Source organism: Euleptes europaea, chromosome 9 (assembly GCF_029931775.1).
Source record: "Euleptes europaea isolate rEulEur1 chromosome 9, rEulEur1.hap1, whole genome shotgun sequence".
NCBI classification, from domain to species: Eukaryota; Metazoa; Chordata; class Lepidosauria; order Squamata; family Sphaerodactylidae; genus Euleptes; species Euleptes europaea.
In genome coordinates, this window is record NC_079320.1 from 55828575 (window position 1) to 55972753 (window position 144179).

Below are 144179 nucleotides of genomic sequence, written 5' to 3' on the forward strand. Positions count from 1 at the left end.
TTCCAGTCTGGACAATTTCTTCAAAATATAACAAAGCAATTGGTAATCTGGTTCCCTCTTCAATTTAATGATAGCAAACCTTTCTTGTATAGTTTGGAGCTCCTCCCTTTTCAACGAAAGATGAGTTTCTCTTTATTTACAGAGCCTTCCCCTCAATCTCTTCTGAGCCCCGCCCCGTTCTAACAGCAAATGTTGCCTGTCAGGTCAAGTAGATATCTTCTAGACTAAGCATAACTCATAGAAGACAAGACAACTTAGATTTAAGCCAAGGGGCCATTCGCTTGATTTCTTTGTTTCATGACCAGGGCTGCAATCCTTGGAAGTAAGCCCCACTGAATAAAGTGGGACTCACTTCTGAGTATATTTGCTCAGGATTGCTCTTTAAGCTATCATTGATTTTTAGGAATCAGTGCAATGTCCTGACCAGGACAGTGCAAGCTAGCCCATCGATCTCATCAAGTCTCAGAAACTAAGCAGGGTTGACCCTGGCAAGGGTTTGGATGGGAGACCACCAAGGAATACCAGGATAGCTATGTAGAAAGCAGGAAATGGCAAATCACCTCTGAATGTCTCTTGCCTTGAATCGCCATAAGCTGACTGTGACTTAATGGCAAAAAAGTGCAATACTAAGCAGAGTTAAACAATTCTAAGTTCATTGAAATCAATGGGGTTAGAAGGGTGAAAGTGTGCTTAGATTTGCATTGTAAGTTTTGCATTTCGCTGACAGAGAAAATAGCTGTTTCAAGAATGTCAATTGGAGCAAGCAGTTTTTTTAAAGAAGAAATGGTTAGAGCATAGAAAGGCACTTTTAAAAATGATGTAAAACAATTTCAGGCAGAGACTCCACACTGTGAATTCTGCCCCTGTCATTTTGTAGTTAAAGTCTCCTTTGAATGCACCCCAAGAGGATGAAGCTGTTTCCCGGGAAACAGTGACCACACATGTCCATGGTGTTGTTCACCCCTGCCTCTTCCTTGACCCTGGTGTTTGTACCTTTTGAGCTGACATTTAGAAACAGAAAAGGAGACATTTCTAAATAATGAGGCTGATCTTATGATCTCCAAAAAGAGACACCAAAGGCATGAAAAGAGAGATAAATTCTAAATATATTCAATCATAGTGCTTCCTAGTATAAGCAGTTGCAGTACACTGGTGTGTTCCACCAATGGCTACCTACCTGTGAATGTTTTTAAGAGAGAAGGCATGATGGGGAAAGAAGGGTGAAGACAGGGCTGATGAGGGATTTGGAAGGACACATTGTTGGTAGGGCTGTTGGAAAAAAATTCGGTAAAATTTGGATTCGGCAAAATTTGGCCCGTTTTGATTTGGGAAATGCCAAAGTCCGAACTCCCCCGATTCAGATTCGTGCAATTCAGCGCGAGATTCAGAGTTTGGAGGGAAATTCGGCCATTTAAAGCCATTAAAACACATTCGCGCCTTTCCGTGGCTCTGGGGGGGGCATGTTTTGAGGTAGAGATCCCAAACTTTCAGCGTAGCTTGAGGGGACCCTTCTTTCAAGAACCCCTAAGTTTGGTGACGATTGGGGCAGGGGTCCCGAGTTATGGGGCCCGGAAGGGGTCCCCCATCTGCCCATTGCAATAAAGCCATCACAAACACATTTGCGGCTTTCCGTGGCTCCGGGGAGGGGGTTTTGCAGGTAGAGACCCCAAACTTTCAGCATAGCTTGAGGGAACCCTTCTTTCAAGAACCCCCAAGTTTGGTGACGATTGGGGCAGGGTTATGGGGCCCGGAAGGGGTCCCCCCCTCCGCCCATTGGAATGAATAGAAATAAATAGACCGTTTGGACTTGGAGTTTGCAAAACCATGCAAAGCAACACGTGACGCGACCTTGGGAGTTTGCAAACCATGGAAAGGGACATAGGCGCGCTAGCCATGCATAAGGAGCAGGTGGGGTGGAATTTCCCCTTTTGCATCGGACTCGGGAGTCGGAAGTCTCGAGACCGGGCAAATGCATTGTTTAAGTCACAATTTGAAAAAACACTTTAAAACTTTCAAAGCAGAACACACACTTCCGCAGAGGCAGGCGGGCAAACACCCTCTGCGGAACTGGGGAAGCCCTCCCTCAAACCAGTACAGCTTGGCTCAACCCCAAATGGGAAAAAACCAAGGAGGAGGAGGCGCAGGTGCTGAGCGGAGAGAGACTCGCTAGCCATCGCACAGACTCAACTTTAAACTTTAAAACTTTAAAAGCAGAACACACACTCCCGCAGAGGCGAGTGGGCACACCCCCCTTGGCAGAATGGGCAAAAGCCCCCTTTGGCTTCTCCCCCCACCTACAGAAACTGCTCCCCCCACACACACACAGACTCTGCTTCCCCCCCCACACACACACACACAGGAGAAAAGGTATAGAGAAAAAAAAACCAAAATCAAACTGTGTAGATGTCTTCCAGCAGGAGCACGGAGAAGTAAATTCAATCCTATTCTAGTAAGCACCAGCAGCTCGGCCCAGTCAGGAATCGGATCTCTCAGCAGCACCGCCACCAAATTGGAAGGCAATGAATACAGTCGGGACGGGAGGGGAGGAACGGGAGTTTTTAGACTTTTCTCCTGGCCATTTCAAAAGTGAGAATCCCTGCTCTGATTGGCCAGGAGAAGACCCAGCTTGGCTACCATTGGCCGCGGGAGAATGCTGCTTACTAACTGACGGTTATGCTGCTGATTCTGAGCCCCTGAATTTGCCAAATTCATTCGGTGTGCCCAGAACTCACTGAATTTGGCTCATCGTTTTCTTGCCTTTTTTTGAATTAGGTTCCATTCGAACTGAAAACCGCCGAATTGGGGGAAATTCGGCTGTTTTTCGGTTCGGGATGAACCGAATCACAGCCCTAATTGTTGGAGGGAAGAGTATGGGGAAGAAGAGGACATGGAAGAGAGGTCAGCTGGCAGAATTATAATTACAGGAGGTGTTGTTTCTCCTGTGATCATAATTTCTTCACCTAATTATGTGAGAAAATTATGTCCTCACCCCCCAACCTACTGAGATTCTTGGAGGAAAATGACTATTACTTTTGGTGGTGTGTGTGTTCTTTTTAATGTGCAAAGTAATATTTTTCTGCATGTGTGGGGATTTCCCCACGTATGCAACTACCCTTGCTTTATCTGTGCATGGCCCGTGTTTGCTGTCTTGCTGATTGGATGCGATCAACAATTTTGCCATTAGGAGTGACAAGCTGGGGACCTTTGAGGAAATGGGGAGAGGAAATTCAATTTGCCCCTCCCCTGGCCACTGCTGTATCCCTTCTTGCTCCCACTCTCCTCCTATCATCACTGTGATGAGATGAAGGGTGGGGGACAAGAGATGCCTTGACAGTTGTGGTGATGGAAAATGGTCCAGGTATCTCTGTGGCTAGGAAGAAGGAAAGAAGGAGCTCTTTGCTGGATACAGAGCATCCTTTTCCAACTGGAAGGGAAAACCTGGTAGACCTTTGATGTGTTAACACCTCTTGATTGGAAGGTCCAGGTTTGGTGGGCTTGAGCCCTGAGGCTTGCACCCAGATTGTCAGAAGGCCCCAGAACACATCTGGGGTGGAGTCTGAAAAGGGGAGCTGTTCCTTTGTTTTTTTGGGGTGTGTGTGTCTTTGTTTAGAAACTCTTTGGAGTGTGTGTTTTACCATGAAGGATGACAGAGGAGAATGATGCTAAAGACGTTGGAGATGCAGCAGGGACAGGGGACATCTTGCAACAAACAAAGATAAGTGATACTATGATTTGTAAGTACTTTAGTTAGAAACTGTCTTTTTGTTTACGACCTAGATTCTGTCCTTTGCAATGGTGGCAGAAAGTGCCATCAAGTTACAGCTGACTTATGGCTACCCATTAGGTTTTCAAGGCAAGAGATGTATGGAGGTGGTTTGCCATTGCCTGCTTTTGCGTGCACTGAGAGAATTCTGAGAGAACTGTGACTGGCCAAAGGTCACCCAGCAGGCTTCGTATGGAGGAGTGGGGAATTGAACCCAGTTCTCCAGATTTGAGTCTGCTGCTCTTAACCACTACACCACACTGGCTCTCTGTCCTTTTCATTACCTTGAATTTATGCCTTGTAGAAATAAAGTTTGTTTAACTTCAGAGGGTCTGCACAAGTCCTTACCCACCTGCCTGTCTTCATGGCATGTTACTGAGCAATACCTCTGTGAGATTGACTTTGGGCAACCCACATGAAAGAGATAGGGGCTGGATTTTACCTGAAGTGGTGGCAGTGACAGTAAAGGGAGACAAAGCTGTGGCTAGTCTTGCCTCACAACATGACAGAGACCACGGCAGCCACTGCTTCCTGCCCTCCTCTTTGGTGGCTGCTTCACCCCTCCATGCACTCCTATCACTGTTTCTGTCCAATCACTACTTGGTCCCCCACTCACATCACCACTTCCTTGAGTGCTCAACTGCAATCTTGTTTTCCCAGTTCCGTTAGTATATATATATATCAATGCTATAAAAATAAGCCTTTAGATCACATCTCATTGTTTACCAACTAGGAGTGGGACTATGGTTTGCATGGCATAACCAGAATTACTCACCCCTATACTAGAACTGTGGCCACTGAGAGATAAATGGCTTATGCCAGATGCCACTGGGTTTGGGAAAAATATTTCCAAGATGGCCATAATTAGTAGAAAACCCAGAGATACACACATTAGTTTCAAAGAGTAGTTCTAAACATTTTGCGCTTGGAATGAATCTGGAATCGCCCCAGGGACAATGTCTCTTGTAACTGATAGCAAGCTCAGAGTCATTATCCTCCAATAATGAGGCAGCTCTTCTCCGGCATCCCTTTTTGAAGATTAAGATTTACATGTTTCCATTATCTCTAAACACTCTGGAGAGAGGAAAGAGTAAGCAGATTGTCCCAACAGTTTACAGGAGGGGAAGGCTTCTGTTCATCATAATGATTTTTTAAATAACAGGTTTTTAATCCTCTGTTAAAGAGGGCAAGTCGGCTGTTTGTGAAATGCTTCCCTTCCAGCTGTGCCTTGCGCAGATGCTGTTTTTTCATGGAATTCAGAGATTGGTGTAATTAGACTGAAGGGACTCTAGGTCATACCTACCAATTAACTCTGCTAATATAACCAACGTGTCCAAAATGTTCCTTTTGGGCAGGAGTGTAAACATTCTCGCCCCAGGATTCCCCACTATTCACATCCCAGAAATAATGAATTAGCAGCTTGTTATGTTGTCTCATCTCTGTTATGTGTTTATCACTGTTAAGATAAACATTGTCTATTCAGAGGCATTTCTTTATAAGTAAAGACTACACAAAGAAGAGAAACTTAATAAAGATGGTTAGATATTGATTTCTGACAAAGCTGAATAAAGCTCTACTTCTCTGCAGCATTCTTAAGCCCATGAATTGCAATGATATGGACACGCCTAACGTCGTGCAGTATTGTGTGTGGGGCCCACTAAAACAATACTTTCAGTCTGATTGTTTCAGCCTTGCCAACTCAGTTGAGCAACAGCATGAGAAGGGAAAGAGGGGTTGCTTCATCCTGGTCCTTCCTTTCATGGATATGTTTGCTGCACTCCAATATAGGTGTTACCAGGGCATCTTTCCTGCCCAGGAAGGGCTGCAGCTGGCTCACCAGATTAAGCTGGTAAAAGGCGCACTTTGCCACCAATGTCACTTGGATGCCTGGATCCAGCAGTACCCCAACAGGAGGCATGAGTCCAGCAGCACTCCCAAGCTATGAATCTATTCCTTTAGGGGGAGCACGACCCCTATCCAGGACAGGAGACATCCCAGTTCCTGGGTCATACCTTCCCCCACCCCCAGTAGCACCTCTGTTTTGTCAGGATTAGGTTTCAATTTTTTAGCCCTCATCTGTCCCATAACTTGCCTCCCAAGTTTCTAAAAGAGATGGTGGATTAATACTTATTAATTTTATTATATTATTTATTATAATTATTAATTAAATATATTAATTAATAATAATTAAATTAAATTTGTGTTTATGTGTGTCTAAAAACAAAAAATGAAGCAAGATCCTTGTATGTGAATGTTACATAGTTTGCTCCTAAATCTGGGAAGAAAGCAGGGTAGTGAGCAGTGTGGGGGATTTTTTCCACGACAAGTTTTGCAAGTCTGCAGCTTGTAGCCTCGATTCATGCCTGCTTAAAATTGACAGAACAGATTCTGGGGGTAAAAGCAGAATTCTTTTTCCAAGGGGATGAGGTTGTGGACTCTTGCTTTTTTATGTTTTAAACCAATATTTTATGCTCTGAGCTATAACTTAAGTGTAAAAACATAAATGAAAGCCTTCTTTTCTCTTACAGGCTACAGAAATGAATTTTGCTGATATTTAATTATAAGGTGGGCAGAAACTGTAGCCTTGCTACTTGGTGTGTTGCAACTGCATCAGTGATTGGCTTTTACATTGTTGGGGTTGCTTTACACGGACTCTGAAACTCTTTCCTTAGAAAGGATTTTGAAATATGAAGCAGGAGCTCCCTCTGCATAGCCACTGCTGCCATTACTCTGGTTTTATTTTTAATTTTCTATGCAAGATGAAGTTACAGACTGAAGTTCTTTAAAATGTGAAGCTGTATGTTCAGTTCGTAATTAACTGGTCAAGAACCATGGCAAATACATTAATGCTCCAAAGAATGCTTTCTTGGGAGTAAGCCCCATTGAATAAAAAGGTACATTGTTTACTCACCGAGAAGGTCCTTTCCGCTCTGAAGTAGAAGGTCATCTTGAGCTTTGGGTGTTTCTCGCCCCATTGCTTGGAGAGGACTAAAAAACTACTTCCTGTCTCATGGGCCTGAACTTCCAGTTTTCTTCAACAAGCTCATAAGAGACAGGGACATATTAACAACATTTAAAGAATGGGAACACAACTAACTGGTTTAACAATTAACGGTAACAACGGTTCTGTGCATCAGTAATAGTGGTTCTGTGCATCAGGAATTATTTGGCTGAGAATCGTTGAGCAGCCACCCTTGGAAGATGATGATCCATCTCCGGTTGGGCAAGATGACCTTCTACTTCAGAGCGGAAAGGACCTTCTCGGTGAGTAAACAACGTACCTTTCCCGCTCTGAAGGAAGGTCATCTTGAGCTTTGGGATGTCCAAGAGCAATTATTTCGGGTGGGACCTAATTGTCATCGTCTTCCACCACGTGTTGTAGAATCCATCTCCCAAAGGCTGCTTCTGCGGATGCCAAGGTGTTAATATGGTAATGCTTGATGAATGTGGAGGCATTAGACCACATAGCCGCCTTACAGATTTCTTCTGTGGAAGCTTGCTTAAAGAAGGCGGCTGAGGTAGCGGCACTTCACAATGAATGGGCTGTGATGCCGGATGGTACTTGGAGGCCACTGGCCAGATATGCTTCCCTGATGCAACTGCGAATGGTCGAACTTATCACATGGCGGGACATATGCATGCCCTTGTTGGGGGCTGTTATCGAGATAAACAGGAACTCCGTCTTCCTGATAGTAACTGTCTGTGAAATGTAGATACTCAGCACCTGACGGAGATCCAAAGTATGCCAGCTGCATTCTTTGGGGTTAGTTAGATTGGGACAGAATGAGGGGAGATGGATCTCCTGAGCTTGGTGGTATTGTGTGTTTATTTTGGGAATGAAGGAGGGGTCGGTTCGAAGGACCACCTTATCCTTGTGAAATATGCATAAGTCCAAAAGCCCTCCCAATTCTGACACACATCTGGCCGAGGTGATGGCCGTTAAGAACAATGTCTTCATCCTAAGGAGACAGAGAGGAACTTCCCTCATTGGTTCGAATGGTTTCTTGGTGAGGGCTGATAGAACTGTGTTAAGTCTCCAAGTGGGAAAATGATGCACAACGGGAGGTGTGGATTGAGCCACTTCTTTGATAAAGGCTTTCACCTGCAGATGTGAGGGCAATGGAAAGCTGTCAAGTTCTGGGCACACGGAGGAAATTGCTGAGATCTGCTTTCGGAGAGTGGAGGCTCTGAGATTTTGGTGTACCCCGTCCTATAAGAAGGCCAAAAGCTGTGGCAAGGATGGTGACCTGGGGTTGGCTGACTTCCGCCCACACCATCGGGAGAAGGTCTTGCAGGTATAGTCATATATCCTTTTGGTAGAAGGGCATCTGGCCTGTAAGATGGTTGAGACTACATCTCAGGACAGGCCCAGGTCTAGAAGCCCAGTCCTCTCAATCTCCACGCGTTCAATTGGGACCATCCTGGGTCCGGGTGGATCAATGTTCCTTGACGGAGGCGATCTAGGGTTATCAACAACTGCCATGGAGGACAAATTGACATTTCCATCAGAGCTGCAAACCAAGGCCGGCGTGGCCAGTTTGGGGCTATCAGTATAATTTCTGCTCTCTCTAACCGTATCTTTCGGATGACCTTCAGTAGAATTGGCAGAGGAGGGAACCCGTACATCAGACCCTGTGGCCAAGGGGACAAGAGGGCATCTACTTGTTCTGCGTTCGGATGGAAGAACCGGGAGAAGAATCTGTGGACTTGTCGATTTTGCACCGAGGCGAACAGGTCCACTTCCGGAGTCCCGAATAGGTTGGTTATTGAGAGGAAGATCTGAGGGTCCAACGCCCATTCCCCTTCCTGGATGGACTGGTGGCTGAGCCAATCCGCTTCTAGGTTGTGTATGCCTCTGACATGTTCCGCTCTCAAGGAATAAAGATGGTTTTCCGCCCAAATCATGATGATTGAGGCTTCCCGGTGCAGATGTGAGGACCTGGACCCACCCTGTTTGTTGATGTGGGCCTTGGAGGACACATTGTCAGTTCATATGAGGACATGATTGTTCGTCAGGATGTGTTGGAACTTCAACAGAGCTAACCTCAGCGCTCTTAACTCCAAAAGATTGATGTGGAGTTTGGTTTCTGGAGGGGGTCCAGACACCTTGGGCAAAGGATCCCCGGACCGTTGCACCCCATCCTTCGAGACTGGCATCGGTGAAAACTTGGATGGGAGTCTCGTGCAGGTAAGTTTAACTGGATGTCAAATTGGCCCAGTTGGTCCACCATTTTAGGCTGGACCTCGCTGCTGTAGTTAGGCAGATGCACTTGTCGATCTTGTGTGTTATGAGCAGCTGGAAGGGACGCAGAGCGACCTGAAGAGGCCTGGAGTGGAACCGAGACCAGGGTACTAAGCTGATATAGGAGATCATCAACCCTAGAAGCCTTGTGAGAGCCATGAGGCGATGTTGCGGAGCCTTGGCTGTGGACCTGGCCACTGCAGCTATCTTGAGCGCCCTGGGCTCGTGTAGGAAGGCCTTGTTGTGGATGGATTCTATAATAGCTCCCAGATGAAGTATGCATTGAGCTGAAACCAGGGAACTTTTTGCTTTGTTTATTAGGTACCCGAGACCCTCTAAGGCTTGAATGACCCGGTTGGTGTGTTTGGTGGCCAGGTCGTTGGAAGGTGCGCAAATGAGAAGGTTGTCAAGGTAAGGGTGCAACTGAATCCCTTCCTTCCTCAACAGGGCCACTACCGTCACTAAGACCTTTGAAAATACACGTGGGGCGGACGCAAGTCCGAAGGGCAAGGCTCTGAATTGCATGTGGAGGTTCATGTAATTCAATCAGAGGAAGTGCCGATAGGCAGCATGAATGGGGATATGCAAATAGGCTTTGGTTAGATCTATGGAAGTCATGCAGGTGGCAGGGCGTAGGGTTTCGACGATGGATCTCAGCGTCTCCATACGGAAATGTTTTGGCTGGATGAAGTGATTGAAAAATTTGAGATCTAAAATTGCCCTCCAGTCCCCGTTCTTTTTTGGGACTGTAAAAAATATGGAGTACACTCCGATCGAGCACTCCTGCAGAGGGACTTCCTCTATGGTTCCTATTTCGAGAAGATGCAAAATGGCTTCCATGGTTCTTTTGTGCTTGTCTGTGGTCTGATATTGTGGAGAAGTCACAAATTGATCTGGTGGCTTTCTGCATAATTCTATTGCATAACTCTGCTGAATTAATTGCAGGACCCAGGAGTCCACCTGGACTCTGCGCCACTGTGGAAGGAACATTTGTAGTCTTCCTCCCACCACTGTACCCTTGGCGTCACTGTTTGTTCCTCTTTGGGAACTTATCTGATTTGTCCCACTTGTCCCCTCTGAAGGGTTGGGACTGGGGAGGGTGATTGAATCTATTAAACCTTTGAAAGGAACCTCTCTAGGAGGGCCAGGAGGGATGCCTTTGATCCTGTCTAAATCGAGACAGCGTGTGGGAGGAGCGAAAGGACTGTGGGTACTGACTACACCTATATTCCTTCCTATGGTTCTTCACCATGTACCTATTTTTGTCCTTAGTGTCAAACAACATCTTGTCTAATCTCTCTCCAAAGAGTTTGCCCTCCTTAAAGGGGTGAGCCAGAAGAATAGATCTGGACCTATAATCAACTTGCCAGGATCTTAACCACAAGGTTCTCCTAATTGCTGTGTTGGAAGCTACAGCTCTAGAGGCAAACACTAAGGCATTGAGCGATGCATCCGCCATGAAGGAAGATGCCTGTAAAACTCTAGAGAGGCCCTCAGCCACCCTTTTATCAGCTGTGGGTAGAAGTTTGATAAGCTTCTTGGTCCAAGCATTAGTGGCTCTGGCTATACGGGCTGTGGTGGTATTTGCCTGAATAGCCAGTGCTGAAGCCTCATGCACTTTCCTTGAAAGTAAATCCATTTTCCTGTCTAACATATCTTTAATGAAGCCTCCCCGGTCTTCTGTAAAGAAATCGGAAGACTGCAAGGCTGTAACAGGTGCATCTACCACAGATAATTCGAGCATGTCCATGGCATAAGGGGCCATCTCGTACAGTTTCTTGGCATTGCCAGAGAACTGTTTGTTGTGAAGTGGTTTGTCCCATTCAGACCATATTAAATTCTCAAAATGTTCAGGTAATGGAACCTTGATAACATGTGAATCGCCTTGAGGAAAATAATCTTTGGACCCTTTGCGCTTAGCTTTGGGTTTGGGCTCCTCAGCGACTTCTGGCTCATTAAGTAAGTCTAAGGCAAAAAGTTCCTTGGCTAGCAAGGATTGATAATCGTCAGCTCTAAACAGCCTAGGCTGCTGTTCCTGAGGTCCAGGGAGTTCTTCGTCAGAAACAAATTCTCCCTCTTCCACCTCTTCAGTCGCAGACCCCCGGCTAATGGAGGAACAGTCATCACCAATGGTCAAATCATGCCTATTGGGGACCGATTTCATGGCTGCCTTAGTTAACCACTGCTTATTAGTAATGGAATGGCTGCAACATGGAGCCTCCTGCAGGGATTCCAAATATGCAGAGGACTGAGGTGAAGAAGCTGAACTACGGGCACTCTCATGCATGTGAGCTGTGTCAGAACTAGGGTTTTGGACAGATAAAACCAAAGCCTAAAGCTTTTGGAAATGTCTTTCAAAGCTGTTCTCAACAATGGAATTCACCTTTTCCTCAGTTAAAGCCTTCAGGGCACAACTCTTTACGTTACCCTTTGAAGTCTTGGTCAGCTTTTTGTCGACTAGTCAATCAGAGGAACCGGCAGGGACCTTGGAGGTCGAGGCGGAACTCTGTTTGTGGCTTTTGCGCCCTGATCATTTCCCACTCTTTTTTCCCCCGTTCGCGCCCTTTGCCACTGCTTCTTTGTCTGCCATGGCTTTGGAGGGCAGGGAAACTTCCTCGGTCTCCTTCTCTGAAAGTCTGCCGGGGCAGCTAACAGGAGGAGCCGGTTTATTATGGCCGCTAAACGCTGTGTCGTGATTTGTATCGGAGAGCAGTTCTACCTCCTCCGAAGCTGCAGCCGCCGCGGCCATTTTAACCTCGTCTGTTTGTTTCCTCAAGTCCGATGCTAGCTGGCTATGCCACTGTGGAGCAGACTGGGAAAACAGGGTCACGAAAAACGACATGGAACAATCAGGAGGGAAGGAGGGGAACAAATGGAATAAGACAAAAGGATTGAAGAATTCACCTAGCTAATCTCCTATGATCTAAATTCCAGCTATGGCTGGAACGTCCTCTCTCCAGCAAGGCAGGAGAATAACTGGAAGTTCAGGCATTCCCCGCCCATGGGACAGGAAGTATTTTTTTAGTTCTCCTGCCTCTCCAAGCAATGGGGCAAGAAACACCCAAAGCTCAAGACCTTCCTTCAGAGAGGGAATAGGACTTGCTTTGGAGTGTTCTCTAAATCATCTAGTATCCCCTCTAGGACAATAAACTGCCTGCACTGTACAAATAAGAATTAGATTTATCTGAATGGGTATAGAATAAAAAGAGTCCAGCAATATTGCTTCAGAAGCACTGCTAGGGATGCCAGCCTCCAGGTACTAGCTGGAGATCTCCTGCTATTACAACTGATCTCCAGCTGATAGAGATCAGTTCACATGGAGAAAATGGCCACTTTGGCAATTGTACTCTATGGCATTGAAGTCCCTCCCCTCCCCAAACCCCTCCCTCCTCAGGCTCTGCCCCCAAAACCTCCCGCCAGTGGCGAAGAGGGATCTGGTAACCCTAGGCACTGCTCAAATTGCCATGTACTGCAAGCATCGTAGAATTACACTGCAGCACAATACCTTAAACAAAGCAACACTTAATTATTATTTTTAACAAAGCTGAAGAATGGACCTGTATATAACAGCAGTGACGACTGGGTGATAACCAAGTTTTTTCAAGAAATGTCATAATGTTGTGTTGTGCATATACATTGTATGGATTCCATGTAGGTATCAGATTCCATCCTTGGCCTTTTCAGTGAACAAGAATTTCAGGTAGCAGGGCCAGAACATCATCCTTTCTGCAAGCCGGGAAATGACTGGAAAGTAGGATCCATATCATGGTCCTTGCCCATACAGTTGCAAATACATACATTACCAGAGTAGCTGTGTGATACCTTGGAGAGCCACTGCCAGTCTGAATAGAAAGTTATAGTTTGATGGGACACTGGTCTGATTCAGTTATCAGATAAGCTTCATATGTTCGTCCTCATATATCAGATTGGAGCCATAACTCAGTGGTAGCACAAATACATGTTATGTTCATTTTCTGGTACCTAAAGGATCTTAGGTAGCCAAAATGGGGAAGACCATTGCTTAAGACTTTGATCGTTCTTGCCAGTCAAAATAGATTTGGCATGCTAATGCTCTGGTTTAATAAGGCAACTTCACATTAACCTTGGTGACATGAAGAGAAGAAGAGGAAGAAGAGTTTTTATACCCCACTTTTCACTATCGAAAGGAGTCTCAAAGCGGCTTACAATCACCTCCCCTCCTCCTCCCCCACAACAGGCACCTTGTGAGGTAGGTAAGGCTGAGAGAGTTCTGAGAGAACTGTGACTAGCCCAAGGTCACCCAGCAGACTGCATGTGGACGAGTGGGAAATCAAACCTGGTTCTCCAGATTAGAGTCTGCTGCTCTTAACCACTGCACCACACTAGCTCTCATGGAAAATAGGGCATTGTTGCAACTGGCGAACAAAGGGTTCTCGGAGGATAGATGGTAAATCCTAAACTGAGCTACACCTTTCTAAATCTATTGAAGTTAGTTGGCTTAGAATAGTGTAACTCTGTTTAGGATTGCACCTTTAATACCTTAGAGGCCTACTAGGTCAGGTATGCAAATAAGGTTCCAACAGCTCATAGGTCCAGATGATCTGAACTATTGGCCCAGCTAAGAAAGTACTGTCTATAACTTATTAATCTAAAGCTAATGTAACATAATACTAATATATCACAAAAACCAGTGCAGAGGACCCTCTACAAGTGAGAACACACTGATTAGATCTAAGTAGGAAACACCATACAAATAAAACCAGCTGAAGATTCCTGGATTTCTTTGTTGGCATTCATGGTCCCAATACAGTTGGAAATTATATAGAGTACATCGAAGCCTTCCTTGTGCTTTTTCCATATCCCTGCCAGGAAATTCTTCACCAGCAGAGTTGTTTGCTAAATTAAAGAATCCCTGACAATGCAACTGTAAATGTCTGTACTCAGTTTCTCTCATCCAATAAATGTCACTATATATTATACCAGTTATTGCTTCAATGGACCACTGCTGTTGTAATGACTGATTAAAGCTTCTTTACAGTGAGAAGTTTTTTTTTACTTAATTGCCCATGTAAATATTTCATTTGATATCGCAGCGAGTAAAGCAAATATTTTACCAAATTTGTTTTTGAAGGAAATGCAATAAAGCAAAGATGGCACGTTTCAAAGGGTGCTACAGCTGTTCTACGGAAGCTCGTTTATTTTATATCCTAAGAAACACATAATTAAAGGCCCCAGTTGTCCAGTTATCACCCAACGTGAGTGTATCATGAGAGATACAATTATAGAAAATTCCTAAGCTGCGTTTATTATTCATTTTAACCTTGTGTAATTCATTTAAAATAGGAATGAACTAAAGTTCATATTGGATTAACGGCAAGCAAATAATTAGGACTCGGGGGAGGGGAAAGGGAGGTCTGTTAAAAAAAGTCAGATCACATGCTTGTTGAATTGCAGCAAACGGGGACTAGTGTTATTTGTTATTTGGGGCCAAGAAGGAAGGTTATCTGGAATACTATATATACTACTGTTTGCAGGCAAAGAAGATGAACAAAATATTTTTCCAAAATATTCTTCCCATATATTAGGAGCAATATTGGGAAGTTACTGTCAAGCCCTTGTTAACAAGTGCCCCAAAGCCAGTAGCATCATGATTGTTAATAACTACAATCAACCTTTTCCAACCTTCTCTCAAAAGACTTTGTTTTTTTATACCGGATAAGGCTTTTAAATGGTCTCTTCCTGGTCATTAGAATGGCTAATATTCTCCTAAAGTTGGTGAGTGTAAATTCTATGGATTTCTTTACGCACATATCGACACTCCCTATCAAACCATGGTTTATTGCCAGTTTAAAGACCAGCCCTTGATTGAGGTGATATTTTGACCAACAGGTGTTTGAAGAGATGGAAAATTTGCTCCAAAATTTTGGATTGGCTAGTAGATAGTAAGCTGGGATATAAGTGCCTGGCATTCGTTTGAGTAATAAATGTTATGGGCTTTGGGGACTAGTGTATTATGTATTCAATTAATTCAAATTATATCCACTCTCTTTTCTACCCAAGGCCGAGATCAGAGTGGCTAACAGTCATTAAAACAGTCCAAACATAAACCACTGCAGAAATGCTATATACATGAGATAATGTCTGAGGCAGTGTGTATGCCTGATTCTCAGATGCATATGTGAATATTATCACCTATATAGGTAAAGGTAGTCCCCTGTGCAAGAAATGGGTCATTACTGACTCATGGGGTGATGTCACATGATGTTTACTAGGCAGATTATATATGTGGGGTGGTTTGCCAGTGCCTTCCCCAGTCATCTACACTTTACCCCCAGCCAGCTGGGTACTTATTTTACTGACCTCAGAAGGATGGAAGGCTGAGTCAACCTTGAGCCGGCTACCTGAAACTGACTTCCGTTGGGATCGAACTCTGGTGGTGAGCAGAGCTTTGACGGCAGTACTGCAGCTTTCTACTCTGTGCCATGGAGCTCCTGTCAGATATAGCACCCTACATTTTGGGTACAATGAAGGGGAAAGGCATTCATACTGCTCTATCACAGGTATGGTATATCTGCATTTGTGCATGTGTGATCTGACTACTGGATGTGACTGCTGACAATAAAAGTATCAGTGTGCAGCACCTGTCTTATAGAACCACCATCATAGACTGAGGGATGTCATTTTGTTTTTAAAAATCCATTCATTTTGTTGCATTCATTATTGCAGTCACTTGTTTTTTGGGAAGAACACATTTCAGCGTATACATTTAGACTGTAACTTGTTTTCCTGCAAACTGGAATTAAATTTCCCAAGATCATATCCATTATCCAAAGGACAATTTCAGGTAGATAAGAAGGAAGGTCCCAGTTTTATAGAAAACATTCCCACTTGCCAAGCTTAGGCAGGTATTTGGATTCCCCCAAAGTTAGGCAGAATTACACAGCAGGCATAGGCTGGTATTTGGCACTTCTATCTAGCACACTTTTATCCTCCCCTTCACCCAAGCAGCTCAGGGAGGAATTAATGGGGTTCCCTTCCTCGTTTTAGGTCAGACTGAGAGTGAGTGACAGGTAGGGCTGTCGATTCGGTTCGTACGAACTGAAAAAACAGATGAATTTCCCCCGATTCGGCGGTTTCCAGTTTGGATGGAACTGAATTAAAAAAAAACGGGAAAACGATGAGCTGAATTTGGAGAGTTCGAGCGGACGCCGGATAAATCCAGCAAATTCGGGGGCTCAGAATCAGCAGCATAACCGTCAGTTAGTAAGCAGCATTCTCCTGTGGCCAATCGGTGGCCAAGCTGGGTCTTCTTCTGGCCAATCAGTCATGGTTGAGTGGGTGAGCCCAGCTGCTGCACGGCCCGGGGAGAGAAAGAGTTTGTGTGTGAGAGAGAGCCCCCTGTTGGGGTTGCGTGTGCACATTCGCTCCTTTCCGCGGCTCCTGGGGGGCATTTTTGGAGGTAGATGTTCCAAACTTTCAGCGTAGCTTCAGGGGGCCCTTCTTGCAAGACCCCCCAAGTTTTGTGAAGATTGGATCAGGGGGAGCCGAGATATGGGGCCTGGAAGGGCCCCCTCCTTAATATGCATCTTTATTACATTTTACAGCCCACTCGTGCCTTTCCATGGCTCTGGGGGGGGGCATTTTTTGAGCTAGACATTCCAAACTTTCAGCGTAGCTTCAAAGGGCCCTTCTTGCAATACCCCCCAAATTTAGTGAAGATTGGATCGGGGGGGTGAGATATGGGGCCCGGAAGGGGGCCCTCTCCTTAATGTGCATCTTTATTACATTTTACAGCACACTCGTGCCTTTCCACGGCTCTGGGGGGCATTTTTTGAGGTAGACATTCCAAACTTTCAGCGTAGCTTCAGGGGGCCCTTCTTGCAAGACCCCCCAAGTTTTGTGAAGGTTGGATCAGGGGGGGGGGAGATATGCCGTCCCCCCAATCCATCCACTGGACTGATTGCGAGCAGGCAAGATCCTTCCTGTGCATCTAGAGAGTGGCAAATCAAAGGCAAAACCTCCCGTGCATAAATGGAATCATATTGGATTACTTCTGAGAAGACATCCACAGTAAGACCCATTTTTTCTGTGTGTGGGGGGAAAGCAGTTTCTCTGGGTGGGGGGGAGCCAAAGAGGGCTTTTGCCCCTTCTGCCGAGGGAGGGTGCCCGCTCGCCTCTGCGGGAGTGTGTGTTCTGCTTTTAAAGTTTAAAGTTGAGTCTGTGTGGCAGCTAGCGACGCGAGTCTCTCCATTTGGGGGTTGCAGCAGCAGCCGAGCCTGATTGATTGGAGAGGTGGGGGGTGAGACAGACTTGCTTGAGACTCTCCATTGGCTTTGCAAGTACACCTCACATGCATTGGATTCCCCCCCCCCCGTTTGGGGTGCAGCACGGCGCCGTATTGGTTGGAGAGGTGGGGGGTGAGACAGACTTGCTTGAGACTCTCCGTCGGCTTTGCAAACGCGCCTTGCGCGCGTTGGATTTTTCCCCCATTTGGGGTGCAGCATGGCGCCGTATTGGTTGGAGAGTTGAGGGAGGGTTGGTGAGACTTGCTTGAGACTCTCCATCGGCTTTGCAAATGCGCCTTGTGCGTAGGGCTGTTAAAATAAATTCGATTGAATTCGGATTCGGCATAATTCAGCCCGTTTTTATTCGGGCCGTGCCAAAGTCGGAACTCCTCCACTTCGGATCCCCGAAATTCGGGGGGATCCGGAGTTCAAGGGAAAATTCGGCCCCCCACGTGCCTTCAGGGGGATTCCCTGGAGGCGCGCGGGGGGGCCTTTAAACAGATCTGCGCCTCCCAGCTGTTTAAAGGGCCCCCCAACAAGCCCCTGTGCGCTGTCTGTGCAGGCAGCACAGAGGGGTTTAAAGACCCACCCGCCCGCCTTGCTGGGACTCCCGGGAAGGCTGGGGGGGCTGTCAAGCCCCTCTGTGCTCTCTGCGCAGAGAACGCAGAGGGGTTTAAAGACTCCCCCAGCCTTGCCGGGACTCCTGGGAAGGCTGGCGGGGGGCTGTCAATCCCCTCTGCGCTCTCTGCGCAGAGAACGCAGAGGGGTTTAAAGACTCCCCCAGCCTTGCCGGGACTCCCGGGAAGGCTGGCGGAGGGCTGTCAAGCCCCTCTGCACCGTCTGTGCAGAGAACGCAGAGGGGTTTAAAGACTCCCCCAGCCTTGCCGGGACTCCCGGGAAGGCTGGCGGGGGGCTGTCAATCCCCTCTGCGCTCTCTGCGCAGAGAACGCAGAGGGGTTTAAAGACCCCCCAGCCTTGCCGGGACTCCCGGGAAGGCTGGCGGGGGGTTGTCAAACCCCTCTGCGCACTGAGCGCAGAGGGGTCTAAAGACACACCCCCAGCCTTGCCGAGACTCCCGGGAAGGCTGGCGGAGGGCTGTCAAGCCCCTCTGCACCGTCTGTGCAGAGAGCGCAGAGGGGTCTAAAGACCCCCCCAGCCTTGCCGGGACTCCTGGGAAGGCTGGCGGGGGGCTGTCAAGCGCCTCTGTGCTCTCTGCTAAAGACCCCCCCCCAGCCTTGCCGTGACTCCCGGGAAGGCTGGCAGGGGCTGTCAAACCCCTCTGCGCCCTCTGCGCACAGAGGGGTCTAAAGACCCTCCCAGCCTTGCCGGGGCTCCCAGGAAGGTGGGCGGGGGGGTTGTCAAACCCCTCTGCGCTCTCTGCACTAGGGGCCCTTTCGTTTTGTTCAACGAGCTGCATGAATTAAATACTGAATTGTGCCCACAAAGGGGACTCAGCCATGGGAACAAAGACAAAACAACTCATTTAGTTTGAGTATCAAGAAGGCCACGAATAGTAAGCATGTGATGATGAACAGGTGCAGGGATTATGGTTATATGCAAACACAATCCCATCCCAACCACATGTCAGGGACCCTGGAGGATGACAGCTAGTTTAAATGGGAAGCCATATGCCCTTTTTTTTCTCAAGATCATCAGCATCCCAGAGATGTAGCTGATGCATCCCTCTGAGGTGACAGAACCATATGTCCCCATCCCAAGGCCTATTAATATAACTCTGCTTTTCTGGAGGAAGCCAAGGGGACCAACCCTTTCCTGCTCCTTGCGAGTAGTCCCTACCTGGATCTCAAATGCCAACTAACTTATGGCATAATGGTACACATATAATTGATATATGCTTAAAAAAAACTTTTCCACAAGTGCTTTAAGGTCAGAAACAGGGTTTGGTGTTTGTGTTTTCTTTGCCATGATGGAAGAAAAACTCAAGAAAGGGCCTTTTTGGTCATGGCACCAAAACTATGGAAACTGACTTTACCCAAGTTGGATGAGAAGAAGAAGAAGAGTTGGTTTTTATATGCCGACTTTCTCTACCACTTAAGGGAGACTCAAACTGGCTTACATTTGCCTTGCCTTCCCCTCCCCAGAACAGACACCCTGTGAAGTGGGTGGGGCTGAGAGAGCTCTAAGAGAACTGTGACTAGCTCAAGGTCACCCAGCTGGCTTTGTGTGTAGGAGTGGGGAAACAAATCCAGCTCACCAGATTAGCCTCCGCCGCTCATGAGGAGGAGTGGGGAATCAAACCTGGTTCTCCAGATCAGAGTCCACCGCTCCAAACCACCGCTCTTAACCACTACACCATGCAGGAGAAGCAGGAACACTCTTAGCCAATGGACAACAAGGGCAGCTGCTCTGGGCCCCATGCTATTGGGGGCCCACAACCACCCACAGTCCCACCCCAGAGGGGTAAAGAAGAAAAGCAGCAGTCCCCACCACTGCCACTCATATCCAGGGCTTGGCTAGCTGGCTCAGCAGCAGCTGCTTGTGCCCACTTGGTTTAGGCTGCTGGCTTCTTGTGATGCCTCCCAGATGCCTCACATGGAGCGATGGCTGCCCTTGCTTGGTCCCAGCAGGGAAGGCTACTGATGGCCCTGGTGAGGGGTGGCAGCAATTCTGGTCTTTAGCCCAGGGCCCCAGAATCTAAGACCTCCCCAATGGGAAGGCAGAATAAAAATGTTCTAAATGAATATATAAACAAACTCAGTGGTCTACTGAGTTCCACTTGGAGGCAGGGTAAAATCCCCTCCTGGCCCCATCAATTGGAAATGACCTCAAAGTCCACAGCAAATCAGGTTGCCAGAGAAAACTAAATCAGTTAGTAAAGGCAGACAGGTGGAGCCAGGCACTGCAAAAGAAGGGCAAAGCATTAAGGCCGGGTCCTTTTTCTAGATCCACAGAAGACCAGAGGGGTGCCTTCTTTTCGCAGGTGATGTGCAGTTGGCCATGCCCCCACCTTATTCAGATGTCCAGCAGCTGCCTGGCAGTAGTGAGGTGAGCCTGAGAGCACCGAGCCAGGGCCGCTACTGGAAACAACGAACAACCTTCTCTCTCCAGCCCCATTTCAAGCATGACAGACATCCCATTAAAGGCTGAGTTCCCGATGGAAGAAAAGCAATGGAAGTCTGCCAGTACAGCAACTATCACATCAGCTGGACTTGGGAGTCTGCATTAATAGAGGAATTAACATTTCACTTCAAATGACCAAAAAGGCCTTGTGACACCATATTGTTTTTGGAACAAATGTTTTGAATTGATTTGATACGTGAATGTTGACTCTGTATCTGTAAATCCCTCTGCACAACATTAATCCCTTGGACTAGGTTTAACAATTTTTAAGTATAATGGCCATTGATTGTAATACTTACGTTTACATTGTTATACAAGCCAAGATAAGTTATTATTTCATGCCATGCTCTCACCCTTGTATATTTTAAAAGTAATTGTCATTTTTTTTGTCTTAGATGTATCTTTTTTGCTTTTTTGCTGTTTGCCAAAAATCTATTAAAATATAACTATATTTGTGGTACAATCCACAGTAGAGTTACACCCTTCTGAGGCCATTGAATTAAAAGGACCTAGAAGGGTTTAACTTTGCTTTAGGTTGCACTGTTTGTTTTTTACCAAACAAACACCCACAGCAAACAGTTAAGTAAAGGAAATGAAAGGACAAGAAAGTAATCATTGCTCTGTTCTACCAGTCAAGGACAGCAGGTAAAATCATGTATGACTACCCACAATTTGTTTAGTTACTTTAATCCAATACTAAATCCAGTGTCAAGTAGCACTTTTTAGGTTTTTAGGTTAAATAACACCAGGAATAAATTACTAGCATAACAATATTTTTCAATGCCTTGCAGTGCAGGACTAAGCAAAGTAACTTCAATGAATCCAGAAGGGTGTAACTCTGCTTCTGATTGCACTGTTGGTCATGTACAGAGCTCTAGAGATGTATATACCTAGCACATCAGACCATGAGTGCTGGTCCATCAGTGAGAAACATAGGAATAGATTGTAATATTAGTGGTATAATACCAGTGACCCAAGTTGAAGAAGGAGAGTTGGTTTTTATATACCAATTTTCTCTACCTTTTAAGGGGAATCAAACCAGTTTACAATCTCCTTCCCTTCCTTTCCCCACAACAGACACCTTGTGAGGTAGGTGGAGCTGAAAGAGTTTGGAGAGAACTGTAACCAGCCCAAGGTCACCCAGCTGGCTTCATGTGTAGGAACGGCCCGTGGGGAAACCAACTCGGTTCAACAGATTAGAGTCTGCTGCTTATGTGGAGGAGTAGGGAAGTAAACCTGGTTCTCCATCTCAGAGTCCATCACTCTTAACCACTACACCACACTGGCTCTCTCTTTACTGAATTTAGTTTAGTTTTAGGACTAACTTTGAAATTCTGCCTTGGACCAAAATGTTATTACTGTACCAAAATGATATTTGTTAGCCTATTAAAGGCAGATGTAAAATACACAGCTTTCCATTCCCAGAATGGAAGGAGTATTAACGGTAGGTTGTAAAGGTTCTTTTCATTAGGCTCCAAGTAATAATGAACATTTATAAAAGAAAAATAGTGCAGTTAAAACATTTCCACTGAAGGCATTTGAAGTGAAAGTTTCCTCATTAGTCATGTTTAAATATGGGTCAGGAGCTATCAATTCAAATATGCATCCATAATTCCCTACATAAAAGAGTAATTGTGTCAAATCATTCCCTCTCCCCTTGCTATGCTGTCTGCCTTGAGTTCTAAGATCATTTACGACAGCCGTGCGGCTTCCCCTTTAAAACCCCCTGTGCTTGCAATGTTTCAAGCTGAATCCTCATTTGTAAACAAAATGGTGATTCATTATTGAAGCTGAAGGGCATAGTTTTACCTGGATGTAAATTTATCATTTTTTAATGCCTCACAGCTTGATGCTTGAAATCTCATCAAGCACTCTGAAAGCTTCCTTGACACAGATTGATGACCCAAACAATTAACTTAATAAAGGAATCAGCAAGCGTAGGTTGGCACTGAGCACAGGGAAAATGGGCCAAAGCGATCTCTAATGCAAGTCCAATGAAATTAAAAGAGTTCCATCCGGGATCTGTCTATTTATTTGCTTTTGCAGAAGAGGATAAATTAGACTCTTGTCTTGTTCTTCTGCTATGCTCTTTGCAGGATAAACTTGACCACAATGAATCAATATTTTGCAGACAGAGAGCAAAAATGAAATTGCCTCATATGTTGCAATACAGTAGAATGGCAAAAAGCATTTGGCAAACTTTCACTGTCTAAGAGAGAGCCAAAGTAGTGTAGTGGTTAAGAGTGGTGGACTGTAATCTGGAGAACAGGGTTTGATTCCCCATTCCTCCACATGAGTGGCGGACACTAATCTAGTGAACTGGGTTGGTTTCTCCACTTCTCCACATGAAGCCAGCTGGGTGACTCTGGGCTAGTCACGGCTCTCTTAGAGCTCTCTCAGCCCCACCTACCTCACAGGGTGTCTATTGTGGGGAGGGGAAGGGAAGGTGGTTTGATTCTTCCTTGAGTGGTAGAGAAAGTCAGCATATAAAAACCAACTCTTCTTCTTCTAAGGAAAAGGATGGCATAAATGCTACTTTTAATCTAACCCTGTTCATCAGAACTTTGTCAACAGAAAAAAGCAAGTTCTTAAGAAGTATAGCAGAATCTTGTATTTCAGACAGGGTATGTTAAGAAAAGAAACTACAGGGAGGTATCTGAAATCTTGGAAGCACTTTCACTATGGTAAGGGTCATAGGGAATAAACTCCACAGCTAACAGCACCTTCAATATCCTTCTTTGCCCAAAGACGAGATTTAGCTGAGAATCAAATGAAAGACTGTTTCGTTTTGGCTCCAGGCATAGAAGCCCTCATTCCATTCACAGTTGACCAAGCAGGGCAGCAGGACACAGAAGTGGGACAGAACATTTATCTGAGCACAATAATATGATGCATGGAATCAATGGCAAAATAAATCCCCCTGAAAATTACTATCATAAAGAAAATCCTTTCAGGTCAAGAAAGCATCCTGGATTTGTGAAGCATATGCCAACATGGAAGGTATACAGTAGCAGCATAGTCTCTCTGTTATATCCAAAGGATACACATGTGGCCTTTACACATGCACCTCCCAGTCCTAGCATAGAATCCTAAATCTGTGTATGCACAGGTGTACACTTGGGGAAATAAGGGGGGGGGAGAGAGAAGGACTTCACTTGAACTAAATCAATCTTTATTGGATACCGTGATAGAAAAACAAAGGAAGGCAAATTTTATAAGCCACAACACAATAAAATGCAGAAAACTGGGAAATGCAGTGGACAGTGACAAAAATATTCCTAGATGTTAAGCTAGATGTGCCCACCCATAGCTAGTTCAAGTGGAATCCAAGTGTGGATATATATGTGATGCTTTTTTTTTTGGACTGGCCTTCCACAGTGGGTGGAGAGGTTGCCTTCACCTATAACATTTAGGATTGGAGACTTAATTTCAAATCTAAATTCCATAGTTTGGGTCTGTCCCCTACATCTTTGCTATCTATTGGCCCTTAGGCCAGAAGGCAATCTCTTGGTAGAGCACTGGAGGCTTCAGATCAGGGGTGGGGAACCTTTCTTCCGCCAAGGGCCATTTGGATATTTATAACATCATTTGCGGGCCATACAAAATTATCAACTTAAAAATTAGCCGACCAAGCCCCAAGCAGGCAGCTGCCCCAGATAACCCCCCCCCCCCAGTGGGGGCAAGCAGGCAGGCATCCAACCGGTGGTGCCTTTGCCCACCTGGTGGCACAGGATGGTCTGTTGCACCAGCCGGGTGTAGCCATCCAGCTACACGCCGGAGTTGCTCCTGCTCCGCATGGTCGGGGCCGGACTCTACAGCCAGCTCCTGCTACCTCCGCCTGCAGGGATGAAATGAGGACACACTGGCTAAGAACTTGCCCCCCACCTCCGTGCATTCTGGCCCTGCCCCCTTTAACCTCTCCATTGTTGCCACTTTCGCCCCCAGACTTCTTGTAGTACAGAGGGAATGTGTTTCTCCGTGGTCCGGGTGGGAAAGGGTTAACACAGTTTCTTGGGCGGTCCTAGCAGCTCCATAGCTAACTACTCTTCTGTAAGGGAGGGGGGAAAAGGTTCCTTTTCTCTGCAAAACAAACTCACATCTGCCTTGAATAGTGGCTTTTCCTGTTCTTGGAAGGGGGCGGGTCACCAGTCTTAGATCCTCCTGAGCTAGAGATCTGCCAGGACCCATGAAGGGCCAGACCAAATGATTTCATGGGCCTTAAACGGCCTCTGGGCCTGATGTTCCCCACCCCTGCTTTAGATCATCAGTCGGTCCTTGCTAGGCCTCGTAGAGTGTGCTCTACGTTAATGTTTGGCATTGTGCCTCCTACACTTCCATCTTATTTTTATCAGGGGGCTTTTCTTTTGGCCAGGTTAAATGCTTTTCCCTTCACTGTTTTGCTGAGTAGATTCTGAGGAGTAGCTTATTCAGTTAGACGGCATCCTTGGGGATCTGGTGCAATTGAAATGTTGCTCATATTTTCTTTGATTGTGTGCTGGTGGCCCCTTTGAGAGATTTCTGGATTCAGACAATGATTGCTTCTGGTGCTTTTTCTGCTTCCTCAGGGGTGTGTGTGTGTGTGTTTCTATCTGATACATTTAGGAATGCATGTAAGACAGTCTTATTCCAGAAAGCATTTGGTGGAGGCTGAATTGGTTGAGCAGATTTGATTGCTCTTGCTCAAATCCTATGTGTTTTCCTTAAATTTATAATTTGTGAAATTTAATCAGTATTTAAATTTTGCTGATTGTTTATATCTGTGACCCTGCAACCTAAGGTTGGTACATTATTAGACACTATTATTATTGAGTCCATGGAGATAAGGTGGGATGAATTGTTTTATCTAAATAAATAAATAGTAGGGCTGGAAACTGACATCTGGCTACTGTAGGGAATAGTCCCTACATGGGAATATAGGACCATTGACTGGAATCCTTTTTGCTTCCATGCTTTGGAAACTTGTGTACTTCCTGTCCCTCTGCCTGACTTTTGATACAGACTAACAGTTCAGTCCTAAACAGAGGTACACCTTTCTAAATCCGTTGAAGTCAATGGCTTTAGTATGGTGTACCTTTTTAGGATTGTTAATCATTCAAGAGCACGCCACAGTTGGCTCTGAGCAGATAGAACTTGCACTGAGGTGGGGCAGTCTACCCAAAATACAGTTGTAGTTACCCTCTGAGGTAAGAGAGCAGTAACAGCCCCTCCCCACAAGTGCCTGCTATTATGGCTGAATATCACGTCCTCAGTCAAGAGAGATGTAAATGTCTTATACATTACTATATAATATATTAAAAGGCCCTTAAGAGATTGCTCCATCATTATTATACAAAGAGGCAGTTACCCTTTTTGGAAACCGATCATTAAAATGAAGCAATGTAAAATGCTGTGCGGTTTCATAGACCTATCAGCAAAGAAAACACTGCTACAGCAGTAAAACTTGCCACCTTGTGGATGACACTCGGGAGAGATTCTTTAACAGATGTTTCCCTGAGCAAATATATACTTTGCCTAGTCTGATGACGCTGATCTTGAGAATTCTTGATTTGAGTCGACACTTAACAATTCTTCAGCAGCCTCTCTTTTTTTTAAAAGCCTCTTAAAAAACATGAGCTCTGGATTTTTCCTTACCAACAGTTGAGGTGTGCCCCAGTCCCTTGTGATGAAGCTGTATCGCAGTATTTTGGCACGCACGAAAACGGAACTATAATTAAAGGGGATGCCAGCAATCTCTGCAACTGAAACAGGCAAGCCTGCCATGTTTGTTTCTGTCTCTGTGAAAACACCTTTCACTGAAGTGACTGGGGACCGCCATAAATCACTTCTTGTGTCCCATGTATCACTTGCTGTGCCTTTCAATAAAAGGCTTTTGCGCTTATTACTTGGAAAAGACATTATTTTGATAGCCATTTTAAACGAGGTACTCTGAATATTGCTTTTGCTAGATGAGTATCTTTGTAGGGCTGTATCAAGATTGCCAGTACTCATGAAAGAGTTTCCCCTCGGAATTTGCCATTCAAAGACATTCAAACAGGAGGAACAAACAGTCTCCAAACTTCAACTACCCTGGATTCATAGGGCAATCCAGTTCCTAAATGATATTGGTCATGGTGACCAAGTATCATTTATACCACAGATTTCCCCTCCCCAGATATGTCCAAGACAGTGAACAACAGCAGAAGAATAACTGGATTTTTAAAAATCTCCACTTTACAGCAATGGAAGGCTGTTTTCTGAACCAAGTAAATCACAAGTCTAGTGGCACCTTTAACAACATTTATTGCAGCATGAACTTATGAGAATCAGAGGTCACGTCCTCAGCTGCAGTGAAGAGAAAAATGTAAGGCGCCATGGAACTTCTGTTTTATGTTGTTACAATAGACTAACACAGCCACCCCCCTGGATATATCCTCAGTTGTCATCCGCCCCCAGCGTTGGCAGCACCTTCAAGCATGATCTCTCACTATGAAAGCAGGCGGTCCTTCAAATACCCTGATGTCCAAACCAAAGTTAAAACCAGTACCTTGAATTGGATCTGAAAACATACTGGAAGACCACAAAGATCATTCAGTGCCAGTTTAGTATATTCGCTGTGGGGGTGTGCCTGTCAACACACTAGCGACGACATTTTGGACCAATTGCAGTTTCCAAGAGATCTTCAAGGGATGCCCCATGTTGATTGTGTTACTGTAACCTCACAGTAATCAAGGACATGGACAACTGTAGTCAGAGAATTTCTTTTCAGATAAAAAGAGAGATCAACACATTGGGAGGGGGTTTTCTAATTCCTTTCCTTGTGCCATTTTCAGTACTCAAAATCCCCTACCACAATTCTTTTCCCCCTTCTCTACAGAAACTAGAAATGCACAAATTTATTCTTGTCATACATGGATCTTGGAGAATGGTAGGATTCCAATGACAAGTGATGATGGCTTGCTCAGCACTTACACATGGCATTTTCCTTCCTATCATTTACAACTAGGATGGGGAGATTTTTAAAAAAGAAACCTGTGATTCTCAATGTTCTAATACGTTTAACAATGCATATCAGTCTGATTATTAACCATGCATTTTCTTTTTTCCTGAAGATGTGTGAGAGTTAGTGAGAGAGAAAGAGACGGAGGTTTCCTCTTTTCAAAAGCAAACTCTTACAGCTGACACAGACTTGTGTTTGTATTTATTTTAAACATTTAAATAAGCTAAGGATTTTGCAGCTAAGGTTTGGGAGGCAGAACTGGTTTGGGAGACTCCAGGGCAAAACCACACAGATTATTCTATTACACAATGATATTAATGAGTGATAAAACAGAATTAGGACTCTACATTGTCTTTTCTGTGCTGGTCTAATAGTGCCTTACTGAAATCTTACTAGAAGAGCAGTACATAACAGGAGGGTAAGATCTTTTACAGTGACTGAAGCGTGTTGCCCATTACATCATCTAGCTTTTATATCTATCATCTAAACACACACGTGCATACACACAAAGCAACACATTTACTTGGTCGCTTGAAAATATTACAGTGATGGGCAGCAGCAAAGAACCTTAAATCGTGGGCTTCTTGATGGCCTAAAACCTTATAAAGACTGAACTGCCTGTCCTCCTCCTCCTATAAATCACTAGATGCCACCTTGTCTTAACACTCTTTACCTGCTCAAATGCTAAAATTGCTGGCATCATTAACTCACTTTATATTATGCCATTTTTCTCCTTCTGCCATCCTGTCACCTCTCTGCTTTCCCTCGCTTGACAGATTCACCGGCTACAGAGCCTCTACCCCGTTTCCACTGCTTGCTGCCTTCCCCTGCTTATTTAGAGAGTGCTGTAACACTCACTTCCTCTCGAGAGCGCTGCTGCATCGTCTTGAGCGTGAGCTCAGAACAAAATCCACAGTAGGTTTCCAAGCACAGCGTAAGAAGAGTAATATTGCTTGCAACTGATACACTCTTGAATGTTAGTTCACTCTGGAGGATGTGGATTTTGTACTTTTATTTGCAAAGACCATTTGTTACTCTGAGCAAAATATAGACAGTGCACATTAAAACTGCAATATACCAGAGCTCTGTGTCTAGGTGATAGATTTTTTCCCTGCAGAGAATTTTTTTTTTTTGTATTAAGCCTCTCATGTTATCTGTCAGTGTGTACATGGGACTCACATATTCCATATATTCATGACTTGGAAGCAGTCAGGAAGCTTTGTATTCTATCTTGAAGACGGCATGAGTCTGATTTTCAGAGCTGCCAAATATGTACACCTCCAGTAGAGACAAATAAGAATAGTGTGAGTGGGAGGGGGAGGAAAAACCCCAAGCACTTCAGGGAGTGGGTTGTAGTTATTTCCGTGCAGGGTGCCCGACACAATTTACTCTTCATAAACAAAACAAAATTAAGAACTGGCTATTTTTTTTTTACTCTCTATATGTAAATCACCTGCACACTTACCTGCAAGTAAGTCCCATAGATGCTAGTGAGCTGGCTGGAACTTATTTCCAAGTCAATATGCATTGGACTGAGCTGCCAGGCTAAAAAGAAGGCTCCTGCTGGGCTCCTTTGATGTTTTCTATACTAAAGAATTTGAAAGCATTCAGTTAAAAAAAGAGAGAGAATGTTATAGGAGAAATGTTGCATGACATTGTTGCCCAACTCCCAAGATTTCATTTGGGTGCAGAAACTCCTGTCTCACACATTATGTGGCATGGTCTTTCTGTCTGCTTCTATGCACCCGTGGAACTTAGTTAAATTGTGGAACTCCCTGCCCCAGGATGTGGTGATGGCTGCCAACTTGGAAGGCTTTAAGAGGGGAGTGGACATGTTCATGGAGGAGAGGGCTATCCATGACTACCAGTAAAAATGGATGCTAGTCATGATGCATACCTATTCTCTCCAGGATCAGAGGAGCATGCCGATTATATTAGGTGCTTTGGAACACAGGCAGGACAATGCTGCTGCAGTTGTCTTGTTTGTGGGCTTCCTAGAGGCACCTGGTTGGCCACTGTGTGAACAGACTGCTGGACTTGATGGACCTTGGTCTGATCCAGCATGACCTTTCTTATGTTCTTATGTTAACTTTGATGTCCACAAGATTTATGTCACTCACTTCAACTACTGGGGTAACTCTGACAACTTACTGCTTTAGCAGATGGACAAACCCACGTACTCAGGAATTCTGTGCATGCACAGGAGCACATGTGAATTTGAAAGTCCAAGGAACTTTAGATCTGGGGATACACAATATTTAATAGCAAATGTATGTGCTATTTTTAAAATGAAATTAGGAATTTGCTACCTCGAAGTTTTATGTTCATGTTTATAATCTGTCTGGGAACTTTACCTTCCTATTATTTCTCCAAAGCATATGCCAATTTAATGAATGTGCTGTCCAATCTCTCTTCTAGATCATTAATGAACATGTTAAATAAGACCATCACTAACACTGCTCCCCCTGGAACTTCACTAGACATCTTTTTGCAGCTTAATTTATCACCACGGTTTGCTTGAAAATTACTTGGAAGATACAGCTGATGAACAACAAGCCAACCCGCCTGCTTAGCTGTATGAACTACAGGAAGCATATTATACCAATTATTTAAAAAATTCACCAACTCCTTGTTGGTCTCTGGCTATAATTCAGAAAATTCACATTGTTGACATTGAACTATATAGATCCTTCCACCAAGCTTTTACATTTTACACTTGAAAGACTAAGGGCTTTTCCACATGGCTGGGGGCGGAAGTGATGACAATGGAGGGGTTAAAGGGGGCAGGGCCAGAATGCATGGGTGGGGGAGTTCTTAGCCAGTGTGTCTCATTTCTTTCCTGCAGGTGGAGTTAGCAGGAGCCAGCTGTAGAATACAGCCCCGACCGTGCGGAGCAGGAGCAACTCTGGCATGAGGCTGGACGGCTACACCTGGCTGGTGCAACAGACCATCCTGTGCCACCAGGTGGGCAAGTGCGCCACCAGCTGGATGTCTGCCTGTTTGCAGCGCGGGGGGGGGTCATCTGGGGCAGCTGCCTGCTTGGGGCTTGGTCAGCTAATTTTTAAGTTGATAATTTTGTATGGCCCACGAGTGATATTATAAATATCCAAATGGCCCTTGGCGGAAAAAAGGTTCCCCACCTCTGGCTTAAATGCATAAAAAAGAAGAGGTATGACCTCACCTGTTTTATATCTATTAGCTCTCTTGGAGATGTGACTACTGATAGGTACTGAACGGCCGGAGATGAAGAACACTATCATTTCTGCTTCTGCACAACAGAAGTTCATCGACTATGCAATTACAGGATTGGCTTGGGGGTGAAAATGAAGGCAATTGAAAATTACCTGAGCAAATCTTCCACCTTCCTGACTTCTGTTACAGTAGCTGTGTATGATGTCAGACACTTTAAAGGGGTTATTGATAGAGTTCAGACTGTTTACCGATGCAGTATTGGACTGTAATATGTTACTTTTGATTACATAAAGAACAGTGAAGCCTTTTAAGCTTCATTATCAGTAATGCAGCTCTGAACCTTAGTGGCTTATGAGATCATTCATGGCCTTTGTCAAGTCCAGTCTGCAAAGATCAATGATATAAAAGTCCAGAGATTTCATTCTTTTTTAAAATGGGAATTTTTAAAACTGCAATATTTTCTATTTATAGTTATCACCACTCAGATAGGCAGATCTTTACCACATCCATTTTTTTTCTCAAAGCATTCTAAAATGCTCAAACCTGTCCTGTTTAATTTATCCAATTCTTTCTCATAGTAGTACAGTTTCTGGAAGAACAGAATGAGATCTCTCCTCCTGCTACATCCAGTACAGCTGGAAAACCAATGGCTCCTGTACGTCTTCTACTTCTCATCTTCTACCTTTCAAATACTTTAAATCCCACCACAATAGACATTTTCATGCTTTGTAGCACAACTGAGTACATTTTCACCTCTGGTATGCAGAGCCCTGACTCCCAATTGAAAGCCAGCTTGGCGTAGTGGTTAAGAGCAGTGGACTCTAATCTGGACAACTGGGTTTGATTCCCCACTCTTCCACATGAAGCCTGCTGGGTGACCTTGCGCTAGTCACAGTTCTCTCAGAACCCTCTCACCCCCACCTACCTCACAAGGTGCCTGTTGTGGGGAGGGTGAAATTGATTGTAAGCCTCTTTGAGACTCCTTACGGTAGAGGAAAGCGGGGTGTAAAAACCATCTCTTCCTCTTCTTACCTTAACTGAGAGTCTTCAATCTAGAATTGTTACAGGGAACAGAATTTCCTTTTCCCAAAATTCACTTTTTATAGATATAGCCACTGATTTCTCTTATTCTCTTTTTTCTCTTTTAAAAGAGGGATTTCTCTTGGAAGAGAATAAATGAGTGTGCCTTGCAGATACAAATGCTCCTCTCCCAGTGCCAGTTTACCAGCTGCCCTGGAAGGATCTGCGCAGAGCTTCCCATCACATTACACAAGCTTCTGGGAAAACACCAGTCACCTTCACCATAATCTTCTACACAAGCTTTCCATGTCAATGGAACTATATTTTCTTTTATGCAAGTTATTAACAACTTTCTCTATCTTTTGTTGCAACACAATTTTAATGCAATTAAGTGGATACAATTTTAATAAAGATTTTAAAACTCTCCTGGAGCTTTTCACGTCTCAAACGCACACACTAATCCAGGCAGTGCTCTCCTCCCAATAAAGGAAGTGCTGCCAGTGGAATCAAGGGAAATGGGGGGGGGGGGCATCCAGGTCCCCCCAGATTAAGAACCCCCCCATAACTAAAGTGGTAGCAGTACATTAGCATATCCAATCCATGTGGGTTTAATTAGGAAGGGGTGAAGAAGCACATATACCCAAGGGAAGGGGCCTTGGAAACAACTCCTGCTAATCAGCTTCCAGTGATGACAAAATTTGAACCTAACAAATTTTGAACCTGGTCACTGAGATTTAAATTTTGACCTAACTCAAGTCAAACTCTGGCTGCTGAGTTAATCGTAAAGTCTAAAGTTGTCCTTCTAAATTTACAAATTAAAAACATGGCATCTTGGTATTTTGATATTCAAAATGTGTACCTTTGAACTGATTCAGATTCATTTTAGTTCCAGATGATATGCAACACTGTAGAGTTCTCTTGGGGGAGGGGGAGTAAGCCAATAACTGAAAACTCATACTGTGTACTACTATCTGATATTCCCAGTGGTATTCAGGAATTGAGGAGGAAAGGCCAGTAATCCAACAGTGAGAGAAGGTCAGTTTAAAAATATAGAAACAGCAGCAGATGAGTTCTTGAAACAACCTAGCTTCAACAATGGATATCTTTTGAGCAGTATTCATTACCCATGAGGACCATGGATCCAACTTATGATGGTCCCACTGCATCAGTACTTAGTATCGTATTCAACAAAGCAGGTTGAAATGTAATCAGAGAAGATGGCATGCTAGGCAGCATGGCCAATTTTATCACAAATGCAGCCTAAATCAGAACAAATTTATGCAAGCAAATTACTGAGACTAAGGGTTAAAACATAGATGGTAGAATAACAGGTTGGTTTTAAAAAAAAAAACATTAAGAGCATTCTGTCAGATTCACAGCAAAAGGTCTCATTTTATGAACATCTACATTTCGGGGGAAATAATGATGGTTAAATAAATGATTAAAATAATGACCCTAAAGATCAAAAGCTATCCCTAACCACATACAGCCACTTATAAATGTTGAGAGGGCAGATAAGAAATATTTAAATCAACCAAATTTAAAACAAAATGAAACACAAAGACTGTTAGAACTAATTTGAGATCTGACAAGTCATTGGGAAAAAAACCCTGATTTTTTTATCTCTCACTTTTTCAGCTTTTCTCCTTGATTGTACCACTGGCCTCTGACTGCCTAATGCCTTATTCATTCCTCATTTTCTGGGCAGACCACTAGTTTGTGAAGATAATTAGGGAACCCTGCTATTCCATCAGAGACTTGGATCTTGAGGCTAATTAAAATGAAGTGCTGCACATATGCAAGCAGCTGATAAAGGCTGACAACAAAGCACCTGAATCCTAGCATTTTGGATGAAGTAGAAAGGTGAGAAGGAAATTCCTCGGCATAACCATCACTTACCTCCATGTCAGCAATCTCTAATGTGCTGACTGGCAGGTGTACAGTAGAGATCAAGCAAAAGAGGTTCCTATGATTTAAGATGTTTCATTATAGCACCGATTAAATAACATTTTTCCTCTGGCTTAACACGTCAAGTGGGGTTTAAACATCTGTCCTGTTTGCAGAATTTTGCCATCTATTTTTCTTGCACCGGAGGGATCACACATAACCAGGAGGGGGAACTCACCAATCTAAGACCACCAGTCCAAGACCTCACCAGATGTACCTTATAAACCTACCCACTTGTGGAATACGTGAAATGTCCTTCAGACAAACTTGCAAACCAATGAAGCACTATGGACATGATTTTTTTGGGAAACAATAAACATGATATTTATTTCATTTATACTCTGCCTTTCTCCCAAATTGGGGACCCAAGCAGCTTACATTATTCTCTTTTTTATATATAATTTTTTTTATTGTTTTTCCATACTGATTAAACACAATATTCAACAATCAATGTAAATAAGCATCAAGGTGTAGATTCCAATAAAAAATTGTTGAAAATACATATATATAATATATAAATAAAATATGAAGACTTCCCCTACACCTCCCTCAATCTTGTCATTTATTTGTAATCTCCTTTGTTTAAAATTCGAATCTTAATATTATTACAAACATTTAGAAGAAATTATTATTTAATATTACTCATAATCTTAGTGATCACTATTTCGATTATAACAATTTTCTATATTCAAGTACAGAAAAGAAAATAAGAGAGAGAAAGAAAAAATAGAAAAAAGCGCTATTTTATAATAAAAAAGATGGATTAGATAATGGGTATCATTTTTTTTCTTCCTTTACTTCATTATAACTCCTCCATTTCTCCCAGACATCTAAACAGTGGAAGTTTATAGAAAACTTGCAGGTTTTAAAATAAATAAGAATAAAACCAAAATATTGGTTAAAAATATGACTCAAAGCAACAAGATTTAATAAAAAAATTGGGTTTTACTATTGAACATAAAATAAAATACTTGGGTATATGGTAATCTCAAAATAATCTTAATTTATTTCAAAATAATTATATTAAACAATGGCAACAGATTGTAACAGATCTTAAAAATTGGGGGAAAATACCGCTATCACTATGGGGTAGAATTGCTATGATTAAAATGATGGTATTACCCAAGATGCTTTTTTTGTTTCAAAATGTACCAATCTTAAAAGGAGTACATATATTCAAAAGTTGGAAGAAAGACATTTTAAACTTTCTATGGGGAAAAGAAAGACATAGAATAGCTTATAATAATTTAATTCAACTAAAGGAAACAGGAGGTTTGGGGTTACCCGATTTAAGAATGTATTATGAAGCAGCTTGCTTTAATTGGTTAAAGAATTGGATATTATTAGAGAATATAAAACTTTTAGAATTGGAAGGATTCAACTTACGTTTTGGATGGCATGCATATTTATGGTATGAGAAAGAGAAAGTAAATACAGAATTTAATTCTCATATTATTAGATATGGTTTACTTCAAACTTGGAGAAAATATAAAGGATTTTTTGAAAATAAAATTCCAGGCTGGATTAATCCAGTAGAAGCTTTTATGAAGAGGGGTATACAATTAAATTTAGATATGGATATTTATAGAGAGATCATAGAGTGTAAGGAAGGGATTTGGCTGTTAAAGAGCAGAGAAGAGCTTAAAATAAAATACTGGTTTATGTATTATAAATTAAAATATATATTTAATAAGGATAAGTTGAAGGGATTTAATGAAAATAAATCCAAATTTGAAATTATATTAAAGGGAAATAAAGGATTGATAGGACGAATTTATAAATTATTACTTGAAATGAATTTATAACACGAAAGAATTAAACCAGTGATGGTGAAATGGATGAAGGAGTTAGGATATAATATTGACCTGGAAATATGGGGAAATTTGTGGAAAAAAGAATATAAATTTACAATTTCCAATGAAATAACAGAAAACTTATACAAACTTATACAAAATGTTTTATAGATGGTAAAATGAAAAAAGGCGATTCGGATTTATGTTGGAAATGCGGAAAAGATAAAGGAACATTTATGCATGCATGGTGGTTTTGTAAAAAAATTTTTTTTTGAGAAAAGTATTAATTGAAACCAACTATTTGATTAACTCCAAAGTGAAAATGGACGCTTCCTTTTGTTTATTGGGTATACCTAAAGATAAATTAGACAGATGTGATAGAGTCATATGTCAATATAGTTTTGCAGCGGCAAGAATCACAATAGCTAAAACCTGGAAGCAAGTAAATAAACCTTCAATTAATGCTTGGAGAGAGAAATTATGGATGTATATGCAAATGGCCAAATTAACAGAGTCCTTACATGGGAAGGATATGGAAGATTTAAAAAAAACATGGTCAAAGGCCGTCGCATATTGGGACAAACTGGAGAAAATGAATTTTACTAATTTAGTTAATGAGTTGTAGATAATTGATTAATGGTTTTTACAATGATTTTATTATACTTACTCTTTAAAACTGTCATAACACTTCTCCGGAAGTCCAATGTGGTGATGGGACACTATCTCAGGGTGGGTGGTGGTTTTTCAGGGCACTATGAATTTTGTAAATTTTTACTATAATAAGTAGCTTTAATTGTTATGTAAGTGCTCTTTTGTATTTTCTTTTTCTTTTTCTTTGTATGTTTTGTTTTGTTTTATGTTATAAAAAATAATAAAAATTTATTTAAAAAAATGAAGTTCACCTGGGACCAGTCACTTCCTTTCAGCCTAACCACGACAGGATTGTCACAAAGGTAAAATAGAGGTGGAGAGAAATAAGGGCACCCACCCTGAGCTCCTTGGAGAGGGGTTGAATAAAAACATGAGAAGTCTTGAGAATCCTCCTGGATTGAAAGAAAGGTACTAAATAATATTGTTCACTGCTTTCTGGAGCTATCTGCCATAGGTTCCAGGTATAGTTGTCAGACACAATTCAACCATCTTGCTGAAGCTAATGGATCAGGTCAGTGACTCGGGGACATATTTTCCAGGATCCTTCAGTTTGCAATGAAACATGTATCTAATGAATAGCTTTGTCTGAATAGGAATCTTTACTATTAGATTCAAATATTACCATATTTTGTAATCAGCTTGCTGTTTGACTGAATAGCTCTAGAATCTTTGTAATCCATCTTGAGTCCCAGTGAGAAAGGCAGATTGTCAGTGAAAATAACATAAATAAAACGTTGACGCTTCTTCCTGATGATTATAGCTTCTCATATGATGTTCAGAATGTATATTATGATTAGAATTGGGGGGGGGGGGTGTCACATTTTTCCATCCTGCTGCTTAGATTATGGTATAGGACAATTCACTTAGTATTATTTTTAACAAGGGACCCAGAAACTCTGAATGTGTCTTTGGAATGGCATATACAATCTCTACAAGGGCTTGCATATACTATCCATTACTTAATACCTTCTAAATATGGGTAAACCTCCTCCATTCCATTTTAAAATATTAACATCTGCATCTCATCACACTGTCTTTAGTCCCCCACACACACACACACACAAACACATGCATCCAGGCTGTCACAAATTGGAAAGTTTAAGCATATATTTGTAACTGTTTAATTAGTCCTAATAAATATGTGAGGCTACTATTGCTTTTGGACTTAATCTGCCACCATTAATATCCCTGGATTGTACTCTTAATCTCCACTTACTGATAATACGGAAAACATTCTCACTGTGAGTGAAGTAAACGGAGTGAGCTAACCATCAGATCTTAAATCAGCCTGTATTCTACATCACTCTGCAGCAGCTGATTCTGTTTCTGCCCTCTGTAACTTTATGTGTAATAGTTGTCTCTGCCTATAGATGTGCATCTCATGCATCTGATGAAATGAGCTCTGAACCATGAAAATTTACGCTGGAATAAATTTTGTTAGATTTTAAAGTGCCGCTGAACTCCTGTTTAATTAGAAACAAACAAAAAAGCCTTATCTACTCTCCACCACATCCGAGGATAGTGAAACCCTGCTCCCTATAACCAGGAAGCCAAAAGTAGTCCTTAGGAGTTGAAGAGAACAGGGGCCTTCATACGCACAAATCCATATTATTCAGAACTGGTTCCAACTATCTGAAGGCATCCTACAGTTTTTGCCCCACCCATGGGGAGACTAGTCATAAAGTAGGGTTGCCAGGTCCCTCTTCGCCACCGGTGGGAGGTTTTTGGGCTGGAGTCTGAGGAGGGCCCCGGCGGGAGGTTTTTGGGGAAGGGCCGCAGCTCAGTGGTAGAGCATCTGCCTGGCATGCAGAAGGCCCTAGGTTCAATCCCCAGCATCTCCAGTTAAAGGGACTAGACAGGTAGGTGATGTGAAAGATCTCTGCCCGGGATCCTGGAGAGCTACTGCGGGTCTGAGTAGACAATACTGACTTTGATGGACCAACGGTCTGATTCAGTATAAGGCAGCTTCATATAAGGGCAGGGTTTGGGGAAGGACTTCAATGCCATAGAATCCAATTGCCAAAACGGCCATTTTCTCCAGGTGAACTGATCTCTTATTGGCTGGAGATCATTTGTAATAGCAGATTTCCAGCTAGTACCTGGAGGTTGGCAATCCTAGTCATAGAGACCAGGTGCGCCAGTGGCCTGGGGCCCACCTTTTCCCCACCAGAGCCACGCAGTCCTGGGGCCACCCCTCCACCGCAGCCCAAAGAGAAGGTTTTGCCCTCGCCACACAAGGGACGGAACGGCCGCCTGGCTCAGCCTCACCTGTCCCAGCAAGGGATGGGTTAAGGCCGGCTAGCCTTCCTGCGGCAAGCGACAGGGACGCCCACTGGGCCTCATCTCTCCTGGCTAGGGATGAGAAGGGACCGTCCAGCCTGGCCTGACCAGGGAAAGGACCGGACCAGCACAGCCAGCCTCACCTCTCTTGGTAAGGGACGGGACTGCCCGGCCTCACTGCAGTGAAAGAGAGGAAAGGGCTGAGGCTGCTCAGCTGCCTTCATCAGGTATTTCCTGCTCTGGGGCAGGCAGCAAGACCTAATATGGATGGGGAAAATGTGCATCTAGAGAGTGGCAAATCCCAGGCAAAACCTCCCATGCATAAATGGCCAGGCCATGGGAGGTTTTGCCTGGGATTTGCCACTCTCTAGATCAGTGTTTCCCAAAGTGGGCAGTACCACCCCCTGGGGGGCGGTGGGATTACCTAGGGGGGCCCTAAGAGGCAAGAGGGCTGCAGGGGGGGTGCGAGAGGTGGGCCCCTTCAACATGTTGGATAGGGTAGGGGGCGCTGAGGTTCAGTTTGTGGGAGCAAGGGGGCGGCGGCGCGAAAAGTTTGGGAACCCCTGCTCTAGATGCACATTTCCCCCATCCCTATTCTCAAAACTCTGCACGGGGGCTTATTTTTGAGTTTTGAGAATTCGGATAGGGGCAATGTGCAGCTAGAGAGCGGCAAATCCAAGGCAAAACCTCCCATGCATAAATGGCCCAAGCTCCCTCCCTCCCTGATTGGGAAGCCACCCCAAGCACCTTGTTTACACGTGCACTCTCTGGCCATTTATGCATGGGAGGTTTTGCCTTGGATTGGCCCCTTTCTAGAGGCACATTTCCCCCATCTGACGCCCCAAAACTCTGCACGGGGGGGGGGGGGTTATTTTTGAGTGCTGAGAATTCGGACGGGGAAAACGCGCACCTACAGAGCAGCAAATCCTCCCACGTGTAAATGGCCTCTAGGTTTTGCACTGGATTTGCCACTCTTTAGATGCACTTTTTCCCCATCCATATTCTCAAAACTCAACAATAAGCTGCCATGCAGAGTTTTGAGAATTCAGATGGGGAAAATGTGCATCTATAGAGTGACAAATCCAATGCAAAACCTTCCATGAATAAATGGCCTAACAAGCCTTCCAACCTGGGAGAAACCAAGGCCATTTACGCATGGGAGGTTTTGCACCCTTTCCCCATCCCAATTCTCAGAGCTCTGACTGGGGGCTGATTGTTGAGTTTTGAGAATTCGGTTGGGGAAAAGGCGCATCTAGAGAGCTGCAAATCCAAGGCAAAACCTCCCGTGCATAAAGTATAACTCATAAAGTATAAGAAAGGGGCAAGAATCCAGTAGCACGTTAAAGACTAACAAAAATATTTTCTGGTAGGGCGTGAGCTTTCGTGAGCCACAGCTCACTTCTTCAGATACTCATACCCTACCAGAAAATATTCGTGTTAGTCTTTAAGGTGCTACTGGTCTCCTGCCCTTTTCTACCAGAAAATATTTGTGTTAGTCTTGAAGGTGCTCCTGGACTCTTGCCCTTTTCTACTACTGCAGAAAGACTAGCACGGCTACCCACTGTGGAATATGTGAGTAGTAGAAAAGGGCAAGAGACCAGGAGCACCTTAAAGACTAACGCGAATATTTTCTGGCAGGGTATGAGTATTTTCTGGCAGGGTATTTTCTACCAGAAAATATTCATGTTAGTCTTTAAGGTGCTCCTGGACTCTTGCCCTTTTCTACCAGAAAATATTCTTGTGAGTCTTTAAGGTGCTCCTGGACCCTTGCCCTTTTCTACCAGAAAATATTCTTGTTCGTCTTGAAGGTGCTCCTGGACTTTTCTACTAGAAAATATTCTTGTTCGTCTTGAAGGTGCTCCTGGACTTTTCTACTAGAAAATATTCTTGTGAGTTTTTAAGGTGCTCCTGGACTCTTGCCCTTTTCTACCAGAAAATATTCTTGTGAGTCTTTAAGGTGCTCCTGGACCCTTGCCCTTTTCTACCAGAAAATATTCTTGTTCGTCTTGAAGGTGCTCCTGGACTTTTCTACTAGAAAATATTCTTGTGAGTCTTGAAGGTGCTCCTGGACTTTTCTACTAGAAAATATTCTTGTGAGTTTTTAAGGTGCTCCTGGACTCTTGCCCTTTTCTACCAGAAAATATTCTTGTGAGTTTTTAAGGTGCTCCTGGACTCTTGCCCTTTTCTACCAGAAAATATTCTTGTGAGTCTTGAAGGTGCGACTGGGCTCTTGCCCTTTTCTACTACCGCAGCCTGACTAGCACGGCGACCCACTGCGAAGGATCTTCCTAAAGTGTCACTCATCCTAGCCAGAAGCGGAAGCGCCGGGCGTGCTTGGGCGGAGCAGCGGCGCCGTCTCCCAGGCGCCACATTTGAACGAGGCCAGCCCTTCCCGGTTTCCGGGCGTTTGCTCGATTGGCCCAGACGAGCGCGAGCGTCGCTCTGCGAGGATGGTCGAAGGTCCGGGCTGCGCGCTCAGCGGCGAGAGGCTCCGCGCTCGCGTCGCTCCGGGCCAGGTAGTGGCGAGCGCGCGACGAGCCGCGCTGTGGCGGCAGCCCGCGGCCCCGCCAGGAGCTGCCGCCGCCGCCGCCGCCTCCCCTTCCGCCGGCGCGGTAAGCAGGAGCTGACCCCAGACAATCTCGGGGTTAGGAACACCGCTGCGGTAGGGTTGCCAGACCCAAGCTGGGGGATTCCTGGAAGCTTGGGGGTGGAGCCTGCGGATGGCAGGGGACCTCGGTGGGGCACATTGCCGTGAAATCCAAATATTGTCATATTTTGTCATCAGCTTGCTGTTTGACTGAATAGCTCTAGAATCTTTGGGCGAAAACGCACGGTCCCTTTATCCTCCTTTAATCCCTGTTTTAGCCAGGATCAAACGCACATTCGGCGAAACGCATGCGCTCGATCCTGGCTGAATCCTGGCTGAAACAGGGATTAAAGGAGGATAAAGCGACCGTGCGTTTTTGCCCTTTGTAATCCATCTTGAGTCCCAATGAGAAAGGCAGATTGTCAGTGAAAAAAACATAAATAAAACGTTGACACTTCTTCCAGATGATCATAGCTTCTCATATGTTGTTCAGAATGTATATTATGATTAGAATTGGGGGGGGGTGTCACATTTTTCCATCCTGCTGTTTAGATTATGGTATAGGACAATTCACTTAGTATTATTTTTAACAAGGGACCCGGAAACTCTGAATGTGTCTTTGGAATGGCATATACAATCTCTACAAGGGCTTGCATATACTATCCATTACTTAATACCTTCTAAATATGAGTAAACCTCCTCCATTCCATTTTAAAATATTAACATCTGCATCTCATCACACTGTATCTAGTCCCCCCCCCCCCCACACACACACACACAAACACATGCATCCAGGCTGTCACAAATTGGAAAGTTTAAGCATATATTTGTAACTGTTTAATTAGTCCTAATAAATATGTGAGGCTACTATTGCTTTTGGACTTAATCCGCCACCATTAATATCCCTGGGTTGTACTCTTAATCTCCACTCACTGATAATACAGAAAACATTCTCACTGTGAGTGAAGTAAACAGAGTGAGCTAACCATCAGATCTTAAATCAGCCTGTATTCTACATCTCCAAAGCATCCATTTTCTTCAGGGGGACTGAGCTCTGTAGTCTGGAGATGAGCCAGAGGAGATCCCCTGGTTCCAGGAGATCCCCTGGTCCCACCTGGAGGCTGGCATCCCTACACTGTGGTGGGACCAGGAGAAGAAGGGCTTCTTCTCCAGTGGTTTTGATTCGTGATCCTTGGTAGAGAGAAAAAGTTTGTGCACATAAAAAAATTGGCATATATATAAAAAAAGTCGCCATATAAAAACCCAACCCTTCTTTTATTGCCTGTTCCTGTCTCTTTTGCTGCACAACACCTGGCCTTGATGGAGGTGAGGTCATAATACTGACTCCCCTTCTTTCTGGTACCTGCCCTTGATGTCATGACCTTACAGCTTGTAGGTCCCCGCTTCTGAACGGTTGAGACCACTGCTGTACATAATCCATTGAAACTCTCAAACTAGGACTGCATTCTGACTTTTAAAAAAATCCCTGTCAAGTAAGTTTCAATATGGTGGGGGTGGAAAAACAGAAGGAACTGAAGGCTAAATGAATATGTACTCCTAAATGAAGTCACAGAGAATAAGCTGGTGAGGGCACAGAACAATTTAAAGATAATATTTAGAAGGAGAAGTAAATCATCATTGTTGGATTCTTGCAATCAGTTTGAGAGGTATAAAGAAAGTTATTGCTATGATGGCAGGATGCAGATATGACAGATATATGGAGCGGAAGAGACAAGGCCATGGAGCTTTCTGCTTGAAGATAAGCAATAGGCTTTAACAATATTCAGGTTTAATGGGAAGTAACTGGCTGTGTGTGTGTGTGTGTGTATAAAGTGCCATCAAGTCGCAGCCGACTTATGGCAACCCCTTTTGGGGTTTTCATGGCAAGAGACTAACAGAGGTGGTTTGCCAGTGCCTTCCTCTGCACAGCAAGCCTGGTATTCCTTGGTGGTCTTCCATCCAAATACTAACCAGGGCTGACCATGCTTAGCTTCTGAGATCTGACGAGATCAGTCTAGCCTGGGCCATCCAGGTTAGGGCGGCATCGTTATTACTAGCCCCTAATTTTGCTTAGATGTATTTACTGCAACATTTTGATACATCAGTATTGCAGGGAACACCAAAGAATTTACGCCATCCTTTGTAATGCTGTTGATTCTGCTCCCAGAGCGCTGACGGAATGCAAGGATGCCCAGTTTATATACGGTCTTTTATTAGCATGCAAAAATTTTGGGCATGTTAGAATTTCAAAAAGCACAACTGATTGACATGATGTTGGTATAACTGACACAATCATCTCCTCAGTAAATCGTGAGCTTGAAGAGGTTTCTGGCAGCTGTTTGTGTTGTTTTTCCCCCCTACACAAAATACTTAAAAAGAAATAACCAGCAATCTGTAATATATTCTTGTCATTAGCATAATAAATCAACCATAACGAGTCTGATTAATTTGAAGAGTTGGTACAGCTCTGGCAAACATCTAACACATGTAAGAAATAATGAGGAAAGTGTCCTCAAGTCACTTTGCCTAATTAGAAAGATAGCAAATTTTAAAATATAATTTATTAGAAGGAGGCCTGTGATACAATACCCACCATAGAGCATCTGTCATTAGGAAATATGCTGTCCAGGGAAAGATCACATACTGAAATTGGCCTGCAGAAAGAAAGAAAATTTTTTTTACTGGGTGAAGGGACTTGTTTGTTTGCTTAAAAACGTACTAATGAGGCACACTGTTGGTGTGAATGAGCAGGACAAGAGGATTTCCCCCCTTGCTCTCCATGGACACAGCATGCAATTTCTCTACAAGTTTTGATCACTTGTGTTGCCTGCGTAAAATTATTCTGTCGGGGCTTGTGGAACTTTATACGAGAAAAGATGCTGGAATATAAATGAGAAGCTTGGGTTAATGAGCTGTGAAGAGCCAAGGCTGAATTTCTGATTGGTGGGGAGGGTAGAGGGAGATGGGTTTTTTCTTTCCCCTTCCTGCCTTTGTTCAAAGGCAGGCAAGTAAACTTCATTACAGCAACATAAGCCTCCACTCAAAGTGTTCTAGCATCAGACTGTGTCGTCTTTGGTATTTCCAACTGGAAAAATGCACAGAGGGCCCTGTTTTGGTTCATAAACTTGCTTGTAATGTCCATGTTTGGCATATGTGGTCAATCACTGACAGCGCATCTACCGTCACATTGCATTTCTTTTATTTGCAACATTTATTTCCCACCTTTCTGCCCAGTCAGGGCTATCAAGGTGGCTAACAATTAAAACAAGCATAAGAAAAATACATCACAAAACTAATTAAAAACCAGAGCTTAAAAAACATGAATATAAAATACCAGACAAGAAATCCAAACATAAGGTTGGAATCACTGAGGAGGGAATGCAAGACAAAGCAAAAAATCCTTGCCTGCTGGTGGTAGACTATGATAGAAAGGGACAAACTAATATACCTGGGAGAGTGTAGTGGTTAAGCTGGCTGACGAGGACCTGGGAAACTCTGGTTCAAATCCCCACTCATGCCATGGAAGCTTGGGCCAGTTACACATTCTTAGTCCTGACTCTGGCTAGTATTTGGATGGGAGACCCTCAAGGAATACCAGGGTGACGGGGAGGCAGGCAATGGCAAACCACCTCCTTATGTCTCTTTCCTTGAAAACCCTACAGGGTAGCCATAAGTCAGATGTGACTTGACGGCCAAATACACACACACACACACACACCTGTGAAAGGAGTCGCCATGTTTAAAACTTGCAAAGTCCTTTTAATACATGTTCGTGCTTGCAATTTCATTATGTGGCCTTATTGGTAACGCTGTAATTATTATTCTTCCTTCTGAAACAGCCTTGCCGCTGCTCGTCAAGCTCAATAAGAGCGAAACAACCGCAGGCATTGTGCCTTGACATGGGCTTAACTTGAATCTGGTCTATATTGGTAGATCACACGAGAAAAACTGTTTCTCGATTATGCTATTTTATAGTGATCTTTTCCCCCACCCCAAAATCTGAACATATAGAAACTAGCATGTTTGTGGGAACTCTATAGCCCTTCTCACTAATACCTACTTTATCCATTTAAAAGTCTTTGCTTTGGTGCAATCGGTCATGCAGTCATACATGATCTTCTGCTGTTTGTGTAGACCTAGGCCACATTCTCATTTACTGATGGTGGCTGATTCTCTGCAGAGTCTTCCTATTCCCTCTGATAAGCATTTAAATATAGGAACTTGGCTGGGATGCAGGACGGTGATTAGGTGGGAAGAAACCACTCACTGGGTCCTGCCCATACAGATCCTGTTTCCAAACATTCCTAGAGTGGCAAGAAAAGATATGACAAGAAAGTAAGTGATGTGAAAGACCCCGGAGAGCTGCTGCCGGTCAGAATAGAGAATGCTGACCTTTATAGACCAGTGGTGTGACTATTCATGCCAATGGAAGTTCTGCTGATGAATCGTACTTTCTGGGTTAACAACATCTTGTCAGAGCTGGTTTTAGGAACTCTCTTGGACAAGTAGCTAGCATTCATTCAACCTGTGATACTCATTAGTTAGGGGGCTGCATGAAGAGAAATGGATTTGTTGGCAGGGCAAATGATGAGGAGGCTGCTGCCATTCTTATCTTGAGAAACCCGGGAACTTGAAGCATGTTGTAAACAATGTAAAGATGTAGCTACTGCCAACAAACTCCCTAGCTGATATATTTATGAAGATAAACTTTTTTGTGCCATTATGTGACCGTTTCTATGAGCAAGCAAGAGTTCCTTATCTGGTATCCCCCACCAGGGCCTGGTTAAGCTTCCTGGCCTGGCCAGGACCGTGGAAGTAGTGGAGCTGTCAGGCACCTGGTAAGCCACAGTGTGTGACTACTGAGCAGCTTTTATCTTGGCAGGGAACAGGCTATGCAGGCGAGGTTTAGAAGACTATTTGGATAGACGCCGTTGCCATTTACCAGTGGGATCAGTCTTGCTGGAAGGCGGTGATGGGAATGTTGCGTCCACTCCTAAGATACAACGTCCGCTGGCGTCTTTATTCAGATCGACATTGATGTGCGAGGTCTTTCAATGGAAAAACAATATCTGAAGGAAGTCTGAAGTCATTCCCATCTACAGGCTGATTCTGTGTGCCCAGCAGTGACATGTTGCCATGCTGAAAATGAATGCAATTCACACTGTGACCTTCCGTTTACAACCTTATTTCACAGAGACATTTAAAAATTAAAAAGCGAATTAGTGATTGAGAAAACAACCACCTTAGGCCCTTCAATTATTTACCATTGAGTGTGTAGCAAGGAAGATATTTCATAAACAATGTCGGCATATTTATAGTTGTGTGTCAAATGAATAGCTAAATGTCACTGAAGCTGTGTTCAGCTTATTTAGACTGTAATCCTCAAATAATTTGTATCTGCATAGGGGTTTGTTTTTTTAATTGTGTTCAGGTGATGGCTTCACCTTAAACATTGCCTTAAAGCTGCCATTTAGCTATTCTGTGTTAACTAAAGGTGACTATTGTGTGACAAAATGTTGAAACACTATTTTATCTATGAGAATATGGTTAATTATCATGGTTTATCATTTCAGACATGATGCACAAATAGATAGTGCTCAGAAGAGGCAGAGATAGATCGTCTAACCCTAAGGTGCTCTTTTGTATCCATGGTGTATGTAGCTAAGATTTCAGGTGCCAAATGCCAGCCCTCTTCTCTCACTATCGATTGCAATTACTTGTTTTCTATGGATTTACGCGTCATTTGCCTTGATGTACGTCATTGGCCGCTTCAGGAAGGAAGTATTTTTTCACATAACACATAGTTAAATTGTGGAACTCCCTGCCCCAGGATGTGGTGATGGCTGCCAACTTGGAGAGCTTTAAGAGGGGAGTGGACATGTTCATGGAGGAAAGGGGTATTCATGGCTATTAGTTGGAATGGATGCTGGTCATGCTGCGTACCTGTTCTCTCTAGTATCAGAGGAGCATGCCTATTATTTCGGGTGTGGTGGAACATGGGCAGGATGGTGCTGCTGCAGTCGTCTTGTTTGTGGCTTCCTAGAGGCACCTGGTTGGCCACTGTGTGAGTGGACTGCTGGACTTGATGGGCCTTGGTCTGATCCAGCAGGGCCTTTCTTATGTTCTTATGTATTTTCTTATGTTCATCTTTTGTCAGCTTGAAGCCATTTACAGAGAAGTAGCTAGCAGTAAATGTAGGTCTAGGCCAGCAGGAAACATGGAACACACAGAGCAGAATCAGTTCTCCATCATTTCAGAAGAGACCCACAATATACAGTGAGGGGAAAAAGTATTTGATCCCCTGCTAAATTTGCCCGTTTGCCCTCTGACGAAGAAATGACCAGTCCATAATTTTAATGGTAGGTTTATTGTAGCTGTGAGAGACAGAATAACAACAGGAAAACCCCCAGAAACCCAGAAGACAAAAGTCAGAGATTGATGTGCATTATAATGAGTGAAATAAGTATTTGATCCCCTACCAACCAGCCAGATTAGGGTTAGGGTTCTGTCGACAGAAGCAATCAATCCATCAGATTCCAAACTAGCCACCATGACCAAGACCAAAGAGCTGTCCAAGGATGTCAGGGACAAGATTGTAGACCTGCACAAGGCCGGACTGGGCTACAATATTGCCAAGCAGCTTGGTGAGAAGGTGACAACCCTAACCCTAACTGTCAACCTCCCTCGGTCTGGGGCTCCATGCAAGATCTCATCTCGTGGAGTTGCAATGATCATGAGAACGGTGATGAAGCAGCCCAGAACTACACGGGGGGGGGGGGGAGACTTGTCAATGATCTCAGGGCAGCTGGGACCATAGTCACCATGAAAACAGTTGGTAACACACTACGCCATGAAGGACTGAGATCTTGCAGAGCCCGCAAGGCCCCCTTGCTCAAGACAGCACATGTACAGGCCCGGCTGCAGTTTGCCAATGCACATCTGAATGACCCAGAGGAGAACTGGGTGAAAGTGTTGTGGTCAGATGAGACCAAAATCTAGCTCTTTGGCATCAACTCAACTCGCAGTGTTTGGAGGAGGAGGAATGGTGCCTACGACCCCAAGAACACTATCCCCATCCCCACCGTCAAACATGGAGGGGGACATATTATGCTTTGGGGGTGTTTTTCTGCTAAGGGGACAGGACACCTTCACCGCATCGAAGGATACATTTGACCATGTATCGTCAAATCTTGGGTGAGCACCTCCTTCTCTCAGCCAGGTCATTGAAAATGGGTCGAGGATGGGTATTCCAGCATGACAATGACCCAAAACACACAGCCAAGGCAACAAAGGAGTGGCTCAAGAAGAAGCACATTAAGGTCCTGGAGTGGCCTAGCCAGTCTCCAGACCTTAATCCCATCGAAAATCTGTGGAGGGAGCTGAAGGTTCAAGTAGCTACACATCAGCCTCGAAATCTTACTGACTTGGAGAGGATCTGCAAAGAGGAGTGGGACAAAATACCTCCTGAGATGTGTGCAAACCTGGTGGCCACCTACAAGAAACGTCTGACCTCTGTAATTGCCAACAAGGGTTTTGCCACCAAGTACTAAGTCATCTTTTGCGAAGGGATCAAATAATTATTTCACTCATTATAATGTACATCAATCGCTGACTTTTGTCTTCTGGGTTTCTGGGGTTTTTTCTGTTGTTATTCTGTCTCACTACAATAGACCTACCATTAAAATTATGGACTGGTCATTACTTCGTCAGAGGGCAAACAGGCAAATTCAGCAGGGGATCAAATACTTTTTTCCCTCACTGTATTACCTATTTCTATCTGAGATCTTTAATTCAGTTGGATTGTATGTGAATAAAGGGAACCTTTTTCACACTGATAATTGATCTCGGGAATGTTTCTCTTCAGTCCGTCACGCGTCAAAAAAACCAAAACAAAATTGTACAGTGAGAAAGGAGTCATGGGTAGCTGAGCAGATCAGTGTTTTACTTCTGAATAGACTCAAGTGTAAATCCCACATCAGTTTTTACTCAGTTTTCATGTGTAAGCCATTCTTGTAATGAAAAATTAACATAGAAATAGCCTTCAGATGCTCATGCCATTAAGTAAATCACATGTTACTTAATAGGGGAAGCCATTACTAGATATGTTTTCTGTTGCTTTCCATTTTGTCACTCATCTGAGCCCCTTTTAGTAACTCTTTGAGCACAAGTTTGCTCTGTGGCAGGGGGCAGCCGTTTTAAGCTGAATGCTTTTGTTGTATCAAGCAACACAACTTCTAATCATGTCTCTCGTTTTCTCCTGGGGTGGAGTTAGCTTGCATGAGAACAAAAATGATTGCTTGCTTTGTAAAAGTGCTGTTTGTATGCATGCCCCACCTCATGTGCCTATGATACAAATAAAACTCTTCTCCCAGGACTGGGGTAGTTCATTTGTTGATGTGACGAGGATAGATTAAGTGCTTTAAAAGAACTCTCATAATGTGGTAATTCTGTACTGCACATTGGTCCCATATGCTGGAAGGCATGTGATAGGGTTGCCAACCTCCAGGTGAGGGTGGAGTTCTCTCAGACTTACAGTAGATCACCGGATTACAGAGGTCAGCTCCCCTGGAGAAAAGGACAGCTTCAGAGGGTGGAGTCACATCATTGATAAGTTGGCTCCCTTCCCTAACCTCCACCCTCCCAGGCTTCACCCTCAAACGTCCAGGAATTGCCCAACCTGGAGTTGGCAGCCCTACGTACGATGTGTGAACTTTGCTGAAGCAAAGCAGGCCTGGCTCTGGTCAATGACAGTATGGCACACCTTCTGGGATCTCTGATATCAATGAAATAAAACAGTTGCAAATAGCTGTTCTGAACCCTGCCTGCTATTTTCGGTTTAGAAAAGAGAGTGGAGAGAGAACTTTTTCTCAGTCTCCCAGAATACTAGAACTTTAGGGCATCCAACGCAGTTGATGGGCTGTAGATTCAGGAAGGGCAAAAAGAAATTCACTGCCAGAGGGTGTAGTTATGGCCACAGGCTTTAACTGGGGATTAGACAAATTCATGGAGGATAGGTCTGTTAGTGGCTTCTCACCATGGTCACTAAAGGGAACTTCCACACACAGAGACAGAAAACCTCTGAATACCAGTCCGAGGAGGCAATGTCAGGGGAAGGCCTTTGCCTCTGTATCCTGTTGTTGGACCTCCAGAGGAACTGGTTGGCTACTGTGTGAGACAGGATGCTGCATTAGATGGATCACTGGTCTCATCCAGCAGGCCTCTTCTTCTGTTCTTGCATGTTTTTCTGATCCTTGTTCTAGGCTGTTAGTGCCCACATGATGTGTTTAAAAGATGAGAAGCATCTTGCCTTCTGGTTCCAACCAGCCTAATCAGCTATTTCAGTTCTCAGCTTCTCTTAGTCTTTTTACTGGCCACACCACTTACTATTTGGGAACTTGCTTACTATTGTACCATTCATTTTGTTTAGACACAAACTTCTTCCTGATGTCTTGTAAGGAGCTTCTCCTTATCTCAGCATGAACTGAACATGAGTAAATGTGTGAAAATTTGGTAATTAAAATACACATTTTTTCTAACCACTCAGGCAATTGGAAATAAGGTTTCCTGTCAAGATTTCTTAAGTGTGCTTCATGGATGTGTCTACAGCGGTGTGAAAACTCTGGGGAAAGAGCTTTTCATGTACTTTGGAGAGCAAGCTTTGAGGTAAGAAAGATATATGCGTATGTTTCAGTATGGTAGAAAAATTCATGTCCTTATTTGTTAATCTTCTCAACAGAGTTCAGTCTCCTCATTTCCTGGCTCACTGGAAATTTTCTCATACTAGCTGCAGTAAAGGCAGTGATGCTGATCCTCACTGACGTGACTTGTATCATCTAATGCAGGACAGTGTGGACTAACTAGTCTTCTGAAAATTTCCCAGAACAATATATTAATTTATAATACAAGTCTTCTAGAAGTGAATAGGATAAGAGTTTGTAATATATGGTAATTTGGTCACATTACGAGAAGACAAGAGTCATTGGAAAAGACAATAATGAGCCCCCCTTCTTTTCAATCTCTATATTAATGATATCACCAAGAGGCTCTCAGGTGCTGACCTTTCCCCCCCTCGCCTTGGCTCGAGGAAAATATCAGCCCTTCTATATGCAGATGACATGGTCTTGTTGTCAATAACTCGTTTTGGGCTGGGAAGGATGCTTTCCAGACTTAGTGACTACGGCAAAGAAAAACTGTTAACCATCAATTATTCTAAACCCAAGGTAATGGTAGTTTGAAAACAGAAGTGCATTTCTAGATGGTCCGTAGATTATTTCCATGTTGAACTTTTAAATATTTGGGAATCACATTCAGTGACAACAATGTTAGGAAAAGTCCAAGGCAGTAGGAAAAGAGGAAGACCCCATACAGGAAGCCACGGCACTCATTTTGCAAGGCCTGAGCAAGACTGTTAATGAAAGGATGATTTGGAGGTCATTAATTCACAGGTTCGCCAGGAGTCAAAAGTGACTTTTTGGCACAACACACACGCAGAGAATATGTACATAAATGCCATCAAATGGCAAATGATGGGCAGCTGGTGGAGTGACTTCAGAATGGGAGTAATATGCATGCTCCGTCTATAATAGCCAAGCTGCAGCATTCTGCACCAACTGGAGTTTCCAAAATGATTGTGAGGGGAGACCGGCATCCAGTGCATTACAGTAGTGTAATCTCAATTTCACTGTGGCATGGATCCAGGTGGCCAGATCAACCATATCGAGGTAAGGAAGGGGCCATTTTTCAAGCTAGGTCAAGTTGGAAGAAGGCCTTTTTTGCAACTGCCTTAACTTGCTTCTCCAGCAATAATGTTGGGTCCATTACAACCCCAAGGCTCTTAACTGAGTTGGCAAGGGTCAGCTGAACCCCATCAAAAGTGGGGAGCATAATGTCCATCAAGACCTCCACTTTCCCAACCAGCATTACTTCTGTCTTTCATGGGTTTAGTTTCAGTTTTTTCACTCTTAGCCATTTAAATACAGCAGCCAAGCAGAGATTTAGGACCTCTACTGTATCACTAAGAGATTCGGATAAGGATATATATAGCTGTGTATCAACGGCATATTGATGACAGCCAACCCCAAACTAGGAATGATTTGGCCTAAGGGTTTTACATAAAGATTGAAGAGCACAGGGGACAGAATTGCAACCTGTGGAACTCCACAGGATAGGTCTCACAGTGATGATAACAGACCTCTACTGGCAATTCTTTTGGTCCAGCCCATGAGGAATGATTTGAACCAGTCTTCCATATCACCTATTACCTGATACTTTCAATTTGGGATGAAAGGAATTGAGCCTGGGATCTTCAGCATACTAAGCAGATGTTCTACCACTCAGCCACAGCCCCACCTCATATAAATATTAGGAAAGGACTGTCCCATATTGTATCCTATTTACCTGAAGGGATGGCTAGGTTTTTTTCTACATGCACTTTGGTGAAAAAGAGTGGGCTATCTGAAGTTCACATACAAGGTATGCTTTTGTATGATTAACCTTTTTTTAGGGAGATTGCCTTACATTCAGCTTCAACTTCTTTTCATATAAAAACCGTATTGAATACTCATATGCTTTATCTTTTTTCTTTTAATCATTATCTTAGTGTGACACTGTTCAGAGACAAATTGGCTGTATGAGCAGTATCATTAAAGTAGGAATACTCATATGCCCTACTTAAATGCTCGTGATTTAAGTAGGGCACATGAGTATTTAAGTGTGAAAACTTGCATTGGATTTCGTGGGCTTTAGTTTACTAAAGGGAAACCTGTTCTGGAGGCTGTGATCTGAAGAGTTGAGTGACAAACAGGAAAAGTAGTGTGAAGTGCTAGCGTGACTGCTTCCAAAGGAAAGAAAAAGCATTTTTGGATGATTCAACAGTTATGGAGGCAAATTATATATCTTGCAAAGGAAACTGTAAAATAACATCTATTAATACAGGCAAGGTAGTTGAAGCAGGATTTATATTGCATATGAAAGAATTCTGATAGTAAAACAGGACGTGAAAGCCTTAGAAAGTACTGTTCTTCCCCTTCCCCCACCCCGTGACAGGCACAAAGAGTTGATCGCTAGGCAAGCCAAAGAAAAGAGTACAGTTTACCTGGGAAATCTAAACTGCGGTGTTTGTAGATGGACTATAATCTCTTACAATTTATAGGATAATTTTCAGTTAGAACTACTTCCTAGTGTCCTTTCAGGAGTTATGACTGTTTTTCACTTTGGAGCATCATCTATACTCTTGTCATGGATTTTTTTGTTTTCTTTGGGAAAATACTTGAGTAGAGTGAGCAATTTTTATGCACAGGTGTAATTGTCTTCCTCCCCCACCTCCAAGTTAGTGGAATAATTTATACAAGCCACATATATTTTAATCAGTGTGATTTTTTTGGTTTCTGATCACTGACTGTTTCGTTCAGGTCTTAGAATCTTTTGCCAGAATGAGAAATAGTAAAGTGATGAAAAGATGAAACCTTAGGGAACATAAATGTGAATACTGGAAACTGCACAGACATCAAATTTTGGAATTTGCAGTCCCTCTGAATCCTCTTATGAAAGCTGAAGAATTAGCAAAACCTGCCTTTGTATATTTTAGTTTTCCTCTGCAACTTTAGTGGCTGGTAATGTACTGGTAAGGAGCCCCATGGCACAGAGTGGTAAGCTGCAGTACTGCAGTCAAAAGCTCTGCTCACGACCTGAGTTCAATTCCGACAGAAGACAGTTTCAGGTAGCCGGCTCAAGGTTGACTCGGCTGAGTCGGCAAGGATCTCTTGTCCAGCTGACAAGAGATCAGTTCACCTAGAGAAAATGGCCGCTTTGGCAATTGGATTCTATGGCATTGAAGTCCCTCCCCTCCCCAAACCCCACCCTCCTCAGACTCCGCCCCAAAAACCTCCCACCTTTGCCAACTTTCTCTACCACTCAAGGAAGAATCAAACCGGCTTACAATCTCCTTTCCCCCCCCCCCCGTTTCTTGGCTTGCAACATTTAAAAAGTTCTGAAGTGTGAGTTAGAATTTTACTTCAAGAAACATTTCTCTTCTAGGATCCACTTTGGCATGAATGGCTCTTTGCGTATCAATTCAGATGCAAGCCGAAACAGAAGTGCTGCATCGGCTGCCTTGGAAATACAACTTACTGCTGATTCAATTTGTTTCTACGATGCAACTGTAGAACTTAGGTAAAGCAACCTATCCTTTTCTATGAGATGTTTCTCCATATTCCAGAAGAGGGAAATATCATGACTGCTTTGCTCAGGTCACAAGGTATCATAAATCAAGGGGGAAACATGCTTAAAGACAAGCAGTCCACTTAATTTGCTTCATTCGTTTCGGAGTCATACAAACCAGGGGCAACCCCCTACCTCTCAAAGCATTGTATAAAGAAATACTTCTATTTATTGATTGATTTAGATGTTTATATCTTACTCTTCTCCCCAAAGGATACCCAAAGAGGCTTACAATACTGTTTTCCCCTCCTTTATCTCTATACCAGTGTGGTGTAGTGGCTAGAGGGCATCAAGTAGGTGATGTGAAAGACCTCAGCCTGAGACCCTGGAGAGGCGCTGCCAGTCTGAGGAGACAATACTAACTTTGATGGACCAAGGGTTTGATTCAGTATAAGACAGCTACATGTGTTCAGAAGTAGGATTCAGAAGATCCAGGTTTGAATTTCCACTCTGCTGTGAATGCTTATTGCACTGCATATGGCTAGAGTGTGCTGTAGAGTTCTCAAATGTTTTGAGTCATGGAGAACTTTTTAGCGGAGAAATTAGTCACAGAGCACTAATTTTCACCTAGCACCTATACACTAAACCGAATGACAGTATTTTTCTTTCCAATCTCTTCACGGAGCACTAGGAGATGTTTCGCGAAGCACCAAGTGCTCCATGGAGCACAGTTTGGGAAACGCTGCTGTAGAGGTTGTTATGAAAATAAAATGGGGAAGGTAAGAATGTTGTAGGCTGCTTTGGGTCCCCATTGAGGAAAGAAGCGAGGTATAAATAAAGTAAATAAATAAATATCTTGATCCTATTGTCTGCCCATTATTGTGTCTCTTCCTGCCCTTCCTGCTGTCCATTAGTCTTTTTCCCTACCACTTTTTTTTAAGCCTTGCTTTTGGGCAAGATCCTTTTTGAGATGCATCCAACAAAAGTAAGTTCTTTTAGAAATATGGGTTGCTTTCTCCTACATACAGCTTAGCACTAGCTACCTTTGAGCATTTTTATCTGTTAATTCTCACAACCGGTTCAGTGTTTGAATTGCATGACACATTGCTATCAGCTTACAGTGACATATTTTGCTAGTGTTCTTTTTTTATTTTGTCTTGCAGGAATGCTGCTGAAAGTGAATGGAAAATTAGGATGCTGGAAGACTTAGATGTATGCTCTCCAAAATTTAGTTTCTCAAGAGCAGAAAATGAGATTAAGAAGCAAAAGGATCGTCTGATATGTGATGTGTTGCTCGATCAGGCAGTCCTACCTGGTGTGGGAAACATAATAAAGAATGAAGCTCTTTTTGACAGTGGTCTCCATCCGGGTGTTAAAGTATGTACAGCCTTTCAGACTACTTGCACTTTAATTTGGGCATTGTTTAACAAAGGCTGAAGTTTTAACAAATCAACAGAACATCATACAGTTAAAGCAAGTAAATTTCAATCTAACCCACGTTCACCTTGAACAATACACAAAATCCATGTAATACCTTTGACTAGGGCCAAACAAAATGACACAAAACGTTGTGCAAGCTTTCGAGCTCAACAGAATTCTTCATCAAGCTGGGTGTTACAAAAATTTAAAAATGAAGGAGAAAAAAAAAACCAGTTCAAAATCAGGTTTTGTCAGCCTTTGGTGTTAGATACCAACAGGTTCATAGACTCTACTTTATTTGCTATAGGTGTTAGATTACAGCAATTGCGGTATGGAGAGAAGAATCAAACAATGGAGGGTCATGTCCTTTGGAAAAATAAGAGTCCAGTGAGGTCCAAATGTCACTCAAAAACACATGTGGGAAGCACAGATCTCTGCAGATTGAGAGCAGATGGAAGCAGGGGAGAGGCATGTTCATCTTGCCATGATGATCTCTGGAAACAGAAACTTTTTGGAGTATCTAACTATGGTAGGGTGTGCAAAATTACATTCGTATATAAAGTACATTGGAGGGTCCAGCTAGTAATTAATTGCAGCTGATACTTACCCCTGATGGTCGCTACAGGCCTAAACCAACAAGGGGAGAAGTAGTGGAAAGCCACAAAGGGATCAAGAGTCTTTATGCCATATGCAATGCAATAAAATAATTCCCTGACAAAGAGTTTTCGTGCTTCAATTGAGTTGGGATGACTTCATGCACCCAGAGCTCTTCATGAGGAGAAAATAGTACTGTGCTGCCATATGGCATAAAGTTTCTTGTATCTTTTGTGGGTTTCTACTGTTTTGTGCGTGTGTGTGCTAGCAAGTTGGTATAACCATCTTAAAACTAAAAGCCAAACATTAATTTTATTTTATTTATGTTGTTTATAGTTCTTACTTGAGGGAAGGGGCCGTGGCTCAGAGGTAGAGCATCTGCTTGGCATGCAGAAGGTCCCAGGTTCGATCCCCAGCATCTCCTGTTAAAGGGACTAGGCAAGCAGGTGATGTGAAAGATCTCTGCCTGAGACTTTGGAGAGCTGCTGCCGGTCTGAGTAGACAATATGACTTTGATGGACCAAGGGTCTGATTCAGTATAAGGCAGCTTCATGTGTGTCCATGTGGACTCAAGGCAGATTACACAGAGTGAGTCAATACAATCATCAAGATGGGACATTCAATAAGCAACGAAATGGGATTTGGGTTGTACATCAACCAGAAGTCTAAAAAAAACCACTCAAGCAAAATATAAGTGTTAACATGACAGATTAAAGAATGCAAAATTACACAATATGATTCAACACACAGCAATCTATACACAGTAGTATAGACCACAGTCCCCAATAATTTATCCAAGTAGCTTTGTGATGCCTTTTGTACAGTGCTACCATATTGCCTGTGTAGGAAAGTACTCTTGAATTTTTCAGTTCTACAAAGTTTGAGGAAAGCCAAAAGTGTGGAAGCCTTCCTGACCTCTTCAGGAAATCCATTCCATAATGTGGGGGCCACAGTGGAGAAGGCACATGTACAGGCAGTTGATTTTGCCCATTTGCAGGTTAGCACCCACAGAAGGCTCTGCTGAGATGAGCAAAGCTGTCATGGTGGAGCATGGGGGAAGACAGTCTCGCAGATATGAGGGTCCAAGGCCCGGAAGGGCTTTGTATGTAATTGTCCATGCTTTAAATTGAGCCCAGTAATTGATAGGCAGTTTGTGAAGTGACTGTAGAATGGGAGTAATATACATGTTCCATCTAGCTCCCAATAATAGCCGAGATGCAGCATTCTGTATCAACTGGAGTTTCCAAAATGATTTTGAGGGTAGGCCAATGTACAGTGTGTTACAGTAGTCTAGTCTCGATGTCACTGTGGCATGTATCTAGGTGGCCAGATCCTTCTCAAGGCCATTTTTTGAGCTCGGCTGAGTTGGAAGAAAGTCTTTTTTGCAACTGCATTAACTTGCTTCCAGCAATAATGCTGGGTCCAATACAAACCCAAGGCTCTTAACTGAGTCGGCAAGGGTCAGCTGAACCCCTTTGAAAATGGGGAGCATAATGTCCTTCAAGACCTCCGACTTCCCAACCAGCATTACTTCTGTCTTTCCAGGATTTAGTTTCTATTTTTTTTTGTTTTTGTTTTTACTGTTAGCCATTTAACTACAGCAGCTTAGCAGTGATTTAGGACCTCTACTGTATCACCAGGAGATTCAGATAAGGATATATATAGCTATGTGTCATCTGTATATTGATGACAGCCAACCCCCAAACTAGGAATGATTTGGCTTAAGGGCTTTACGTAAAGGTTGAAGAGCATGGAGGACAGAATTGCAACCTGTGGGACTCAACAGGATAGGTCTCACACTGATGATAATTGGCCTCCAATGACAATTCTCTGGGTCTGGTCCATGGGGAATCATTTGAAATAAATGAAAGGTTGAGTTTTACTGTGTGTTTGTTGTATGGCCTAGTTCTTGGCAAGAAATACATGAAATTGGTTGTGTATAACAGCCTCTTGACCTGGAGAAGAAGGGAATTGGCCATAGCTTAACTATAAGCAAGATTTTTAGCATCATAAAGCTCGGAGGCCTGTTTACTGGAAGATGGGACCAATATTGGTGATCCTGTCCATTTTGCAGTTGTTTAAAATTCCTCTGCTTTTGCCATTGCAAATAATGTCATTGTTTAAGTTTGGGCTACTAGCTAATAAGTATGACCCTGTTTGAAATATCCTAGGAAGCAGTTGTCAGTGCTATTTTTTGAGCTGTTTCACTGTTGTTTTTAAACCTCTGTTCCTAAATCACAGGCTTGTCAACTGACAGATGAGCAGATCCATCACTTGGTGAAAATGATTCGGGATTTCACTCTCCTCTTCTATAAGGTAGGGAAGAAACCCCTTTCACAAAAGCCCAATGAACACAGTCCTAAATAGAAATGCTGTATATGTATCCATTTAATATAATTTTTTTAAATTTTCCACATCCTGTCATTGGACTAGAGGAAGCTCTTCTTTTTGGCTGCTTGGGAACAGCCAGTGGTATCTAGAAGAACATGATTGGAGCCCTCCTAGGGCCGATGAATAATGTTTGTTTTCTGTTCCAGTGTCGTAAGACAGGATTGTCCTTATACAAGCATTACAAGGTATACAAGCGTCCCAGCTGTGTCCAGTGCAGGGCAAAGATCACAGTGTGCCGTTTAGGAGAGAATAGAAGGATGACATATTTCTGCCCCCAGTGTCAAAAGGACAAACCTCAGCTTGTGGATCCTGGGTAGGTTGTTGAATTTACAAAAGATTATTTTGGAATGTGAGGTGAATTTTGAAAGAGCTGAATTGAGAAGTAATAACTTCTTGCCCAGTGCTCCTACTTTCTGTACACTGTTGATATCTAGTCTACAGGTTCTAATTACATACTGTATTTTGTTCTCCTTTCTCCCTTTCCCATACTAGCTTTACAAATTGCAAAGATAAACTAAGGGTGCTTAAGTCACTTCCCTTTCTAGTACATTTGCAGAACTTTTATCTATAATAAGAAGTACCTGCCCTGAATCACCACATACCTCACACACTTATAGCATTGTGGTAAAAAGGAGCACAACCAAAAGAACACTAGCAAAATATGTCACTGTAGCTGTAAAAAAAAAAAAAAAAACACACAACCAATGCGATCACCAAATTGTGTTAATTCTCAAAGGTAGAAGGGGTTTTAACAAGGACTCGTTTTGACACGACAAAAAACAGTCATGTTCAGAACATGGGTTTAATGGATCCATACCATGTAGAGTTCAGCATGTGATATACCCTGGATTCACTAGAGGTCTTTGCTCTTCAGATTACCACAAGCGTGCTAGCAAATGATGGCCTGTAGTATTTGGCCACTGTGGGGAAATGGGATGCTGCACTAGATGCAGCAGGACTCTTATGTTAGTAATATGATAGACATGGGTTGAACTACAAGATGGGTGCATGAAGCTGCCTTATATCAAGTTAGATTAATGGTTTATCGAGGTCAGCATTGTCTACTTTGATTGGCAGCTGTTCTCTTGAGTTCTCAGATGGAAGGCCTTCACATCACCCAATGCTGGGGATTGAGCCAGGAACCTTATACATGCAAAGCAGATGCTGTACTACTGAGCCATAGCCCCTCCCCTAATAAAAGGGCACATACAGGTAAATCCAGTTAGTGTCAATGCATGTATGCATTCCCAGCTGAACAGAAAACCATGTATTCAAATGGCTGCTGTGCATACAGTTCCATCACCAGATCTACCAGCTTGTTTTTTTGTTTTGTTTTTTTGCCTATATGTTGTATAACTTTCAGTCTTAATTACTTCTGTTTAGGTGTGTTTGGGTTTTTAGGGCATGATATCCTGTTAAATTATTTCTGTTCAAGGTCAGGTAAACCTTTTCTAAGGATAAGGTAAAAAAACATTGAAAAAGGTTGAGTAGGAAGAAGCAAATGACTGAGCATGGCTTTTATCAGCTTTTGGTTGGCTTCAGATTTTGAAAAGTAGAAGGGATTGAGATAAGACTGAAACACTGACCTGGATAGCCAAGGCTAGCCCAATCTCATTGATCTCGGAACTAAGCAGGGTCAGCCCTGGTTAGTACTTGGATGGGAGATCACCAAGGAAGTCCAGGGTCGCTATGCAGAGGCAGGCAATGGCAAACCACCTCTGAATGTCTCTTGTCTTGAAAACCCTATGGAGTCGCCATAAGTCAACTGTGAATTGACAACACACACAAAAAAAGAAAAGAGACTGGAACACTGTCACTTTACACAGATGGTTGATATGGCACCAGGCTATTCAGTCACCAAGTGACATAATTATCTTATGTCTTTTACCATTTTCGAGGAGTAGGATGGTTCACTTCCCATCCCATGACTTGATGGCAAAATTAAAAGAGCTCAAATAGGGTAAATCTAAATGACAGTCTAGGAGCCTCCTAGTGGATACAGCAGCACGAATCTTCCTCCATCCAGATGGCCAAGTCATTAAAGTCCAATCTTGCATCCCCCATACTTCCCTGGTAGAACACAACTTTCCAAACAAACCTCTCAAACTGCTGACATCCATCTTCCTCTTTCCTTCATTGAACAGCAAACTGCCAACAAGAAATAGTTTAATTGGCTGGGCATACAGCAGGGGGTCGTGTCCTAATGAACAAGTGGCTCAGAAATCAGAAGAGGAGTGGGCCTGTAGGCGTTGCACTCTAATAAATAAGCCTTCTGTCAAAATCTGTGATGTTTGTTTGACTCCAAGGCCCGAAGGTAAGTAATGATGCTGTTTGTATGATTATATGCCAGTGTAATGTAGTACAACTATACGGTAGCCTGGAACTGACTTTTGAACATGGTACAGAGGCAATATGTATTTAGAGTAATTGCGTGTATTAGCACTCTGATCCTAATGCATGATTTGAATGCTTGCCTGGCATTTCAAACTGAAATGTCTTATGAGAAAGCCAGTACAATTTATTTTCAAGGGCAATTAGGGCACAGCTTACATGGCGCTATAGATACCCTGGTTATATTACCAGCACTTCTTGCAAAAACTTGTAAAATATGAAAAATAGATGTCTCTAAACATTCAGGGCGTGTTGGACGTGTGCTTGAAGACTCACGATCAGTCATCTACCAGTGGTACTTTATTTTACAGGTATTGGTCCCTGCACAGGCAGATTATAAGAGACATCTCTGTGGGGAAGGTGAAAGAATAGTTCTTAATTCTTCAGACTAGGAAAGAAAGATCAGAGGAAATACAATTTTTTTTGAAGAGAGTCAAGATTGAGAGAGGTTGCAAAATAGCCTTGAGCAGATGCATGTGTTTTTAGAATCTGCATCATAAACCCCAGAGCATGTCGTCTTAGGGAACAACTGTTTGTGTTATAATGGCATGTTCCTTTTGTAACTGAAATATATACTTCCACAGCTGTTATCCCATCCTATCCTATGTGGCATGAATTATTCAGTTAAACCTTTTGTACTTTTTGCCTATTTCAGCAACTTCCTGAATTGTCAGACCAAATGTTTCAGAAATTGAAATGGAATATATTTTGTGTGTGTGTGTGAGAGAGAGAAATCTATTTTCTTTATAGCTGAGAGGGACAAATGCGATCTTCCACCCTGGTGGCATTTCAAAGACAATGGAATTGTGCGTTTGTCTGAGACGTGTTTAAACCCTGTAATAAAAATGGTGATTTTTAAAAAGTATCTGTTGGGACTTCTAAAGCCAAACTTTATTTTTGAAAGCTGGTTGTTACAAACTGCAGTCTGTGTGTAATGACAGTGCCATTGGTTTTTGGGGTGTGTGTGGAAGAAGTATGGCTGATGGAGATTTTTCTTTCAGGCATATTCTGCAGCAACAACAATCTTCTAATCTCTGCTCCACTTCTCTAACCCAGCTGTACTTCCTCATTTTATATGACTACCTTTCTTGCCTTCTCTCTGCTGCACAAGCTTGTTTATTATGTCTCCCTTAGTCCTGTCTGAGTCCTCTCTCTCTGCCTTGCCATTGCAACAGGCTGCCCTGGAACTGACAAGCCACCTTCTCTTCCTTTAAGGTCCTTCTCAATACCATCATGCCTTTTTGGTTGTCACATTTTGCATCCAGCGCCGTGTAGTGGTTAAGAGCGATGGTTTGAAGCGGTGGACTCTGATCTGGAGAACCGGGTTTGATTCCCCACTCCTCCACATGAGCGGTGGATGCTAATCTGGTGAACTGGATTTGTTTCCCCACTCCTACACATGAAGCCAGCTGGGTGACCTTGGGCTAGTCACACTCTCTCAGTCCCGCCTACCTCACAGGGTGTCTGTTGTGGGGAGGGGAAGGTGATGGTAAGCTGGTTTGATTCTTTTTTAAGTGGTAGAGAAAGTTGGCATATAAAAACCCACTCTTCTTCATCCCTAATCTTGCTCCACTAGATCTGTCCTAGTCTCCTTCTCCTTTCTTGTATACCTGTAGTAAGGTTTTCCTTCCCCCACCTGCTAAAGGCAAACTCATGAGACTTGTGTGACCTAGCTGGCCCATTTCAGATCCAGGGAGCTTGACTGTACCCTTAAGGAATAACAACTAATAGTGGGTGTGGCGTCTGCTGTCACTGAATCACTTGGATACTGAAAGTTGTGTCTGACAAAATCCTCCCATTAATACAATTCTTAAAAATACCAGAGCCTTTTACACTCTGGACTTGTTAGCTCTTGTCTGAACAGCTGTCAGGTTACCACTGTAGGATTTGGACAAGCAATCAGAGGCATCACTATACTTAAGATGAATGGACTGCAAAAGTCCAAAGAGCTGGTAAGGGAAGACATGCTGATCCAAGCCTTCTGGTGCATAGGGTGTTGGCCAAACAAGGCAGGTGAATTACTATAACTGCAGTCAGTCAGGGCTTTCTGTTGTCTGCAAATGTTGCTCTTGGCTGATTGTCTTCCCCTAAAATGCCAGCCCCAGGAATCTAGAGGCTCAGACTGTTCAGAAAGTCAGATTTGCCAATTAACTTCTCTCCTGGAATTTATCCACCCAGCTGCTTACCTAAAAGTAGAAGCAGACCCTGAACAACGAAAACAGTATAGCTTAGAGCTTTAGAACAAAATCATGATAATACTCTTTTTCCCCCTTTGCATCTTTCATTCCAGTTGTGAAGCTTTTAAGCTATTATCAAAGGCTGGCACCTGAAGAAGTTTTAAAAATATGTTTAAATAAAGTACCTTTCTCTCAAAATCTACATTAAAAATCAGGTTGCAAGTAAAGTGATTTTTTAAAATGCTTTTAAAAAAACGTTTGTCATTATTTTTGCAAGCTGCCCTCCACCATTTCCAAGGCTTACAGTGCAATTCTAAACCCGTTGCCTTCAATGGACTTAGAAGGGTGTAATTGGAAGTAGGATTGCCTTGTAAATTCAGGAAGGTAGGTGAAGGTTAAACGTGGCCTGGGGAAAGTCCACCAATGCAAAAATAAGTGAATCTTTTGTTAACCCAATTATGGGGATGGACCTTACAAAAGTACCATTTGTATGTATGTAAGTGCTGTGCTAACATCCCAATACTTGCACATATGTGGGGAGTGGGGCAAGCATTTTCAGAGAGCCAGCATGGTGTAGTGGTTAAGAGTGATGGACTCTAATCTGGAGAACCGGGTTTGACTCCCCACTCCTCCACATGAGTGGCAGACTCTAATCAAGTGAACTGGGTTTGTTTCCCACTCTTACACATGAAGCCAGCTGGGTGACCTTGGCTAGTCTTGGCTAGTCACAGCTCTCTTAGAGTTTTCTCAGCCCCACCTAACTCACAAGGTATCTGTTGTGGGGAGAGGAAGGGAAGGAGATTGTAAGCCAGTTTGATTCTCCTTTAAAAAAGGTAGAGAAAGTCGGTGTATAAAACCTAGCTTTTCTCCTCCTCCTCTTCTACAACAACAACAGGGAAAGGTTGCTTTTTCTTCCTGTTATATCTCTGGATATGTGCTGTGAAGTTTGCTTCGGTTACAGAGTAATGCTCATATGAGCCCTCTCGAACTGAGCTGGATGCATCTTCTAATGCAAATATGTCAACCTCCAAGGTTATTTGTTATCATACAACTATCTGAACACAAGAGCAGCTGGTATGGGGTCCTTGTGTCACCGTGAATACATATGCTACTTTAAGGGCAGCACAAAGATGTAAAGAAAGAAAAGGGTTGGTGGAGGTGATTCAAAGTAGGGACTAATTGGGATGCCTTTTTCTTTTCTTGCTTTTTCATTTTAAGTTCAGACAACACAGAATGATGAAGTTTTAACTGATTTAGTTAAATACCACTGTAACAACTTCACAAAACCAACAACAGAAATTAAGATCAACAGGAAAACAGCATTTGGGACAACAACTCTGGTTATGACAGATTTCGCTTTCCTAAACCATAATAGAAGTGAGAGCCTTACTCCAGATGGAAGCTCTCTGCATGGTTTTTCAAGAAACGATTATAACAGCACCTACCACTATGCAGTAAACACACCAATGCCCTTCCCCCACCAATGTAATTCTTTAAAGCCTGTGGAGAAGAAACAGAAGATTGATTACTCGTCTTCATCTGTTGGGACTATCATCGGGAATTTAACGAGCAGGTTTGTTGTTTCCACCTCTTGTAAAATATATATCATCAAACACAAACTTGAAGGCCAATAATTGATGTGCAAGATTGTTATGCTGGAAAAACACATACTTTTCGTTTAATGTAGGTTTGCTGGCAAAGAACTCACTTTAAAGACAAATGTATTATGACATAGGTGCTTGTGGGTCGGAGCCCACTTTGACAGATTGACAATGTGGGGAGGCATCTATGGCCTGAGTATGGAGAAAGGAAAAGAGGAAGGGGAGAGTAGTAGGTGTGTCACATGACTATGCTGAAATGAATTCAAGAGTCAGTCAATATAGGAGCCCCACTCCTGACCCATTGTTGATGAATAGGTACAGCAAGATCAACAGTATAAACAAATTCCCAAAGAGGGACAATCACTTTCCAGTAGTAGGCTGCTCACTACTTGTGTCCATTGGATCCAAATTCTACAATGTCAAATTTTGAATGCTTTCCTGGGAAACTGAAATGCTCATCCACCAATTTATGGGTTTTTTAAATGTCTGATTTCTATCCATTTACTCCTGTGAGAAGACTGACCTCTCTCCAATATGGATGGCAGAAACGAATTACAGCATGATAGCCAACCTGTGGCGTAGGAACTGGGGCCATGTGGATGGGGTCATGGGGGAACCCATTGTCCATGTTATGGCCTGTAGTTGGGTCAACTTTGACCATACATCCTTTCTCCCTAGTGAAGGGAACTAGCAGGCTTTGGGAGGTTTTATATATACTACAGTGAGTGTTAGGGTGGTACTATCTAATGCTTTGGAGTGGCACACTTGCCCAAAGGTTGGTCACTGTAACAGGAAGAGAACTAGCCTTGTTTAAACATTAGCAGCCAAGGAGCATGCCTTCGTATTGTGAACAGAGATGATCCCCCGACTATCTCAATGACGGTAGTATCAGAGGAGAGTAAAGCTTCCCTGCCATCTTCATAAAACACACTTTTCTGCTCTGCCAGTCAGACGGCTTCCTCAGTGGAATATGATTGGGATCATTAAAGAAGCTTTGATCAAAGAGCATGGAAAATTGTCTCTGAAGCAGACAAGTAGGTAGAGATCCCCATGGCCTGGTCTAAGACACTCGTAATAGCTTTCCAGAAGGGGGAATATAATTGGATGGAATTGGGCCTGTAGTATGTCTTGCTGCTGCCAATTCAGGTTGTCTTTAAACTACATAAAAGTGCAGAATTTATGCTAGCGATGCCAGAATGGTGCCATTTATAAAAATAAGAGTCAAGGCCATTTTTTTTATTTGAATTTGTCACTTGCATTTCATTTCAATCTCCAGTATATTCAACATGGAATCCTTGGATTTGTTTAGAGAAAACAAGAAAGGTAGATAAAATATCAAGGACGGGCTTGCATTGTGATCACTGTTTATGGAGATACACTATTGATAGTTGAGTATGAAAAGGAAGAGTTTGTGAGAGTTGTGGCAGGGGGGATGGTAGGAGTGATGGTTCTGCTGTAACTAATCCCTTTAGCTTTATGCAGGTTTTATTTTGTAACCTGTCATTACAGAGCACCTCCGGTTAATATAACAGATGGTTCTTGTACATTAAATGCTGGCAGCCCTCGCTGCAGTAAACACCACCGTGTCTGCATTCTCCGAGTGGTGAGGAAGGACGGAGAAAACAAGGGCAGGCAGTTTTACGGTTGTCCTTTACCTAGAGAGACTCGGTGTGACTACTTTGAAGTACGTGAGATTACAGTCTATCCAGCATCTTTGAAGGGTACAAATCACTTTCTTGAGCAGTCAGGGCTGCTCTTGGATTTCATTCATTCGTTCATGAACATAAAGGACTATGGATGATGACAGGGTTGTATCCTACCACTTTTTCCATTGTCACAAGAGGGGTGATCTTGTCTAATTTCCCTCCTCACTGCAGTCCTATAACACACAACATTTTGTCCACAATAAACCCCTCAGTCCCCAGCAATAGCTTGTTTGGAGCTCAAAAGGGACCCACTTCCTTTTGGGCCTGTGGAAACGCTGGTAGACTCCAACTCAGGAATCTTGTCCAAACATGTTCTCATGGTTATGGTTGTGGATGTGGTTGAGGATGAATAAGGGAGAATTTTTACTACCGACAGTGTTTGTTTGTTTTTCTGCATGAAAATATTGGGTCACGGGGTTTGATCCAGTGCAAAATTTCTGCTTGCCCTGGAGCTATGGTTGCCAGCTCCGAGTTGGGAAATACCTGGAGATTTTGGGGGTGGAGCTTGAGGAAGGCAGGGTTTGGAGAGGGGAGAGGCTTCAACGCCATAGAGTCCAATTGCCAAAGTGGCCATTTTCTCCGGGTGAACTGATCTCTGTCGTCCGGAGATCAATTGTAATAGCAGGAGATCTCCAGCCACCACCTGGAGGTTGGCAACCCTAACTGGAGCTGTTGTGCCAGCGGAAATGCAAGAAAAAGACTACAGCAGCCACCTGTGCTAAGTCAAACTTATTCTATACTCACTTGTGTTTCACTCATACAAGATCTTGTTCAATCAATTTATGATAGGGTTGCCAACCTCCAGGTAGTGGCTGGAGATCTTCCACTATTACAACTGATCGCCAAGTGACAGAGATCAGTTCACCTGGAGAAAATGGCCGCTTTGGTAATTGGACTCTATGGCATTGAAATCTCTCCATTCTCTAAACCCCGCCCTCCTTAGGCTCCTCCCCCAAAATCTCCAGGTATTTGCCAACCCAGAATTGGCAACCCTAGTTTATGACCATATAATATTTAGGAAGGAAAGAACTATGTGTTGTACAATACCTTGAACAAGCAGAACTGTGCTAAGTCTATTTATGTTTCTGCTTGGGCATCAAATTCATGGCTTCAATTACGAATGAAATTTACTTTTATATAGAAAATTAAATAAAACCTCCGCAACAAAGTGATAGGTAGTACAGATAACCATATCGGGGTTTCTGCCTGGGTAGAGTACTTTATGGTCTGTTGGGGCACATCTTCATCCTTGTTTGCAAGAGGAAATCAAAAGAAAGATGGTTGAAGGTTTAAGTGAGACAAGGCAGTGGGGTGTGCTCATCCTTCAGCTCTTCAGTACTTAGTGGAAGAGCTGAGGAAAGGAAAGACTGGAACACGGTGGTTTGTTTAGCCAAACAAGTACGGCATTTCCAAGAAAAGTGTTGCCTTATCCTACAGGAAGAAATAACTACTTATTTATTTGAGACATTTGTATGCTGCCTTTGTGCCCAACTTAGAGTCCCAAAAATGGCAACCAATCACAACAATGTTAAAATATAGGTAAACATTTTAAACAATTAAATAAAACACATAAGCAAGCTGACTCACAAATAGGGAGAAAGGCTAACGAGAGTTAGTGAGAGAACACCAAACAAAACAGCCTTCGCCTGCTGATGGAAGTCAACAGTAGAAGGAGACTGACAAATCTCCCTGGGGAGGGAGTTCCAAAGTTTTGGTGCCATGACTGAAAAGGCCCTTTCTTGGGTGGCCACCTGTCTAGCCTTGGATGGAAAGGGCACCTGAAGCAAGCCCTCTTAAGATGACTGGAGTGGTCAGATAGGTTCATATGGGAGAAGGCAATCCTTATAGTATGCTGGCCCACAACCATATAAGGCTTTCACAGTCAATATCAGAACCTTGAATTGGGCCCAAAAGCACATTGGAAGTCAGTATAGGTAGAACAGGACTGTACTTATATAGTCCCTATGACCTACTCCAGTCAAACTCAGATTGCTTTTACGATAGACATTGTGATTCTTCTAACTTGCCCATCCACAACAGCTTAGTAGCTGGCTGGAGAGAGGGCTATATTCCCACATCATTGTTTGGCTCTCATCTCTTTCTTTGTCTGCACAGACTCTATACCATTAATTGTTTCATCAGGCAGAAATTAAGAAGGTGCAACTTGGATATCAACATACAGCTTTCTGCCCATTAGTACAGTTATTAAAAACACATAAACGAAGTGTAGTATTAGCAGCTTCTGACTAAACATGTGATGAATGAGGCAAGATGCGGGGATAGTTTCCTTTAAGTGTTTGTTTCCAATTCACTCAGCTTTGATGGTGGTCCTTTCCATGCAGTATAGTAAGTAAAACAGTATCATTTGACCTTCAGACTGAAAGGGAAGCCACATGAAAGTTTTGTCATTCTTAGTAAAGTATTTTGTTTAGAGCCATGAACTATGAATAAGTGGAACCTATATCATCTCCGGAGTCGAATGAGATTAGCAAAAACTGTCCTTCCACAAAGTCAAACCAGTAGAGGTCAGACATTGAAACAAACCATTTTGAAGGGGGGTGGTTTATTTTGATTATTACTGGTTGCCACCTACCTGTCAGCATTAAAGGCAAGCTTGCTTCCACCAGTCTAAAGGAGAAATTTGGCTACAGCATCTGGTGTTAAAGGGAAAATGATTTCTCTCCACAGTGGGCAGACCTGCATTTTCCCTTCTGCAATCATGGGAAGCGCTGCATTATGAGGACAGTGTTGAAGATTGGCCCTAATAATGGAAAGAATTTCTTTGTGTGCTCTCTTGGGAAGGATAAACAGTGTGACTTCTTTCAGTGGGCAGAAAATGGTCCAGGAATGAAGATTATCCCAGGATGCTGAGCTATTCATCTCCAATACACCATTTGACGTTAATCTTCTCAAACTATGTATTCTACACTTCTCTAGGAGTCGTTTTAGGAGAGTTATGATCAAGTTACACTTTCTGATTACAAATCTATCTAGATTATATATTTGAACATTATTTCTTCCATCCCAACTTCTGTTTGTGCTATTTTCTGTTCATTACTACTTGTTTGTTTTAATTGTAGAAACTCTCTGAATGCATTGTGTGTGTGTGTACTTGAGGCAGTTATCTTGCAGTGTACTGCCATTTGTCAGTAAACATGTATATTTTAGTTAAGAGTTTATCTGTGTCATTTGTCCTTCAATACTTCTTTCATATTCTAATAAAACTTTTATGGAAAACATAACGTGACTCGATGCATTTAAGATGAATAGATTTTAATACATTTGGCACTCCGTTATGAAAGATTAATATGCCCAATAAACGTTTTTAGTATTGATGAAACTTTGTTCATAGCAAGCTGTCCTTAAAAGCTTGTTGTTGGATCTAAAGGCTAAAAAAATTCTCGTGCATTTAACAAGTTCCACCATCCATGATAGACCTAAAGGCGGCCCTGTAGCCTTGGTTTCAGCCTTGTCTTTGGGCGAAAATGCATGGTCGCTTTATCCTCCTTTAATCCCTGTTTCAGCCAGGATTCAGCCAGGATGGAATGCATGCGTTTCGCCTAATGTGCGTTCGATCCTGGCTAAAACAGGGATTAAAGGAGGATAAAGCGACCATGCGTTTTTGCCCGTGGAGTACTTTTTCATGTTGGAACCTAAACTGAGACAAAATGTTCAGTTTCAAGATAACAGATAATTGAATCTACAACTGTTATTCAACTTAGGTCTGCTTAACGCTTCATAGAATCAGGCTGAAGTGCTTCCATTTATTTATTGTGTAGAATCCACATTGTGGTGTGGTTGTAAAGGAATTTCATACTATTGTTTGTTTGTAACTCATAAAAGCAGCATGTATTCAGTGTGTTTTCAGTTCTTAAAATGCAATTTAGTTCCACCGGGCTACTTTTCCTCTTGCTGCTTAAGTCAAGATTGAATACTCTGGATACTGGTCTCCCCAGCTACCTTGGTTTCTTGTAGCTACTTATCCAGTATATTGCTATTCTCAGCATCTGTTAGAATCAACTTCTCCCCTTACTAGGTCAGTTATAGCAGTTAATTGTTATAGTGCTTGAACTCTTGTGAAGCACTGTTTATTCTTTAAGTGCCTAGAAGTAATTTTGAAGCAGTTGAGACTATCTTGAAGTATGGGCTGGTATAACTGTTTGCAGATGTGACCTTTAAAGCTCTTTAAATAGTGCCACCACATATGGGGGGGGGGAGGAAACACATTGAACTACCTGAGGGATCCTTTGAGGGTGCATTTCCTGTACCTTGTGAAAGATATTTTTTCACTTTCCTTCCACTACACCATTTTGAAAGCACTTGTTTCCAAAAAGGTAGTGTGTCTTGCTGCACAGAATGTTGGACTTGGAGACTTAGTATTAAATCCAAGTTCTACCTTGAGATCTTGTAAACCTTTATTGTCAGCCTCTGTAAAACAAGAATAACAGTGAAGATTCCCCTGCTGATGTGCTAAGTTGCAGGAAATAACGCAACTCTTTCCCAAAGCAGTATAGTTTTAGTACAGTAATAATACACCTCTATGTAGTCTCAGATGTTTTCAGTGCAGAAGTCAGTGTGTGTGTATTCCATATGCCTTAAATTGTTATTGACTGACTCACAGTAAAACTGACTGCCAACAAGGCCTCAGCTGACAATCTTTGTGTCTACTACTGACAAGTGTCCTCCAAACACAAGTATTCTGTATTTAGACATGCCACCTTTTTTTTTTTAAAGCAGAAATTCAATGGGTGTAGCCTTTCCCCAGAACTTCCTTTCCACGCTATGTCGTGTAGTGATTAAAGACAGAGTATCTGTTGGAGCAAAAATATAGCAATCCTAAGCGCACGTATTATGAAGCAAAATGCACGCAATTCTCTCTGAAACCAATTATTCCAACAGCTGTAAATTTGATTCTGTTTGGGGACATATGCAAGAAAAACAAGGTAATGTGAAAGCTGAATGCTGAAATCTAGAATAACCTAAGTCTGAGTACTGCCATCTGTGTTTCATGGAGGCGTTTTATTTCATAAGCTGATTTTCCCTGTTTTAAAATGGCGGTTGGAGTGAATTCCTCTGACTCTAATCCACAATGGTTTCTCTGAATTTCTGTGCATAGGCGTTCCATTCCATTCCTTTGGCCTTCTGCTCCTTTCATGAGATTTTTCTTTCCCCAGAACCCTGCCTGAAACTCAACATTTGAATAAGCATAGGAGACTGTATTTTACTTTACCGTCTGAAACATTTCATATGTGTTTGGCTGAATGAACCCTTCGGTCACTTCAGATCCAACCACCTTTGCTGCTGCTGCAAAAAAGGAGGTGGCCTCCTTCGTCCTCCAGCACAGTTATGTTGGGGATCATGGGACCTGCATGGAAAAAAACCCATGTGGGTTGGGGCTGTAGTAAGGGTGAAAATTGGGTGAGACTGAGTAAGGCGTGGGGGAGGTGGGTGGATTCAACCCACTCCGGTCATGTGTGTTTATGTGCAAGAAATAGGGTTGCCAACCTCCAGGTACCAGGGAGAAAAACGGCACCTCTGTACTCGTACCAAAAGGTTTAGAAAAACAGTACAGGAAACTATATATACAAAGTGCAAATATTTATAAGCTACTGAGGTGAAACATGCACCATATACGTGACATATACACAACACAATTATATACAATATGTACAGTTCACACAAAAAATGTAGAGAAATTTCCAAAGGTCTCAACTGAGTACCAAAAATATATAGAGGAAGTTCCAAAGGTCTCAACTGAGTACCAAATGAATGCTAATATTGTAACCCTTGTGTAAAGTTCATATAGAGCCACAATCATCGATGGATACGGCCGTTTCAGATCCACAGCAGTGGAAATCTTTCTTCACTGCTGTGGATCTGAAACGGCCGTATCCATCGATGATTGTGGCTCTATATGAACTTTACACAAGGGTTACAATATTAGCATTCATTTGGTACTCAGTTGAGACCTTTGGAACTTCCTCTATATATTTTTGGTACTCAGTTGAGACCTTTGGAAATTTCTCTACATTTTTTGTGTGAACTGTACATATTGTATATAATTGTGTTGTGTATATGTCACGTATATGGTGCATGTTTCACCTCAGTAGCTTATAAATATTTGCACTTTGTATATATACAGTTTCCTGTACTGTTTTTCTAAACCTCCAGATACCAGCAGGAGATCTCCTGCTATTACAACTGATCTCCAGCTGATAGAGATCAGTTCCCCTGGAGAAAATGGCCGCTTTGGCAATTGGACTCTATGGCATTGAAATCGCTCCCCAAACTCTGCCCTCCTCAGGCTCCGCCCCAAGAAGGACCTAGTAATGAAGGCTCGGGGGAAGGGTGCTGGATATTATACATTACATTTAGCAGAGTAAATAATAACAGATGCTAATGTTAGCTTAAATGTAAAGATTTATTCCTTAACTAACAAACTAGGTATAAGTCCTACACTATTGAAAAGCTAAATTAACTACAGCAACATCAGCTGAACCTAGATATGGCACAATGTCAGTTAAACTCCCTCTTTTTGGAATCAACTGCTTCACTGGATGCCCTGTTGGCTACATACTAACACAGAAGCAGTCGACTCTTTCATAATTGGATGCTGAGACCTGCGTATCCCAACAGAGGGGCATGAGGCAATTGCCATGGTGATCTGCTGCTGCCCAAGGCAGCGCAACCTGTGAGCTTTGGTGCACTCTGGCACTGCGCAGAGAGAGAAGTGAAACAATACGTTTGATTTGTCATGCAATCAAATTTTGCAGCAAAGGTGATCTCCAAATGGAAAGCCATTCTTGGAAACACTGGGGTGGGTCCTACCATGTCACTGAGCAAATTTTATTTGTCGAGTTGCCTATTAAAATATATATACTCCATCTTTCCTTTCAGCTCCAGTTGGAAGCTGTGGCAACCATCCTCGAGTCCTGCCTCTCCTTCGGGACTTTGAACCGATCCTTGTATAATTCAGTTTTTCAGTTTGCAAAATGACAGGGTTTGTATAATAGGGTACACTGCCCAAAATGGTTCACAAACTTGGATAAATGATTAGGGACTGTGGTCTATACTGCTGTGTATCATGCATTATAAGTAGGATCCCGTTAATGTATTTCTGCACTACTTAATGTGTCATGTTAATACCAATGCTATGTTTCAGTTCGTTCTGGAGGTTCCAGACTTCTAAAATCCTGATCATTGTTTATTGAATGTTTTATTTTGTTGATTGTACTGACTCAGTAATCCACCTTGAGTCCCTTGAGAAAGGTGGACTATAAACAATATAAATAAATAAATACTCTTGTCGGGGAAAAGATTGTATGTAACCTAAGGAGGTGAAGTTGAGAGCCAGTTTCATTTTATAGATTGAAGCAATCCACACAAAAACATTTACCCTATTAAATATTTTCTGTTAAATAAACATTTGTTGCTCATCTCCCTCTGTGTCTTGTCTGTCTCTTCAAATATCTACCAAAAATGATTTCTGCTTACCTTGTAAATAATTACAGCCGTGGTCTAGCAGGTTTCCAAATAAGAGACCTTGAGGGAGCGCATAGCGTACATGCTACCAATCCTTTCATCAAAGCTTGTGTCCCCCTTTTTATTTTGATTGTGGAAGACTGGAGTTTAAAGAACCCAAAGCAAAGGCCAGAGTGGGGGATTGGACATTCTCCAGTCCAGTGGGCAGTTGCCTCAGAGACCCCCCACCCAAACACACTTCTCTCCCTCACCCAATGGCAGCCACAGAAGCCTTCTTCCAACTTGAGTGGTTTTTCAGTTGGAAGAAGAGCCACTTAAGTTGGAGGAAGGCTCTTTAGGTTAGAAGAAGCTACTTGAAGGATGGTTGGGTCCACCCCGCTGACTGGTTGGAAATTTTCTCCAACCTTTTAAAGGAGGTAAGCTTCTTCAAAAGAGAGACCGAGCCAAGGCCTTTTTGAAGCAAGGATTTGATTTTCTTTTTAATAGTCCTAAGCAATCAATCAATAAACCTTTAATGGCATATCCAATATTACAAAGAAGAAAAAAAACAGTATAAATACAACTATCAGCTAAAAAAGCTAAAACAAACATAAAATCATAACACAGAGTTTCCCGAATTTTTCATTAACACATCGACTAAAAAATTGGCCGCCACCACAGTGATCTCTACTGTTGTATCATTCAATAAAATTTGACATTTTATTTCATTAGGAAGATAATATTTAGAATGTATCCAAGTATTTAACCATTCCTTCCTAGCGGATGCATATAATGAGCAATCTAGCAATATGTGCTCAATTGAGTCCAAAGAGTTGGAGCCACATTCACATTTCCGTTCATGTTTAGGAATATTTTGAAACCTTCCATATAACAACTTCGATGGGAAGGCATTTACTCGCACAAGAGAAAAGACTCTGCGATGGCTAGTAGTCCTAAGCATTGTAGGTTGTGGAAAGTGTTACAAACTGGAGAAAAGAATGCAAGAAGCTTAAAGCGAAGGTTTTAATTCTTTGTTAATCTGTTAAATAACTGACTTTCCCAAAGCTTGGTAGGATTTGGAACAGCATTAAAAAGTACATTTCGAGAACAATAACTAAATAGAATGGTAAATATTGGATCAAAGCTTTTAGCTGCCTTTTAAACCAGAAGAGGCAAACCCTACTGAGACAATCTCATTTCCTGGAATTCCCTATTAGTAGGCAGCGGTGGGTATATAACAAGCATGCATGTTCTACAATAGAATAGAAGTTTAAAGTTAGCACAAATGCCTGTGCTCCTGTGGCTGATCACTTTATCTGCAATAATTGTACAGTAGAGTGGGTTTTCTGCTGCTATGCATGATAGACTGCACAATTTATAAGGGAACATTTTTGTAATTTGCTTTGTATCAAAAGTCTATATAAAACATTATAGCTATTCAAAGCATAGTATAATGGTGGGGGTGGAAAAACAGAAGAAACTGAAGGCTAAATGAATATGTACTCCTAATGAGGTCACAGAGAATAAGCTGATGAGGGCACAGAACAATTTAAAGATAATATTTAGAAGGAGAAGTAAATCATCATTGTTGGATTCTTGCAATCAGTTTGAGAGGTATAAAAAAAGTTATTGCTGTGATGGCAGGATGCAGATATGACAGATATATGGAGCGGAAGAGACAAGGCCATGGAGCTTTCTGCTTGAAGATAAGCAATAGGCTTTAACAATATTCAGGTTTAATGGGAAGTAACTGGCTGTGTGTGTGTGTGTGTGTGTGTAAAGTGCCGTCAAGTCGCAGCCGACTTATGGCGACCCCTTTTGGGGTTTTCATGGCAAGAGACTAACAGAGGTGGTTTGCCAGTACCTTCCTCTGCACAGCAAGCCTGGTATTCCTTGGTGGTCTCCCATCCAAATACAAACCAGGGCTGATCCTGCTTAGCTTCTGAGATCTGACGAGATCAGTCTAGCCCGAGCCATCCAGGTCAGGGCAAGTAACTGGCTAAGTAAGTATTTAAGTAGTGCACTAAATGCATGATTTGTTGATCAACTATATTTGCAAGTGATTTGAACTTAATCATGGTTGCCAAACTCCAAGCACGGCCTGGAGATCTCCCAGAATTACAATTGATCTCCAGCTTGAGAGCCAGCACGGTGTAGCTGTGTATTTGTTTCCCCCATTCCTCCACATGAAGCCTGCTGGGTGTGCTTGGGCCAGCCACAGTTCTGCCTGAACTCTTTCAGCCCCATCTACCTCACAAGGTGTCTGTTGTGAGGAGAGGAAAGGAAGGTGATTGTAAGCCGGTTTGAGACTCCTTAAAGATGGAGAAAATTGGGGTATAAAAAACAACTCTTCTTCTTACAGAAATCATTTCCTCTGGAGAAAATGGCTGCTTTGGACTCTGTGGCATTATACCCTGCTGATACCAGATATCTCCAACCCAGAGCTGGCAACCCTAGGCCAGTGACAGGAATCAAAAGCTGGGGACATGGGATCCTCCCATCTCCACTGGGAGACTGGCAACTCTACAAAGGCAAGAGTGAGAAAATGAGATTTCTACACATATACAGATCCTTATGGGTCATCTTGTCTTTTTATAAGTGAAATGGATCTTTGAAATTAGGGATATCTCATATTTTGGAAGAACAAAAATAGCAACGTCTGCCTTCAGACAACACAAACAAACCTTAGTTGGGTTCCGAGTCAATAATCAGGCTCATGCACTCCTCACAGCCTTCCCCTCAAGCAGATATTGGAGTGTGTGGCCATGATTAACCAAGTGTCAGTCACTAACAAACTTAAGTTTGTTCAAACTGTTTGAAGGCAGCCTCCATAAACAATGCTTAGGGTCCAGTTGTATTTGTCATTTTGTATGGCAGTACCTTTGGCATTGCCACAAAGTAATCAGCACATTTTCAAGTTCCAACACATAATGCAATGATAAGTGCAAATAAGATTTTGCAAAAGGTACAAAGATAGTCTAGCAGCTCTCCCTTTGGAAGTAGTAAAGCAGTCTTGCATGTTTACTTGAATGTTCACAAGGTAGATCTGCAGTACTATTAAGAATACCTATGATGGAAGGGAAACCGTAATTTCCCTTTCTATGAACAGAATTTTTGGGGGGCTGATTCCTTCCTTTTACTACACCCCCCCTTGACCTCCCTGATACTCCGAGGAATTAATGGGACACAGTTTAGGAAGAGGGTTGCAGAGGACTACAGCAGAAATGTGTGTGCATGGGGTGAAAGTTGCTGTTGATGTAGCACAGCTCTCGCAGGGTCAAAGCCAGCCTCTCGACAGCTCATTGCCAGCAATCTCCCCATATTAGAGACAGATAACTTACGAACCCCTAGGCAGCCCTTGCTAGAGTCAATAAAGCTTACAGAATTGCCGAGTAGTGAGCTCAATTTGAGAAGCATTAAGTCCTACTGAAGCCAAAGGTACGGATGAGAGCAAGATTGATAGCTCTTTGTCTGCATTCACTCCCAAGGCTTGGGCATTTTTTTCTGAGGATAGGATGAAAGAACACAGTAAAGAGTTAAAAAATAACCAACCTTCTGGTTTCTGTCTTGTTTTTGCCATTTGTTCTTGCGTCCATGTTAACCTTTGCCCCCTCCTGTCCTTTCCCCTAAACTAAAAAGGCCAGCATCTTTAGATGTCTGTACATAATAATATGGATTGTGAGAAGGCCCATTTAATCTGTGTCTGTTTTGCTGGGATAAATTAGTGTATTAGACAGGATTCAGTCCTTTATTCTGTTCTTTATGCTCGCAGACCAACAGGTCATGAGCAAAACAAATAAATTCAATGATACCAAAATAACCAAACACAATCAAATACAATATCTGAGCAGTACAGTTAAAGTGTCACTAAAAACTATAGATAATTGTTTTGCCACAACGAGGGTTACATTTGGATCCGTATCAGCCAATAGCTTTGCAACTATCTCTTGCTTTAAGGCAGGTGCCCACCTCTGAATGTGATCCATTTGTCTCTGGCGAGATCGTGTGCTTTTTACAATCGACAAAAGAAATGCCAAACAGTGTCCAAACAGGATTCAGTCCTTCCGCTTGAAAGAGGCAAGTCATCCCATCCGGGGCGGGGCGGGGGGAAGCAGAGCTGAGATTGCACTAGACCCCCTCATTGGTTGCTGTTCTAATATTAGCCCAGGGACACTATTAAAAGGAGGAGAGAGCTCGGTACCATTTGTTGCTGCAGTCGGCCTCTCCTCCTCGCCAGGAGCCTCTAATGGCTCTTTGGAAACAAATAAACTGGACAGGGTCTCTTTAAGCGTCTGTTTCTGCTCTGGCCCATTCCCGCCACCCCACAAAAGGGTTCACTGAGAGTCTGGGTCCATTTGCTTGTGGGCCAATCAGGCTTACCTTGCGACACACAAGCTCTGCCCGGTTGCTTCAGTGAAGTTCTCTTGCCCATGCGAGCAATTAGCTACTCTTGCCCTCCCCCTCCTTACCGCCCCTGTTAATATTTAAATCTAACATCATTCATCGGAGGAAGGGTGGGGGGAGAAAGTACCAAATGGCAATTTAAAGTAGATGATGAATACCAAGTGTTGGCATGAGAGCTCCATTTAAGCGTAAGTGTAGTTAAGTGCAAGTTAGGCAACAATTGTGCGCATCAGATTTCAGGATGCTAACAGATGGGAGGTGGAAAAACTGATGGCTGAAGCCCACAGAAGCTTTTTAGCTGAATTACACAGTCATTCATCTTGTTTGGGCTTGTGCTCTGGGAGACGCTTTGGGGGGGGAGAGATAATGTAATGGCAATAGTATATCAGCTGTCAATTGTGGTTCTCTCTGAAAGCAGGGATTCAGTTTGGAGAGAGGGAAATATTTAAAATGCTTTTTTCTTGTAATTAAAACTGCACCTCTGGTCTCCTTCGAGGATCTCGTTACACCTCTTGCCTCATCATAGTTACAGGAAGAGTTCATTAGAAAGCTTCTCAGCATTTTTGAGCCAAGCGCCTCAGGTTGCCAGGTTCAATACCAGAGAGGATACAGGGGGCTTTAACAGCTGAGTTAGAAAGGACAGCTTTGGCTGAAACTGTTTACCCCTCTACTGCAGCTCTCATGACAGGAGAAATCAACGCTGCCCAAATCTTTCCTACTATTAAGCTAGTAAAAATGCCACATTCTTACTTCAGCCAGGGATTGCAATATCTCCCAACATCATTTTAAACAATGAACACACGAAGCTGCCTGAATCAGACCCTTGGGCCATCAAAGTCAGTATTGTCTACTCAGATCGGCAGCAGCTCTCCAGGGTCTCAGGTAGAGGTCTTTCACATCACCTACTTGCCTAGTCCTTTTAACTGGAGATGCCGGGGATTGAACCTGGGACCATCTGCATGCCAAGCAGATACTTTACAAACTGAGCCACAGCCACTCCCCTACAGTATTTTATATGTATTTATAACTCATAAAGGGATAGCGTTATTTCACATGATAGCATGAAAAATGCTTGCCAGTTGTACAGTAGTTGTACAGCGTTTATATAGGCCAGCAGTCTTAGTTCCTGTTGGGAATGAACACACAATCTATTTGAAATAGTTATAACTGCAGTGGTGCACATTAGAATGTTTCTAACAAAAGAGGTGCCTGAACGGCATGGAGACGATCTTAATCAATTTGCTTCTATTGGTGGCTAGGACCCAAGCATATGTCACAGCTAAAGCTTTGAATGCCCTGACCTGGGTAGCCCAGGGTAGCCTGATCTCATCAGATCTCAGAAGCTAAGCAGGATCAAGCCTGGCAAGAATTTGGATGGGAGACCTCCAAGGAATACCAGGGTCATGACACGGAGGCAAGCAATGGCAAATCACCTCTTAACATCTCTTGCCTTGAAAACCCTATGGGGTTGCCATGAATCAGATGTGGCAAAACAACAACAAAACAACAACTCTAAATAGTGTCTAGATGGCAGACTTTCTAGATACTATGTATACTTTCCTTTGGGCTCCATGATGGTGGAAGGAATGTGTGAGATAAATGTAATAAATAAATATTGAATTTACCTGATAAAACTGTCTCTTACTATATAAGCTGTCTGGGAGGTGTGAAGGCAACTACCCCATACACCAGTGGAAGTGGAGTATGGAACACGGTGATGTCATGACTCATAACTAAGGGCCAGGTTGCATCAGCAAAAGTGCTTCTTCCTTTTGCCCAGGTACAACAATGTGGGAAGAGAATACATGATGTGCTTCTTTCTTTTGCCAGATACACCAATGTGGGAAGAGAATACATGCTGACCAATATGTTATTATATTTAGAATAAATGCACAGATAAAACCATAATAAATAGGAAGCAGCCCAAATCTCTTTTGAAAGCACGGAATCCCATGTTATCGAAGTAATGTATGATGCAGTATGGTCGAGATTGCATTTGTATTTATGATATTAAAAATACATTATCCGCATTTGACATGCCCACCACAGTACATTAAATTGCATATTGTGCTGTGCATTCATATCCTCATCGCTCAGGTTATCTTTCATAACACTTTCTTGACAACAACAGAAAACTAAATTCTAGCTTCGATGGTTAAAAAAGAAAAAAAACCATGTCCACGAGGGCACCATTAATCAAACAGCATTCACTTGGTTTGACCAACATAATCTGTGGTCTGTTAATTGTAATTGTTCAGATTACAACTATAGAAAGGTCTCCACAAATAAAGGATACTTGAATTAGGTGATTGTAGGCAGCCTGGTTGATTGAATACTTCTACTGATTGAGGAGCAAGGTTTAAGCTTTTTTTTAAAAAAGACATTGATTTGGAAAAGATCAAGAACAGACTTTCCTTCCTTCACGTTTAGTGTACCAGCTATGCTTCTTTAAAAGTCATGCTGACCAACATGGCCTGGAGCAAGGAGGTGAATTTTAGTCACCTAAATAAAATCCAGCTAATGAAGGTGGAAGAAAGACAAGCGCACCTCACCTCGTGGATATACACTGTGTTCCTCCATTGACCTTCATAGCAAACAGTTTCTGGGAAAGAGGAAGAGCTATGGAATGGCTGTTAACAAATACCACCTCAAGCCTTCTTTCTTCAAGATAGCATACATATTAGAAGCTGAGGTTGCGGTGTGTGAGAGTGACAGCCCATTTTTCAGCTTTTGGCATGTGGGGACGGCGGGGAGGAGGCGCCGTTGCCACGCTTTCTAAGACGTTCCCTGCATGCCGAAAGCACGAAAAAAGCCTTTAACTGGTGCAGCCCCTTCTTGGCCTCCTAAGGGCTTTCGCCCTTGAAGGCCAGGAATGCACTGTGTGAGAGAGTGAGTGGGTGCTTGGAGCCTGCTGGAGAGGGGTTCCCTTTGTTCTTTTATCTAGCCGTTGCTGAGTCAGGAGGGCTGGTGTGGCTGAAGTTAATTGCTCGGCTGTTGGCTGTCGAAGGGTGAGGCTGAGAGCCTTTATTTAAGAAGACTCCTCTTGCCAGAGGTGCAAGCCTTTGGTGTGAGCCGAAGGCCTGGGGGCTCTGTAAGCAGCTGACAAATGTATACATTTTATATGTGTTGAGTGTTTTTGCTTCTTCAGCAGGGATTCTTAGAATCATAGAGTTGGAAGGGACCACCAGGGTCATCTAGTCCAACCCCCTGCACAATGCAGGAAACTCACAACTGCCTCCCCCCCACACACACCCAGTGACCCCTACTCCATGCCCAGAAGATGGCCAAGATGCCCTCCCTCTCATGAACTGCCTAAGGTCATAGAATCAGCATTGCTGACAGATGGCCATCTAGTCTCTGCTTAAAAACCTCCAGGGAAGGAGCGCTTACCACCTCCCGAGGAAGCCTGTTCCACTGAGGAACCATTCTAATTGTTAGAAAATTCTTCCTAATGTCTAGATGGAATTGAGAGGCAGTTCGTCAGGGGAGTAGTCACGGACGTCCATGAAAGAAACTGAACCACTTCAGCAATGGATCACAGCAGCATGGCCATGGCTCGTGAGGGAGCTGAGGCAGTGACATGCAGTGTCTGTGGCATGTTTGTATTCTTACCTGAGGGTAACAGTAATTATACTTGCAGCAAGTATAAGTTGGTAGTTCTGCTGGAGGAGAAGGTACAGGGGCTTGAAGCATGCTTGTCCACACTCCATTTTATAAAGGAAGGAGAAGATTTCATGGACAGAATGCATGAGGCGTTCTTTAGGAGGCAACAGGAGGAGAAAGGTCTCTCAACAAATGGAGGTGCATCCAACACAGGAGGAGGGTGCATGGAAGAATGTGGCCCCAGGAGACCAAGTCCTATGAGGAAAGGTTGAAGGAGCTGGGTATGGTTTAGTCTGAAGAGGAGAAGACTGAGATATATGATATGATAACCATCTTCAAGTACTTGAAAGGCTGTCATAGATAGGATGGTGCTGAGTTGTTTTCTATTGCTCCAGGTCAGACCAGAACCAGCGGGTTGAAATTAAATCAAAAGAGCTTCCGTCTAGACTAGACCTTGGGAAGAATTTTCTAACAGTTAGAGCAGTTCCTCAGTGGAACAGGCTTCCTCGGGAGGTGGTAAGCGCTCCTTCCCTGGAGATTTTTAAACAGAGGCTAGATGGCCATCTGTCAGCAATGCTGATTCTATGACCTTAGGCAGATGATGAGAGGGAGGGCATCTTGGCCATCTTCTGGGCATGGAGTAGGGGTCACTGGATGTGTGCGGGGGGGGGGAGGTAGTGAAATTCCTGCATTGTGCAGGGGGTTGGACTAGATGACCTTGGTGGTCACTTTCAACTCTATGATTCTATATGCTAGTCAACCACTTTGCAGGGCTTTTTTTTTAGAGGAAGAAAAGTGAGGATAATGCTTCTCCCATTACCCCAAAGCCAGCCAGATTGGTTTAATAGCCTTCCTGAAATGATGTGTAGAGTTTCAGTTGTATTTGAGAACTTCAGTATCCATTACCTAGATAACATGCTTCTTGTGCACAACTTTGGAAGGAAGGTGTGTGTGTGTGGTGGGGGAGGGTCCCAGTCTCCCATTTAACTGTTACTGGACAAGCCATAACTACTAGATATACTTTTGCGGCTGATCTGATTAGTCTAGCAAAAATGGGGCCAGGAGGGCATATAATTACATCATAAAAATGTGAGAGGCAATGGAGTGGAGAGTTATTTCAGTTAGATCACGTACACCTGAACAAATTGATATTAATTTATGTTGGAGAAATAAAGGTGTTTTTTAATAACTAAAAAGTGAAATTCATTCAGAACATGAGAATATGCACTGGGATATAAACAATCCCACTTAAAATGAACCAGTTCATAAAAATCATGTCAGTTCAAACATGAGCCCACCACAGAGGCCCTTGAATGAAAACCCCTGTGCCTGCCTTCCCATTCCTGTCTCCTGTCAGGTGTCCGAAAATGAACTGTATGGTTTGATGCTTCATGGACATCTGCATAATTTCCAGGATGGTGGCAGATCCTAAAACAGTGCTGGTATCACAACAAATTATATTCACGTAGCGCCAATTCACACATCGCATTTTGCCTGGCCATCCAGAAACTGGAAATGGTCAGGAGAACAGAGCAAAAACGTAAACAGCTTGCTTGAGTGGTTCCTGTTATAAGGGAGATTCACGTGTGTGTGTGTATATATATCATTCAACAGTTTATTATGTGACGGCTTGCACTGAAATAAGAATTGTGCTCCTACTATTTCAGCCAGCTTCAAAAACACAGTCATAATGAAAACAGTAAGACAAACTATAGCAAAAAAAAGTAGTAAAACAATTCATAGTACTGAATATTAACAAAAAGTTCATAAACTGGGGGGAGACAAAAACAACCAAAGGCTTGGGCAAATAATCAGATGTGTAACATATGCTGAGGAGGGAAGGCAGCATGGTACAACCCAATCTCGTCAGATCTCGGAAGCTAAGCAGGGTCAGCCCTGGTTAGAATTTGGATGGGAGACCACCAAGGAACACCAGGGTTGCTGTGCAGAGGAAGGCACTGGCAAACCACCTCTGTTAAGTCTCTTGCCATGAAAACCCCATAAGGGGTCGCCGTAAGTCGACTGTGACTTGACCGCACTTTACACACACACACACACACACACACACAACATATGCTGAAACATCAACAGCCAATAAGAGCCTGACTGATGTGCTTCAGGAGGGTGTTGCATAATGTGGGCACCATGACCAAAAAGGCCCTGTCTTAAACTTTGTTGACTGTTTCACACACACAATTCGCATCTGGTATGGCAGCTAGCAAATGAAGCACCTGTGCAAAGATACCCCGTCACATACCAAAAAATAAAGGAAAAGTTCATTATTCACTTTCCAAAACATTCAACTCATGTTGAGAACCAATTAAAGTGTTCAGTGATGTAAGTTGCAGCCCTCCCTCCCCTTTTGTGAAATGCTGAGCTAAAATCTAAGTACATAATGTAAATACATTATCTCCATGCCACCCAATATATTACTGAATTTTAAATTTACAGAGACATGAATATATTTACTGAAGATCTGATCTTTTGGGTTGTTTTTTTAAAGTTCCAATGACTGTAAATGATTTGAAAGATAACATTTTCCATAAGAATTGTCAGCTTGGACATTTCATGGATGCCCGCTGCCATTTTACCTTTATTTAATGAAAGAGGTGTCTTGTTTTCTGCATAGCTGACCTCCGATTGTTCCCTGGGCTGTATTTTTTTCTGAAAGGCATCACTGCAGGGATCCTGTATATAATTGTACCAATGGCTATCAGAACAGTGGGGATCTCTGCTACAGACAAGACATCCTTGGCATGAATTATGACAGTTTTCTTCGGTCTCCACAGCGCCTGTTGGTGTGTAAACTGACTGTTTCAAAGAGGTTCGTTATGAAATATCCTGGGTGTGTGTGTGTGTGTGTATATGTGTGTATATATATATATATATATATATATATATATATATATATATATATATATATATGGATATCTGATGAAGGCCATTTGCTATCACTAAGCAAATTGAACTCCCGTCCCCATTTGCTTTTTCAAATAACACAACACGTTGTATCTGAGAACAACCTAATAGATATTTTAGACTTGCACCAAAATATGAATAACAGAACATATTAGAAGGAAGCATGTCAGATACTCATAGGTCCAATCTATGCAGGCAAATTGACAAGCTGTGAAAGGCTTTCCAGCTTATTAGGAACAATATGAGTGCTTCTGGATTCAAAATCCTTCCATCCCTCTATTTGACATGTCTAATGCAGGACAAACTATGTCAATTCAAAAAAGAATTCTATTAATTCTGAAAGGTGAGTAGAAGGTAGACACTAAAAAAAAAAAGGTTTCCTAGCAGTACTTGTATCCAGGTAACCATGTATTGCTCCATTGTTTTCAACGGAATCATGGATGACAAAAAACTGCCTGAGAGGCCATCTTTTCTTTTCTTTTCTTTGGATTGCATAGAACTGTGGCTGCAGTGACACAAATCACAGCTCATGGGATTTTCCTTTGTTTACAACACTTACAAAGTACAAGAGCCATTTTAAGGACTTAATTGGTTTCAACTCTCTTTCCAGGCACGATTCAAACATCAGCTCTCATACACATCCAACTCAACCCTTGAGATCTTCAAATGAGGACCTTCTTTTCAGGTTATCACTGCCTCTTCTTCTTCTTCCCCTCCCCACTCCACTTATCTTCTCCAACTGGTACTCCGTTCTCCTCAGCCCTGCTGCTGCGCACTATGACATTCTTGTTGGGGTTGCCAGGCAACTCCCGCAGCGCCGCTGAGATCTCATGACCTAGAATAGTACGATCTCTTTTTTTCTTTTAACTATTGATGTCTATGCAAGCGCAGACAGTTTCTGCAGTTTGTGCTGTGGGTTAGTCCTCTTACCTTCGTTTTACTCTCATAGATTTTTTCCGAAAACCTGCAGGTCCCTCCTTCCATCCATCATGTTCCTCCAGGGGCCCATGTTCAGAATTAGGTAAATAATAATAATAATAACAACAACAACAACAACAGAAAAATTTATTTATGGCTATTTTGTGAGATAAAAGAGACAGGCCTTACAAATAATAAATTTACAGCCCAAGACTAATACAGTTATGCCAAACTGGATGGCACATTTTCCGAATTAGATACGTGTTAAAGCGAAGTACTTTAAGTGCAACCACACAGTATTTTGCGACCTGAGTGGTGATTGGGGAATCTTCTCCCAGCAAACACCTTTTAGTCTATTCACCCTCTTCACCAGCATCCATTTTCCCAATAAGAGGTTCAATAATCATGGAGCGGGCTGTCTTATAAAAAGTGTGTCCGTAAAAAACATGTTCAATGGTTTCCAGTTCCCCTACATTGCAGGGGCAGAAATATCTCTGCTCTAGGGATCTTCTTAAAGTTCCCTTCTAAAATGGCAGACGGTAACTAATAATATTAATGCGAAGGAGGCATGAATATTTTATATGCATTATTCGTTCATAGGATAAACTCTCACTTTTGATAATGACATTATTAAATTATTTTGCCAAACATAAAATTTTTGTGGCATGAAAATTCGTATTTTATGACACTGGTTTGTTTTTGGGCAACTAGTTCTTACTGGTTTGCAGACCCATTAACAGTTGGTGGAAATTTGTGAGAACAATTAGACAGCTTTGAATCTTGAAATTCAAAGTGCTGTAGACAGAAACCCCAGAAGTCTCTCATCCAGATACTAACCCAACCTAGATCTGTGCTTAGCTGCAAAAATTCCATTGAATCATGTACCTTCCAACCATACCCTAGGCATTTTTTTTAATCATCGGGGCAAACCAATGTAGCATTCACACACCATAATTTGTTCATGGCAAAAAAGGTACTACCTATATCTTTTGCATCTAGTCTGGGAAAGGAAGCTTCCAGCTCTAAATGGTTAGAAATGCAGAAGATTTATTTTTGTTTTGGGTGCTTTGTCACAGCATCCAAAGATCAAGAAGACAGTGACACAATCATCATTAAAATTATCATTTAAAATAATATGTCCTTATCTAAATATTTAGCTTTAATGAACAGATAAGACTTTCATGCTGAAAGGAAGATCAAAGACATTTTACATCCCCAGCAATAACACATTTACAGAACATGGACAACATAAAACAATCTTCAAAAGAGAGGCTGTAGGAGAGGATTCCCCCTGCAAGGAATGGTCCTAAAATCAAACACTGCTTTTTAATATAATTGACATAATTTTATATAATTAATATAAAAGGATTTTCATAAAATTGACAAGAACTCGAAAAAAGGAGTCAACCAAAGACCCTAGAAACTAAAATGACTAAACTGAGGCTATCATATTTTGGTCACGTTATGAGACGGAGTCACTGGAAAAGACAGTCATGCTAGAAAAAGTTGAGGGCAGCAGGAAAAGAGGAATACCCAACAGATGGATTGACTCAATAAAGGAAGCCACAGCCTTCAATTTGCAAGATCTGAGCAAGGCTGTCAGATAAGACATTTTGGAGGACTTGCATTCATAGGGTGGCCATGAGTCGGAAGCGACTTGACGGCACAACACACACACACACACAAAGAACATATTCTCTTAAGCATGGAGTGGTAAACCAACCTTGACTGAATTTAGCTAATACAGGCAAACAACAGAACAAGAGGGTTCTTTAAACACAAGAATTTCAAAAACATATTCTGAGCTCTGTGCACTTAGGAATGCTTCCACTATATTTGTGCATTTAGCAATGAACAGATATGCACTCAGGAACTGAAAGAAACACAGCCCAGCTCCCCATATTGAGGGAAGTGAGGTACAGGTACACTTGGGGACAGAAGGGATGTGTCCACAACAGTTGTCACTTAATTTGGGGGGGGGGGGGTTAGAGAAGGAGGGTTGCGTTTCACCAAGTAGATATTTCAGCTGGATCCTGATCACATAGTGCAGGGGTCTCCAACCTTTTTCAGCCTGCAGGCACCTTTGGAATTCTGACACAGTGTGGTGGGCACAGCCCAAAAATGGCTGCCACAGGAGGCGGAGCAGGGCACAGAACAGCTGCTGCAGCTTACCTTCAGTCACAGGGAATATCTTTGTGTTACGGAGGCAAGTGCTGCCAAAGCAACCTTTTTATAAATCAGCGCACCAGTCAAATCTCCAGTGGCCAATCAGAAGCCTTGCTGGGCAAAAGCTTTGCCTGGCCCCACCTACTTTCTAAAAGTGCTTGTGGAAATGATGTTGGGGACCCCTGAAATAAAGACTCAAGTGATTGGGCTATTCGCCAAAAAATTCAGAACAATCAGGATTAAAGATGCTATGGAGGTCTAGGTCTGTTGGAAGGGCAGGTAAGTGGCTCAAGAGATGAAAGCCATACCAGTATATGACCATGTCTCAAGCATTTTGGTCACAGACACCAGCAATCTGGGATGGATGACAGGAGCAGAGTGCTGCCAATTCAGCTGCTATTGGTGAAAATTTGTAAGAAGTGTAGCACTAGGGCCTTCTATCTGAGTCAGAATGACCTTATGTTGGTCTCAGGCATGATTCCAAGGGGGTTAAGGTTAGTAGGTTTGAAAGACAATCAGGAACTTGTTTCCTATGATTTAATGCCTATGATTTGAAATGTTCAAGAGAAGGTTTGGTGGGGAATGCTTTGTTTCACTTGGGTAAATAGTGCAAAGATAATAATAAAAATGTATCTGAGGAAGGACTTTATGCGGCACAGTAGATTAGCTAGTACATTTGTATCCTGCTTTCTCTTCAAGGTGCTTGGTGCAATCTACTGGGGCTACCTGATTTTATTGCCACAACAAACCTAACGACTAAGTTGGGCTAAGTTACAGTACAGTCCTGAGGTTATCCACTGAGCTTTACAATACATCAGTAAATCTAAAATATTAAACTGATTGTGGCATGACAAGATTTAGAGAAAATAATTGGTGGAGGGAACCCAGCTATTAGAAATGCAAGGAGAAAAAGAGGCCAGATGGAATAATCTTGTGCTTCATTTGTTTCTGCAAAAAAGAGGGCAATAATATATTATTGTTCAAGTTATCACAAGGACAGTTTTATATTGGTGTGCACAATTTGCTAACAGTGTTTTGTGGGGGGAGGAGGAAGAACTATTCTATGAAGGTAATCAACAGCCTTGCCCATTTTTTGTGACCCTGTTAGTCATGCATTTGACAGACAGGGTGGTTCTTATATCGGAGAACCAAAGCGATGTCAGTCTAACCACAAAGTTGGCTGTGTAACCACAGATAAAGTGTTAATTGTGGCTACTACAATACTGTCCAGTCAAGGGCTGTTATCCAATTTTGTTGTGTCCCCTTGCAGGGGTTTTATCTAGAAGTAGCCCTCATTCAAATACAGGAAATACATTTCTAGAAGATCTTTCCAAATGGAGGAAAACAAGGTCATCTGATACAAATCCCCAGAAGAAAAACTGTTTTGTGACTCTACTGTGGTTCTCATTCTTTTATGTTCTCTTTAAGATGGCAACTTTGGTAGAGCTTGAAAAATAACTTGCTAGCTTTCCAAACTTTTTTCCTGTACTTTCACAAACACTTAATATTTAAGTATTGCAACAAACTGCTTAATTAGAAGCCACTTGGCACAAATGTATCTCTCCCCTCATAGCATTTATAGAAAAAGTGTGCAAACTTTTTTTTTTGTAAACATGGAAGCCCCTAAAGCTTCATTCCTTCTTCAATTATTCCATGTAAATGCTGATGCTAAGAGGAAACCAATGTCAAATGCAGTCTACTACTTGTTGAGATGGTTGCCTCAAAGTGGGATTAGAAGCCATGAAATGAAATTGTGTGAATCCTGGAACTTTATTGCAAGCAGCACCTGTGGCAGGAAGGGGAAAGATAAGAAAATAAAGAGAGCAAATATGAGAGACACATTAATCTCGTCTTTTTAACATCTGAGGATCCCGCTAATAACTTGACTACAATGGTGTAATTGTTCTTTTATAGCCTTAATTAACTCAGCATTGAGATTTCTTCTAAAAGTCTCTTTTTTAACCTTTGAAGAAGAAAGGGCCTCCAAGCAGCTCCCTGGACCTCATATCCTTAAAATATAATTCAAAGTTTAATATATTTTGTTTTGAATTTACATCTTAATACCGGGGAATGTAATGAGTCCTTGCATCTCTAATCTTTCAAACATGGAACTGTGGGAAATCAAAGATAAAAGAACTCCCAATAAGCAGCCTAACCCAATAAGCCATATTGATTAGCAAGATGATACTTCTTTCTGATCCCGCGGCTAGCTAATGAGTCACCCAGCACGACTGATCTCTGGGTGCTTTGAAGTCACTGCAGCCATGTGTTATTTTCCAACGAGACTGAACGTTATTTAAACATTTTCATAGGAATCATAGTCGTACCTAGGCAGATGTGAAAAACGGAGGATATATGCAGAATCAACACAGTTATGCTAACTTACACAAATGTAAAATGAGAATGGGAGAAAATGCTTGGAAGACATACCGTAGCTTCCACTCGTGTTGGCACAGATAACAGCACCAAAGAAGTATGGAGCATACTTCCGAATTCTAGAAATAACTTTCTGGCACGCCACCATTGGCTCCATTCCCGCTCGCATGTATTCCACGGCTTGATAGCTGATTTAAAGTAAATGAATAGACAAGCATTCTCAAACTGTCACAGTAAGCCTCCCCCTTATCAAGCAAATGATTTCTAAAAACCTTGTCTATTAATAAAAAATACTTATGAGAGTGAACTAGTAGAGCTGCTAGTTCTCCTTTCCTTTCCTTCTGTTCTTTATGCTTGCAGGCCAACAGGTCATGAGCAAAACAAATTCAATAAATTCAGTAATATATATATAAAAAAACATACAGAAATACAAAATCAAAGATATACAATTAAAAGGAAGTATCATTAAAAGCCACAGATAAAAAAAATCTGAGGGTTACATTTGGATCAGTATCAGCCAATAGCTTTGCAACTATCTCTTGCTTTAGGGCAGGTCCCAACTTCTGTGATCCAGTTATCTCTGGCAAGATCATATATTTTGCAGTCAATAAAAAAATGTCAAACAGTGTCCAAATTCCCTTATTTGCAATCACAAAATCGATCCCCTGAAAACCTGCCTGCTAACTCCCCCAGTGGTAGTACATTTAATCTGGCCTTGGAGAAAAGTATTCTATATTTGGGGACAGTTAAAAAAAATACAATAAACAGGTAGGAGGAGCCTTGGAATGTTGCTAGTACTCAGTGGAGCCCTTTGCAGAATCACCTGGATGTTTTAATAGGAATTCATATATGAGAACCACTCTCTTAGGAAAAAAGAAGGGTGAGATATTAAGAAATCATCATACCATTCCCAAAACCTTTTTTTGCAAACAGTTTTGCATTCAAAGGACTGTTACATTTTTATCTAAGGTGCTCAGAGCAGCATACACAGTTTTCCTGTCATCCATTTTATCTGCACAACAACCCTATGACATTGTTTACGCTAAGACATAAGGCAATGCCTGAACCAAGGCTGCCCAGTGAGCTTCATGAATGAGCAAGGATTGGAACTTGGGTCTCCCCATGTCATGGACTGCCCTGGGTTAGCATGGGAAGAGAAGTCCTCGGAGGAGGAGGGCAACCTGCTCCCAAGCCTTGCCTTGGCAGACCCTCTGAGTGAGATGGACTTTCCAATGTCAAAGGGACCCTGAGCCAGTACTGGCACTACTCCCTGAGGCATCTGGGCCCCCAGGCCTGGAGGTCCCAGCATGGACCCACCTCTGACCAGACCCACCATGGTCTCTTGAAGCACCCCAGGAACAGAAGAGGCAAAGGGTTAGGGTTAAAGCATGGACCAGAGGTGCCTGCCTGGCAGCCCAAGGCCTCTCCCCTCTGCTGAAGAAATGCTAGAAGAGACAGAGAAGTCACCACAGGATCTGGGCTCCAGTACTCCTCAAGAGTAGTGAAGCTGACTCAGCTTGTGAAGAGAAGCCTAACCTGCAACCCAGCAACACCTGTAGGAAAACTCACTGCAAAAGGCTGAAACCAGCGTGGGATCCACTTTGCTGAAACCCTGTTGATGAGCTTACCAGTTGCCTACCTTGTTTAAGCTCTGGAACCCTGCTACCTAGCCTTGGACTACTTTTAGACTATGATTCTGGGCTATACTACTCAACCCTGGACTTTGAAGAAGGAGAAAAAGAGGAGTTGGTTTTTAGATGCTGATTTTCTCTACCACTTAAGGAAGAATCAAACTTACTTACAATCACCTTCCCCTCCCCACAAGACACCCTGTGAGGTAGATGAGGCTGAGTGTGACTAGCCCAAAATCACCCAGCTGGCTTCATGAGTAGGAGTGGGGAAACAAATCCAGTCCACCAGATTCGCCTCCGTCGCTCATGTGGAGGAGTGGGGAATCAAACCCTGTTCTCCAGATCAAAGTCCACTGCTACAAACCACTACTCTTAACCACTACACCACACTGACTTTGACTTTGGACTAAAATCCTAGAACCCGTGCTGAGAGACCTGTTGTGGCTTGGGACTTGCCTCTAACCTGGTGAGCAGGCTACCCCAGTCCTCATATGACACAGTAATGGCTTCACTACACTGGCTCTCCAGAAATGCAAAAAGATAAACTATCTTGGCTTAAGAAAAAGAGATTTCAAATTCAAAGCAACACATGACAGAATGACAGGATTCCCCATGCTAATGTGTATCAATTCAGTCTGGCATCACCTCTGTAAATGTAGGCCTTAAAGATTCTCTGGTGAGACACTCTGGTGAGCACTGGGATCACAAAATCATACACTTGGAAGGGACCACCAGGACCATCTAGTCCAACCCCCTCCACAATGCAGGAAATTCATAACTACCTCCCCCAGACACACTCACAGTGACCCCTACTCCATGCCCAGAAGACCACCATTAAAAAATCCTGGCCAATCTGGCCTGGAGGATAATTGCTTCTTGACCCTAAAGAGGTGATTAGCATTTCCCTGGGCATGTAAGAAAGAGCCACGAGAGCCCAACACTGACGCAGCCCTTCCTGCCCTCCTTCATTTTACTTCATAGAATAACCCACCTCTGAAGCTGGGAGGGAGAGGATATTAATCATGGAAAATGCTCAGGCTCCTCTTTGTTAGAGGAAAGAGACTGTATAGCAAACTAAACATGAGCACGGGAACTCACAGTCCAGTGAGCAAGCAAACGTGTCTACCATTTTTTAGTTGTTATGACTTTCTGAATTTTAACTGGGAACCCTATGAGTACCCAATTCCTTCCTGACCCAGGACCTCTCCCAAATGATATCAACGGTGCCTTGTCCAGAACATCATAAAATTAAACACCTGGGCAAGAAGCGCATCATAACATCACCATCTCCGGTGGCGGCGGCAGCTCCAGCTGTGCTATCAGCGTAGGCTCCAGCTCCAGCTATGGGAGAGTCACCCACACGTCTAAAACCAGGAGAAGGAAAATAACATTAATAACTTGGTTAATGAGGGCAATTTTTGGTATTTTCACATGTAAGAAAGCAATTTGAAGGATGAGTTCTCCGTGAGGCGGAATATCTTTGTTGGGAGTTTACCAGTTCAGGTTGCAGGCCACTTGTGTGACGCAACACATCCTCACAGAAAACACCCTTCTACATATACAAGATGTTAGGAAAAAGGAAATCCAGGGTTTTTTTTTTTTTTTTTTGGCTTGATTCTTTATGGCAACATATTAAATCAACATGTATTCTGCAGCCTGAAATGGTAGTTTGCAAACTCAATGAGAACTAGATCCAAGTCTCAGTACTTAATGGCAAGTTTGGATCTCCTGTACCAGGGAACACCACCATTTATTTTTTTGATACTGAGAAGGTTCCATTGTAATAAGCTTTAACCTAGATCAAAACATTTCACAAACTACTCTATCAGTAATAACCCCCTTGCTATAAATGAGAGAGCTGGGTCTGAACCTAAAAGACAAATGCTTGCTTATGGTCTGTCTAGTGAATGTATGGTTGGGTTGGATCTAGATAAGAAATGGGGACTTGCAGCAAAAAATCACTAGCATATACCTGTTCAAGGCAGTCCTAAGAATAATTTTTTTGTAATGGGTAATTGTTGCTGGGTAATAAGTTAGTGATTCTTCACGAACCAAAATTTCCAAAGTTCCTTTCTTCCATAGTTATGTAAAATGCACCTCCATTATAAAAAGTAAAGGTCCCCTGTGCAAGCACCGGGTCATTCCTGACCCATGGGGTGACGTCACATCCCGACGTTTCCAAGGCAGACTGTGTTTGCGGGGTGGTTTGCCAGTGCCTTCCCCAGTCATCTTCCCTTTACCCCCAGCAAGCTGGGTACTCATTTCACCGACCTCGGAAGGATGGAAGGCTGAGTCAACCTTGAGCCAGCTACGTGAAACCAACTTCTGTCGGGATCGAACTCAGGTCGTGAGCAGAGCTTTTGACTGCAGTACTGGAGCTTAACACTCTGCGCCATGGGGCTCCTACCTCCATTATATGAGTGGTTAATATACATGGTGCCCTGACCTGGATGGCCCAGGCTAGCCTGATCTGGTCAGATCTCAGAAGCTAAGCAGGGTCAGCCCTGGTTAGTATTTGGATGGGAGACCACCAAGGAATACCAGGGTTGCGGTGCAGAGGAAGGCACTGGCAAACCACCTCTGTTAGTCTCTTGCCTTGAAAACCCCATAAGGGGTCGCCATAAATCAGCTGCGACTTGACGGCACTTTATACACACACACAATATACACAGTACAGGAAACCGTTAGCTTTACAGTTCAGTTCAAATGAATACTTCAATCTTTATACAATCAAGAATTATGACAAATACAAACCCATGGATTTTGTGGACAGCACCATTTGTAGATGTCCCTGCAGCAACACTTCCATTCTGACCAATCACAATCATACCTACAAAAGAAAAAAAAAAGAATAAAACTTGGGGCAAGGCCAAAAGTCTACAAATCGTCTGGTATGTATAGCATACCCTGAGGCGGAATTACAGTTATGTGTAGCATACCATGAGGCAGAGGATAGCTGCAATGAGGTAGAGAGGGGATTCAGATCAGGGCTATGGCATCGGGGTGGGGGTGGGGGGAGAGGTTTAACCATTTTCCCCATCTCCAACAAACTCTTGGAGAGCGCTGGTTTGGAGCAGTGAACTCTAATCTGGAGAACTGGGTTCGATTCCCCACTCCTTCACATGAGCAGCGGACGCTAATCTGGTGACCTGGGTTGGTTTCCCCGCTCCTACACGTGAAGCCAGCTGGGTGACATTGGGCCAGTCACATCTCTCTTAGAGCTCTCTCAGCCCCACCTACCTCAAAGGGCATCTGTTGTGGGAAGGGGAGGTGATTGTGAGCCAGTCTGATTCTTCCTTAAGTGGTAGAGAAAGACGGTATATAAAAAACCAACTCTTCTTCTCCTATATTTGGCCTAAACATACAGACCCCCTCCTTTTTCTTTGAAGAAGGAGAAAAAGAGGAAGTATCTATGGGGATTGACTGAAATTAGGGAATGTAGTAGGAGGAAAGCGTTAACCCTCCCCGCATGGTCATGTTGAATTCCTAATTCCCTGCCTCACTATTTTCAAGTAAAAACACTCAGAAAACCAATTTGTGTATCCCCCATTATCACATCTTCTCTGGCATTCAGAAATGTTTTGTAAGATTTTGTTAACATATTATTTAATTTAACAGGGTTAAAATCAGGACAACCATTTTCTAAAAGGAAAGGGCTTCTATCTCGTTGACAACTCTTCAGTAGGGTAACATTCAACGTTTGCAGCTTTCCTGGCACAATACACAGACAGACCTTCTCTGCTTGGAAAAAAAGTTCTGCCATCCATAGACCTCTTAAAAAGAGAACAAAGACCTGCCATTTTGGGATTATACCGACTCTATGAACCACCCATTAAATTTATGAGAAGCGAGTCAGTCCTCAGTGAAGGCAGGTGATTGTCAAGCGATTGGTCCCACAATAACAGTATATATAGATTAAAAGAATACTTTGAGTTTTGTCCACTTAGTTTTGAATTGGCAGGACCATAATAATTAATTCAGTTCTCGCAACAAAAAAGAGCAGATTTTAAGAACAGTTTTATTGATTTCCAGAAGCAAACCTAGACTCCTCATACAAGTGGCTAACAGGTAGGAGAAAGTTCCATGAACACAGAACTGACTGAGTGTCCAATATGCAACAAGGCATTTCCTCCCAAAGGGCATTTCCATTTCTGGAAGGGGGGCAACAACCTTCAAGGATTCCCTGACCTCCTGCAGACCTCTGCTTTTCCACTGATGTTCTTCCTGAGGGTCGTCTTTGTGGCAAGGGGCTCCAGCAGGCAACCAGCTCAAGGGGAGGATGAGGACATGCTTCTGGACCAGGTGAAGCTAGAAGGCCCATGGGCCACCTCTGGCCAGACACACACAGTGTCGGGCAGGGTTGCCTCAGATTGACCAGGGTGGTGTGCAGCAATTACCCCAGGCAAGGTCAACTCTTGGGTAGGGACTTAAAGGCGGTTGTATGCAGGAACTGGGAGGTGGAGAAGAAGGCATGACTTGGAAGGCGAGGGCCAGAGCAGGACGGGGTGAGGCACCGACGGAGCCAAGGAGTAAAGTAACTACCCTGGGTGTAATTCTGGAAAAAGTGTTGTAGTGGCAGGCTGGCAATAAAGAGTTTCTCGTTGCTAATCCCAGCACTTCTGACTCTCTTCTTAAGCCCTTGGAGGCTAGACCTCCTTCCAGCCTGCTGCGGGCACATCTGACCCTGCTCAGCAGCAATGGTCAGGCCTACACTCTGACTTCCAGGTACAAGGTTTTGGGGTGGGGGACAGGCTCGGTGGGGTGCAGCAAGAGAAGGTTGCAGTGAAGTCCTGCTCTGCCAAGTCCGGATGCTTGGGAAAATGCTACCCTTACTTGATGGAAAACAAAAACTGAGCAAATGGGCAGTTTGCCTGCAGTAGGCAAAGTGCCTCATTAAAGCTACATTGTCCCATTCTGGTTCTGGTCCTGCTCCTGCTCCTCTCCTTCACAGCAAGCCGTATGACAAAAAAAATAAAATAAAATTATGGTTGTAAGAGTACTGGGTCAGGCAAGCTGCCAAGGTGTAAGTGTTCATGAGGATACATCTTAGAAAGATCTTTAGCATTTGACATTTTTTAAAGTGCTAATTGCTTGGTGATTACAAATTTAATTACACTAGAAGTGTCTCTTTAAGTGACTGTCAATGAGACTTGTGCTCCCAAGTCACTTAGGTGCTTCTGTAAATTCCATATATAATTGCTGTGCAGATGGCAGAGATCAAACCCAGAAAACTCCCTCTCCTGCCTTAGTAAACTTTTCCCAATGTGAACTTGAGCTTGATATTTGGAAAGATTTGCCAGATCTATGTAGTTTTGGAACGTTCGCTATGAGGATCAATTCACTGTAACACATTAGCTAACCGTGACATGATTTCTTCAATAGCAGGGGCTACCTCAATTTACTTTTAGCAAGAATACACACAGGGTTCCAGCCTGAAAACTAAGAATGGAATCGCATCTTATGTTCTGTTCCTGGAGTATGTTTTACCTTTTCTTTATTATCATGCTCCTCTGATGGAACATCTTGAGCAAGCAATATGTTTTACTAAGTTTGTGTTTGAAGAAAACAACAAACTGAATGAAGTCACTGGGGCTGCAATTTAAAGGCAGACAAGTGCAAAGGGTGAGGGGGTTAGCTGAACATTTCCCCTATGTTGCTGCTGAACATCGTATCTACACCCACCTGCTTTTGTCCTCATTGGGGAAAACTTACAGGTGAACATATTGTTTTCTCCAAAGTGAAGGAAAGGAAACTTGGGTGCAGTTAGTGCTTTTTAGGGAGAGAGGAAAATGTTACAAACCTCCCTTTTCCCACATACCTGTCCTTTTCTTTTCAATTTCAGCTTCAGCAGCTATATCCTATAACATTTTTAAAAGCAGGCAAAAGAGGCATGAAACTACACAGAACGTATATTTAGCCTATAGTAGGACTTCACAATCCAGAGCCACCACCACCACGTTCTCCTAATGCAAGCTCTTCCTTATTTTATTAGGACTGCTAGATTTGAGTCCAGTAGCACCTTGGAGCCAACCAGATTTTTTTTTGTGGGGGGGGGGGAGGTATGAGCTGTCAAGAGTCAAAGGTCCGTTCATCAGATACTAGCTGGAATGGAGATCTCTGAGTCCTTATGTCCCAGTCAGGAGGGAGTGATGTTGCTAAGAAGGGACACAGGATGCAATAAAACTGAATAGATCTGAACTGCAAACACCACTTATGTGAGATTGATGTGAAGCAGGATTTTCCATTTATAAACATGAACTCTATCAAGAGAGTTTTTTAAAATAATGTTATAACATGGGATTAAAATTACAACGGGCTTGAGAACTCATAACTTGGGTTTCCTTTATTCCACATCTTTGATTCCAAGTAGTTTTGATGTTATATTTTTAAGTCAAATTCAAGATAATTTTGAATGCTAAATTTAAACAAATGTTTTATGCTTAGTATTTTGAGACGATCTGATGGTTTAGAGAAACACATCCTTCGAGATTTAAATTGTTACTAAAATGTAACCTTTAACAATGTTTGTTACCCGATTCTATAGTTTTTTTTCTTTGTTAATTTTTGTAACAGCCTTTAAAGGTAAAGGTCCCCTGTGCAAGCACCGGGTCATTCCTGACCCATTGGGTGACATCACATCCTGATGTTTACTTGGCAGACTTTTGTTTACGGGGTGGTTTGCCAGTGCCTTCCCCAGTCATCTTCCCTTTACCCCCAGCAAGCTGGGTACTCATTTTACCGACCTTGGAAGAATGGAAGGCTTAGTCAACCTTGGGCCGGCTACCTGAAACCAACTTCTGTTGAGATCGAACTCAGGTTGTGAGCAGAGCAGAGCCTTTGGCCCTATGCAAATAAAACTGAACTTGAACTTGAGCTGAGAGCTGCATGTGACCACCAGGGGTGGTAACTCTTGAAAGCTTAGACCCCCCCAAAATCTTGTTGGTTTCTAAGGTGCTACTGGACTTGAACCCAGCTGTTCTACTGCAAACCAAAACAGATGCCCTCTGAAATGATTTAATTAGGATTTGCATAAAAATGATGAAAGAAACAGGGTGCCAATAGTCCAGAATCTCAAACTAAATAGAGAAGTGTAAGCAAGGTGACCACAATATTGAAGTACCAAGCAGGTTTAGTCCATACATAGCTGTATCACTGATGGTGTTTGGTGAATCTTCTACTATTTTCACAAGGGCCTGGAACAGGGAGATCAGAATAGGAGGTGCAATGCTGCCAGCTTTAACATTTGAGCTGTGCTTTTGTTTGCTCTTCCTGTCTCCAAGTAAAACGTTTAGGCACGGCCAAAGGGACAAGCCCTATGGCACAAGACAAAGGGCAAAAGGCAAAGGGCTCTTGGCTTATTCCTTGTGGCCTTGGATGACCTGGCTCAACAGATCCAGGGTCAGTCCACGATACAGCTCGTCATTTTTTATTTTATTTAAATTGTATTTTTTATATTGTTGTAATCCACTTTGGGTCCCTTGGCCGGGGGGCGGGGGAGACAGAGAAATAATATTCTAAGTCAGTTATCTGCATCTTATATAAAATTAAAAACATATGATCAGTCAGGTTTGTCAAGTATGACAGAAAAAAGTTTTGCTGCATGGAATAGTTGCCAAAAATATATACCGATAGTGTCATGGTTATGAACTTGGACTGTTTTCTCTAAGATGTTCTGCTCTTCTCTGCTGAAATCTTCAGTCAGTTTGTATGGTCCGCATGATTTTGAAGCATCTGGGATAACATTCTGCAATCAAAGTTTTATTCTTGTGAAATCTTTAAGAAAGACAAAGGCATCTCACAAACCTGTATCTTTTGTGTAAGTCAAAAAACAGAACCAAATTTCCATACTAAAAAGATAATATAAGCTTCTTGCATATGCCAAGAACAAAGTTTTGTTGAAAGCAAATTACTGTCGTTCAGATACTTTAAACAAAGAACAGACAAAAGCATATATCTCAATTTAGAGTCACTCAATACTGAAACACTTCAGTTACAAACAACCCTCTCAGATCTCATGTTGTTATGTGATTTGCAAATGTGTCCTGCAATGAATAGCCAGAAGAGAAATAAAATACATCAGCATTCTTTGTGCAAAAAAACCAGCATGATAATATTTCTTACCACCCACAGCTGTAATTTAAGATCAGTTCTTCCCAAGCCTTATGAGCATCCCTACTGGTCATGATAAGACAACTTGCATATATTTAAAGCTGCACTGCTAGTCTCTGTAGGACTGAAGCCTCATAACTCAACTTACCACTTCCCCACTGCACACACTTCACAAACTACAACACTCCTTTGTTTTTCTTTCATTGGTGACTCAACTAAAGCAACACAGACTTTTGTGGCTTCACAAACTCAAATTTCCCCTTGCAAGACTTCCAATGTCCCTCCAGTGATCTTAGTTTCTTAACAGGGAACTGAATGCCTTGTTTTCTCTATGGAATAACATGCAGGGGACAGCCCCAGATGTGGCATTTTTGCAGGCTGCAAGTAAGAAAACTTATTTTGTATAATCACAGTTTGCTCCCAACTCAAGTCTGAAACAATGGTGGTGGAGAATCTGGTGATATTCCTTAATTGTTGGAATTTTCAATTACCCACCAGTTTGGCTCACGGGTAGCAACCTCAGGCAATGTCTGACTGCAACGGAACAACTCAAGTGTGTCTGGCTATGGAGGAAGAGATGACTCTGCTTGTGTGATTACACACAGCTTTCTCCCATGACATCTGGCACTGCTGCCTCCCACTTACAAAGCATATCATCAAAAGAAAAAACATGTTTTACATTTTGTCTTGAGACTTACTCTTTTGGTGTTTTTGTGCATCTTACTATTCCAAGCTAACTGAGAATGTCAAATTAAAGATTTAAAAAGTATGCTTGTATCTTAAACTTTATGTGAAAGTTCAGGATTTTGGTGTAACTCTCCTTCCAAATAAGCTAGTTTAGGATTGCAGCCATAATTATTGGTTTCTGCACTGAACAGGTATCGATACATTTAACAGGACCACTAAAAATGCTCAAAATGAAACAGAACGCCATTTGCATGTACAAAACAAACAAACAAAAAACAGCAGGGGAGATAAACTGCTCTCCACCATTCCACAAATACTAATTCTTAGCATGTCAACTTGAAGCAAAGCTTAAAAGCTCCATTCTGAAAGGGAGAACACATCAGAGACAATGTGGAACGCTGGAAGTGACAAATGGGAGAAAGTGAAGGTCTTTAATTAGTTCCCAAAGGGGATCCAGTTGAAAGCCCTGAGGAGAGAAAACTCCTGAAAGAAAGAGGGGAGGGGAGAATCTGTCTTCATAACCCATTATCATGACGTCACTTGCTTGAAAAAGCAAGAATATCTGATAAAAGTACAGAAGCCAAGAATATCAGCGACTAGTGCTGATCCAGCTGGTGGTCAGACAATTAAAGAGGAGCCCAACTGGCTCCAGTATATTACTTAAACTATGCCCAGCTCCTTTGGAGTGGTTCAGCAAAGGGCTCCCTCAAATAGCTAGATGACTTCCTGTGGCTACTGTTCCTGGGAATCATCTTATTCGCCTTCCTTCAGCAACTGGAAGATCTGGTGCAAGTTCTGCAATTTTAACAACTATCCTTCCTCCTATACCATTTCACCATGCTTCCTCGATCGTTTTCCAATGACAAATTATAACTATGATCAAAGATGATAAAATTTTGCAACTCAGACTGCAGACACCCCTACCAAGTCCAAACGAAAGCTAAATCCAGAAATCATTTATTGGACATATAAATGACATGCTATTTAATTTTCAACCTTATGAAACACTCTTCCATATACAACAATTCAGTCAACCAGGTCTATGGGGGGGGGGAGTTGTAGTCTACCTTCCAGAAGTTTGGCTGACAGTTTTGATTAAGCCACTTTAAATATATTGAAAGAGATGTCTGTGTAGTCAAGTCTTCACTTGGAAATCCCATGCTTTCTGCAAACATGGTGGCTTTGAGGAAGAGGGAGAGAAAGAAAAGAGAAAACCGTCTGTACATATCATTTAACAGGCATGCACTATAGTGACATCCATTAGCTCAGATGTAGACCATCTACATGAGACTGCAGCAAGGCGCCTTTAAACTATAGTGAACTCCCTAAAATGCTGTTAAAATGAATACTATTTTGTTGATTTTATGAGAAATTGTTTAGGCTCGTTGTTATATCTTACTTTCTGAAGAGGAGAAGACTGAGAGGGGATATGATAACCATGTTCAAGTACTTGAGGGGCTGTCATATTGAGGATGGTGCCGAGTTGTTTTCTGTTGCCCAAGAAGGTCGGACCAGAACCAACGGGTTGAAAATAAATCAAAAGAGTTTCCGTCTAGACATTAGGAAGAATTTTCTAACAGTTACAGCGGTTCCTCAGTGGAACAGGCTTCCTCGGGAGGTGGTAAGCGCTCCTTCCCTGGAGGTCTTTAAGAAGAGGTTAGATGGCCATCTGTCAGCAATGCTGATTCTGTGACCTTAGGCAGATGATGAGAGGGAGGGCATCTTGGCCATCTTCTGGTCACTAGGTGAGGCGGGGAAGGTAGTTGTGAATTTCCTGATTGTGCAGGGGGTTGGACTTGATGACCCTGGTGGTCCCTTCCAACTCTATGATTCTATGATTCTAGCGGGTTGTAGATTTTTCATTGATTTGGTATCTCTGTTGTTGTATTGTCATGTTATGATAGTTTGTCTGTTTGATCTTCTGAGATGTATTGGTTTTATGCTCAAGACCTTTGGTCATATGAGCTTAATACTAAAAGGAAAGGACCATCTACCTGAGACTGCAGCAAGGCGCTTTTAAACTAGACCACAACATCAAGTATCATGCTGACACACCATTACAATGTTCAGTTCCTATATCACCACTCTGCATGTACACACTGCTTCCTTATAAGATGGAGCTCTCATTTTGTAGCATATTGTTCACAGTAGGAATGCTGACATTTTATATGGTTTGGGGACGCTTTAGATCTCCTTAAGATTACTAGCTAACAAGGAGAAAATCTATCAATTTGCAACAGATAATTGAAAGATTCATGACAATAAAAATCAAATTACTATCAAACTACAACACAGGCACAGAATGTTTCAAAAAATATTGTAGACACCAGTGATTATTCCTGAATTCCCTACAGATATGCATTACAAAACAATTTTAATATAATTTTTTATACCATCAGAGACATATTGAACAGAAGAAACTGCTTGGGGATATATTTTGATATCTACTCACTCATAAAGGATTGTATTACTGTTAACAACCATAGATACCTTAGGAATATGTATCTAATGCAAAAATCCTAAAATAAATACCGTATATACCCGTGTATAAGCCGACCCATGTATAAGCTGAGGTGCCTAATTTCTCCCAAACAATGGGGAAAAATTAGGCACCCGAGTATAAGCCGAGGGTCGGCTTATAACCCCTCCCCCCACCGCAGGCTTACCTGACCGGGCTCCTGGCGGCGGGAAGCAGCGGATCCGGCGGGGGCGGCCTTCCTGCAGCTGCAGGAGGCCCCCCCCAGGCCGCTCCTAGCGGCGGGAAGTGGTGCGGGGCCGGCGGCGCGGCCTCCCTGTGGCTGCAGGAGGCCTCTGGAGGCAGCTCCCGGCCGGGGAAAGGCGGCGGGGGCGGCTGAGCGGCCTCCCTGCGGCCGCAGGGGGCCTCTGGAGGCCGCTCCCGGCCGGGGAAAGGCGGCGGCGGTAAGTTCCCCCCTCCCTCCTCCGTATTGACCCACGTATAAGCCGAGTTCGGCTTTTTCAGCCCTTTTTTTGGGCTGAAAAACTCGGCTTATACGCGAGTATATACGGTAGTTTAAAGATTGACATCAACAACATTCTTTTGGTTAATGTATTTATCATCGACAACTACAAACCTGGGAACTCTTGTTTGAGTAGTTGCTGTAAACACAGTGGGATTCAACTTTTGAAGAAAACATACATAGGTTCAGACAGTATAATAAACAGGACAAAGATAAGCCATCAAATTCAGTTTCCAGCAATGCAGCTAAAATGAGCCCTGATTATTTCCTACTAAAAGAAGTTAGTTTACAATACTTGATTTATTCCATCAGTTTCAATAGGATCCAATTATTACTTATTTAAGTGAGATTGGGGCCATTGTTTTTCACCACTGCATGGATATAAAATAGAGCCTTGATTACTTACGTGAGGGCTCCTTCTCTTCTGAGGCAAAGGGCATCTTGATCTGTGGGTTGTTTTCTTGCTCCATCCGGGTAGGCAGGACCAAATTTTAAACTTCCTGTCTCCCTGGGCGGGAAAACAGCCTACAGGAAGCCAGTTACCGGCTTGACTAGCTTAATTGACAGGAATAAAGAACAGACTAAAAAGAACAGATTATAAACAGTAACATCACCATAGGAAAGAGTGGGATTTAACTTGGATCCATAAAATCCATAATGTGGTCTGAGATAAAACTGTAGTCCGGGTGGGCAAGATTCCCTTCGCCTCAGAAGAGAAGGAGCCCTCACGTAAGTAATCAAGGCTCCGTTCTCCTCTGAGGCAAGGGCATCTTGATCTGTGGGACTGTATAGAGCTCCCATCTGGGTGGGTTAAACGCTCTTGTCTACCATGCTTTGCAGGACCCTGCGGCCAAAGGCCGCCTGAGCCGAAGACCAGGTGTTAACCTTGTAGTGCTTTACAAAGGTTGAGATAGAGGACCCGGTGGCCGCCCTGCAGATCTCTTCGACTGAGGCTTGCCTGTCGAATGTGGCCATAGTGGCCGCGCTACGAAGGGAATATGCTGTAATGCCACCGGGGACGGGTGTCTTGCTAGACTTGTAAGCCTCCACTATACACTGTTTGAGAGTGTAGCTAATGGCTGCAGCAGACATTCTTTTACCCTTATTGGGGTTAGTTATCCCCACAAACATGTAATCGGATTGTCTGAACTCCGCTGTTCTACTGATGAAAGTGCGGAGAGCTCTATGCAAGTCTAAGGAGTGCCATGCAGTTTCCTTTGGCCCGGTTGGTTTGGGGCAGAAGGAAGGTAGGCTGATCTCCTGAGATCTCTGAAAAGGTGAGTTCACCATAGGTTGGAAGGTGGGGTCTGGTCTTAGAACCACTTTGTCCTTATGAAATATGCAAAGGCCCTCTCTAATGGAGGGCGCTCTGAGCCACGCCTTGCTGATGTGATAGATGTTAAGAATAAAACCTTAATGCATAGAAATTTTAGAGGCACAGATCTGAGCGGTTCAAAGGGAGGAGCAGTGAGTGCCTTGAGGACTAGGTTAAGGCTCCAGGACGGGAACCTATGAATGACAGGAGGGTGAGTCTGAGGGACCCCCTTCAGGAATGCAATAATGTAACTATGCTTAGATGTGGGGGCACCCTCTGGGAAAGGTAGCACGGTTGTTAAAGCAGCTACCTGTCTTCTTAGTGTGGAGGCAGAGAGTTTAAGGCGGACTCCTTGTAGGAACTCCAAGATATTAGAGAGGCCAGGTTGAAGTGGATCGACTTTCTTTCACCTTGCCCACCATATGAAGGCCTTCCAAGAGGCATTATAAATGCGACGAGTGGAAAGTTTACGAACCTCCAGGATAGGGGCTACCACATCCTCCGAGTATCCCCGATTTAAGAGTGATCTCCTCTCAAGTGCCAGGCGGTCAAAGAAAACCATTGAGGGTCTGGGTGGACTAGGGGTCCCTGGCGGAGGGATTCCCAAATAGGCGGGATCCTCCAAGGCTCCTGACACGACATCCATATCAGGGTTGCAAACCAAGGTCTGCGGGGCCAAAAGGGAGCTATCAATATCACATTGGCTCCTTGCTGTTGAATTTTGCGAAATACCCTGGGTAGGATGGGTAGGGGAGGGAAGGCATACAGCAGGCCCGGAGGCCACAGGCTCAATAGAGCGTCCGTCCCTTCCGCCCTTGGATGAAAGTATCTTGAATAGAACCTTGGTACCCTGTTGATAGCATACAGGCCTGCCTAAAAACTCCTGGACTGGACCTGGCAAACCGCTATGCAGGCACATGACTACTTCCCAGCCGTGCGCCCGCTCCAAACGGTACTGGGCAGTCATTGCGCAGTCTGTTTGAAACTGACATGGCCGCTCTTGCGAGCTCCGTGCAGCCAGCAGCTAGGAAACAGAAGGGCCATCTCCAGTGAGCCAGAGAGACTCCATGTTCCTGCAACAACTACTACGGACCAGATCGCAGCCATGTCATGAGAAGCAGGCTGTCACGTACTAGCATTCCCCCCCCCTTGTAACATCCACCGCTTAATGGACCATCAGCAGCAGTCCAGATGAGTCATGTCTCCAACCCAGCAGCTGCGACCCCAGGACATATGCACAGATCGCTCCCATTGTTCCTGAATGCTAATCTCAGCAAAGAAGTTCCAGCTCATCACGGGTTGCAAAAGTCATTGGAATCAGAATAGATTCCCAAATTCTCACTACTCCACCCTGGTAGCCACAGATTAAGTCTGTTGTCACCTTTTTGCCACCTGGGAACCTAGGAGGGGTGAACCCCTCTCCCTGCCCCCAGAAAAACAGTATAACTGGGATGCTCCCAGCCCATTCGCTCTCTCTCAGAAACCTTAGGGCTTCCCATTCCATACAGCCTGCCACTCTGCCGGAGTGAGCAGCCATGCTAGAATACGCAGGGGGCTACCCCTGCCCTCTATTTATTCCCCATGCCCCCCCCCTCATTTATTCATCTTGATCCTATGGAACTCTGGACTACTGGAAGGTATCGTATATTCTGTAAAAATATTCCTACCTGCCTTACGGCAAATGTCTCTGTACTCCTTTCTTTTATTTCCTAGATTCTCTGTATGTTTGTGTAGCACCATTTGAATGCTTGAATGCATAAACACTATTTAATTTGGAATCCTTTGTGTCTGTCTTTATTCAAGGTCTCATTAAACGGATTCTGGTAGAGTTGAGTGCGAACCCGCTATAAAAAATACATAGTTACCGATTGCTCAGCTAATTTCCCCATATAAAGGAGCAATTCGGCTAACACTGTGAAGCAAACATATTAACTAAAGGGATGTCAAATTTTTCTGTGAGTTGAGAGAACACATCTCGATCTAAGGCCCACTCTCCTTCGTCCACGAGCTGGCGGCTTAGCCAATCCGCTTGGACATTGAGGACCCCCTTGGTATGTTCCGCCTGAATTGAAATTATGTTGGCCTGGGCACACCTTAGGAACGCCGAGGCCTCCCAATGTAGGGGTGAGGACCTGGAACCGCCCGGTCTGTTTATGTGAGCCTCTGTGGTGGTGTCTGTCCGTCCTTACTAGGAAATGATGGGCTCTGAGAGCTGGGGTGAACTTCAATAGTGCCAATTTCACTGCCCTCAGCTCCAATAAGTTGATGTGGAGGGTCGATTCCTGAGGTGACCAGTGGCCCTGAGCCATTTGGCCTTCCAGAATTGCGCCCCAACCCTCCAGAATGGCATCCATGAAGAGCTGAAGTGGCTCTTCGTGTATGTACTGGGAAGCCTTTCGGAGATTTGATGGGAGAGACCACCAGCGAAGGCTGTGTCTCACTTCGGGAGTGATTGGGATGAGCTTGTCTTTTTCTCGCAATGCCCCTCTGGTGTAGTCGCAACAACCACTGGAGGGGTCTGGACCAGAAACGTGCCCAGGGAACTATTGCAATGCAGGCGACCATAAGCCCCATAAGTCTTGCCAGGGACATAAGTCTGGCAGACTTTGACTTGGTTGTGGCTGTCGCTAAGGACACTATTTTGGAAATCCGATCGTTTGGTAGGGACAGGGTGTTGGTCTTTGAGTTGATCCACACCCCTAGATGGATCATGGTTTGGGAGGGATTCAGTGAGCTTTTGGAGAAGTTTATCAGGTAGCCATGCTCCTGCAGGACCTGAACAACTCTCGACGAATGAGCTCTGCATTGTTCCCTGCTGGTGGCACAGATCAGGATATTGTCCAGGTACGGATGTACCTGGATACCCTCCTGTCTGAGGGATGCTATTACCATAACCAGGATCTTTGAAAAGACCCTCGGGGCGGAGGCCAAACCAAACGGGAGGGCCCGGAACTGGAAATGATCTTGAGCATGTGTGAAGCTCAGATACCATCTGTGGGAGGGATGAATAAGTACATGAAGGTATGCTTCGGTCAGGTCCACCGCTGTCATAAAGGTGCCGGGTTGGAGTGATTCCACGATTGACTTTAGGGTCTCCATCTGAAAATGTTTGTAGGTCATCCTTCTGTTGACATACTTTAAATTGAGGATGGCCCTCCAGTCCCCATTCTTTTTGGGGACCATAAAAAAGATGGAGTAGACCCCCTGGCACCTTTCAAGGGTGGGGACCTGTTCTATGGCTCTGATTTGGGACAAATGTTGAATGGCCCTGAGTGTTCTGGCACGCTTGTTTTCCCTGTGAGAGATTGAGGAGCAGATGTAACGGTCGCGGGGATGGGAGGTAAGTTCCAGTAGATACCCTTGGGAAAGTATCTTGGATACCCATTTGTCTGGGCTAGATAGAGACCACCTTGCACTGAAGTGCTGGAGTCTCCAACCCACCTCTGGAGGGTCGGCGTCAATGCAAATTATTTTTGGGGAACTTGTCCGCCTTGTCTGATCTGGGCTGTTGGCCCTGAGATCTTTGAAATCTTCCTCCTTAACGAAAGGATCTGGTGTTGCCCCAGGAGCAGTTACCCCAAGATCTTCTACGGTAGTCGGACCTGAATCTGGAGGGTACCTTTGAGGATCGAAAGGAAGTTTATGATATAGGGCGATGTTCCTTCCTAAGTTGTCTAGGAAGGGCTTATTTTTTATACCTGGTCTCGACCAGAATACTATCAAGTTTTTCCTCAAAGAGTCTATCCTCCTTCACTGGATAGGACATCAGACTAGTCTTTGCCCTGAGATCGGCTGGCCAGCCTCTCAACCAAAGAGCCCTTCTCAGAGAAGTGATGGATGCCATGGAACAGGCCACAAACGACATAGTGTCAAGAGATGCATCTGCCATGAGAGTAATTGCACTTAAGACCCTCTCAAGGCCTCCAATCACCCGTCAGTTCTCGTCAGGAACAAGTTGGATGATCTTTTTGACCCATAGATAGGAGGCTCTGGCAAATATAGATGTAGTGGCACTAGATTGAATGGTGAGGGCTGAGGCCTCACGTGCTTTTCTCGCCAGGGAGTCAGATTTGCGGTCTAACTGATCCCGGAGAGACCCGACTCCGTCTTCTGGAACCAGCCCAGGGGTCTGCAAGTCCAGTACGGGGGCATCCACTAGAGGAACCATAAGCATATTCATCGCATGTGGTGCAAGGCCATACAGCTTTTTGATGGCTGGAGGTACCTGCCTATTGGCAGAGGGATTGTCCCACTCTTCCAGAATAGCCCTTATAAAAAATTCAGGGAAGGGAACCAGGTTATTTTGGATCTGCTTTCTGGGGAAGCATTCCTTCACGCCTTGTTTCAGGGTAGACTTTTTCTCTGTCTCCTCAGGGGAAACAGATTCCTTGTTTAAATCTAGGGCCAAAATGGCCTTGGCCAGCAGACCTTGATAGTCGTTTCCAGAAAATAATCTGGTATGTTGGCCATCAGACTGGGTGGGTTCTTCCTCCGAATCAAATTCCCCTTCTTCACGCTTCTCATCCTCGGTGTCTAAGGAAGAGGCGGAGGATTGAATTTTGTCTGATTGCTGGACCTTCTGTTCTACCCTTAGCCTTCGTGGCCGCTTTTGTAGGCCATTGAGTAGGTATTCTGGTCCCTGATGTACTGGGACTGGAATCCTCCTCCCTCCCTGTAGTAGACTGATTAGAGAGGGTAGAGGTTGATTCCCCAGGAATGGGCCAAGGAACGAAGAGGAGGCGAAGTTGGAAGGCTTGGAATGCCTGCCATTGCCTTTGTAATGCCAAATTAAGAAGGTCATTCGCCTGTTCCCAGGGGATAAAATAGCTGCCCGACATAAAATGGCCGCCCGCTGCCTCTGTAAAGGAGGAAGGGGGATACCAACTCCCACCAGGGGAAATGGCGTCGCCGCAAAATTACCTGTTCGCAAATGGAAAGGAGTCGCCGTCCCCAAAGCCGCCAGAGCCGTTTGGGTCGCGATCGGGGTTTTGTATGAAAAGGTTTTCTGCCGGCTTTTGGGGCGGCGTTGCCTTTGGCGCGCTTCTTTTTCTTGCCGCCCTGGGACCCGACTCCGTGTGTCGGCGCTGCTTTTTGAGCCTTTTCCCCCCTCGGTTGCGCCAGAGGCGGCTCTCTCGGTGCTCTGTCCGTTGCTCCCTAAGGACCCGCAATCGGGGCCGTTGGGAGAGCTGGCTTCTCCAAGGGCGATTTGTACCAGCCCTGTGCGAAAATCCGCTATAGAGAGGAGATCGTCTTCCCTCTCAGAAATGACGTCCGCCATCTCCGAGACTCCGACTCTTGTAGAAAGGGTAAAACAAGAGGGGGGGCGGGATGGGTTGGAAGCGGGAGGGAGAATGAAGTGGAATCAGAGAGAAAGAGGACTCACGGAAGAAGATGAAATTGACAAGAAATTTCCTAATTGATCTTAGGCATGGAGCTGCGCTTAGATGCCTGCTTTACCCAAGGAGGCAGGACGGAAACTGGCTTCCTGTAGGCTGTTTTCCCACCCAGGGAGACAGGAAGTTTAAAATTTGGTCCTGCCTACCCGGATGGAGCAAGGAAAACAACCCACAGATCAAGATGCCCTGGCCTCAGAGGAAAACTATTATTTCAAAACAGCAGAACGAAAGTTACCTGACTCTCCAACCAGTAAGGTGTGCCTAGTGTGTTGTATTACTTTCCGTGCCACACCAATAGCATTTTTTATCCGTCTGAGATCTGCAACTGCCCCAACTTTCATAGTGTTACTAGACAAAAAACAAACACCAAAAGGCAGATAAACATACAGCAAGGAATACTTAAAAGAGTGTGCCACGTTTCATAACACATATGGTAATACAAAACAGCACAGGCCTTATGAAGAACAAAGCACTGAGTTGGATCCAGACTAAATTGGCAATTCCCATCAATTCCCCCTTCCCAATGCAGACCCCCCTCCCCAAATAAAGGTCTGAAAAAAGGGAATCCGTTTTGAGAAATATTTTAGGAGGGGAATGTGTATAAGCAGGTAGATTGATTGGAGGACAAGGTCCATCTCCTTGGATGAAGAACAGGAGGAAAACATTACTAAATAAATATTTAGCATGTTAATTTTACCCCAAAATGTTACAGCTTTCCATCATCTGAAATATCAGTATTATTTCAAAATCTTGTATGAATGGACATGGGGACATGTCCTCAAGATTTCTAGGGATTAATAATCCTAAATATTTGAATTGCTGTGTGTTCTATTTCACAGCTTGACAAACCAGGTGCCAGAGCACCTTGGCACCTAGAAAGTTCAGCAATCATTTTACTGTAGTCTCTCTCGGCAATTCTCCTTTAAAGTACAAAGCTTATTTATCATTTTGAATCTGAACGTATGATATAAAAATAAAATGTGCCTGACGTTTTTGTCATTGTTTGTTTCACTTAAGAAATGAATTCATCTACCACTGTTGAATACTGGCTCCAATATTCAATTCAATTAGATCAATATTCAATTCAACACTCAATCAAATTGAGCTTTTGAAAGCAATAATGGAATTATGACAAATTGGGGGGAAGGTATGTTAGGATTACAGGCTAGCATTCTGAGGTGTCTATGACAAACCAGGGTAACCCTTTATTTTCTTACCTACATCTTTGTCACAGCTTTCAAGAAACTGTGGAGAGGTTAAGATTAGGATTTGTGGCAATAACGATTAGAAAATACAAGGCTGTGAAAAATGAGTCTGGCTTCTAGTTTTTTGGGCTGTCTCCTGCAGGCAATTTGGGGGGGGGGGTGTCAAGGACTGATCAATTCAAAGGCCAGTGTAATGCTGACAGATTGATAGCAGCCTGACCTACTGCTGATTTCTCCCACTTAATTTTATATACCAAGAGATTTCCAGATTTTGTGATAAGATCTATCCATTTGGGGACTCTGTGTTCTGCACCCTCTAGAAATAACACTGCATCGTTGGCATACAATGCTAATTTGACTTCTGTTTCTCTGACATCTATCCCCTTGATACAAGCACTTCCGACCAAGGTCAAATAATAAGGCGAAGAAGGGGCAAGTCTGCCTGATTCCCCTGCATCTAGTAAAGGGTTGAGTAATGGGTTTTCTTAAGATGTTGCCCTGGTAGTTTAGATGCCTTATGTTGGCAGTTTAGATATGTCTTGTTAAGTAGCTGGTTCCACATACCTAAGGGACTGCCTCTCCTGATATGCTCTGCTGTGACAGCTTTACTCATCTGACCAAAGTCTTCTGAAAGTGCCACACAACAAATGGGAACATCAAGTTTTCCATGCCTTAACGTTCTCTGTTGTGGCTCCCTCTGTGTAGAATGGCCTGCCTGAAGAAATCAGGAAGGCTCCCATACTTGTATTTTTCCACTGAATGTGAAAATTGGATATGTTCTGGAAGGCATTTTTACAAAGGGAACAGGGTAACAGTAAACAAAACTGTTCAGGAGGCCACTTTCAAAAAAGGAATAGGGTTGTAGCTTATGGTATGTAGTATCTTGTCTGCACTGCATTGTTTCCTAATGTTTGTAATCCAGATGTTGCATTACTTATGGTATGTCTTATACAGTTTTCCTTTATTGCACTGCTTTTCCAATTTTGTAAAATGCCTTGAATCTCAGACAGAAAGGTGGACTATAAGTAAAATGAAAATAGTTATTAAAAAAGGAAACCTCTAATATTTTTTTTTAAAGATGATGGTTGCAGCAGGTACAGAACATTAAAGATTTTTTTGCAGATTTTATGCTAATTTCCTATGTTCATGAAGCGCTTACATGTTCTCCCTGTGGATTTCTTACCCATCCATAATCATTGCATCCAATGTTGTTTCTCCATGCTCATCTGGGCTGCCTCCATACCCCACACTTCCATCGCACTGCTCAATTTCACACTGGCCACAACCTTTCTCTACAGCATCAAGTTCAGAGCCTCCTGCCTGTAACGTGCTCCAAGCTGCAAACAATAACAATATCTGCCATCATATACTAACGTATAAGGCATTTTGTATGAAATAAACAATCCCATCTTTGATATGCATACCACAAACCCCATCCCTGAAAAACATCACACAATGTGCATCAAATGTGTTCATGAATGCTCATCAACAGTTACAAAAAGAATTATATCATACCCCCCCCCCCCAAAGAGCAGGCTTCATATAACATAGGGACAGGACAGGATCCTTGAAGAAATGAGAGCTACCACTTTTATTCCCATCCCTAGCGGTTAATTGACAGCACAGTTCTTTGCAGTGTTTCCAGTATTTTATGTAACATCTTTAGCATCCCAAGAGGCCATTCAATGGGTGTGCCAGCATATGGGCAATCCTGCCCTGATTTCAAGCACAGTGATAACCAAACCACCCCTCCCTTATCCATGTCCACACACCAAAGTTGTATAGAGAGACACATTCTATGGTCTCCTTGTTTCTTGTACATTTTTTCCCCAAGCACTTGGCACCGACCACTGTTCGTATGCAGGCTACAGAATTAAATGGGCCATTTGTCTGACCTCAGCGTGTCTGTTCTCATTTTTCTTCTCAGGCTTGAGTCTCCAATGAACTCATTAACGTTTAGAAGTAAAAGCAAACTGCACGTAGGGTTGCCAACCAACAGGGTTTGGGGGTTATTATTATTTTTAAAAAAACTGGTCTTGCTTTTTAGCAGCAGCACAACACACAGAAAACTAACCGGGGAAGATTTTCTGGCATGGAAATGAGAGAAGGGAAATACTTCATGTCTTGGGTGTCAAGTTGCTGTTAAAGGCAAGAGGAACAGGGGCTGCTAAAAAACAGGGTGGCAAAAACAAAATGTTAACTCATTGGTATGGATTATGATGTCACCGAGCGAGGGTTCTGGAAGCATTTAAAAAGGTAAAGGTGGTCCCCTGTGCATTACTGACCCATGGGGTGATGTCACATCCCGACGTTTACTAGGTAGACTATGTTTACGGGGTGATTTGCCATTGCCTTCCCCAGTCATTTACACATTTAGTGACACTAAAATTATTTTACAATCCAAGTCAAAACATCACACATGATACAAGGTGGACTTGAAAGCTTCATGAAAATACACGGTAAAGAAAAAAAAAACCCTTATTTTTCCCATGGAGGTATGAAAACACAAGCTGCCTTCTACTGAATCAGACCACAGGTCTAACAGTCTGTCAAGTTTATGTCTACTCTGCCTGGTAGCAGCTCTGCACACTCAGACCTTCCCTGTCACCTGATCCTGTCAACTGGGGATATCAGCGACTGATTGAACCTGGGATCTTTTGCATGCAAAGCACAGGCTCTATCACTGAGCCTTGGGCCCCACCCCAGTTCTGGAATCTGAGATCAGAGTTCATTTATCTCACTGCTGTTGAGAATCATGAAGGCATACACAGAAAACAGGCCTTATCTGTATTATCCAACCTTTCTTTTGAATAACCTGTGGAGCAAACTTCAAAAAGAGCTGATAACAGACTTCTAACCAGTGCCATGCAGCTGACCACAGAGATTACTGAGGCCCAGTGGCACAAGAGACGCAGCTGGCCCAGCACACCGTTGAACTCTTTCTCAGTAAATCGTGTCACCCCCCCCCCAAAAAAAAGAACAGTTACTATTGTGGATCAGAATCCTCATTTCACTAAGACACAAACTTTAGTAAAAGTGGCCATGGATGGGCAGAGATTTAATGGACATTAAGAGGTAACTGGCGCAGAGTGGTAAGCTGCAGTACTACAGTCAAAAGCTCCGCTCACGACCGGAGTTCAATCCCGACAGAAGCCGGTTTCACGTAGCCGGCTCAAGGTTGACTCAGCCTTCTATCCTTCCAAGGATGGTAAAATGAGTACCCAGCTCGCTGGGGGTAGACAACTAGGGAAGGCAATGGCAAATCACCCCGTAAACACAGTCTGCCTACTAAACGTCAGGATGTGAAGTCACCCCATGGGTCAGCAATGACGCAGTGCTTGAATAGGGGACTACCTTTACCTTTAAGAGGTAACTACTCTTCAGTAAGCAATACTAAGTATTCATGACAGACTTGCTGTCAAAGCCCCTTGACAAAGGAGATGGAACTATCAGCTTGGACCCAGGGCTACAGCTAGGATAGACTTCTCAAAACCTGCATTTCAATGCAAAAGCTTTTCAGTGCTCATACTCATATTAATTGTTGAAACAAGTAATTTGGATATGTGCGGGGCATCTCCAGGAGCAACCGCAATCACCAGGGCATCACCAGGAGCAACCACAATTAGCTACCATGTTTTTGGGGGGGGGGTTAATTTTGCAAACTATAGGACAAGAATCCTATTGGAAGGCAAGAAGAAGAGGAAGAGGAGGAAGAGTTGGTTTTTATATGCGGAGTTTCTCTACCACTTAAGGCAGAATCAAACCGGCTTAGAATCACCTTCCCCTCCCCACAACAGACACCCTGTGAGACAGGTGGGGCTGAGAGAGCTGTGACTTGCCCAAGGTCACCCAGCTGCCTTCGTGTGCAGGAGCGTGGGAACAAATCGTTCCCCAGATTAGCCTCCGCCGCTCATGTGGAGGAGCGGGGGATCAAACCCGGTGCTCCAGATCAGACTCCACTGCTCCAGACCGCTGCTCTTCTACACTACACCACGGCCATGTAGTATCTGGTCTGTATTGCATTGTTTCCTAATGTTTGTAATCCCGTTATTGCAATACTCATGCATTATTTATACAGTCTCCACCACTCCACACCACTGCTCTTAACCACTACACCACCTGGAAGAGTGACAATTCCACAGGTGATTCCTCCACCAGCCAAGACCAGACAGCCTGTACCCCCTTCCCGGTTATGCGAGTGGACCTCTACTGATCCACGCTGGGTTTGTTCGAGGAACTGCTCCCTCGCTGCCCTAGCGCCCGGCCATGAATTGAGAAGAAGGGGGCTGCTTTCTCCTTATGCTTCCTCTGGGCTTTGGAGCCGGGGCGCCTACTCCCTTTCTGCATTTACCTGGGCTGAATAAAGACCTTGCATTCATGGCTCATGACCAATGCTGATTTCTCCACGCCCATCTCTCCCCTGGACATCAGAGACTCTTCTGCATACCACACCTAATCCCATCACGCCTGCTATTCACATGTACATACTGTTAATATTTACATACTAATGCTTGTCTGAATTCACTCTCCTCTACTTAAAGACAGATGGGTTCACATTCTAGCTGTATCTGAAGAAGTAAGCTGTGGCTCACGAAAGCTCATACACCCTGCCAGAAAATATTCTTGTTAGTCTTTAAGGGGCTGCTGGACTCTTTCCCTTTCTAAGGCTGGCGTGCAATTCCCCTCTTGGCTTACGGCACGCAGCCCCTGCGAGAGATCCTTCCGCCAACCCCCCTCTTGTCCACGTGGAGCCCGGAGGAAGGAGAGGAGAAAAGCTCCGAGACCGATCCGCTCGGGGGGGGGGGGGGAGAGAAAGGGGCTTCCACGCATGCGCGCGGCACCTGCTTCAGTCGCGTTCCTGAACGCCCAGGTGTTGAGGACCAGAGGCAGGTCGCACGCCCCGACGCCCACCGGGGCCAAGACCCCCGCCGCCCGCAGCAGCAGGACCGACAGCCAAAACGTAGGAGGGCTTCCGCCGCTCCCCATTGCCAGCGCCTGCCTGACGCGCTCAGCCCCGGCGCGGCGGTTGGGGACCGTTTTCGCTTTCGGCCGCCTCAAGGCGGCGCGGGGGGCCTCACCCGCATGCGCACTAGGCCAGCAGGGCGGAGCTTCGTCGGCCCCGTAGGCCGCTGTCGTCAGCGGGCGCCGCCTTCCTGTTGCCCAGGAGGGCGGGGGGCGGGGCTGAGGAGGAGGGGAAACGGCCCTGGGAGAAAGGAAGTCCCCGCAGCCGGGATGGGCTAGCCCATTAGAAACAATGGGAGAGGCTGCACAGCCCACTGAAGAGAATGGGAGTCGGGAGTCTCCGTTGACTTGCATGGGCTCCATTGAAATGCATTGTGTGTGTTAAGTGCCGTCAAGTCGCTTCCGACTCATGGCGACCCTATGAATGAAAGTCCTCCAAAATGTCCTGTCTTTGACAGCCTTGCTCAGATCTTGCAAATTGAAGGCTGTGGCTTCCTTTATTGAGTCAGTCCATCTCTTGTTGGGTCTTCCGCTTTTCCTGCTGCCCTCAACTTTTCCTAGCATGACTGTCTTTTCCAGTGACTCTTGTCGTCTCATGACGTGACCAAAATACGACAGCCTCAGTTTAGTCATTTTAGCTTCTAGGGTCAGTTCAGGCTTGATTTGATCTATAACCCACTGATTTGTTTTTTTGGCAGTCCACAGAATCCGTAACACTCTCTCCCAACACCACATTTCAAAGGAATCTATTTTCTTCCTATCAGCTTTCTTCATAGTCCAGCTTTCACACCCATACATAGTAATAGGGAATATGATGGCATGAATTAATCATATTGGTGGCCAGTAACACATCCTTACACTTCAAAATCTTTTCTAGCTCCTTCATGGCTGTCCTTCCCAGTCTCAATCTCCTTCTAATTTCTTAGCTGCAGTCTCCCTTTTGGTTGATGGTGGAGCCAAGGAATAGAAAGTTTTGAACAATTTCAATTGCATTACCGCACAAAAGAGAGTTGCGAAGAAAATGTGGAATAGGTTTTCCAGTAAGGTCTCTAAACCCAGATAGACTACTCTGGGATTTGAATGGCAGCTGCCCCCCCCCCCCAAAAGTGGATTGACAGCCCCTGGGACTCGCACAAGTGTTCTGGGGCTGGAATTACAGCCCCCACAAGTGGTTTGACAGCCCCTGGGACTCGCACAAGTGTTCTGGGGCTGTCATTCCAGCCCCAGATCACTTGTGTGAGTCCCAGGGGCTGTCAGTCCATGCGTGAGGCTGTCATTCCAGCCCCAGAACACTTGTGCGAGTCCCAGGGGCTGCCAATCCAGTCCCTGAGTAGTGTATCTGGGCTTAGAGACCTTACTGGAAAATCCATTCCACATTTTCTTTGCAACTCTTTTTGTGCTGTAATGTATTTCAATGGAGACCATGCAAGTCAATGGACACTCCAGGTTCCCATTATCTTCAGCGGGCTGTGCAGCCTCTCCCATTGTTTCTAATGGGCTAGCCTGTCATTTGTTTTGGTACATCCCCTCCAAAGAAAGGTAGCCAGCCAGGAGCAGGAAGGGCCTGGTTAAGGAGGTTGGGCAGGATGAAGCTGGGTGGGATTGTCCCTTGCAGACGAGGTGAGACTAGGCAGGGTGCCCCGTCCCTCACTGCAATGAGCCAGCCATGTGAACCCATCACTCGCTGCAGCGAGCTAGGGCAGAGCACCCCTGTTCCTCACCTAGCTGCAGCGAGGTCGGCCCAGGTGGCCCCCTCCCTTGCTGTGGCAACGCCAAGACAGGCTGACCCATCCTTCAATGCAGCAAGGCTAGACTGGTGGCTCCATCCCGTTCCTTGCAGGGCAAGGCAGTCCCTCACGGAGACCAGGGCCACTTATGTATGGGAGGTTTAGCCTTGGAATTGCTGCTCTCTAGATGCACATTTTCCCCATGTGAATTCTCAAAACTCTGCATGGGGGCTCATTTTTGAGTTCTGAGAATTCGGATGGGGAAAATGTGCATCTAGAGAGAGGCAAAACCTCCCATGCATAAATGGGCTACAAGAGGTGACATTTGGCAGACTGGCCCCATGGCGAGCCTGGCAATGTCTGGTGACACTGAGTGGGGCAGACCTCTCCGTCACCTTACGCAGACCAGGCCTGGTGACCTGAGCCCATCTACAGGAGAGGTGAGGCAAGGCGGGGTGGCCCCATCCCATCTCTTACTGGGGGAGGGGAGGTTTGCCGGGGAAGCCCTGCCCCTCCCCGCAGCAAGACCAGGCTGGGCAGCCGCATCCCAACTCCTGCTTTGGTGAGTCCTGGCGCGTTGTACCCTTCCTTTATGGCAGCGAGCTGAGCTGTCTTCCCCTGCCTTGCTGAAAGGGGGAGGCTGGGCAAGCTGTCCTCCTTCTGGCCCTCATCGAGGGCAGGCAGACTGGTCCCTCCCCACAGTTAAGCCAAGTGGCCCCATTCTATACGAGATGGGTCTGGGTGTGGCAGTCCTGTCTTATCTGTTACTGCAGTGAGGTTGGGGGAACCTGGGCTGGGCATAAGGATGCCAGCCTCTAGGTGGGACCTGAGAATCCCACAGAATTACAGCTCATGTCCAGACTATAGAGATCTAATCCTCTGGAATAAATGGCTGCTTTGGAGAGTGGACTGTATGTCATTGTACCCCACTGATTCCCTGTCCGTCACAGACTCCATACCCAAATCTCCAGGAGTTTCCCAACCTGGACCTGGCAGCCCTACCCCCCACCCCCCACCGGTGGCCAGGGAGGACCTGGCGACCATAGCTGGACAGCTCCTTCCCTCGCCAAAGCACTTGCCCCTTTTGGGGGGCTGGGCGAGCCCTGGCAGGGTGGTGGCCTCCAGGACTGGGTAGCTCCAGTGGGGCGGGGGAGCAGACCATTAGCACAATGAGGCTCTTCCTAGTGGCCTTAATCCACCCCTGCTGGGCATCAGATTTGAAGAGTCTTTTAAATTCATACGGCATTTCATATTACTTTTAAGTTCGTAGGTCTGCCCCAGTGAACAGAAGGGACCAAAGGCTCTGGCACAAGAAATGTAAGACAGTAGTTAGGCATGCAAAAAAAGAATTTGAGAAGCAGGTTGATAAAAACATCAATACTAACAATAAACATTTCTTCAAATATATCCAGAGCAGGAAACCAGCCAGAGAAGCAGTTGGGTCTTTGGATGACCAAGGAATAAAGGGATTGCTAAAGGAAGATGGGGAGATGGTAGAGAAGCTCAATTATTATTATTATTTTTGCTTCAGTGTTCTCTGTGGAAAGTGTGGGGCATGTACCCAAGCCACAGCCACTATTTTCAGGAAGGGGTCTGAAGAACTGAGTCAGATTGTGGTGACGAGGGAGGCAACATGTGTGGTGGCAAAAAGGTCCTGTTAGGAGCAGGAGATCCCCTGCCCCCAGCAGAAACATGGCAACCTTAATCCTACCCAATATAACTAAAAATAGGCTTTGCTTTTAACATCTGTCTTATAGAGCATACTTGTGTTTAATAGAGAGGTATGAAAGATTAATTTGATTTCATAGCTATAGTTCTTATATCTTAAAAAGGAGAAAGACAGGACTGTAGCGCATTATATATGATAAGGTCAATTTTGAAGGCACACACAGTATTTTAGAATGTCCAAGCTGTTTCTTTGAAGCCCGAAGGTACATTATTATTGTAAAAAGAAATAACAGACTTTGGGAGAGCACTTGAATCACTGTTCTACCGCATAGCCCTTTATAATAAAGGTCAACAGAAGTAATAAAACATTTAAAAAGAAGGTTTGAGTGTTTTGATAATTTGACCTTGGCATCAGAGGTTCTTGGAGGGTGAAATCCCAGGAAATCCAGAACAAATCTTGTTTACGCAAAGTTCTCTTCTTAATTCACTTCTGATATGAAACTTCTTAATCTTTCTGTGTATCTTCTTATGGCTAGCAAGGAGAAGGGCAAACTGTGTATGTTATTGTTAGCAGAAGGGAAGTGAGGAAAAGAGGGAGAGAGGAACACCATGGGGAGAGTGTAAGCCTGCTAATGAGCAGACAAAATCAACAGTGATTTTCAGTTGGCTGCATTACAAAATTGCATTTACCATTCTAGATTGTAGCAAGAGGACTAAATAAAATATACAGACAATCATGATGTAGCAAAGTCTGGGATAACGGATATGTTGCTCATAAGCGAGTGTTGATTCTGAGGCATGCAGCCTGAATCATGCAAACATAGCCAGTAGGCTAATAAAAGCTATCAAAAGCTGATGAAAGGCCGCTAGATACTGGGATTCAAAACCTCACACCTGCTTTCTTGTCTGCCAATTCTTTGTCAAACCAATTTGAAGATGTCTTCGTCTGTCGTCAAAACCTTGGACGGATAGTCTGATCTGTATAATAAGCAGTAAAAAGTTTTGGGTTTTTTTTTTTTTTTGGTATTTGCTGTTTGTATTCTGAGGCCTATTTCATAGCACATGAACACACTGAAGCTGCCTTCTATGGAAACAGACCACTGGGGTGTCAAGGTCAGTATTGTTGGCTCTGATTAGTGTGACTCTCCAGGGTGTCTCAGGTACAGATTATCTGATTCTTTAACTGGAGATGCCAGGGATGGAAGTTTGGGCCTTTTGCAAAGCAGATATTCTACCATTGAGTCACAGCGCCCCCCCCCCCCCACTAGCAGTTTATAGGACCAAACTGACCTGAAATAAAATAGGTAAGGCAAAAGACTAAGTTACTCTGGACCTAGGCACGTTGAACTGCAAATAACATATATTTTGTGAAGTCTGCACCTAATGAAGCAGTAGGAGAAGCCTCAATGTAAAGGATATATGTGTCACATAATTCCACCATCCCTCCAAAGAGTTTAGAGTTGTGCACATGGGAGTTATCCCATTTTATCCTCTCAACGACCCTGTGAGCTAGGGTAGGCTGTAGCATTGTCTTTGTTGTAAATTGCCTTAGGAATGTTGTATTTGGAGACTGACCATAAACGTTCCCCATGTGTGCTATTGCGATTGATTTAACGGGGTATGAATCAGCTACAGGCTCAATCCAGTTTAATCTAGAATATGAGTTACTGAAATAGAAACAATATTGAAACAGTGAAGGTGCCCATATTCCTATGTCACCCATATTCCTATGTGCCCAAATTCCATATTCCTAAGTGGAGGAGGGGGGACTACCCTGAGCTTAGAAGAAGGGTGGGACACAAATTTTATAGATGTTCTCACAATTAACAAAAGTCAACCTAATTGTACCATGTAATAGGCCATTGTCTATTTCACAGTCTGATCTTATGTAGACTTATGCGCAAATAACCCTATGGAAATCACTGTGCTTAACCATGTCTTAATCTGGAAATATTCAAATTATGAATGTGTTAGACCTTGCTAGTTGTTGCCCTATTTCCTTTTACAAACTAATATCTGGCAGTTTCCTAAAGCATGCATAGTAGTACAAATGTGCACACACACACACACCCCTTGACTGACAGGCTCATTTTCTAATTAGACTCCATTGTTAACATCTGTAAACTCTCTGTTCAAACCTATATTGGAAGGATGGGATGCAGTTGCCACACGGCATGCTGTGATGAGATTCCTTTACTGCACAAATATTTAAAAAGATCAGATATATCTCAGATTTGTTCATATGACTGGATGAAGTTGCTTTATTCCAAATAAGACCATTAAACTTCCTAATCCCATGGCATTTTCACTGGTAGCACCTTTCTAGGATCTCTGGCAAAGAAAAGTCCTGGCACCTGCTACCTGAGGGTCCTTATTTGAAGATGGCAGGAATTGGACATAGTAACGTACCTTCTGTCTGCAAAGCAAGTGCTCTACCATTGAACCGTGGCACCTTCTGCAACCCATTCAGGGTTCAAATCAGTTGGGTTGTATTGGGTATTTCAATTGCAATGCAGTCCACAGCAGGAGTTTTTCTTTTCTTTTTTGTTGTCATCAAGTCACAGTTGACTTATGGTGACCCTGTGGGGTTTTCGAGGCGAGACATTCAGAGGTGGTTTGCCATTGCCTGCCTCTGCTTCACAACCCTGGACTTCCTTAGTGGTCTCCCATCCAAATGCTAATTAGGGTTGATTCTGCTTAGCTTCCGAGATCTGACGAGATCAGGCTAGTTTGGGCTATTATTCTCACTGATTTCACAGGTGTAACTCTGCTGAGCATTTTGTTGTTAAACATCTATGATAGTTACTAGGCCTCTGTTAGTTACTACTCATTGCCAGTTAGTTCCCAGGCACAAAGTAAGTCCTGATATTTTAAAGTCATAAATGATGCAGGACCAGGATACCTTAGGGAGTGTCTCCTCCCTTATAGGCCTTCTCAAGTGCTTAGGTACAATTATAGATGGTTGATACTGACTTTCAGAGAGGCCTTTAATGTGAGTGTGCTGCTATGAGGCTTATTTTTCCATTTCATTGCTATTTTTATTTTGTTGCTGCTTTATGATTTTTTTTAAAAAAATTATATAATACTGGAATGCACACCAAGAAACTGATATAGGCCAAAATGTAGAGTAAAAATTAACTGACTAAATACTAAAACTGCCGAAAAGAATATTTTCCTTCCTACTTTATTCTCATAATAATTGGTTTCATTGAAAAGCATATCTTGCTAGATTGCCTGCTAATGGGGACTCACTGTCTTATGTATTTATTTACTGGCCTGTGTAATTATTTGCATTTTAGGAAAGATCAAAAGATTATTCTCCAGTAATAAGTTGGTCCTTCATTGCTTTCTTTTTCTTTGTAGCAAATTATGTGCAATATATTTCCCTTTAATAAGTGTAATAGCATTCCAATCCAGTAATATTTTCACAGTCGACCTATAATGGACCACTTCACATTTTTTTTGGAACTGTTCTTTTATTACAACTGTTGGTAACTTTATGAGCCTTTCATAAATGTGATCCATTGCAATAATAAAGCTTTTGGACAGCTGCTGCAATTTGCTGTTTCTTGACCCCAACCTTGAAACTTATGCTGACTTTGATCCTATATTTGCTTATTGTTTCAGTAATAGAATATAAAGCATCCCAGTTGCATTGCTAGAGCTTGGCTATCCTATCTGAATATTAGATTATTATATCTAAATCATCAGGGTTTTTTAAAAAAAAAACATTTACAACTTGAGCATTCTAGTCAAGTTTATTTAAAACAGTCATAGACCAGAATATAAATAAGAACACAATTAATCCATAAGTAAAATAGCTTACATACTGCCAATAAACATCTTATTAAAATACGAATTTACATAAGGCATCTTTATACTCCACTCCCCCTTTTCTTAATTTTAAGAACCAGCCAACCAAATTTGGCAACTTTACAGGTAATCTCCTGCTGCTTATCCGATAGCAGGATTGAAAGAAGAGACCTTCTATTTTCATGAGGGTAACATGCAATTATAGGCACAATCAGGGATTCTCTAATCTGCCTATATATTCTACACTCAAAAAGAATATGTTCTAAAGTCTCTACAGAGCCATCACCGCACTCACATAGACAACTTCCATATGGCACGCCTCTATATCTTCCCTCTAGAACAGCTGTGGGTAGCATGTTATATCTTAACAAGGTAAAAATCCTCCTATATTCCTGGTTATCCAATAACTTAATATATGGCATCATGACCACCCTATTCAACCCACTTATATCATAAAGAGGGCTCCTTAGCCTATTCATATCGTGCTGTCTTTCGACATCCAATATACGGAGTTTAACAATTTCTCTTGCCTGAGCATAGTCATTTGTTTTGTAAAGTTGTTTCGACAGGCCATAGTAGCTCAGTTTTTGCTCAATCATCTTACTCCAAGGGGAGACAAAGGTATCTGCCAGGGTGAGTGAAACAAGTCGCCCAGGGAAGTAAATCAGCTTAAGCCAGTAAAAAATGGCAGCGATCCAAACTCTAGCCTCGACCGTAACCATTCCAACCTCCAGTCGAATGGCAGCATTTGACACTCCAGTAGATACTTGGAGGATATTTCTTAAAAATTTAGATTGAGTTTTTTCAAGTAACATCTTATTTGCCATTATACAGAGTGGGGCTCCATATAATAATTGAGCCAAGGATTTCATATTAAAAAGCTTAATAGCGGCCGCCACATTCCTACCCCCCTTAGACCAATAAAATCTTTGAATAGCCCCCGCACTCATCTGAGCATTCAGTGAGACATGGGCTAAGTGGGCATTCTTCGAACCAGACTCTTGTAAAGTTACACCTAGATATTTATAGGTATGTACCTGTTCTATCGGGGTAGTGTCTATACGCCATGAGTGTTTTTTTGGCCTCTTAGCAAAGGCCATTATTTTTGTTTTTGAATAATTGATCTCCAAGCAGTTCTCCTTACAGTACTGGTTAAATGCATGGAGGGCCCTTCTGAGACCAATGGGAGTTCTAGATAATATTACTGTATCATCAGCATAAAGAAGAAGATGTAGGTGTTTGTCAGCTAACTTAGGGGGATGAAACGCTGGACTTCTCAAATAATCCACAAGATCATTAATGTAGAAGTTAAACAGTAAGGGAGCCAATATACAGCCTTGTTTCACTCCCTTTAGTGTTCTTATTTCCTTGGTCAGCTGACCCTGGGGATTACATCTTATTTTAATAGAGGTGTTTTCATGCAGGGCTCTAATCAGAAATAACAGTCGCCTATCTATATTGGTTGCTTCCAGTTTTTCCCATAGGATGATTCTAGACACAGAATCGAAAGCTGACTTAAGATCAATAAATGCTGTATATAGGGAGACCGTTGATTTAGAGGAGTATTTAGCTATTAAATGCTCCATAATCATACAATGGTCCAAGCATGAGCGACCCTCTCTAAATCCGGCTTGTTCTTCTGAAAGGCAATTTTCCTGTTCTAACCAATCTCTAAATTTCCATTGCAGATGTCTTGCGTACAACTTACTAATTATGTTTAATAGACTGATAGGTCTATAATTGGCTGGGTTTTCTTTGCAACCTTTCTTATAAATAGGGACAATTATTGCTAGGCCCCAATCAGGAGGGATCCTACCTGTTCTATCAACTGCAGTGAATAGTGCGGCCAGGAGGGGTGTCCACCATTCCACATTCCTTTTAATTAGGTCTGCAGAGATTAAGTCACTTCCCGGAGCTTTACCGTTCTTTAGTGTACTTATAAGATTCCTCACCTCTGCATATTGCACAGGGGGCCAGCATGGGACACTATTCAAGTTCTCAGTGGAGGGGGCTGAGCTCTCCAAGCTAGAGTAGAGGGATCTAAAATGTTTTTCCCATGCTTCAGGTAGGATAGTATTATTGAACGCCATAGCGGAATTGGTTAAACGGCTCGAGGTCAAGGACCAAAATAACGATGAGTTTTTATCCCTTATTGCTTGTGTTAGCTGTTGCCAAGCTAACTCCATTGACTCCTTTTTTTTCTTACAGATGAGGGCTTTATAATGAGACTTTAAGCTCTTCATTACCCCCATCAAGGCCTCATTCTCACTACATCGATATTTAATATAGGTGGCACTAAGGGCCCTCTTGGCTTCCCTGCATTCACTGTCAAACCAGGTTTTGGAGTGTACATTTATCCTCTTTTTAAGTATATAGTTAGACTTAGTAATCACTTTGTATATTTCATCCGTTATCTGTTCATAGCATTCTAGCTGTGTGTCAATGTTTTCATCATCTAGTAATCTCTGAGCTAAGGCATTTAGAGGACCCGATTGAAGGAGTTCTTTAATACTTTTATCAGTTCTATCATTCCACCTGACTCTACAGTGTTTTCTCTCGTAAGTAAGGGTCTCTTTGTGTGTTTCTATAATGCGCAGGTTAATATCTGGGGATTCAAACATCATGATAAGTGGTAAGTGATCACTATCATAAAAAGAGGACACCTCAAAGGATTCAACAGCTTGGACAAAGTTGTCAGATACCATAATATAATCTATAACACTCTTCCTAGTTCCTGAACAATAAGTAAATTCCGCCGGATGGTCGTTAGGGTATGAGCCATTTAAAATTAAAAATTTGCAGCTGTTTGCCATCTGTGTCATCCTGTATCCGGCATAATTTGATTTTAAATCTTTGGAGGATCTAGGAAATGGAAGAACTGGATTCCTAATTTCGGGAAAGCAAACCTTGTATTTCATGTGTAAGCTATTGTCATCCCTTCCCATCCTGGCATTAAAGTCCCCGCCAATGATCACATAAGTTGTCGAATTGACCTTTATAAGATGTCCTATGTAAGCCTCAAGCCCCGCCCATACAGTCTCAATTTGAGATTTAGTTTTAAAAGGGGGACAGTATATATTAATAATTAAATAAGATATCTGCTTATAAAATATGACCACAGCCATAGCAAGCTTCAAGTAAGGAGCTAAAACTTCAACTCTAATATTCAGGGCTGTGGAAACTAAAATCCCCAGACCCCCTTTTGCTCTACCATGAGAGGAGGGATCAGCCGCTAAATCGTATGTTTTAAAACCATTAAGTATTGGAGTATGTAAACACCAGGTCTCTTGTACAAGTATAAAATCAAGTTTAGTTAAAAAATTATATGTATCCTGATCCCTAATCCTTGCCTCCCAACCCATAACATTCCAGGAGACCAATGAAAGAGTCTGTGGTGCAGTTCCAGAGTTCAGTAGTAATGCCCCATCCAGTCAGTCGGCAGATATCATATCCAGTTGTCCAGATGAGTCTATGTATATTGAACCGTTTTTACCAACACACCAGTTCATAACAGCATTTATGGGATGTATCGAAGGTAATTCAATTTCATCCCTCTGCTGAGGCTCAATACATGCCTTTCCCTCATTAAAATGCGGGGAGATGATTGGGAGCACTGGTTGGTAGGAGCACTGCAGGATGTCCTCAGTTGATTGGAGATCAGTCTGGTTCACAGGCACATCCCCCATTTTCAATAAATTACTCCTAAACTCATCCAGCCCGTTAATGATATCCTCTTGATCAACTCTTGAGAGAGAGGGAAAGATATTGAGTATTTCCTCTTCCATCATGTTGTTAAGCTCCTTACAATCCAGACTGGTATGAGTTACTGGTGATTTCTCTTCAATAGGGTTTTTATCCATCTCTGCCTGGGTAGTGTGGTTTCTCTCAGCTGGAATAGGCACCAAGGCCAAATCCTGCATTCCCGTCTCAAAGTCCCATTTCTTTCTCCCACAAACAGTCTGCTGGTTTGGGAGGAGGGGAGTAATCAGTAAGTTAGAAAAGGCTCTTACTGGAAAAATTCCTTTACTATTCAGCATATCCTTTTGTCTCAGCAACGTTGAGGGAATTCTTGAACTCTTGAAGGTCAGCATAATTCTCTGGGCCTGATTCCAGTTGCTTACAGTTTCAGCCCGAGTAATGTCTATATTGGGGCCACTCATACTGAGCAACTCACTCAGATGTTTGGTGGCCAGATATTTAGAATTCCATGGTGGCAAGTACCCTCTGTATTTGTAAACTGTTAAGCAAATCTTATGAGGTTGAAGAATCAGTAGTTGTTGGCAAATTTTGCATTGCTGTTTCCTCTCAATTTCCCTCTTTGCTGACTCTTCAGGAGCCCTACTTACAGTTGCTGAGGTAAGGGGTGAAAGCCAAGGATAATTAGAGTGTTCCTTATGTTTCGATAGAGTCTGCATCTTATCAGTTAGAGATTGTACCATTTGCATAAGCTTTTTTAAATCAGCTGTGATGTTACCAAGATGGGCAAAAATAATATCAACTGTTTTAGCCGTTAATTCAGAAAGTTTCAGAATAACTTCGGCCTGTTCCATCTGCTCTTCGTTCTTATCTGAATCCTTAAAGGGAACAGCTGAGTTATTTACATCTTCATCTACACCAACACTGTCCTCCTCATTTATGTTGACTTCCAGAGGAGTAAACCGATTCGAAGTAGGCACATTAAAAACTGTAACGTTCCTTGAGGGAAAGTAGTCAGCTATTGTTGTCTGTTTGCTGGCAGGAGGAGAGGATATTTCCTCCTGTTCCCTTGGGCGTTTCCCACCTCCCATATTAAACTTGATAAGAGTTTAAGTCCGTCCAACCAAAACACAAATGCAGAAGCTGTCTAACTCTCCCAGCAGTATGCAGAAATAGTCCAGGTGGCATGAATAAGGGATAAGGAGAAAGAAAATATTGTTGTACTTGCGGAGCATAAGACTGCAGCTACTATCCAGTCGCCATCTTCTGCAGCCATCTACATACAGCCCATGTTTATTCAGAGGACAAGTCCCATTGTGTCTAGCTGACCATTAGGAAGCCTTGAGCATTCAAATTTATTGGTTTGGTTTTTTGCTCAGTCTCAGCCAATTCTGCACCACATTGCAGCTCCCAACCACATCGCTTTTAGCCACGGAAGTCCCATGATCCCCAGCATAATTTTTTGGGGTGGTCAAAGGGGACACCAGTGAAAACCTTGCTTGGATCCACCTCTAAGCATATAATAAAGAATGGGAAGTCAATTTCAGTTTACAAAGTGTTGTAAACTTAGCACCCTTTATTGTTTCGTTTATGGTGTAGCCATATTCTTTGCATAGAGCCAGTGTTAATATGTCCAGTAGCTTTCCCAAATGTCTATAAGGAGCTCCTAGTTTTACCTGTTCCCCTCCCCAATGGTTTTCCACTTTTATTTCAAAGTATTTCAAACACTCCCTTTGCATTAGTGGAGCAAAGCACAAGGCGGATGTTAGGCCTATAGATTTGTATTTTTTTAATTATAGTCCACTTTTTCAAATTAAGTGCCTCAACCACAAAAGCAAACCAAATCAATTATTTTTTTAAAAAGGAATAATAAACAATGGGCAAATATGATCAGAAAATGAGACAGAAATCACAGACACCAGACAACTAAAACAATTTTTAGAGCTGCTGTCAAAATATGTCTGTGGTTTTTCATGGTATCGCTACTAAAAATGTATTGTTGCCAACTTCCAGGTGGGGCCTGCAGATCTGCTGGAAGTACAACTGATTTCCAGGTGACAGTGATCAATTGCCCTGGAGAAAAAGCCTGTTTTGTAAGGTAGACTCTACGGCATTATACCCTGATAAGGTCCCACTCTCCCCACTCCAGGATCCATCCACAAATCCCCAGGAAGGCCCTCTAGGGTTGCCAACTTCCATGTAATAGTTGGAGAGCTCCTGCTATTTCAACTGATCTCCAGCCGATAGAGACCAGTTCACCTGGAGAAAATGGCCACTTTGGTAATTGGACTCTGGCATTGAATTCCCTCCCCTCTCTCAACCCCGCCCTCCTTAGGCTCCGCCCCCAAAATATCCAGGTATTTGCCAACCCGGAACTGGCAACCCTACTCCCTACCTCTCTTAACAGTCAATCTGTGGCTCGCAAACCTTAAAGGGCTGAAAGGGTGGGAGAAAAGCAGAGCTTAGGGTTGTCATTTCAAAGTTGGATGTTAGCTCTACCTCTTCCCCAGACTGGCTGTGGCTAAGTATCCACATAGATGCTTGCCTGCAGCCACTCCACCATTTCTCCTTTGAGTTAAAGCCAATGGCTTGCATGTTTTTGTTTTTCATCCAGGTCAAATTGAAAAGTCCCCATACACATCACGCTTATTCATTTGGGATGAGCATCTAAAATGCTGGGTGTGTTCATATGAGAGGAGGCGATCCTTCTGACTTTCTAGTTTCACGTTGATTAAGGCTTTAAAAGTCAAACCCAGCCCCCCTGCATTGTTCCTGGAAGCATATTGAAAACCAGCTGGGGAAATATGCTTAAATTAGCATGTTCTAGTGAGTAATCCATCCAGTTACCTTGTTCTTCCTTTCCCTTCCTTTTATCCCTTAGAAGCTCCTTGATCCATTGATCTTGAGCAGCATATATCTAGTGTTTGAGGGATGTAAGGACTGAAACAAATCTTGCCACTTACAATGTAGCCTTGGGATTCCTATCGCTTAGAAAAGGCATTATGTCAGATACAGAGGCATTTGATTTGTATGTTAAAAGGGGGGGAATATAATGTCATCGAAGTTCCTCGTAAAAGCAGCATTCCAAAAGGGCATGAGCTAGTGAATCGATAGAGCCAGAAGAGCAAGGGCAGGTCCTGTCTGAAAATGGTATTTTCAAAATTCTGCCCTGCATAAGTTACCTTGTTTTGTACTGGATGATGTTTTCAGATGTGACTCTACATCCAAAGCATCACAGAAATCTATCTTAGCTTTAGTAGTCAACTATTCTGGCTCACCTTGTTTGTGGATTACAATCAGTTATATAGTTCAATACAGTGCAGGTTAGTTTGCTGAGAAGTCTGACTTTATTTGGGTTTATTTCTGAGTGTGTGAGAATCACAGCCCATTCCTGAGCTTGGAGGGCAAAAGCCATTAGGAGACAGGCAAGGGCCCGCACAGGCATCCATGCCGCTTGCGCCAGCGCCCAGGCCACTTGCACTGCCCAGAGTCGCACGGACGCCGGCATTGGGGCACTCACACCGGCCTCCCCATACTGCCGTGGCAGTGCAGCCCTGGGACACTGGCTCGGCCTCCCACTGTTGTCCTGATGGCGCACCTCCATGTGCCGTCGTCCCAGGGGGCATTCCGGGGGCAGAGCTGCCTTTAGGCGGCTTCCTAACCCCTCTTCAGGCCGGGAACACTCCCTTTGCCCTTACATGGAACGCTATGGAGCAGTTCCATGGGGCTCACAGGTAAGGGCATGGTTTTGGCTTCAGTGGGCGGGAATCCTCCTTTGGAGGTGGGGTGGCTGCGCTGCCTCCAGCCACCATCTCAGCCCTCCCCCTCTGGAATGGGCTGCCCGTGGCCAGAAGTACATTAGGTATTGGATGATATATTTTTTTCATGCTAGGTTATCTGATTGCCGGGTTGGTCAAACAAACATACTTACAGTTTCTCAAGGTTGTGTAAAAGTTTCATGCATTTCACAAAAACATATTGTATACAGAAAGTGCATGCTTATTTACTATTCTTCCAGTTATGGTGTTGTACACAGCACAATTAACCATCTGCTGCTAGGAGCATGGCATGTTTTTATTTGTGTCTGAAGGAAAATACAAACAGATTTTTCCTTGTAGAAATCGCTTTGTATGTCTTGGGGTAAAGAAAAGCTAGCTACATATTAAACGTTGTTTGTTAAACATAACAGTAGGTGTGTTTGGAGACTCGGTGAGAAGGGAGGGGAGAATGCTATCGGGTTGGAACCGTTAAGAAGACCCTGTATACTTCTTTCCAAACGACTCTTCGTTTCCTGCTGCTCTGCTACAAAATCTATTCATTATGACTCATTTTCCAAACACTCCGGCTTTAAAATAGAAACTGTGTCCTTATTTTTCTATGGAGGAAAACATTGCATGATGATTACCCAGAAGCACTATTAGAAACAGGAAGATGTAGCATATGACTGACACCGGGTACGCCTTGCAAGGCAAACAGTCTTTTCTAGCCAAATCTAATGAAACATAACATTAATGTTTTGAATCGGTGAGGTATGTTTTGTATGTATTATTGAGAAGGCCTGGTAGGCCAGCCGGTGCCACCCTTCCTATCTAGTTACATTTTTAATATTATATATTTACACTATTTAAATATTGTCATTCAAATATCAAGAGCAGCTGTATAGCTGGGGACACATCTGTTGGACTGGAACACCGCTAACCATCTGGTGCCTGGTTCTGCTTGATTGAATTCCAGCTGGAGATTTTAAATTCATATCCACCCACGACAACTGAAATAGAGGGGTACATATTATTCCACTGGAATTACCCCGCTGGGGTTTTCCATTGAGAGGTATTTTAATACAAACAGAAAGCTCATCTCTGCTTGGATGAATATTTCCACTTATTGTTGGTAAACCAACAGGAATAAAAAGCTCGGTAATCAAAACCTGCTGTAGAAATTTTGCTGATGGGAGGGTGAAAAAGGGCCATCCATTTCTATGATTTCTGGGTATTGGGATGAATGAGAGATTAGGTATCTGCAAAAATGTATTTAAAATTCAATAAATCTCACAACAGAATTGAAGTGTCCCGGGACTAAACATTATGACATGTACCAAAACTGTCACTTTGCTTAAAGACTGATGTCATGATCCATAACTCAGTTATGACACAGCACCTGGATATAAAAGTGATTTGCACCCCAGTTGTGCAGGTTCCTCAAATGGCATGCTGAACAGGGCTCCTCAGTGTTAGCACAACGGCATCTCATGTGACACAAGCTAGACAAATCACACTGTGGTTCAGTTCAAATGTCATTGTAATCTTACACTGGAAATACAAAGCCCCAAATTTGGCTGTATAGTTCCAGGGATGGGTCAAAGTATTTTGTCATCCCAAGAAAGTTACCCCTAGTGGAATGGATCCCACAAAGGATTTTCTTGTACGCAACAAGCCAGCATGGTGTAGTGGTTAAGAGCGGTGGACTCTAATCTGAAGAACCGGGTTTGATTCCCCACTCTCCACAAGAGCGGCGGACTCTAATCTGGTGAACTGGGTTTGTTTCCCCACTCCTACACATGAAGCTAACCTTGAGCTAGTCACAGTTCTCTTTGAACTCTCTCAGCCTCACCTACCTCACAAGGTGTCTGCTGTGGGGAGAGGAAGGGAAGGAGATTGTAAGCCGGTTTGATTCTTCTTAAAAGGTAGAGAAAGTTGGTATATAAAAACCAACTCTTCTTCTTCTACTACTATCCACTTGCATTAAGTGAAGCAATTATACCCCCACTTGCTTTTCTGTGGGTACAAGAGATAGCACAACACACTTTTTCAGGTGTAATTTCAAGAGGAAATTGAATGAAATAATGCAAATCATCTGTTATACTTTCTATTGTGCCATATACACATTTGCTGCCTTCCTTGCACTGATGTTGACAAGACTGGGTTATAGGGATCATAGCACTCCAGATTTTCCCCATCTACACTAGCTCCCAATTTGTTTCTGGGCTCAACTCGAAGTGCTGCAGTTGATGGTTTGGGACCAGCATACCTTAAAACTGCATACTTCCATATGAACCTACCCAACCACTATGGACATTTCTGAGGTCCCGCTTTGGTTGTCCCCACTTTCTGATGGTGGAGAGGCAGCAATCCAAGAGAGGGCCTTTGCAGTTGTGCACCAAAATTATAGAACTTCCTGCCCTGGAACATGCTTCTGTCCCTTTCTACCACTGCCTTCTTCCAGAAGGTGAAGACTTCTTTGATGTCCCCTCCTTCTTGCTTTATATTTTAATTGCAGTTTTTGTTTTTTCTATATGTATTTTAGCTTTGGTTTAAACTGGATGTATTTTTTATAATGTTTTGTTTTTAATTGTTAGCCACCTTGATGGCCTTGATAGGGCAGAAAGCCAGGATGTAAATTCTGTAAATAAATAAAAATAAATATGGCTTGTGCAAATGAAACTGCATTAAGTATAGGGTTGCCAGCTGCTGGCTGGCACATGATGGAAGACAGTCGGCGTGGGGACATGAGGGAGCCATTGGGTCAATGGTATGATATAATTTCCAGGGCAAATCCAGAAGTGACGTCCCAACGTTGATACAACATTATAGCATGCTACAGTATAGCATTAATGGTGGAACATCTCTTTCAGTTTTGTCCCAGAAACGAAGTGATTTTGGGCTCATCCCCCACCCCCAAACACACACACGCTGCCCTGCTGAGCAGTGGCAAAGGCTTAGAGTTATAATGAGAGACTTGGCAGCCTTAATTAATTACATTTTCAACTACATTGCTGGATCTAAGCCATAGTATCCTGTTAGTTTTCCTCTCTAGAGCTTACCTGCCATTGGCCCAGCCCTACTGAATCTCGCACTACAAATGGCTGGGAGTGAGCCAATCCTTTCTGGTGCATTGGTGCCTTTTTCATTGTGCCACCCTAAAAAAACTGCTTGGGTAGTGTGGTTGGAGAACCAGCCCTGGTTAATCCATGTCATATCTGAAACCCTGCCCTGTCCCCAGGTCACATTTGCAGCTACCTTATCTCACTGGATTGTGTTAATAGATTACATATTACCGTCTGACAAGAAGGGAGTAAAGGGTTTGTTTTCTTACAAAGTGCCTTGTCTGAACTCTTTTCCAAACAAAACTTGTAGGGTTCATTGATGTGTGAAACGGTGTGCCTATAAATGGCTGGAAATAGAAGGTTTGGCATAGTTATAGGTGTTTTTTTTTTAAAAAAGAAGCAGGTTATAAAAGCAAAGAGGTGTGGTTGTGCCTGAGTCACAAGCTGAAATCCAGTCCGCACTTGGGAGCAAACCCCATCAAACTGAGTGGGGTTTACTTCAGGGTAACATTGGGCTGAAAGGCTATTTTAATTGTCCTTGGCAGTAACATTTTACCTCAGGAAAGCTGACTTCTTATGAATAGAAATGTTTAGATGGCTTCTGCAAGGTTTAATTATTATAAGGCGGAAACATGCATTTTCAAACGTTTTTAAGGAGATCAACCCCTTTTTAAGAAATAAATTGTCTTCATGCAGGTTTATGAAAATTAATCCATGACTCATGGGCAGATACTGACTGTATCTCAGTACTACATGAATAAATGGGTCAAGTTTTATGTGAGTGGAAGGTGATTAGAATTTACTGATATCCACATGCCACCATACATCTAGGGTTGCCAACCTCCAGGTGGTGGCTGGAGATCTTCTGGGATTGCAATTGATTGTCAGGCAACAAAGATCAGTTCACCTGGAGAAATGGCTGCATTGGAAGATGGACTCTGCAGCAGTACACCCTACTGAAGTCCCTCCCCTCCCCAAACCCTCCCCTCCTCAGGCTCCACCCCCCAAATCGCCAGGTATTTCCCAACACAGAGCAGGCAACCCTACATATATCAGTAAATTGCAACTCACATACAGTTAGGGTTGCCAACCTCCAGGTACTAGCTGGAGATCTCCTGGAGTTCACCTGGAGAAAATGGCTGCTTTGGCAATTGGACTCTATGGCATTGAATTCCCGCCCCTCCCCAAACACTGCCCTCTTCAGGCTCCGTCCCAAAAACCTCCCATCGGGGGCAAAGAGGGACCTGGCAACCCTACATATAGCATTATGTTCAAATGCAGTAAATGTATGTCTTGCGATTAATATATTTATTCTTGGTTGCTCTTAATGGGGTTAGGGAAAACTGGTTATAAATAGAGTGTCAGATTTTTATGGGCATAAACAAACACAAATGCACACAGTTATGTTTTTGGTATGTGGAATGTTTTGTGTTCAATAGTTGGTAATACTGCTATGTGCTGTTGTTTTTAATTACAACATTATGGAAAGCTAAATGGCTTCTCATGCTGCTGCTGCTATTAATTTTGTTTCCCTAAATGTCATTATATATTAGTTGACAGGTTGTATATCAAATTGTGCATCTGATTTCCCTGCAATATTAGACAGTGTTTACGTTTACAAGCTATTTTGGAAGTTTATAACATTGGCTTTCCATTCAGCTTGGCCCAATTTTGGCTTAGAAGGAAAACTTTGTCAAATTGTCTCCATTAGTCCTATATTACATTGTTGGATTGTGCCTAGTGTTGCCAGCTCCAGGTTGGGAAATACCTGGAGATTTTTGGGTGGAGCCTGAGGAGGGTGGGGCTTGGGGAGGGGAGGGACTTCAATGCCATAGAGCTCAATTGTCAAAGCGGCCATTTTCTCCAGGTGAACTGATCTCTATCGGATGGAGAACAGTTGTAATACCAGGAGATCCCCAGCTAGTACTCGGAGATTGGCAACCCTAGTTTACACACACATAAGAAACCTGTTGTATGTGCTCCACCATAATATGTCTGTGCTCATGCCGTATGAGAACTCTTCAAAGCGTCTGTTTTGTGAAGATAAAGCTGAGAGCAATCAATGGAAAGAGAAGGTACATCATAACTAAAGAAAAATGCATAACCTAAAAAGACTGAAACAGGCACTCTCTCTCAACCGTGGTATGGATCGTATATAAAGTATAGGCACTTTCAGCTGCTTTGATGCATTGCCATTGTGGAATATATTTATCTTCATGCTAATGAACAGGCAATCTGAAAATGGTACTCATCACTTCCAGAACTTCATTCCCTTTTGAGGAAGTAAAAACAAAGCTATATATTATTCTGCAGTCTGTTTTATCTGATATTAGATAAAGACTGTTTGTAGGTCACAGTTTGCTGGAGAGCCACTTCCTCTTGCTAGGACAAACATTTGCTGACAGGCTTCTTGACTGACTACAGTTACTTGGTGAAATCAGCTGAGACTGAGCAAGAGGCCATGCTGATAATAATTGGCCTTGAAATATAGATACAACTGATAACCTAAAATTGAAACAGGCCTTTAGAAACTATGGAGCTGTTAGGGTTGCCAGCTCTGGGTTGTGAATAGCTGGAGATTTTTGGCGCAGAGCCTGAGGAGGGTGGGGTTTGGGGAGGGAGGACTTCAATTCCATAGAGTCCAATTGCCAAAGTGGTCATTTTCTCCAGGGGAACTGATCTCGATTGGCTGGAGATCAGTTGTAATAGCAGGAGATCGCCAACTAGTACCTGGAGGCTGGCAACCCTAGGTGCTGTGCATGTTCTGTTACGTTGAAAGGAATTCAGAATCGCTAGTAATAGGTACAATGTTAGATTTATTTATTTACTTATTTATACTTCTTGTTTTTAATGTCAATGTTGTCTCCAGGCTTCTATTGGCTCCAGGACTGCCAAGAGCCACCATGGGCACCCGGACAAAGATTCCACCTGCCCCACCTCATATGATCTTGCTCCAAATAAAATATTGTAACAAAACGAATCACTTGGCTGGCTGTTACCATGCATCTATAATAATAAAAGAATCCACATGTCCATCCATCTGTCCATTTGTGGCAAGCATAACTCAACAGAAAGTAAAACTATGAATTTCAAAATTGACCACCAGCTTCAGGATGATTGTGGGATTTCCAGGGCCAAAAAATGAAAGGAATCAGAATAGCCTGGCCCAGGTTTTCTCCAGACTCTCCTCCCAATGTTATTTGCAATGGAAGCTAGAATAAATTCTAACGTCTGTTCCTCATTTATTACCACTAGAGCACATTAACATTATATTGTCATGTATTTTAATGAAGGGGAAGCATCCTTTTACTACTTCAATAGATTGTGTGGAAATATTAACTCCCCCTTCTGTCCATAATATTAACAAAGGTTTGCTGCTATACTACTATTAAATACAGTCTAAGTTGCCAACCAGGATGGATGAGAAAGAATTGAGACCAAGACTGAAAAATTGGTGGGGTTTAGAAGTGGGGAGACAGGAATGAAGGCAGATCATGAAAAGAAAAGAGCAAAATGAAGGAGGTTTTGGGGGGCGGAGCCTGAGGAGGGAGAGGTTTGGGGAGGGGAGGAACTTCAATGACATAGAGTCCAATGGCCAAAGTGGCCATGTTTTTTAGGGGAACTGATCAGTATCAGCTGGAGATCACTTGTAATCGCAGGAGATCTCTAGTTAGTACCTGGAGGTTGGCAACCCTAGTTAATACACAGAGGGGTCTTGTGTACAGGGTTAGTATCTGTGGTGAATATAGATAGCTGGACTGTATGTTGTTGCTCTTCAATTAATTCATTTTCCATTCCCACCCAGCTCACTCCTAATCACATTGTCTTCAGTTAACCTTAAATCAAGCCATTTCCCACCTTCCCGCCCTACAGCCCCAAAAGAAGGAAGCATGTTTGTGTTCTTTTGTTTTCATGCCTAGCTCATTCGGCCTCCTTTCTCCCTGCCCACCTCTTTAAGAGAAGAGACTTAACAAGGCGTGAGCAGGTAAGGCAGAGGTTGTACAATTAGCTTGGCGAGAAAGTGTGCTTCCAGTGTCCTGTTCTTCACCTTGTTATAGCACAGGTGCCCATTTGTCAGTCTGCAGAAACACAGACAGTTGAGCTCTATGGACTAATAGGAAATAAAAACTTTTTATACCTCTGCCTGGTAGTATGCATATATAGTCATGTGATCTCTTTTGCCCTTTGAGCAGCAATGAGATTTGAGAACAAGCCACCGCTAAGTAACAATAATTAAGCTTAACAGTTAAGAATAATTTTGACCACAAAAACAAAGTATTTATAACTAAGAGACTGCTTGCAATTGGGGGAGGGATGTAACAGAAGAGGTAGGGAATTAGTCTTTAACCACATCTTCAGTAAAGAAACAGAAAAAGAAGGAAATGATGATAAAATGTTACAAATGCAGTGGAAAAAACTGAAAAATGCCATGCAAAAATATTTCAAGATGAGTAATAGAATGGATTAAGGACAACAGGGAATAGAAACAGAGATATGACATTATTCCTAAATAGGATTACAGAGACAGAGAAGAAAGGAAGGATAGTCAGCAACAATTACTTTCAGATATTTAAATGTTTGTACTGAGGACAAAAGAGGAATGAGAAGTGATGCAAAGAATAACAAAGAGGCATCCCATGATTGAAATGATGGTAATTTGTGAATTTCACAAACAAGGTTGAATTAATGAGACAATTCCATCACGAAAGAAAGAACGAGGAATCCTGGGCTGGATCTGTCTGGATAGGAGCTCACAGTAGGGCATGGGAAACTGCCCTGATGGATGATGAAGGTAAACACAGGGCTAGGCAATAACTAGCATGTGTGCCAAACAGTAGTACTCCACCATTTTGCTTGGCTTGTAAGGCCAGTTGTCCACCAAAGCATCAGAGGAGAAACCTTCAGCTGCTGGCAGAGCCTCCGGTGGCATGGGAGGAAGGGTTGGGCATGTCTTATCCTCCTCATCTTCTGGACTTGCTGGGTCTGAGGAGAGACCTTGAGGCACTGGTAGCCTTGTTGGAATTTGGTTTGTTCCCATAGTCAAGCCAAGTATAACCTTTATCTCTTCCCCCTTTCTGTTTGCTGGTAGACAATAAGGGTTGTTTGTTTTTTAGTAATTGGGCCCCAAATAGGTCTACTCCTGGTGTAAAGCTTTGTTTTTACTCCCTTCCTCCATGGTGGCAATTTTTTTTTCTTCTGAAAGGGAGAAAGGACTGAGGAAAACTGACCATGCCACAAGACCCTGATTTGGTCTAGTCCTTAACTCACTGCCTCCCTCCTCTCCTGACTGTAGTTCACAGACAAACTGCACTAGCTACATTAGGGCAGTAACAGTGAAACCACACTGTGCTGTACTGTGTAAAATAAGCAAAGAAGCCGACTCCAGCCCAGATTTCCAGTTCTTCTGAGCACAGAAAATAGGCGTTCTTGATGGTGCATGTAAGTGGTAGTAACAAGCAATCCTTATAGCTTGTTTTTCTTTACAGACCGATCTATATTTATTGAGCTGCATTGATCTCTTAATACATTTCACTGGCATTATAAGTCTGTGAAAAAAATGAAGCAGAAGGAAGAAAATCTTGTTATATAGATGATGCATAATGGGATGATCAAAGCAACTCAGGATTTATCGGGGGTTTTCTGCACAGGTGTGCATTGCAATACCATTAGCCTGGAGCAGGATATGAACTGGATTATTAATGTTGCATACATTAAATTAACTGCCCTCTCCCTCCTCTGTGCACAAGCTAGCCTGGTTTTTTTTGGGGGGGGGCGGCGGTGTCTTAAATGTGAACAGAAATAAAACCATGCGGTGTAATGGTTAGAGTTAAAGATTTAGAGCTGGGGGAGCCAGTTTTGAATCTGCACTCTGTCTTGGAAGATAACTGGGTGACCTTGGGATAAATTTTATCCCCTTTCTGTCTAGTTGGTGACTTGCTCCCATGCTGAATGATTTCTAGAAGGTCCTAAGTAGGGATGCTCAAACACTCACCAGTTTGGCTTGTGTCCTGTGTTCTGGTTGGGAACAGAGACCTGATTTCTCAACAATCGGATCAATAGGTCCTTGATCTGTTTGCTGGTGTTTGATAGGCTGTTCCACTGCATTCCTTCATTGTATTCCTTCCTAACCATGCAGTACAGCACAACAGGCTTTTTGCACATGCATGTTCTCACTGAGCCCAATTAACTTCCACTACGCCCCCATCCTTGCTGCTCAGCTCAGTAGGCAATTGTTTAAAATGGTGTATTACATTTGTTTAAATATTTTACATATACTTTGTTTTTAAATGCTGTTTTAATATCTGAAATGTTTTAATGTTGAAATATAATACTTTGATGAGTGCCGCCTTGGAGACCTTATTTGGGTGGGAAAGTAGGGCTGTCAAAAAAAAAAATTCGGTACAGTTCGGATTCGGCCGAATTTGGCCCTTGTGGGTTCGGTACGTGCCGAAGTCCAAACTCCCCCACTTCGGATCCGTTCAATTTGGCGGGAATTCAAAGTTCGGAAACAAATTCGGCCGAATAAAGCCATTAAAAACACAACCGCGCCTTTCCGCAGCTCTGGGGGGGCATTTTTGGGCTTAGAGGTCCCAAACTTTTGGCAGAGCTTCAAAGGACATTTATTGAAAGACTCCCCAAGTTTTGTAAAGATTGGGTCAGGGGGGGCTGAGATATGGGCCCTGAAAGGGGTCCCCCCCACCCTTAATGTTGTGCATCTCTCAGCAGAGCTTGCCACCCACGCACAAAGCTCCCAGCCCGACAACAGCGGAGAAATTAGCAAAACAACTGCAAACACAACCTTGTTAAACAACACCTTTGCAACACACAACTGAAACCTCCCCCCTCAAACCAGGGAGCGAGAGACTTGAGGGGGAACACACACCCCAGGCAGAACCGACGAAAGCCCCCTTTGGCTTCCCCCCCACCAACAGAAACTGCTCCCTCCCCACACACACACAGACTCTGCTTTCCCCCCCACACACACACATACACAGGAGAAAAATTATAGATTAAAGCCCCCAAAGGGGTCTTACTGTGGCTGTCTTCTGTTCCATCAGGACGGGCTGTAATCCAAGATGATTCCAATTAGGCACGGAACGTTTTGCTCTGGAGAGATGCACACAGGATCGGATCGGATGCCCCATTCATCCCAATAGGGGAAAGGGGAAAGGGGAAAGCCCATATCTCGGGACCCCCTGACCCAATGTTCACAAAACTTGGGGGGTTCCTTAAGAAGCTTAATCTAAAGTTCCAGTGAAAGTTTTGTGTCTGCACCCCCAAAAATGCGCCCCCTGCAGCCATGGAAAGAGAAGAGGGGGGAGGCGATATTTCTGCCCCCACTGAACCCATCTTTACAAAACTTGGGTAGTATCTTAAGAATAATTCACTGAAGCTATGCTAAAAGTTTGGGGGCTATATCCCCAAAAAAGCGCCCACTGCAGCCACATAAATGGAAAAGGGGGGGAGGGAAAAGGGGGAGAGCCCATATCTCGAGACCCCCTGACCCAATGTTTACAAAACTTGGGGGTATCTTAAGAACACTGGTCTGAAACTCCGCTCAAAGTTTGGGATTTGTACCCCCAAAAATGCACCCCCTGCAGCCATGGAAAGAAAAAGGGGGGGAGCCCATATCTCGGGACCCCCTGACCCAATGTTTACAAAACTTGGGGGGTACCTTAAGAAGCTTCATCTGAAGTTCCAGTGAAAGTTTTGTGTGTGCACCCCAAAAAATGCGCCCCCTGCAGCCACAGAAAGGAGCGAATGTGCACAAGCACCCCCCCCACACACGAGGATTTCGCTCTCTCTCTCTCTCTCCCTGGCCGGGCCGCACATCAGCTGATTCCTCCAGTACTCAATCCTGACTGATTGGCCAGAAGAAGACCCAGCTTGCCCACCGATTGGCCGGGGGAGGAGAATGCTGCTTACTGACGGTTATGCTGCTTAATGACGGCCGAATTGGCTGAATTTATTCGCGAACTCCCGAACTCGCTGAATTCGGCCCCCCCGGTTGCCCGCCAAGCTCTGAAAAGAAAGATTGAATTGAGTTTAACTTCAGACTCTCAGCTAGCCTCTTAAACAGAATGGCAGAATAGATGTCTCTCCAAACTTTGGTATGTAAGATAAAATAGATTAATAAGATATATATTTTTGTAAGCTAAAATATTTTTGTATATACGAAATATTTTAAGAACCATGATTTATTTATTATAGTACAAACCTGTGATTTTTTGAGATATTATGTAGGTATGCATTTTATTACAGGTGATATTTGCACGTGGTACTCCTTGAAGCTTGACGAAAGCTCTGAAATGGGGATTTTACCGGAAGCCCATTGCGTTTGAAATCAGTTCCGTGCTTCATTTGGACATTACCATTCTGGATTGTCAATTTTTGTGCACCTGATTTTGTTGTGTATATACACTTACCTGATGTAAATTATTGCATTATAACAAGTTCCTGCTCTGTATTTATATCCTTGGGATATTGTTTTGGTGAGGCTCCACCTCACAAAATAACTGCTTGCAAAGTGCTTTGTATGTGCTTTATTGAGCTTTATACAAGTGCAGTACCTGGAGGTTGGCAACCCTGCATATATTGAGTTCTGTCAATACTGTACTAAGCTGAAAAGTATCTAAATTTAAATGCAGGTCTCTTTAGCAAATAGAATGTAATGGTAGTGTATGACTGCTAGTTGCTCTTTTCAAAAAAAAAATTCAATAACTAGACAAAGAATTAGTAGATCCTCCATGTATCATCCAGTCACTGCTACAGACACCATTTTATATCATTAATCCTTTGGAAACCTGTGTATTGCACAAAGGTTTAGCTTCTAATTTGGGTCATTTGTCCTGATTATCAGATCTGCATAGAGATGGTACATGCAATCATTTCTTGTGCTCTTCTTAGGATAATATTTAGGCATGTTTTTGACCAAGGGAAGGCATACTTTTGCATGGCTGTATTTTTTAACACAGAATAGGTTGGGAATCTGCCTCTTGGCTCAGACAAGGCACATGTCGGAGGAAAAAAACCATGTCTTTTCCTAACAACCGCCTGTACACACAAATAGACATGGGAGGTTCTTGAGGTCTTCATACTTTGATAACCATTGTTCTATCACACACAGCTGGTTTTTCCCACATGGGATATGTCCTCCCCTTGTATGTTTGACATTTAAACAGCTGTTCTTATTAGCTATGCATTGCTCTTATAAAAAGGCCTGTTTGCCCCATTGCTCTGACATCTCTGAAATGCAGAAAAGTAGCTTGCAAATTGTTTCTTGCAGCGTGACATGCCATGGCATCAAAAAGGTTCAAACAACAACAACAAAGGGAGCCCTATAATGTTTCATTAAGTATTTCCGGACACAGCTTGAGTGGCTGCTGGTGAGCAAAAGCGAAGTTAAACAACAGCCCACTTTAGTCCTGACCTCGAGCCAATGACAGGCCTGACATTCTGTATCTCTGCTGGCAAAGTGCATTCCAAAGCCGCAGGGAAAAGCTCAGTGATGGGGTGATTTATAATCATAGCTCTGAACAAATGAAAGCCCGCCTTTTTTGACACTGGAGTAAAAATTGGAGCTGGACCATAGGGAACCAAAAACTCATTTGGATACATGTGGAGTTTTAAAATACATCCCCGGGTCTTAAAATCGATCTGGTCCCTAATTGGCAGCCAGCGCAGAGATCTCCGTGCTGAAACATATGATGACCAGCTATTGTGCATGTTTAAAACCGCAGTGGTGGAATTATGGTCGATGTTATTGTTTTGGGAAGTGAAGACTGAACGAGACCTGCAAGCTGAGAATTATAGTAATCCAGCCTGAAGTGTCACAACAGCACAAATTAACATTTTGGTATCTCTGCGAGACAAACATTTCAAACTTGCTATATTCCTAAGCTGATAATAGGAGTTTTGTTCTTCTTGGTCCCCCAAGAAAAGCCCTCAATTAAAGTTTACCCCTGTATTCAACACAGATGCAGAATACAGCATTTATCCGAGCCGCGGAATCGGCAAAAAATAAAAAGCAGGAAAAGAACAGAAAAACCCTTCAGGCACCATGTTAACAGCGTTATTAAGCACTGAGAC

At 43.2% G+C, this 144179-nt stretch overlaps 1 protein-coding gene across 1 annotated transcript; it reads left to right on the forward strand.

The window, feature by feature from the left end:
• Positions 1–20227: 20227 nt before the first annotated feature.
• NEIL3 (nei like DNA glycosylase 3) lies at positions 20228–69186 on the forward strand. The gene is made up of 11 exons (XM_056855064.1): positions 20228–20275; positions 40519–40821; positions 50341–50459; positions 53832–53966; positions 55118–55331; positions 58209–58283; positions 58505–58671; positions 60503–60672; positions 64145–64499; positions 66037–66211; positions 68922–69186. The coding sequence occupies exons 1-11, from the start codon at positions 20228–20230 to the stop codon at positions 69102–69104; spliced, it is 1944 nt and encodes a 647-aa protein (XP_056711042.1). The 3' UTR covers positions 69105–69186.
• The last annotated feature ends 74993 nt before the right edge of the window (positions 69187–144179 follow it).

Excerpts from the sequence above, each read along its gene's own strand:
- NEIL3 (XM_056855064.1), top strand. The coding sequence starts at position 20,228 with ATGCCCCCACCTTATTCAGATGTCCAGCAGCTGCCTGGCAGTAGTGAG. Across the intron at positions 58,284-58,504 it reads TCACTCTCCTCTTCTATAAG|TGTCGTAAGACAGGATTGTC; the intron begins GTAGGGAAGAAA and ends TTTCTGTTCCAG. Across the intron at positions 58,672-60,502 it reads CCTCAGCTTGTGGATCCTGG|CAAACTGCCAACAAGAAATA; the intron begins GTAGGTTGTTGA and ends TTCATTGAACAG.